Source organism: Nomascus leucogenys, chromosome 13 (genome assembly GCF_006542625.1).
Source record: "Nomascus leucogenys isolate Asia chromosome 13, Asia_NLE_v1, whole genome shotgun sequence".
Classification (NCBI taxonomy): Eukaryota; Metazoa; Chordata; class Mammalia; order Primates; family Hylobatidae; genus Nomascus; species Nomascus leucogenys.
Genome location: NC_044393.1, coordinates 906,919 through 1,042,655, shown reverse-complemented (window position 1 = coordinate 1,042,655; position 135,737 = coordinate 906,919). Strand labels below are relative to the sequence as shown.

General features: G+C 59.1%; 5 protein-coding genes, 1 long non-coding RNA gene and 1 pseudogene across 44 annotated transcripts in view; 4 read left to right on the top strand and 3 right to left on the bottom strand.

Moving 5' to 3' along the window:
• Positions 1–19,334: 19,334 nt before the first annotated feature.
• BIRC7 (baculoviral IAP repeat containing 7) lies at positions 19,335–24,533 on the top strand. Of its 2 annotated transcripts, none has more exons than XM_003280146.3 (7): positions 19,335–20,045; positions 21,756–21,855; positions 22,435–22,516; positions 22,609–22,654; positions 23,185–23,256; positions 23,437–23,635; positions 24,282–24,533. In XM_003280146.3, exons 1-6 carry the CDS (start codon positions 19,697–19,699, stop codon positions 23,628–23,630), a joined length of 843 nt encoding a protein of 280 aa, XP_003280194.1. In that variant the 5' UTR covers positions 19,335–19,696; the 3' UTR covers positions 23,631–23,635; positions 24,282–24,533. The 2 variants fall into 2 exon arrangements, with proteins under 2 accessions (XP_003280194.1, XP_003280193.1); XM_003280145.3 differs by having other exon boundaries at positions 23,383–23,635.
• A 270-nt stretch (positions 24,534–24,803) lies between these two features.
• On the bottom strand, positions 24,804–38,839 carry NKAIN4 (sodium/potassium transporting ATPase interacting 4). 11 transcript variants are annotated; one of them, XR_004032924.1, is made up of 7 exons: positions 38,683–38,822; positions 33,945–34,082; positions 32,825–32,905; positions 31,657–31,854; positions 30,874–30,922; positions 28,111–28,171; positions 24,804–25,528 (listed from the first exon to the last, which is right to left on the bottom strand). XR_004032924.1 is itself a non-coding variant. In XM_030825326.1 (7 exons), exons 1-7 carry the CDS (start codon positions 38,734–38,736, stop codon positions 25,519–25,521), a joined length of 627 nt encoding a protein of 208 aa, XP_030681186.1. In that variant the 5' UTR covers positions 38,737–38,824; the 3' UTR covers positions 24,804–25,518. The 11 variants fall into 11 exon arrangements, 10 of the variants coding, with proteins under 10 accessions (XP_030681186.1, XP_030681187.1, XP_030681191.1 ...); XM_030825326.1 differs by lacking the exon at positions 30,874–30,922 and adding an exon at positions 26,647–26,731 and having other exon boundaries at positions 38,683–38,824; XM_030825327.1 differs by lacking the exon at positions 30,874–30,922 and adding an exon at positions 26,659–26,731 and having other exon boundaries at positions 38,683–38,820.
• A 10,812-nt stretch (positions 38,840–49,651) lies between these two features.
• LOC115837913 lies at positions 49,652–55,314 on the bottom strand. The gene is made up of 3 exons (XR_004032923.1): positions 55,280–55,314; positions 53,957–54,368; positions 49,652–52,458 (listed from the first exon to the last, which is right to left on the bottom strand). It is a non-coding gene; the product is annotated as an uncharacterized LOC115837913 (long non-coding RNA).
• A 1,500-nt stretch (positions 55,315–56,814) lies between these two features.
• On the top strand, positions 56,815–74,616 carry ARFGAP1 (ADP ribosylation factor GTPase activating protein 1). 10 transcript variants are annotated; one of them, XR_004032922.1, is made up of 14 exons: positions 56,815–56,972; positions 60,268–60,331; positions 60,762–60,871; positions 61,151–61,322; positions 61,844–61,944; positions 62,756–62,842; positions 63,414–63,510; positions 65,834–65,890; positions 67,310–67,342; positions 68,341–68,370; positions 69,434–69,490; positions 70,615–70,931; positions 71,324–71,400; positions 72,416–74,616. XR_004032922.1 is itself a non-coding variant. In XM_030825323.1 (14 exons), the coding sequence occupies exons 2-14, from the start codon at positions 60,272–60,274 to the stop codon at positions 72,198–72,200; spliced, it is 999 nt and encodes a 332-aa protein (XP_030681183.1). In that variant the 5' UTR covers positions 56,816–56,972; positions 60,268–60,271; the 3' UTR covers positions 72,201–72,388. The 10 variants fall into 10 exon arrangements, 9 of the variants coding, with proteins under 9 accessions (XP_030681183.1, XP_004090081.2, XP_012367211.2 ...); XM_030825323.1 differs by lacking the exon at positions 72,416–74,616 and adding an exon at positions 72,143–72,388 and having other exon boundaries at positions 56,816–56,972; positions 70,615–70,674; XM_004090033.3 differs by having other exon boundaries at positions 56,818–56,972; positions 70,615–70,674; positions 71,330–71,400.
• Positions 74,617–78,281: 3,665 nt separating this feature from the next.
• COL20A1 (collagen type XX alpha 1 chain) lies at positions 78,282–115,944 on the top strand. Of its 11 annotated transcripts, none has more exons than XM_003280150.4 (36): positions 78,283–78,466; positions 80,432–80,523; positions 83,233–83,343; positions 89,918–90,061; positions 90,538–90,696; positions 91,965–92,123; positions 92,450–92,569; positions 93,006–93,170; positions 93,801–93,965; positions 94,229–94,386; positions 94,866–94,995; positions 95,895–96,040; positions 96,121–96,244; positions 96,412–96,551; positions 97,137–97,266; positions 97,508–97,650; positions 97,848–97,980; positions 98,474–98,622; positions 98,803–98,932; positions 100,100–100,135; positions 101,466–101,604; positions 104,076–104,218; positions 104,531–104,640; positions 105,092–105,250; positions 105,344–105,421; positions 106,064–106,150; positions 107,093–107,146; positions 110,452–110,505; positions 110,682–110,735; positions 111,106–111,159; positions 111,767–111,838; positions 112,918–112,953; positions 113,046–113,094; positions 113,298–113,465; positions 114,550–114,627; positions 115,732–115,944. In XM_003280150.4, the coding sequence occupies exons 2-35, from the start codon at positions 80,442–80,444 to the stop codon at positions 114,600–114,602; spliced, it is 3,834 nt and encodes a 1,277-aa protein (XP_003280198.3). In that variant the 5' UTR covers positions 78,283–78,466; positions 80,432–80,441; the 3' UTR covers positions 114,603–114,627; positions 115,732–115,944. The 11 variants fall into 11 exon arrangements, with proteins under 11 accessions (XP_030681169.1, XP_030681170.1, XP_030681167.1 ...); XM_030825317.1 differs by having other exon boundaries at positions 90,538–90,717; XM_030825313.1 differs by adding an exon at positions 110,280–110,375 and having other exon boundaries at positions 90,538–90,717; positions 100,097–100,135; positions 104,076–104,640; positions 113,046–113,112.
• Positions 115,945–122,024: 6,080 nt separating this feature from the next.
• LOC115838083 lies at positions 122,025–122,138 on the top strand (annotated as a pseudogene).
• Positions 122,139–127,222: 5,084 nt separating this feature from the next.
• Positions 127,223–135,737, bottom strand: part of CHRNA4 (cholinergic receptor nicotinic alpha 4 subunit) — a 16,037-nt gene continuing 7,522 nt past the window's right edge. For 5 of the 9 annotated variants that reach the window (XM_030825300.1, XM_030825301.1, XM_030825304.1 and 2 more), the window contains 2 exons: positions 133,033–134,407; positions 127,223–130,081 (listed from right to left, as the gene is read on the bottom strand). In XM_030825300.1, coding sequence (XP_030681160.1) covers positions 129,956–130,081; positions 133,033–134,407 — 1,501 coding nt within the window. In that variant the 3' untranslated portion in view covers positions 127,223–129,955. Of the gene's footprint in view, positions 130,082–130,228; positions 134,408–135,737 lie in introns of all 9 variants that reach the window. The other 4 variants (XR_004032919.1, XR_004032920.1, XM_030825302.1 and 1 more) reach the window with 4 other exon arrangements.

The window sequence follows — 135,737 nt, the reverse complement described above, 5'->3', positions numbered from 1 at the left end:
TGCAGCAAGTATCCAATCCTGCCACCCTTGTGGCTGACTCCCTGCAGAGGCTTCCAGGTTGATAGTTTTCTTTCCAGCTCTGGCAGGTGTAACATCTTCACGTGGCCTGGATCTGGGTCCTGCTGAAGGAGAAAGACCTGGAATGGGGTGTCAGGCGGGCTGACGTCAAATGAGTGTTTTCCACAAAGTGGGCCCGGGCAGATGCGCTAAGCAGGGTGAACAGTGACAGCAGGGACGGCAATGGAGTCCCAAGACGGCTCCCAGCCTAGACATCCGCATCAGTGGGGCAGCAGACAGCCTCTCACACTACTGCAGGAGGAGGTGGAAACTGCCCCCAGCAGGCCGGTCAGCCACAGAGAGGACTACTGCTCCAAGTCGCTCATCACCAGGTCTCCCTGGAGCCCTGCCTCGCCTAAAGCTGGGGAAAGCAGGCTGGGCTTGTTTCCCTGGAACAGAGCTGAGGGATGTCTGGTGCCCTGAGGATGAATCTGGATCCACTGGGACTTTGATGTGTTTGGGCCATGGGCAGGCATCTCAGGCCAAGATGAAATCTGTGCATTTGGGGTAGATCCGAAAATGAACAGCGCGTTTCCAGGATGGTGGCAGACATGGAGAAGATGTGTGGGGATTGTAGGGACAGTGGGGTTGCTGGGGGCACCCTGCCACCTGCCTCTGTGATAAGGCCTGCGCATCCTGGGCAGGCCCTGAGTGCCTGCTTCCCAGGACACTGAACTGTTTGGCGGCCATGACTGCAGCAAGGGGGTGTCTAGGTGGTCAGAGTGGACCCTCAGACTCTTGGAGCCCCTGTCTGTCTTCTCCCCCAGCTCCCAACCCTCGGCCAGGACGGTGCAGTGGTCATCACTGGAGTTCAGAGCCTTACAGCCAGTCACAGTGCCTTCAGCCTCAGGCCTCCTTTCCTCCTCTGTGGTGAGGTAATTACTCCCCTTTCACAGGATGAGTGTGCGGAAGAAACGGTATGCAGCCCTTGGCGTCAGGCCGGGGCTCTATCAACACTGGCTGTTACCTGCTGCCTTCACCCACAAATGCCCAGCCAGTCACAGGAGGCAGCGCTGGCCCTGCGGGAAGGGGCCACTCCGAGCTTAGGGGCCTTCTTAGATGGCTGAGTGCCGGCAATGCAGGACCCTGGAGGTGTTTCAGTTTCCTGGAGCTGTCTTAACGAAGTACCAGGAACTTGGGGGCTTAAAATAACGGCAATTTATTCTCTCCCGGTTCTGGAGGCCGGAAGTCTCAGATCAGTATTGCTGGGCTGAAGTGGAGACACAGGCTCCTTCCAGGGCCCTCGGGGAGGATCCTAGCCTCCTCCAGCCTCAGGTGGAGGCCAGCAGCCCTTCCTGGTCTTTCCTCCTCGCCTCTGTCACCTCATGGCCTTTTCCTCTGTGCCTGTGTCTCTTCTTATAAGGACGCTCATCTGGATTTAGAGCCTACCCTAATCCAGGATAACCTCATCGTCATGTGATTATATTTGCAAAGAACCTATTTCTAAATAAAGTCACACAGGTACCAGGTGGACATGAGTTTTGGGGGTACACTCCAGCTCACACAGAGATCCCTGGGGGGGCCTCACAGTGATGCCTGTGGAGAGATTTTGGAGGGTGTCTCCTGGGGCTGAGTAGGTTCTACTCACAAATGTAGATGGAAGGAGAGGCCCCCACAGCGAGGCCTGAGGGGGCACCACCATGCCAGCCTAGCCCCACTGGCCAGGGAAGAGGCTGGCAGGATCCCACAGCCACTACCCGGACCCACCCAGGCTTTTGCTCTGAACTCCAGAAGGCTCCATGCTGACCCTGACACGGAAGGAGACTGGGGGCTGCCCAGGGGCAGGACAGGTCTGGTTGGCGGGAACAGGGGGCCCTAAAGTGAATTGAATGCAGGGGCTGTGACACCAGCAGTGGGGGCTGAGGTCCCCAGGCCAGCTCTGGGGGGAAAGCCTTTACCTTGGCCAGGCCTGAGGACCTGGGATGGTGTCACAGAAAACCAGGAGTTGAGCTGCCTGTAACGTTGGAGGGCCACGTCCACTGCCCAGCCTGCGCAGGTTCACACCCCAGCCCAGCTCTCGGCCAGGAAAAGGGAGGTCACCCAGCACCGAATGTCAGGGAACAACTGTCTCTCCCTCACAGGGAGCAGGCAGCTCCTCATGTCATGGACGGAAACGGATCAGAGGGCTTTGGCCACTTCTCTGGGTGGCCCAGCGGTCTTGAGACAATGTGCCATTTCTAAGCCTGCGCCCTCAATGACAGACAAGAGCCCGTCCCCTGTGGGCCATCTGCCTTCAGACGGGAACCTTCTTGCTCGGGGAACCTGTTGCTCATCCAAGAGCCCTTCCTAGCAGCACCCCTTCCCGGCAGTACCCCCTCCTGGCAGCACCCCCAAGTGGTATGGGATTGTCTAAACGTGACCAGCATTAAGAAGGTTTAGGTTTTTATTTATTTGAAAGTCACACAGGCGCATAGTTAAAAAGCTATCTTTGCACTCAAAGGATATAAGGTGGGAAGCAAAAACCACCACCCCCAAACCCCTCACAGAGGGACCCCTCCAGATGCCTGCCTGTGTGTGCAAGCATGAGTCTCTGTCTCCACTATCTGCCCTTGCATCTCACTTGTTGGGAAACCGCACTTTGGGGATCCACAGTGCTGCTGAGTGTCAACACCCACCGTCCACCCACCTCGTCCCTCTCCAGGGAGGGCATGGGCTCCAGCCTCATCCAGTGAGTGTCCTGGCCCCAACACACATGCACACGTGTGCGAAGACACCTGGCAGGAGGCTCCTGCCCGTGGAATCACTGGGCCAAAGGCGCTTACACTGGCCATTGTGCTGATGTTGCCAGATGGCCCCCAAGGAGGCTGTATCAAAACCCCCAGCCAAGAGGAGGTTTCTGAGCTGGGTGCAGGGTCCAAACGCTGTGGGCCCTGAATTCAGATGATCCCTGGCTGAACCAAACCCCTCCTGAGTGCTGGACACAGCTCACCCTGCAGCTGGCTTCTGGGGGCTCTCAGTGAAGATGGTATCTTCACTCGATGGACACCAGCCACTCAGGCAGCTGCCCTCTCCACGAATGCTGTCTCAGGTCCTCATCTCCTCCCTCAGCTCAACCCCGGGCTCATCCCCAGTTGGCAGGCCTCCTTCCAAAAGTGCTCCCCACTGTACTCCGTGGCGGGGCTGCTTTGTCCTCGATGAAACCAGCTCCTGCTCTCTTGGCTCCTCCTGCCTCCCTGTGCCTTGGGAGTGCGCTCACGTGGAGTGTGTGGAGTGCACTGATGTGGAGTGTGTGGAGTGTGCTGACGTGGAGTGCGCTGACGTGGAGTGCGCTGACATGCCTTCCATAATGCACGGCACTTTACAGTTTTCAAACCTTCTCTCCATAAGCTTCTCATTGGACCATTCACCCCACAAGTGTGAACTGAGCACATACTTATTATGTGCGTGGGGCGTGGGGGCACGAGGTGGCCCCTGCCCAGCAGAGCTCCTGGTGCTGGGACCTTCCATAGCCCTGCAAAGGTTCATCTAGCTCCACCGAGCACCTGCTGTTCTCCACACACAGGGACAGAACAGGCCAGGTGCTGCTCCTGCAACCCAGATGGGAGGCAGAGGTGGATGGGTCACTGTGGATCTGAGCTGTGATGGAGGCGGGACAGAGAGGAGCCCGGAGACTCAGAATAGGCGGGCACTCGCCAACTGAGGATGCAGGCAGGCGGGCCGGGTGCCCCAGGTGGATGGACAGCAGGAGGCAGGACACAGCAGTACCTGCCTGCCCACTGGAAGGTCAGGTCCCTGAGCAGGGCCCCCTGTGTCCACTGCCGAGTGCAAGTGCGGGGAAGACAGCTCAGCACATGGAAGGAAGCTCTGCATTGCATCTAGAGAGCCGAGGGAGTTAGGGCAGCTCTGGATTGCTGGAGCAGCTAAGCCTCTGAGAAGTTAATGAAAGTGCCCAGGCCACATAGTTACTGTGGCAGCTCCCTGAGCTTTCACCTGCTCCTGAGCCCTGGCACCTGCCCTGTCCTTGGCCCTGCCCCATCGGCATGATACCCCCCAGGGGCCAGCAGCCCAGCCTGAACAGTGAAGCCGCCAGCCCCGGTCCTGCTTGTCTCCAAGCCTCAGCTCCCTCCCTGCTTTTCCAGGAGTTGAAACGGGGCTGTTTCAACTCCACTTTGCCAAGAGCCTCTTCTCCCGCTGCAGAGAACTGTCATCTGCCTGTAAGTACCAGTGTCAGGTGCTCTGGGGCCGATGTCTCCTTTGGCCCCAAGGTGGAGGCTCAGGGAGCAGTTGTGAGCGTGCCTTGCTCATCGCAGTAGCTGCCGACCGCAGGGATTGCAGGCCTGCATTGCTCTTGCAGCACCACCCGCCTCCGGGGTCACCCTCAGCAGTGAGACAACGCAGGCTCTGCCACAAGAGGTGCCTACTGGGCTCTGCTCTGGTGAGGAGAGGCCTCGCCTGGCAGCCAGGCGAGGTCCCAGCAGGGCAAGATGAAAATTCGGGGCCCTCGTTCAAGCAGCAAGAGAAGGCTCTTTCCTTCCTTCCAGCGCCCCTCTCTGCACCTGTGATGGTGTTTTTATTTGTTATTTAACGTCACGTGCTCTTGGGCAAGGGGAGGGGAAACTCTCACAGGCACCTGAACCTGTCCCTGTGGCTCCGTGCATGGGCCATGCCCCTGATCCCTCTGTGCCCACACCCAGGTCCCTGCTGGGATGAGGGTTGGCAGGGGTCACTGGGTGGCCAAACACCATTCCTGGGGGTGGGGGGAGGAGGGCTGTGCCAAGCCAGGCTCCCACACCCCAAGTGTAGACGCAATGCCACCATCTTATCAGACGGCACCCACAAAACACAAATTCAAAGACAAAAGTGTTAATATCAAGATGGTGACTGCAGCACCCTCTGGGTGTGGGGCCACTTGGGTCACATCCTATGAGGCCAGCCCTGGGTCTGAAAGACACCAGAGCAGTCCCTGGACGCCACCAGGACTCTGGGGCTCTACCAGAGGTCTTCAAAGAGGGGGACCATGGGGATGACTCAGGCTAGAAAGTGGGGAGGAAACCATGCTAGGAGGAGGACCAGAGAGTAACCAGCATGATCAGGTGACACAGATAGGCACCTGCAGGCTCAGACTTCACAGCTACAGCTGCAGGTGGCCCAGAAAGGGAGGCCCCACAATGGCTGGATCTACCTGGGCCAGGTGCCTGGGGAGGGCCGCAGGTGGGGCAGGAATGAGAATGGGCAGGGCTAGCTCTGGAGAACAGGACCTGGGGTTGGGCAGTGCTACAGGGAGGTGTGCCAGGTGCTGAGTACTGCGCAGCAAAGAGCTGTAGGGGGCGGGGCCGCGTAATCCAGCTTGGGAGGCGAGGCGGGGGATGAGGTCAGGAGATCGAGACACGGTGAACCCGTCTACTAAAAAAAAAAAAATAGCCGGGGTGGTGGGGGCCTGTAGTCCAGCTACTCGGAGGCTGAGGCAGGAGATGGGTGACCGGAGGCGGAGCTGCAGTGAGCGAGATGCGCACTGCACTCCAGCCTGGGACAGAGCGAGACTCGTCTCAAAAAAAAAAAAAAAAAAAAAAAAAAGACGCTGCTGCGTTCATCTGCCCTTGCAAACAGCAGCCTCTCCCCAGGGAAGCACCTGTCCCAGGACGGGGAAGGCCACCTGGACTCCCCCATCCTTCCACGTAGCTTGCTAGTTGTCTTGGGTGACCCTACTGGCCTGCCCGGCATGCAGCTCCCTTCAGTTGAGTGACCACCTTCCTGATATTCTTTCAGGGCATCCCCTCCTCAGCCCCTGTGGTTGGGGGTGGATGCCTCACCTGGGCCTGATTGGAGCCTGTGAGCACCCGTCCAGGACAGAGGCTGGAATTCTGGAATGGGATGCTTTCTCCCTGAAGTGCTGAGCTGTGAGCACAGCACCTGTCCGCGGCCGCCCCTGCCTGGAACTGATGTCAGCCCGGAGAGGGAGAAGCAAGTGAATGAAGATGCTTGAACACCAGGATCCAGCTGAGTCTGAAATGGTCCACTTCTGTGCTTTTGGTTGGGTGAAGCAATACATTTCATTTTTAGCTTTGGGTTTCTGTCACCTGCAGCTGAGTGTCCTGACCATAGGGACAGGCATAACATACGAACCTCAGGCCTGGCCCACAGTTCCACAGAGGAGGAGTGTGTCTGGACAGTCCAGCCCTGCTCAGATCCCTCCCTTGTTCCCAGCCCCTCTTGGACCAGGGGCTCCAGGTACCCGTGCGCTAGCCCCACACACCTCTGCACCCCCATCTGCCTACAGTCCCCAGGATGCCAGCCACATGCACATCCCCCAGGGCCACGCTGTTCCCTCTGCCTGAAGCCGCCTGCTTCACCTCCTCTCCAAAAACTCGTGTGGCTCCTCGCAATCTCATGCTCACCCTGGGGACGCCTGGGACCACTGGGTCATCACTTGTCTGCAGGGACAACTCCAAGGCCCCTGGTGTCACCTCTGTGCTGTCACCTCCTTTATGTCCAGCAGAGGGAGCTCTGAATCAGGAGTCAGGTCCTTGGCGCGCACCTCCCAGCTCCCCAGGGACCTGCCTCAGTTTCCCCAGCTGGGAGGCAGCATGTGGAAGGGAATGCCAGAGGGGCTCACCCCACCTGGTGGGCATTCTGTAACTTGTGGGCTGCTGTGTACAGCAGGTGCTGCTATTGAACCCTTGAAATTGAGGAACTGCCCTTTCAATTTTATTTAATTAAATTCCAATGGATACACGCAGCTAATGGCTAATGTCTTTGACGGCCGAGCTCAGACTCTAGGCAGTGATACTCAACGCTGGTCCTTCACACTCCCAGAAAGCTTTAATTAACACACATGTCCACCCCTCTGCGCCCCACCCACCCCCAACAGAGAAATCAATGTAGTCTGGGGTGGAGTTGGTGACCTACATGTTCGGGAGGCCTCTGGCTGAGCCTGAAACCTCCAGGTGAGCCTGATGGCTCCACATGTGCCTAACACTCAGCAAGGTTGACAAGCTCCTGAGACCTGCTCACCCACCCTGCTCCCTCTGCTGCGTGGAGCTGGGGAGTGCAGTGTCCAGTTTGCCTCTTGCAGCCTCTTGCTTCCACTTCCCTCTCCAGAGTCCTCCCTGTGGTCCCAGAGCTCCCTAATCTAGCCTTTCCGACCACCTCCTGGATTCCCAGGCTGGAATCTGGGGCCAGAGGTGGCGCATCTCATGTTTTCAAATGATGCCCAGAAGCTCACAGATAGCAGGGCTGTTCGGTGGATGTCTGGGCTCTGCAGGATTGTGGGAACAGAGGCCTGCTGCTCTCATCCTCCCGCCCTCCCCGTTAATACAGGCCTTCTGTCCATCCCTGGCCTTAGGTGGCCTCTCAGCTCAGCTTCGCAAGCCGCGGGGGCTTGGGAACCTGCAGGAAGGAGCCAGGCTCAGCTGTACTGAATAAGCTTCTCCCCACCTCTGCCCCCCGCAGGCCTGGGCCAGGCATGCCAGGAAAATAAATCAGACTAACGGACCCAAGTGGGGCCACAGCCACGGGAGCTGTGGTCCAGACAGCTGCAGCGGCACTGAGGAACACTGACCATCCAGCCTGAGACCCATGGTCGGGTCAGCATCCAGCCCAGCCCAGTCCAGCAGGTGGGGAGAAGCCCATGGTGGGGCCTGCTCTGGGCCCACGCTGGTCTCCTCAGCATGCTCCCTGCTGGCCTCTTGCGACTCTACCTGTGGCTCTCTAGGAGCCAGCGCTCACTGCAGCCAAAGCCCAGAAGGATGGACTTGCGCCAGGATGCTGGCCCCATGGCAGGACACCCGGGGAGTCCCTGGGCTCTGGGAGGCCCTCAGCAGGGTGCCCAGGGCAGTGACCCCTCGGGAACGTACCTACTGCTCATTTTTGTTTTGGGATCTGCTCTGGAGAGCTCCACCTAAGACTCGGGGAGGAGGCTGTAAACCAAAAAGCATGAGAGGCAGGGCTCAATCGATCGAGACGTTTATTTTGCCAAGGTTAAGGACGTGCCCAGAAGAAGAGCATGTGGAGTCACATGTCCTTTTAGTCTGCGGTCTGTGCCTTTCTCCAAAGACGCTTTTGAGGGCTCCACCGTTTAAAGGGGGGGAAGCAGGCTGGAGGGGCAAGAGGGAGGCCTTGGGAATCACATGCTGCAAGAGAAGAGGAACAGGCAGGGGAATCGTCAGCTGTGTGTTCCTCTCATGCTCGGAAACCTGCACTGGCATGAAATAAGGTGAACGTCTCCTGTAGAGATGCTTCACCTGTTATCTGTAACTACCTGCTTAGGAACAAAAAGAAAGGCAGCTTCTCACATGACTTAGCTTTTAGTTTAATTTTTTTCTTGTGGCAGAGTGAATTGGGGTCCTGAGTTTATTTTTGTTTTTGTTTGTGTTTTGAAACGGAGTTTCGATCTTGTTGCCCAGGCTGGAGTGCAATGGCACGATCTCAGCTCACCACAACCTCCGCCTCCGGGGTTCAAGCGATTCTCCTGTCTCAGCCTCCCAAGTGGCTGGGATTACAGGCATGCGCCACCACGCCCGGCTAATTTTCTATTTTCAGTAGAGATGGGGGTTTCTTCATGTTGGTCAGGCTGGTCTCAAACTCCCAACCTCAGGTGATCCGCCCACCTTGGCCTCCCAAAATGCTGGGATTACAGGCATGAGCCACTGCACCTGCTTTGTTTTGAGATGGAGTCTCGCTCTTGTTGCCCAGGCTGGAGTGCTGTGGTGCAATCTCAGCTCACTGCAACCTCCACCTCCTGGGTTCAAGCGATTCTCCCACCTCAGACTCCCGAGTAGCTGGGATTACAGGCGCACGCCACCCATCCGGCTAATTTTTTTAGTAGAGACGGGGTTTTGCCATGTTGGCCAGGCTGGTCTCGAATTCCTGGCCTCAAGTGATCCCCACCTGCTTCAGCCTTCCAAAGTGCTGGGATTACAGCTGTGAGTCACCACGCCCGGCCCCTCCAGACCATCTGAAAACAGGAAACTAGCCAGCCTGCCTGTCTCACTTTGAGCTTCTTAATGCCGTTGCCAGCCTCAGAAGCTGGAAGCCCCTCCTGTGGGCCTCTGATGTACTTGTCCAGAGCCCTGCGGTCACCTGGAGTCCTTGCTCTGTGGCCACAGGGAGGGTTGCTCCAGTGCTGGCAGGCTCTGGCCCCGAAAGCTGGGGAGGAGGGGACCAGCTCAGCCACTTTTGGTGAGGGCACTCAGGGTTGTCTCAGCAGGAGTGCGGCTGGGCGAGGGAGGGTTGCCTGTCACAGGGGTTACCAGCCCACCTTGCCCAGCATACACTTGCTGAACTTCCTGGGAACCCAGGCCTGAGGCCTGGACAGGAAATGGAGCTTCTCCTCCTCCCTCCCACCTCTTTCCTCCTCCTCCCTCCCACCTCTTTCCTCCTCCTCCCTCCCACCCCTTTCCTCCTTCTCCTCCTCAGCTTATGTGGGCTCCAGGTCCAGCCTCATTCCAGCCGGCATGGCCCGGAGGCGAGCAGGACCTGGCCTCATGTGACTGAAACCACAAGCCCAGCCTTTCATTGCAGCCACTGACCCAGAATCCCAAGAATGCCAGGACTGGATGGCCCAGAGGCAGTGGTTGTGGGGCCCACAGGTGGAGGCAGGCTGGACCCCGCCCCAAGGTTCTACCACCACAAACAGATCTCTAAGCAGGATGTGGGCAGGGAAGGGTGGGGAAGGGAACCTGAGGTCCCTGTAGTACCACACCAGGCCCCCAAGGCCCCTCTGTCCCAGGCCCTCGTCAGGCAGATGTGGGTGTGGGGCATGGCCGTGCCACAGCAGGCCAGGATGGTGAAGGAGCCCGGCGAATTTCACCCCAAAATACGTGTGAGAAAAAGAGCCAAACTCTGTACAATATTTAAAGAGGTTTATTCTGAGCCTAATACCAGTGACCATGGCCTGAGGCACAGTCTCATTATATCCTGAGCACATGTGTCCCGGTGGTTGGGTGACAGCTTGGTTTTATACCTTTTAGGGAGACATCGGCATCAGTTAGTACATGTGAGGTGTGCATTGCTCAGGTTCAGGAAGGCAGACCGACTCAAAGCAGGGGGTGCGGCCTTATGGGTCCTGGGCGGGGGCTTACGGGTCCTGGGTGGGGGCCTTATGGGTCCTGGGTGGGGGCTTACGGGTCCTGGGTGGGGCCTTACGGGTCCTGGGTGGGGGCCTTACAGGTCCTGGGTGGGGGCCTTACACGTCCTGGGTGGGGGCTTACGGGTCCTAGGCGGGGCCTTACGGGTCCTGGGCGGGGGCTAACGGGTCCTAGGCAGGGCCTTATGGGTCCTGGGTGGGGCCTTACGGGTCCTGGGTGGGGGCTTATGGGTCCAAGGCGGGGCCTTACATGTCCTGGGTGGGGGCTTACAGGTCCTGGGTGGGCCTTATGGGTCCTGGGTGGGGGCTTATGGGTCCTGGGCGGGGGCTTACGGGTCCTGGGTGGGGCCTTACTGTCCTGGGTGGGGGCTTATGGGTCCTGGGTGGGGCCTTACATGTCCTGGGTGGGGCTTACGGGTCCTGGGTGGGGCCTTACGTGTCCTGGGTGGGGCTTACGGGTCCTGGGTGGGGCCTTACGTGTCCTGGATGGGGCTTACGGGTCCTGGGTGGGGGCCTACGGGTCCTGGGTGGGGCCTTACGGGTCCTGGGTGGGGGCCTACGGGTCCCGGGTGGGGCCTTACGGCTCCTGGGTGGGGCCTTACGGGTCCTGGGTGGATTGTGGATTCAAAGATCTTCTGATTGGCAGTTGGTTGAAAGAGTTAAGTTATTACCTAAAGACCAATAGGAAGGAGCATCTGGGTTAAGACAAGGGGTTGTGGAGACTGACGTTCTTACTACGAAGATGAAGTCCCATAGGTGTCTGTCCTTAAAGACAGTAGATGGCAAATGTTTCCTGTGTAGGCCTTTAGAAGGTGCTAGACTCTCAGGTCACCTCTTCAGGATTGGGAGGGCCTGGAGGGGAAAGAGCTAGTTATGTTAGTAGAGATTCCTTTACAGACACAAATTTGCCCACACAAGATGGCTTTGCAGGGTCTTTTCTTTCTTTTTCTTTTCTTTTTCTTTTTTTGAGATGGAGTTTCGCTCTTGTTGCCCAGGCTGGAGTGCAATGATGTGATCTGGGCTCACTGCCACCTCTGCCTTGGGTTCCAGTGATTCTCCTGCCTCAGCCTCCCAAGTGGCTGGGATTACAGCCATGCACCACCACACCTGGCTAATTTTGTATCTTTAGTAAAGATAGGGTTTCTCCATGTTGGTCAGGCTGGTCTCGAACTCCCGACCTCCCGACCTCAGGTGATCTGCCTCCCTTGGCCTCCCAAAGTGCTGGGATTATAGGTGTGAGCCACCACGCCCAGCCTTGATTCTTTTTTTTTTTTTTTTTTTTTGACAGAGTCTCACTCTGTCGCCCAGGCTGAAGTGCAGTGGTGCGATCTCCGCCTCCCAGGTTCTAGCAATTCTGCTGCCTCAGCCTCCCGAGTAGCTGGGATTACAGGCACACACTGCCACGCCCGGCTAAGTTTCTGTATTTTAGTAGAGACGGGGTTTCACTGTGTTGCCCAGGCTGGTCTTGAACTCCTGAGCTCAGGCAATCCACCCGCATCAGCCTCCCAGAGTGCTGGGATTACAGGCGTGAGCCACCACGCCCAGCCGATAGGGCCTTTTCAAACTATGGCAAAGAAATGTATTTGGGGATAAAATGTTTTTCTTTCCTGTTTGCATGTGATGTTATGCCAGAGTCAGGCTGGCATTTGGGATCTTACAGTCTGTTTAGTCAGTTTGGTTTTTTTTTTTTTTTTTTTGGAGATAGGATCTCCCTCCGTCATCCTGGCTGGGGTTCAGTGGTTCAGCTCAGTGCAGCCTGGACCTTTCTGGCTCAAGTGATCCTCCTGCCTCTACCTCCTGAGTAGCTGGGACCACAGGTGCACACCACCACACCTGGCTAATTTGTTTTGTTTTGTTTTGAAAGATGAGGTCTCATTACGTTCCCCAGGCTGGTCTTGAACTCCTGAGCTCAGGAGATCCTCTGGCCTCAGCCTCCGAAAGTGCTGGGATAACAGGCGTGAGCCACTGCCCCTGGCCTGTTTTGTCAGGCTTAAGAGCTCGGTTTTAATGTTAATGCTGGTCAGTTGTTCCTGAACTCCAAAAGGAGGAGAGTCTCATGAGGCCTGTCTGGCCCCCACCTTCCTGTCATGGCCTGAACTTGTTTTTCAGGTTTCTTTGAGTACCATTGGCCAAGAGGGGGGTCCATTCAGTCAACTGGAGGCTTAGAATTTTATTTTTGGCTCACGTATGGTGCCCTGGCGTACTCACTGCTTTAAGTCAGAGGCCACTGAAGGGCAGCAGATGCTGGAAGAGGGTCTGCTGTGATTTTCTCTTTTCCGCCTTGGGGCCGGCCCCACCACAGAGAAGCGCAGTCACCTTCCACCCCTTCCCTGAAACCTCAGAAAAGAGGGCAGCAGCAATGCAGCCTTACCTGGATGGACCCGTCCTCCAGATAATGTCTCCTCTAGAGATCGTTCGAATTCCAAAGGGAATCGCTTACAAGTTAGTTCCTGTCTCTGGAGTCCCTCTCTTCTCCCTGATGATCATTCATCCCCCATCAGAAGAACCATCCACACTCCCCGTCTCCGCTCCCTGATGAAGAAGGGCACAGGAGCCCCGGCCTCCCGGTAGGTTCTCAGGCCATCACCCTCCTGCGGCCCCACCCCACGCGTGGGGAACATGTCTCCCCCCGCAGCGGCTGCTGCTGCCTCCCTGGACAGGCTTCCTGGATCTGCATCTCCGCTCGCAGCCAACTCATTGTGCCCCTGAGCCTCGGTTTCCTCACCTCTGAAGTAAGCTCCGGGCCCATCTCAAAGGGTAACTGAGGAGATCAGTGAGGGAATGTGGGTGATGGCCTTAGCACAGGGCTTGGCACACTGTCCTGGTTGGGACCCTCCCAGGGAATCCCAAAGCAAGCTGACATCTAGCTGTCAGAGAGGAGACCATTCCTTATATTGTCTTATACTTAATTTCTTGTTTGCTGAAAAAGTAGAAGTTAGAATAGGCAGAAGTGAAAAATCATAGACAACTGGGCACCACATTTCGGGCCTGGTGTTAAAATTCAACCTCTGACCTCACTGCTTGTGCTATCTATAGATTCAGACATTGTATAAAAAAGCATTATGAAATCCCTGTTCCGTTCTGTTTTGTTCTGATTACTGGTGCATGCAGCCCCCAGTCATGTACCCCTTGCTTGCTCAATCGATCACGACCCCCCCTCACACAGCCCCTTTAGAGTTGTGAGCCCTTAAAAGGGACAGGAATTACTTATTCGGAGAGCTCGGTTTCTAGGACGTGAGTCTGCCGATGCTCCCAGCCGAATAAAGCTCTTCCTTCCACAATCCAGTGTCTGAGGAATTTTGTCTATGACTCCTCCTGCTACAGCTGGAGGGAAACTCTCTTCCTTCCTAGCCCCAGTTGTCTCTTTGTAACTATGATAGTTTGCTGCCGATGCACACGGCAAGTCTGTGTGCTGAGATGCTGGGTTGCAGCAGAGAAGGGGTTAATCATAGGGTCACCTCAAATCCATCTCTTAGAGGAATCTGGGGCTGGGGTTTGTCGTTGTTGTTTGGTGTTTTTTTGGTGTTTTTTTGTTTTGTTTTTTGAGACAGGGTCCCACTCCAGAATTCAAGGGCACAATCATAGCGAAATGGCAAAGGTTTCCTTGTCCCCTCGCAGGGCCTGCGATGGGGGACTGACTCGCTTCTTTGATGCCCCATTGCTCAAACCCCATGGCAGCTTCTAGGGGTGAATGTTTACAGCTGAAGCCCCAGTGGGCATGTGCTACAGGGCACTCTCTTAGTTTAGCTGTGCGTAGGTGGCTTGTGTTAACCAGCTCAATTAGGCCTCTGCCTTACTGCAAGGACAGAGGACTTTCAGTATCCCAGGGTTCTTGCTGCACCGGAAGAATCGGATGACACATGGGCTTGGAGAATGAGTGTAAAGTTTGATTGAGTGGAAGTAGCTCTCGGCAAATGGGGGAGCCAGAAGGGAGACGGTTTTCCCCTGGAGTCAGGCCGCTTGGCAGCCCGGGCTGTCCTCCGGCCATCCCGGCCAAGCTCTGCATCGTTCCACTAGCCGATCGCCTGCCGGGGTCTCAGTGTGCTCTTCTGCCGGCGTGCTCCCCCTGACGGCCTCTCGATGTCCAGCCGCTTGTGTGTTCTGCCGATGGGTTCCTCTCCGTGTCCAGCGCTTGGGTGCCTGCCCGCTAGGTCTCGGGGTTTCTATAGGCACCAGATGGGGGCGTGGCAGGGCAGGGTGGTCTTGGGAAATGCAACATTTGGACATGAAGGCAGGGTGTGTCTATCCTCACCTAGGTCCGTGGGCACAGGCCTGTGCGTGGAGCTCTAGCCGGGGACCACGCCCTCCTCTGGCCAGCACTTCCCTGCCCACCACCCCTGTCAATAGTTCACTGCAGCCTTCAACTCCTGGGCTGGCATAATCCTGCCGCCTCAGCCTCCTGAGTAGCTGGGACCACAGTTGTGCGCCACCATGCCCAGCTACATTTTTAAAATTTTTTTGTGGAGATGGAGCCTCGCTATGTTGTCCAGGCTGGTCTTGAACTCCTGGGTTCAAGCAGTCCTCCTGCCTTGAGGCTGGGGTTTTCCAGAGTTTTGGAGTGGGCTAAATGTGCAGATGATTGATTAGTAGAAGGTTGCAGGGTGAAGCCACAGGACAGACTGAAGAGGCTGTTCTCACGTGGATCCCATCCCTCCATGAGGGTCTTCAAACTGGTTGCTGGAATTTGGGGTCTGAAAAACATCTTAAGGAATCCTCAACAAAAGCCTCATGACTCTAATATCAGGGATCCCGTCTATGGGAACGCAGTGGTCATGACCGAGGGCAACGTGGTGATGTTTAGCAGCGAGAAAGCGGGCCACCGTGCAGTCTGATTAATGCTTAATTCTAATAATATTTCTGTCCAGAGCCCGACATGCAATTCTTGTCAGCCCTGTGGAGACAGTTTTGTTACAGGAAAGGGGTCTGGATCCAGGCCCCAAGAGAGGGTTCTTGGATCTCCTGCAAGAAAGAATTCAGGGCCAGTCTGTGAAGTGAAAGCAAGTTTCTTAGGAAAGTGAAGGAATCAAGCACGGCTACTCCATAGTCAGAGGCAGCCCTGAGGGCTGCTGGTTGCCCACTTTTGTGGTTATATCTTGATGATACGCTAAACAAGGGGTGGATTATTCATGCCTCCCCCTTTTAAGACCATCTAGGGTAACTTCCTGACGTCTCTATGGCATTTGTAAACTGTCCTGGCACTGGCGGAGAGTGTAGCAGTGAGAATGTCCAGAGGTCACTCTCGTGACCATCTTGGTTTTGGTGGGGCTTTGTCGGCGTTTTTACCGCAAGCTGTTTTATCAGCAAGGTCTTTATGACCTGTATTTTGTGCCGACCTCCTATCTCATCCCGCGACTTAAAATGCCTTCACCGTCTGGGAATGCAGCCCAGTAGGTCTCAGCCTCATTTTACCCAGCTCCTGTTCAACATGGAGTCACTCTGGTTCACATGCCTCTGACAGTTTCACCTTCTGGTCAGAGCATTTGGACCTCCACAGGCTCTGACTCAGCCCTCTTATCCCAGGCTAATCCCATCCCTGTCTAAAAATCCCACTACCTTCCTTCTGAGAAAGTTGAGAGTCTTGTTTATACTAAAGTGTTAATGACTCACAAAGCATTCCCAGAGGAGAAGTTAACAGGAAGCGACTCTGAGGCTCTGGCGGTGAAAGGTCAGGCATCAGCCCTGGGGGGGATGTTTGTTTCTCTGGAGGCCCCTCCTGAGACCCCCATCTCTGCACAGGAATAGGAATCCTGTGCCCAGCGGGTCCACCTGTCTGCCCACGTGGCCCCAACCCCAGGCTTCGTGGAGTAGAGCAGGGCTCATTCGTGTGGCACCCACACGCAGTTTCAGGGCGTGGACTTTCCCGGATGGCTGGGTGGCTTCGGGGGAGGTGGGAGCTGTTGGTGGAGAATGCCGAGCCCGGCCCTGACGATGGTCCTCTTTTCCTGCCTTAGTAGGCTGGTCCCCATCACCGTGGGGGGCCTCAATTTGGGGTTATTCTCCTCCAACTCCTGCTGGTTCTGAATCTTGCAGGGAGACCAGCATCTCCCTTAGCTGCAAATCCCGGTTGCTGTGGGGTCTTGGGGCTTCTGGGAGTCCCTGCTGGGCCCAGCGCTTCCTTTCTCACTGACCTGGAGGCCTCTCCCCACGGCTCCCCATCTGACATCTTCTCACCTGGGAGACTTAATTGTAAAGACTCACAGGGACCCAGGGGGCATCACAGGGGGCCCTCCTAGGTACTGACAGATGTTTACTCATTTTGAAAAATGGGCAAATAGCAAACAAAGATGTGTAGGGTATGTTCGGAAGAAAACAGCAAAATAGTAACAGCAGTGCTTACCGCTCAGTGGGGAGAAGGCATATGGGTTTTCCCAGCTTTTATCTGGAAATCACTGTAGATGCAGAATTGCAAAGAAGCCTAGAGGTGTCCATGCACCCTGCCCCACCCCACGGTGTCATCCTGCAAAGCTGCAGGGCAACTGCCAAATCCAGACACACATGCCCCGGTGCCCACAGGGATGGCTCAGACAGCGAACTTCGCTTTCTTTATACTCCCAGTATTCCCAACACTTCTGGAATAGGCATGTGATCGTTATTTTTAGCTCCTTATTTCTTTTTATTTAATTAAATAAGCAACATATGGATAGTCCTTGTTTTGAGAATTTTGGGCCGGCCATGCACGGCAAAGCGGCTGAGCACCCCTCGGTGGCTCCCTGCGCAGTTACGCACTGGGATGGCACTGGGATGCGTGCGGAGAAATACCCGCTGGGTTTGGAGGTGCACAGGACCTCAGGGGGCGATCCCACCGGAGGAGCGGGGCTCGGCTTATGGCCCAGCTACCCCCAACTTCCCAGTGGGCCCCAGGGCCTTTCCTTCCACTTCCAGGAGTGACACCAACCTTGTCTCCTCTCCCAGCCCCAAGCAGTGGGAAGAGAGGGTCCCATAACAGGCCATGGCAGTGGCCTCTGCTGCCTGCCCACCTCAGAGGGTCCCTAGCTTGAGAGTTCAGAGCAAACCTGGGTGCTGCATGTGTCCCTCCCCTGGAAGGAGCAGGCTGGAGACAGTAGCCCCTCGTCCCACCTCCCCTGTGCACTGCGGGCGGACTGGGAACCAGGCAGCAAATCCACCCAGCTTGAAGCCCACATCCTCCTGAGAGGGCCCCAGGCCCACACCCACGGTTTTGCTGAAGTGACCAAAGGTAACCGCTGTGCTGAGGGGGCTAAAGTGACCAAAGGTAACCGCTATGCTGAGGGGGTGCTGGAGGACAGAGTGGGGGGGAAGGCGTGGTGGGCGCTGGAGGACAGAGGTGGGGGAAGGCGAGGTGGGCGCTGGAGGACAGAGGTGGGGGAAGGCGAGGTGGGCGCTGGAGGACAGAGGTGGGGGAAGGCGTGGTGGGCGCTGGAGGACAGAGGTGGGGGAAGGCGTGGTGGGCGCTGGAGGACAGAGGTGGGGGGGAAGGCGAGGTGGGGCTGGAGGACAGAGGGGGGAAGGCGAGGTGGGCGCTGGAAGACAGAGCGGGGGGAAGGCGAGGTGGGCGCTGGAGGACGGGGTGGGGGAAGGCGTGGTGGGCGCTGGAGGACAGAGTGGGGGGAAGGTGAGGTGGGCGCTGGAGGACAGAGTGGGGGGGAAGGCGAGGTGGGAGCTGGAGGACAGAGGCGGGGGAAGGCGAGGTGGGCGCTGGAGGACAGAGGCGGGGAAGGCAGAGTGGGAGCTGGAGGACAGAGAGGGGGTGAAGGCGAGGTGGGCGCTGGAGGACAGAACGGGGGGAAGGCGAGGTGGGAGCTGGAGGACAGAGCGGGGGGAAGGCGAGGTGGGCGCTGGAGGACAGAGCGGGGGTGAAGGCGAGGTGGGCGCTGGAGGACAGAGAGGGGGCAAAGGCGAGGTGGGAGCTGGAGGACAGAGCGGGGGGAAGGCGAGGTGGGTGCTGGAGGACAGAGGTGGGGGAAGGTGAGGTGGGCGCTGGAGGACAGAGGGGGAGGAAGGCGAGGTGGGTGCTGGAGGGCAGAGAGGGGGCGAAGGCGAGGTGGGAGCTGGAGGACAGAGAGTGGGGAAGGCACGGTGGGCGCTGGAGGACAGAGAGGGGGCGAAGGTGTGGTACCCTGAGATCATCCCAGAAAACACGTTGGGAAGTTCTACCTTGTGTCTAGCCTAACTCCTTTCCTGGCCCCCAGGCCCTTTCCCCTCCTATGCTCCTGAGCTTCCTGCTGCCTCTCCCTCTGCCCCCTGCAGCCCTGGCTTCTGGGCTCTATCCTCAGCAGGGCCTGCAGACACCCCAGAGGCCTTAAGAGCCTGGGAGGGGTTTCCAGCCACACCCTTCACTTTGATTTCTGCAAGAAACCAGGTGGCTGTGGGCCTAGGATAGGAAAGGGTTGGAGGTCTCTCTGGGGCCCAGCAACACCGGCCTGAGTATGACCAGAACAGTCACCAGAGGCCTCCTGGCAGGGCGGGTGCCACCCCAGCCCCAGCACCTGCCGTGAGTAGGAGGAGGGGGCAGGTGTGAAAGGTGGGCAGCAGCTGGGTCTGTACGGCTCAGCAGTGGGAAGTGAGCGGGCCAGGCTTCCAGGCGAGCTCAGGGATGGTTTTCACTGCAGCTAACCCTCTCCTGCCCGCCTGCGCTCCCCGTGGCAACCAGCGGCTCCGCAGTGTGCAACTCCTCTTTATTCTTCCAAACTCTGTGAGCCTGCACGCTCCCATCCATCCAGGACGGAACAGCCAGGGAGAGTGGCTGAAGGATGACAGGGGGCTTTTAGGGCCAGCTGGGTGGATGAGCTGGGTCTGCTGGGGTTGAGGGCTCAGTCGGGGGTTGGGGGGTGTCGAAGTCTGGGCCCCATCCAGCTGTCCTCTTTGTCCCGCCCAGGTGTCCCTGGGGTTCCTGTTCTGCCCCCGCTTCTCTGGGGTTAAGTCCTCCTCCCTGTTCCCTCACTGTGGGGTTTGGCAGCTATGGCAGTGTGGAGCTTGGACCGGCAGTCAGGGTCACAGCAGACCTCAGGAACTCTGATTCCAGTGCCAGCACTGAGTACTCCTCTTTTGGGGACATCAGAGCCTCTCCCCTGGCTACCTGGGGAGGCTGGTACGGAGGGAGCTGGAGGGAGATAGGGGGAAGTGAGGGGAGGTGAGGGAAGGAGGGAAAGAGGGGGGAGGGGGAAGGGAAGGAGGAAGGGGAAGAAGGCGGAGGGGGAGGGGGAGGTGAGGGCAGCTCAGGCCCTGGGCCTGACCCCGGAGCCATCATCTCCAGCTCCCCAACCCCTCCCCCACAGCCCTGGGGCAGGCACCAGCCTGGGGAGGGGTCTCCATGCTCAGTTCCTTCCTGTCTTGTTCAGGGAGACACGGCCTGACCACTTGCGGTCAGCAGGATCCGCAACCCTGCCAGGGGCCCCATGACACGCCCCCGCTGCACAGAGCATGTGACCCCAGAGGCCACCCTGGCCACTTCCAGAAAGCTGTGGGCCCTGGGATACTCCCCTCCCGGGGTGTCTGGTGGCAGGCCTGTGCCTATCCCTGCTGTCCCCGGGGTGGACCCGGGAGTCAGGAGCTCCAGAACGGCCAGCTGGGCATATTCTGAGATTGGCCATCAGCCCCATTTCTGCTGCAAAACTGGTCAGATCTGGTGTTCCCTCCATGGGGCCTAAAGACAGGGCCAAGTGCCTGCACCATGGACCACAGCCGAGCCACTGGGCAGCCAGTGATGGCCCCACACAGAAGCTCTGTGGACCCCGCTCTCTGGGCAGCCCTGTCCTAGGCCTGGACACCTGCAGAGCCTGGGACCGTGTGGATGGGCAGATCCTGGGCCAGCTGCGGCCCCTGGCAGAGGAGGAAGAGGAGGAGGGCGCCGGGGCCACCTTGTCCAGGGGGCCCGCCTTCCCCGGCATGGGCTCTGAGGAGTTGCGTCTGGCCTCTTTCTATGACTGGCCGCTGTCCGCTGAGGTGCCACCCGAGCTGCTGGCTGCTGCTGGCTTCTTCCACACAGGTCAGTCCCGGGTGGGGGGGCCTTCCTGCCGTGGGCCTGGGCACGATTCTGGACCCTTCCAGTCCAGGGCTCTGCCTCCTCCGTAGCATCCATCCCCCAACAGGAAGGGCCTGGCCTGATGATGGAGCAGTGGTCCTGCAAGCCCCTTCAGTGCCCATGGGCTCGTGCCTGACACCCTCCCCCGGAGTCTCTGCTGGCTGAGTGTTTCAGACGGTGGGACGTGAGGAGGGGCTGCCTCTGGCCACGGTCTGGGGGTCTCAGCTGTGGAGGCCGCCAGCTTGGTGCACAAGTACCCTTTTGTGATAGAAGTGGGCACTGCCATACCACCCCCAACAGTGCCCAGCACTGCCAGATGGGCTGGATGTGCAGAGGGCCTTGGACAAGGGACAGGCTCTCTGGTGGCCCCTCCAGGAAGCCTCTGGATCCTGTTATGCTGTGGGAGGGGTGGGAAGAAGTGTCGGGAGCGGGGGTACTCTGCAGCCCCTCCACTCCTGGCCAGAACTGGACCCCACAGGCTGCGGAGCTGTATCTGGGCCGGCCCGGCTTTCTCCTTGGGAGTTAGGCCTCAAGTTAGGCTGACATTGCCTGGGGCCGTCACCTTCCTTGCTGCTGTTCTGCACAGGGAGAGGAGATGTTTAAAGAACAGGATCAGGGTGACCAAGGCAGGCAGTGGTCAGCCAGAAGGTCCTGGACGCTCAGGCTGTGGGGAATTTCTCCAGGCCCCAACCTGCAGCTACTGTCTGGTCTTCCCCAACTGAATCAAGTCCCCGTAGTACCTGTCCTACTCTTGGCCTGGGCCTGCTCCTCAGCCCTACAGCTGCGGACCATGTGGTCAGACCTGAGTTCAGGTCCCAGCTCTGCCACTTCCTGGCTGAAGGACAGGGCAGCAGGGCCCACCGAGGGCTTTACAAATACTGGCACAGCCAGGTCATTGTCAGCAGTGGGCTCTGGGGGGCACCATCCTGGTAAGGCTGGACCAACTTAAGACAGCTGGTGGCGGGGACAGTGGCTGGGACAGTCAGGAGCCGTGGTGTGAAGGGGCAGGCCCAGCTCACCCACCTCCCTGGACGTCCAAGGCTCAGCAGGCAAAGGCCAGGCAAGAGGCATGGCAGGTACAGAGCCGGGGTCTTTGGGACTGGTAGAGGTCCAGTGCCCGATGCAGCCCAAACCTGTGATGTCAGTGGTAGGTGACATATGGCATGGATGCCGATGAGGGGATGGGGCCGCCAGGAGGTAGAGAGATGAGGGGTCCCCCACCCCCAAAGGGAGGTGTGAGTTCCTAAAACCAAGCCTGGCCCCAGACTGGCCTTCTAAGGCAGCCTCCCTTCTTCCTCTCACTGGGAATCCATCTTGGGGAAGCAGAGACCTGGGGAGGGGCCCTTCTGGCTCCTGAAGCCCTAGGGCTATAGATGTGCCAAGCCCTGGGGGCCCCACTGCTCCCTCTGTGAACAATGCAAATGCCAGCTCAGTCCTTTCCTGAACATTCTCGCCCATCCTGGCCGGCACCCCAGTCACCCTTGTCCCATTTTCACCTTTGATGCTAATGAGGTGCAAGTGACATCCCCCACCAAGCCCCCTGCCCACCCCCTCCTCCTTCTTGCTGCCTGGGAGCTCCCCTCCAGCTGAAGCTCTCATAGCCTTGGAAGGACACACCGGGGGCCCGGGAACTGGGTGGGGCCTGGCTGAGGCCAGCATCTCTCCGCACCCCAGGCCAGCAGGACAAGGTGAGGTGCTTCTTCTGCTGCGGGGGCCTGCAGAGCTGGAAGCGCGGGGACGACCCCTGGACGGAGCATGCCAAGTGGTTCCCCAGGTACTGGCCGCCCCCACAGGGCCCCGGGTCTGATCACGGGTTGGGGGTGGGCCCGAAACGGCTCTGTCGACCCAACACCAGGCCTGCTCTGCCTCCCTGGCCCCACAGGGCACTGGGGAGGCTTTTCTGTGGATGATGCTTCTGGCCGGCAGGTACCCACTTTTCCTGTGAGGGCCCCTTTTAGGAAGGGCTGCTGGGGGCAGAAATGCCTCTCACATGGGACTACCCTGAAGCCCCGTGGAGGCGTCTCCAAAGCAGCCCTCCTCGCCCAGGCCCACGGGCACTGCAGCCCTCCTCGCCCAGGCCCACGGGCACTGCAGCCCTCCTCGCCCAGGCCCACGGGCACTGCAGCCCTCCTCGCCCAGGCCCACGGGCACTGCAGCCCTCCTCGCCCAGGCCCACGGGCACTGCAGCCCTGCTCGCCCAGGCCCACGGGCACTGCAGCCCTCCTCGCCCAGGCCCACGGGCACTGCAGGGCAGCGGGAGGAGGGGGCCCAAAGCTGACCCCCGGGGATCCAAGGGCTTGAAGCAGACAGTGGGGGCCCTGAACCCCAACCTACATCTGTGGGGCATCTGCAGCTGTCAGTTCCTGCTCCGGTCAAAAGGAAGAGACTTTGTCCACAGTGTGCAGGAGACTTACTCGCAGCTGCTGGGCTCCTGGGTAAGCGCCACCTCTCCTCGGGGCTCCGGGCGGCAGTGGGGTCCTGCCCCTCCTATTTCCCCAAGGCACCAATGGTCTCTGGCTCCTTCCAGGACCCGTGGGAAGAACCGGAAGACGCAGCCCCTGTGGCCCCCTCTGGTGAGAACTGACACCACCCCTGCTGACTCCTTGTGCACCTGCAACCTGTGCTTGGCCAAGGCCACTGGGTGTCCCCACCCTCCCGGACAGCAGGGAGAGTGACGGGCACGTGACTGGATGTGAGGCTGCTGCCAGGGTTGGCTTCAGGGAGCTGTGCCATGTGAGGGTGGGGGCGGGGCGGCAGGGGCCTCCCCCAGTGCTAGGCCCCATTCTGCTTCTCTCCCAGCTTACCCCTTGGGCACAGCCCATCGCCTCTCGCCATACCACCCCCAACAGTGCCCAGCACTGCCAGATGGGCTGGATGTGCAGAGGGCCTTGGACAAGGGACAGGCTCTCTGGTGGCCCCTCCAGGAAGCCTCTGGATCCTGTTATGCTGTGGGAGGGGTGGGAAGAAGTGTCGGGAGCGGGGGTACTCTGCAGCCCCTCCACTCCTGGCCAGAACTGGACCCCACAGGCTGCGGAGCTGTATCTGGGCCGGCCCGGCTTTCTCCTTGGGAGTTAGGCCTCAAGTCTATCCTAACTGTCCACAGTCCCTGCCTCTGGGGACCCTGAGCTGCCCACGCCCAGAAGAGAGGTCCAGTCTGAAAGCGCCCAGGAGCCAGGTGCAGGCCCGGGACCCCCTGGGGTGGGGGCTGGGGCAGGGGAGGGCTAGGTGACCCCGACCTTCCATGGCCCATAGAGGGTGGGGGCCAGGGCGTGGGGAACATTTCGCAGGCCTGTCCTCCTAGGAGGAGTCAGTCCAACCCAGGCCCAGAGGGCGTGGTGGGTTCTTGAGCCCCCAGGAGCCAGGGATGTGGAGGAGCAGCTGCGGCGGCTGCAGGAGGAGAGGACGTGCAAGGTGTGCCTGGACCGCGCCGTGTCCATCGTCTTTGTGCCGTGCGGCCACCTGGTCTGTGCTGAGTGTGCCCCCAGCCTGCAGCTGTGCCCCATCTGCAGAGCCCCCGTCCGGAGCCGCGTGCGCACCTTCCTGTCCTAGGCCAGGTGAGCGCCCCAGCACCACGTGCAGCCAGCCCTCCTGCCGAGGTGGCCCTAAGCCGGCCGTGCCCGGCCCTCCTGAACCCACGCAGGCCCTTCCCGGGTGGCAGCAGCAGCCTGTCTTTACCCCGCCCCCAGGTCCCACTGATAGCGCCCGTCAATCTTAACTACCTCCCTTGACGCTTAGGTTGGGGCCTGGTCCTTCTCAGCACCGTGCCCTGGCGGCCACCACAGCTCTGCCTGCATTAACTAACGCCTGCTGGCTCCTCTCGGCCTTGATTTTCCTCAGTGGTCAAGGAAAGCCGGCTTCGGAGGCGTTTGGGGAAACAGGGTGGGCCGGGTTGGGCTGACACAAGAGAGACACCGGCCTGGCCTCAACCCAGGGCCAAGGCACGGTGGGAACACCCGCATGGGAAGGGCGTGTGTGAACCTGTTCTTAGAGAAGTGGGTGGGATGCCCCATGCTGGCCGAGGGACAGGTGCTGTGACCGCCTCGGGGCTCCCCAGGGCCTCTGTAGTTACCCCCAGGATGTGTCTGAAGATCTTCTGGTGGGGGACAAAGTGGTCGGGCAGGGAACTCTGGGATCTGAGGCCCCTGGCTAGGTGGGCCCCGTCGGTTGCCATTGACTCACCCACCCCTCCTCTCCCTCTAGGTGCCATGGCCGGCCAGGTGGGCTTCGGAGTGGGCTCCCTGCCCCTCTCTGCCTGTTCTGGGCTGTGTTCTGGGCCTGCTGAGGATGGCAGAGCTGGTGTCCATCCAGCACCGACCAGCCCTGATTCCCCGACCACCGCCCAGGGTGGAGAAGGAAGCCCCTGCTTGGCGTGGGGGAGGGCTTTACTGTACCTGTTTGGATGCTTCTGAATAGAAATAAAGTGGGTTTTCCCTGGATGTACCAAGCAGCCTGTTCCAGACCATGAGCTGCCTCCCCACCTACCCAACCCGACACAGGTCACCACCTCTCCAGGCCAGCAGGGCAGCACCTGCCCAGGTGCAGCTGGCTCCAGGCTGCTCCCCAAACTTCCCCCACTCCCGCGGACTCCCCCTTCCGGGCCCCTTGCCTCCCCCTCGCGCTTATCCTCCAGTATTTTAAGGACTGTTGGAACGGGCAGGCCTCAGGCCCCACCTGAGATTGTACCCCTGACTGTCCCCCAAGCTCGGCATCTTCCAGAGAGTGGGCGAGGGCCATGTTCCTGTTTATTTACCAACTTGATGATACCTGGGGGAGCCTTTGGGACTGTTTGCCCAAGAACCCTCTTTACAAGAGTACCGCCTGCTCGTCACCACCACGTGCCCTGCCCTATGCCTTGGGGCCTGGCTCTGCCGTTCCTGGTTAAGCCCAGCCCCCACCCCAGGGCTCCGTCAGCCTCAGCTCCTGGGTGGGGTGGGGGTTCTTCTGGCACGAGTTTGGGGTTGGGCACCCTCCATGTTCAACTGGGGCCCACTTGAGGGGTCTCGGGGCTTACATTGACTTCCTGGGGAGGCTGCGCCGTTCCTGCGTCGCTGCATCCCAGCAGCGGTGCTTGCAGCCTGAGGGTCCAGCAGCCCCAGATGGGCACCTGAGGGAGGGCGCCTCGATGAGATGACGGCCTGGGGGCAGAGCTGTGACCCCCATGTTGCCGGAGGAGGTGGGCATATGGGGCTCTGCCTTTTATATGTTTTCTTTTTTTTTAAGAGAAAGGAAATTACAAACTCTCTTGACGCTGCAGCCAGCTGTGGCACTGCCCTGCCGCCCTGGCTGGTGTCCAGCACTTAGAACCCAGGGCAGGTGCTGCCGGCCACCTGGGGGGTGCTGGCTGGGGGTGCGTCCCAAGGCCTGGGAGCTCCTGTCATTGTCACTGGTCGGTCGCTGAGGCTGGAGGCCGCAGGAGCAGGATCAGCTGTTTCCTCACTTACGCAGGCCTGTGGGGACAAGGTCAGAGAGCAGCTGGGGGAACAGGGCTGGGGCGGCCACTGGGGGCTGCCACCCCCTCCCCCTGGAGAACCTGAAATGGAACAAAGTCCAAGCAGTGGAAGGCTTCAGGCCTTTGGCAGAAAGGAGGTGGGTGGGGCTGAGGCCCTGGAAAGCCCCCACTGCCTTATCCTGTGCCGGCAGGTCAGCGTCGTGTGCCTGTTTGCTGACATCTCAGTGGGATCTGGGCCGTGGGGCTGGGAGTGGGGTGGAGGCTCGCTCAGGGGTGTGCCTGGGTCCCTGGCTCAGGGCCTGCATTTGACCCCACCCCTGCCCAGGTCTTTACTCCCTCGTTCTCTGACATGGGAGCTGGGCTCCTGCAACCTTGAACGGCGCCTGCCATGACAGCCCTCATTTTTAGGAGAGAAGGGCCGGGGGCTACCCAGGGGCGTACCATCAGGTGTCTCTGGGGGCCTGGGCAGCCCAGGGGTGGTGCAGCCACCTATTCTGAGCCACAAACTAGGATTGTGTACAGGGCGGGCTGTGTGGCCAAAGCTATTTCAGAGGAGGCCAGCTGGGAGCCCCGGCACCCCACCCCAAGGTCTGGGGTTTGCAGAGTTGTGGACACTGCCTTTCAAGAAACAAGTCTGGTTCTGCCAGACAGGAAACCAGGGCCCCAGCTCCTGCCATGGAGAGAGCCCTGCAGCACCCCCATGCCGCCTGCTCCTGCCACGGAGAGAGCCCTGCAGCACCCCCATGTGGCCTGCTCCTGCCACGGAGAGAGCCCTGCAGCACCCCCATGACGCCTGCTGGGAAGTGGCTCTTCAGGACACCCTCGCGGCCCCTGACTCAGAGCCGACTCCTGGACCCAACCCCCTCCCACAGGTTCCATCTCTGCTGGGCTCTGAGCTTCTGGGCTGGGACTGGGTCCTAGGTCTCTGCAGCTCCAGTACCACCCCAGAGCCTGGCACGAAGCAGATGTTAGAAAAGTGAGGGTGGATGGATGGATGGATGGATGGCAGAACGGACAGGCAGGTGCCTGGTGAGGCCCCCAAGGAAGGCAGCCTCTCGCTGTGAGCGCCAGATTGGCCAGGCTGGCCGCAGAGCAGGTTCTGCCGGCCATACTTACAAGTACGCCTGCTTGGACAAGAGGCTGGATGGCTTTTCATTGACATGGTAGAGAGGAAATGGATCAAATCCACCAATGAAATCAACTGAAAGAAATCAAGACCCAAATAAAACAAAACCCACAAAATGGAAAAGATGTCAGAGTGGAAAACAAGCCCAACCAGAGAACGAAGCCCAAGGGGTCCCTGGGGGCACAGACAGTGCCCAAAGCCCTGACGTGACAGCAGAGGGGACATGGCCTGGGGGGACGGCGGGGGTAGGACAGCCTGGGTCCTCTGGCCCGTGCGGGGATGGCCTGGGGGTCGGCGGGGGTAGGACGGCCCGGGTCCTCAGCCTGTGCAGGGGCTGCACCGTGTTCCACCCACTCTCCCGCCACCCTCTGTCACATTCAGACACGATGGCTCCCTTGACACTGTGTCTGCACAGCCAGCAGGTGGCAGGGGCTTGCTGGGCAAAGTCGACGCATTTTGAACCCCAGGTTCAAGTGGGGTTCCCATCTTAAAATGTTTGAATGGAACCAGCGTGAGGAAGCCGTTTGCCTCCTCCCAGGAAGCTGGCTGAGCTCTGAGTGACGATTTAGGATCAGCAGCAGAGTGGCCGAGGGATGCTGGGCGCTGGGGGCCAAGGCTCTGAGGGCGTCCTTCGCCTCTGGAATCAGGCCTGGTCTGAGGGTAGAGTGCCCTTTGACACGTGGACTGCTGACCCCATGGCCCCTGGAGTCCTGGGGACAGATGGCTCTGAACTGGATTCTGACCCCAGGGATAGTTCTGTCCATAGGAACCGTGGGCCCCCTGGGCGCACCCAGACACTGCTTAGCATCTGCCCTTCCGCTCGGCTCTATCCTTCTCCACAGGGTCTTCCTGTGAGACCACATCTGGATGAGGGGTCCAGCGAGGGCACCTGAGTGGACCACTCGTATAGCAAATCACAGGAAAGCTGACAGGGGCTGGCGAGCAGAGGGAAAATGAAAACCCTGCCTAGATGGGTCCAGGCTGCCACCGAGGGCCTGATGTGAGCGTCCCGGCCAGCGGGGCCTGTTTCTGAGCTGTCTAGATGGGGTCCAGGCTGCTACCGAGGGCCTGATGTGAGTGAGCATCCTGGCCAGCGGGGCCCGGTTCTGATCTGCCTGGAGGCTGCAGCGGCCTGGACCTCAGCAGTCTAAGCTCACACCTTCTACCTGTGGCCACTGTGGGGATCATGAGGGCAGGCCCAGCCCGAAGCACAGGAGCCCTTGGACCTGGGGGGCAGCTGACCCCTGGAGTCCCCAGGCCAGGACCCCTGCTCATCTCTTCCCTGGTGTGTGGCGAGTCCTTGCTCAGGCCTACAGCCGTGAGCAAGGCCCTGCTGGACGTGGGGTCCCTCCCAAGAGGGGAGGTCTCTCGCCTTGCCCCAGACAGGACAGACTCAGAGCTGCCACTTCTGTAGGCGTCTCCCGCCCCGCTGCCTGCGGAGGCCCCATACTCACAGCTGTCCTCTTCCTCCGTAAACACGCTGACCACATAGCAGCCACAGACAAAGCCCAGAAGCTGAAAGACACCACAGGCGGGGGCGTGAGTGCGGCCAGGAGAGCCTGCGGGGTGTCACTGTGGCGACGTGGGCAGAGGCACCCAACCACCAAGGCCCTGCCCCTCCTGGACCCCAGGTTCCTCCTCTGTAACATGGAGTGGGAGAGCTGACCCGTGGGCATCCTCAGCAATCAAGTTCCAGACGCACCCCTGCCTTCCACCCCGCCCCCCCACTCAACTGGGTAGGGGCAGGTGGGTGAGGATAATGGATATTGGGTGGGGAAGATGACCAGGTCAGCCTGAGTGGCTGCAGGGAGCGGGGTGAGGACACAGAAGTCCAGGCTGGATGAACCCCAGGCCAGCACAGTCCCAGCCCAGAGTCCCCTCAGGCCTCCTGCCTTTGGCCCCAGCCCACCCCAGCCAGCAGCCACCAGGGGTTCCTCCTCCTCTGTGGAGCAAGCCATCTGGGATTCTGGTTTTCAGCCCGGCAAAGTGCAGGAGAGACAGGCTGAGGACTCGGGGTCCAGCAGGCAACTCTGGGCAGAGTTGGGGGCTGGCTGCTGCCTGTGGGGCAGGGGTCAGGCAGGGAGAGGGGAGGGACTGGGAGTCCAGGGCAGAGGGCAGGCCACTGCAAAGCCACAGACACCTGCATCCAGGGCCACTGAGGGAAAAAGGGCTCTGGCAAAGGGGGGACAGTGCTGCCGCAGCCAGAAACACCAACAGCATGAGCGAGAGGGCCTGGCCAGGGGCACTCCAGGCCACAGACACCAAGGGAGGCGGCAGTGGGTCTGTGACTGGAGGGGCCCCAGAACGAAGCAGGAAACCTTCCTGGCTGCACCTCAGGCCAACCGCTGAGCAGCCGCGTGACCTCAAACATTCACTTCATCTTCTGGTCTCGGTTTCTTCCTCCATAGCCCTGGCCCAACAGCCCCCCGTGAAGGCCACCATGCCCAGGAGAGGAGACAGGACATGCAGGCCAGGCCCCAGGGCTGGACATACCTGGGCTCCGTCCCCCCGATCCCCCACCCCATCTGGTACAGGCAAGTTGGCAGTTGCTTTCCTGGAAATCCAGCTCCTTTCTAGGGGTCAGTCAGGGGCCAGGAGACCTCTCTTAGCACCAGGCAGGCAGACCTATCTCCTTGATATTGAGACAAACTCCAGAAGCTGTCCCAAATGGCCATTTCTGGTTCCATGCCATGGCCAGGGTGGAAGCAGGGGTGAGGGTGGGCAACCTCCATGGCTCGTCCCCCCCTCACCCCAAAGGAGCCCAAGACTCCCTGATCCTGGAGCTGGTCGTGCTGCTGAACAGGCAGCCGAGCTTGGGGAGCCATTGGAAGGTGCCCCTTCCAGCCAGTGCCCTCCCCGCCTAGGGACCTGCAGGCCACCTCTGTCCCACACCCCCGTGCTCCCCACCCTACACACCACCGCCTCCTGCCCATTCTCCTGGCTCCAGCCCCAGGTCCACCCCCAAGCTCTCCCCTCTCCCTGCTACATGGAGGCCTGGGATCTGCAGGCCCCACGCCTCACCCCCCAGAGCCTGGCATTGTCAGACGACTCTCTTGCCACCACCGTTTCCCTCCCCCCCTCCCCAGCACAGCTCGGCAGAGGCCAACCAAGCCGCCAGCCTCTCCCAGACCCTCCAAAGCAAACAGCAGAGCCGAGCTCCTAGCGAGGACTAGCTGGCTGGAATTTAGAAACCACATCCTATCAAAGAAATTCCCATCTCTGGGAGTCAGGATAAAAGTCAACAGGAGGCCCCATCTCCGCAACCATGCAGAACACCCACTCCTCCAGCCTCGGCTCCCACAGCCCGCCAGCCCCCTCCGAGAGAATCTTCATTCATTCCCCTCTAGCTTCCTTTATTTTATTTTTTTTTTTTTGAGATGGAGTCTCGCTCTGTCTCCCAGGCTGGAGTGCAGTGGCGCAATCTCGGCTCACTGCAAGCTCCGCCTGCCGGGTTCACGCCATTCTCCTGCCTCAGCCTCCCGAGGAGCTGGGACTACAGGCGCCGCCACCATGCCCGGCTAATTTTTTTGTATTTTTAGTAGAGACGGGGTTTCACCGTGTTAGCCAGGGTGGTCTCAATCTCCTGACCTCGTGATCCACCTGCCTCGGCCTCCCGAAGTGCTGGGATTACAGGCGTGAGCCACCACGCCCGGCCGAGCTTCCTTTCTGTTGCCTTCTCGCAAAGCCTAATCTCGGGAGCTTTGATGTGCACGCTTGGGAAATCGGCTCTTTCTCCTCCAGTGGCAGGCACCTGCGTTCCACGCATTTTGGGGGCAATTGGGGCCCCCTCTGTGCCTTGCTGAGTGGCTCTGGTGGGAGAAACAAGCCCCGACAGGAGCTGGCAGGTGTGTCTGTGGCCCCTTGCTACGGGGCAGCACCTTCCTGGCCTGATTTCCCGCAGGACCAGAGCAGAGCCCAGGAAGGAGCCCGGGGAGCTCATGAGGCCACCCTCACCGTCACTTGTCAGGCCATGGGGTCCTTAGATTTGGAATGCAGCTTCCACCGCCAGCTGCTGGCCATGGAGCCTCGCTCCTAGAAGCCCCATGTCCACCTGGTGTGTTGCGTCGACGCCACCGTGTGCACCAGGGAAAGTCAGGGAGCCTCGAGATGGGTCAGAAGTTCCTCCAGAGACGGCACCAGCCGTGCTGCAGTCACATCGGCCCTGCCCCAGGAGCTCCTGAGGCGAAACGCTGACCAAGCACCCTCCACACACCCACCTCAGCTTTTGCCTCCTTCTGAGCACTTCGAGGAAGGCACTGGCACCATCTGCATTTTACAGAAGCGGGAGCTGAGGCCCAGGGAGGTTGTTAGGCTCACAGAGGTGGCACAGCGGGGAAGTGGCCGTGTGGCCAGACCAGGAGCAGCATCATAGCCCCTGTTCTCGACCAACCCGTGCAGGGCCGGAGAGGACGGCAGAGTCCCGTTCCCGCACAAGCAACAGCTGCTCCTCAGGGCCACCGGGGGCCACAGAATCCCTGTCCGGTCAGATCTGGGTCACGTGGCGCCAGCCTTGCCAGGTGCACACTCCAGGTTCCCGACAAGGCTGAGGGGCTTCTTGCTAGCCAAGCCCCAGGCTCTGTCCACTTCCCATGACTGGCATGGGCTCGGGACAGCCGAGGGAACAGGCGGGACACACATGGATGTGTTTGTCAGGAAGATGCATTCCCCTCCTCCTTGGGGCCGTTAAAGCCAGAGGCGGGGTGTCTCGGCCTGATCTGAGTCCTTCCCACTCCCCACAGCAAACACCACGCTCAACTTGAGAAACGGCCCGGGTTGGCCCCGCCTGGGGGAGGTGGTTTGCAGAGGAGGCACTGAGGTGCCAGCCACATGGGACCCACCCGTGATACCTTAACCTCTCCGGCAAGGGTGGGGGATGAGGAAGGCAGAGACAGGCCTGAGGCCTGGTCAGCTGGCCCCGCCCCAGGGAGATGAGCTCCCAGCTCCGTGTCCCCTCCCCCATCAACCCATCCCTACCCCAGGGTCCCCTTCCCCACGCTCACCGCAATCAGGATCTGCAGGCCGCTGTGTAGAGCCTCCACATAGCTGGGCTCCAGGGCACAGCCAGCACGTGACCCCAGGGCCTGGCCATGGGGGGCCCCGAGGCCCACTGCCGGCACCTCCTCGTGCAGACAGCCCGGCCAGTGCTCACGCCACCAGGAGCGATGCCGGGAGAGGCTGAAGGTCAGTAGCTCGCTGTCCTAGGGGAGAGGTGCAGGAGCAGGGCTGGTTAGCACCAGGAGGTGGGCGGCCTCACCCACTGCAGCCTGCGGGGACAACACCACAGAGAGGCAAGGGGAGGTCCTGTCCTCCCACCTCCCCTGTCCTCCCACTGCACTCTGCCCCTGGGGCTCCAGCCATGGTGGGGAAAGGAATACCAACGCTCTCCCAGCCGCTCCTGTGCCTGCCCTCGACCCACACACCTCCTCCTCTAGGAAGGCCTCCCTGCCCAGACCCCAGAACTCGCTCTCAGGGGCACTGGGCCCCTTCCTCATGTCTCTGGCCAAAGCTCCATGTGACGTGTGTCTGCCTCAGGACAGTCTCCCCAGCTGCAGCCCCAGGTGTGGTTCCAGGAAGCGGAGGCCCGTCTGCCTGGCTGGGCACCTGCCCTAGTGCCCACCTGTGCCGCACTGGCCAGAGCAGAGAGCCCCCCGGGGAGACCAAAATCCACCCACCCCGGCTTTAGGACCAACCTCTGAGCTGCAAGCAAAGTGCCTGAAACAGCCTCCGTCAGGGTCGGCTCAGCGATGACCCCCCGCCCTGTTTCCCCTGGTTGCCTGCATTACAGGAGGCACGAGGCTTTACCAGCCTGGAGGGTTGGTTGGGCTGGGACAAAGGACCCCACGTGGCCCCAGGACGGTGGTGTCCATTCACCTGCACATCTCTGCCAGGATTTGCCCCTGCTGTGAGGCCCCTCTTCCCCAGCTGGAGCCCCCTCAGCTGCCAATACTTACAGACGCCTTTCTTTCACCAATCAAATAACTGGTCTTTCCCCAAACCTTTACTGAGTTACCAACTACAGACCAGGGATGTTCTGGGTGCTGGGGACAGAGCCATGCACAGACTGAACCCCTGCCTCAGACAACAGATGAAGAGCAAACACGGGGTGTTACCAGGGGCCCGGCCAGGAGCCGGGGAAGGACCTCGCACTGCCTCCCGGTCTGTACTCACCTGTAAGAGGCCACCGACTTCCAGGTAGAAGCAGATGATGAAGATGTTCCAGGTGACCCAGACGGCTGCCCACACCGTGTACTAGGGAGAGGAGAGGATGGGGCGGCAGCTGAATGCAGCTCCCGGGCACACCTGCTTGCACCCAGCCCCCAGGGGAAGGGGTCCCGTGATTGCATAGGAGGGGTGGCCCCTGCTCCTGAGTCTGGCGGCCCCCAGATGCACAGCATGGAGAAAGGGGTCCCCCAAGCCCACCCTGGGACACGTCTCAGAGCTTTCCCACGTGGGCGCCCCACGAATGAGGCGGTGGGACAGCCAGCTCGAGGGAGCCCCAGCGCAGGTCGGCGTACGGACACAGCGTCCCCGGCTGAGCTGCCACGGCCTGTCCTCGCCTCACCAGGCAGACACTGCATGCGGACAGCACAGGCCTCCACTGCAGAGCACCCCCAAAACCACCCCCAAGAGAGCGCCCCAAAGAGCTGCCAGAAGCTTTTGTAAATAAAGTTTTGCGGACACAGCCACACCCATTTGTGTACACACAGCCCAGCTGCTTTTGTGCTGGGACTGCGCGGGCCACAGCACCTAAGGTATTTACCATCTGCCCTTTACAGGAAAAGTCGGCTGCAAACCACTGGTCTGGACCGATTATTTGGTTCTGCACCGAATGAAAATGCTGACTAAGCAGAGAGACATTTTTCTGAACATTCGTTCAGCTTCTCCAGAGGATGCAGCAAGGACAGTATGGCCAGGGGTCTGCTGGGTTCCAGGTCCCACCCTGGGCTTGCTGCAGTGATTCTGTGCCTGTTTTCCCATCTGTAAAGCAGGGATCATGGCAGCACCCAGATCCCTGGCTACTGAGGGGATGAATTCATGAAGGCGTTCAGTGCCTGGGGCTCCCCAACAAATGCAGCTTCTCCTTCAAGCAGCCTCAGTAAAGCCCCTCCGTCCAAACCAGAATTCTAGATGTCCAGGCAGCAAACAGGTCTGAACCCAGGGGTCTGGGTTGGCATTTGTGGGGTGTTCAGTGGTGTCCAGGAAAATATGCCAGGATGGTGCCACGGGAGCTGCCATCCTGGTCACCCCAACCCACCTGCCCATAAAGGGGGCCGGGCCCAGGACTCACCACCATGACGCAGCGCGGCCGGTATTGGATGGTGCCGAAGAGTCCCAGGATGACGACGATGATGTGGATGAAGTTGGCCAGGATGGGTGCCCACTGGTAGCCCAGGAAGTCAAACACCTGCCTCTCCAGGGCGGTGACCTAGAAGCAGGGCGGGCGCCATGAAGGGTGGACCTGAGGGAGGCCCCAGGCCTGCCAGCCAGGTACTGGGCCAAGGTGACAGGATCTCAGCAGGGACTTCCTCCCCACACCCGCCCACCACACCTTTGTTTGACGAAGGACGCCAGGGCTCTAACTCCTGCTCCATGACCACCACCGAGCAGGCACTGAGCATCTACTGTGTGCTTGGCTCTTCCAAGAAAAATCCCCAAATGAGCCTGACAGGCCCCCGTGTGTCCCCGCGCGTCACCGTCTGTCCCTGCGTGAGCGTTCCTCCCTTGAGTAGGCCCCATCCCCTCTGTCCCCAGTTTCCTCATCTGGAGAATGGGAACACCGGGGGCTGCTCTAAATCACGAATTGTAGGGCCAGGTGACAGACACACAGATGGCCCAGAAAACGCCACTCGGGAGGGTCAGATGGCCAGGAGGGACTGACGCGCATTCGCAAGGGTACTGGATGCCGAGGCCCCAGCCTGCTGCCTGCATCTCTGCCTTGGGGACAGTGCTGGTGAGGCTGCTCTCTGGCAGGCAGGCAGTCTCCCCTCCACTTCAGGACATTACAGGACTCCGTTGAACTGGCCCTCCACACGAGGCCGAGAGAGAACCAACGAAGTGGGAGGAAAAGGTGCCTGAGGAATATAAAGTTGGTATTTTATATTTAGGAGACCAAGAAAACCTGAGCAAAGCCATGACCAGGCCACTAACTGCAGGGACTGGCGCACTCGGCCCCACCCGTCACCAGCTCCTTCCCACGTGCTGGTGAAGCACAACCCAGAGAAGAGAAGATGCTGCGGAACCCACCCCATCCCCCACCCCAGCCACTCCATCCCCCACCCCCCACCCCAACCACTCCATCCCCCACCCCAGCTGCCCCACCCCCACCCCAGCCTCCCTATCCCCCACCCCAGCCACTCCATACCCCACCCCCCACCCCCGCCACTGCATCCCCCACCCCAGCTGCCCCATCCCCACCCCAGCCTCCCTATCCCCCACCCCAGCCTCCCTATCCCCCACCCCAGCTGCCCCATCCCCCACCCCATCCCCCATCCCAGCCACTCCATCCCCCATCCCAGCCACTCTATCCCCCATCCCCCACCTCAGCCACTCCATCCCCCATCCCAGCCACTCCATCCCCCATCCCCCACCCCAGCCACTCCATCCCCCATCCCCCATCCCAGCCAAAAGACAGCTGGGCCTGGGGGACCACTACCACCAAGACTCAGAGACCGGTAGTGGCCCCGAATGCCAGGCTGTGCTGATATTTATTGGATACAAGACAAAGGGGCAGGGTAAGGAGTGTGAGCCATGTCCAATGACAGGTAAGGTCACGTGGGTCACGTGTCCACTGGACGGGGGCCCTTGCCTGCCTGGCAGCCGAGGCAGAGAGAGAGAGGGAGAGAGAGAGACAGCTTACACCGTTATTTCTGCTTATCAGAGACTTTTAGTACTTTCACTAATTTGCTGCTGTTATCTAAACGGCAGAGCCAGGTGCACAGGATGGAACATGAAGGAGGACTAGGAGCATGACCACTGAAGCACAGCATCACAGGGAGACGGTTAGGCCTCCAGATAACTGCGGGTGGGCCTGACTGATGTCAGACCCTCCACAAGAGGTGGAGGAGCAGAGTCTTCTCTGAACTCCCCCAGGGAAAGGGAGACTCCCTTTCCCGATTTGCTAAGTAGCGGGTGTTTTTCCTTGACACTGGCGCTACCGCTAGACCACCGTCCACTGGGCAACGGGTGTCTTCCCAGACGCTGGCGTTACCGCTAGACCAAGGAGCCCTCTGGTGGCCCTGTCCGGGCATAACAGATGGCTCACACTTCTCTTCTGGTCACTTCTCACTGTATCCCTTCAGCTCCTATCTCTGTATGGCCTGGTTTTTCCTAGGTTATGATTATAGAGCAAGGATTATTATAATATTGGAACAAGGAGTAATTGCTACAAACTAAAGATTAACAGTATTCATATATAATCATATCTATGATCTATATCTAGTATAACTATTGTTGTATTATGTATTTTATTATACTGGAACAGATCGTGCCCTCAGTCTCTTGCCTTGGCACCTGGGTGGCTTGCTGCCCACAAAACTCTTACTCCCAGGCCTCCCCATCCTGCCCAGAGGACACTAACCCATGAGGAGGGATGTCTGCCCTGCCGGAGCCCCCGGGGGAAGGTAAGCGAGACCCCAAGGGGGGCAGTTCTTGCCCTGGCCCACTTCGCCTACGCCAGGCACAGTCCTGTGAGGTCTGGGCTGGCGGCTGGGGCAAGCTGCACATCTCAGCTAAGGGGTCTCGGCCTGAGGAGCAGCCTCAGGTCTGCCTCCAGAATGGAGACCCTGCGGCACAGAGGGGCAGGGGGCGTCTTTTTCATCTCGAAGCCAAGGCTCCTAGAGGCTCAGGGCTCCATGACATGTGGCCACATGCGTGAGCAATGAGTCTCATGCCACCATGGAAGCTGGTGGCCCTGCCAGGACCCAGCCCCAAACCCCTTCCTGGGCCTTTGGCTCCCAGGGTCTCCTCAATGCAGCAGGGCACAGCCTGGGAATAGGACGCGGCACAGCCCCGCTCAGAGCCAGCAAAGTTCACACCGTTCTTTGGGGAGAAAGGCTCCCAGAAGAGATGCCTGGGCCCTTTGTCCTGTAGCTTGGTAACACAAAATTCTCACATTTGTCAAAAAAAAAAAAGGGCTACCCAACCCCCGCTTCCTCCCGGCCCCCCACTCACATGCAGTGACTAGAGCTGCGGTCAAGGACTCTTCTTCCCCAAGGCAGAGGAGGCACAGTGGGGTGCCAGATTGCCTTTGACAGCTCCCTGCTGCGGTTCAGCAGCGACCCTAGAGGCTGGCCCTGAGAGGACACGGCTCTGCCCGGTCCCTGGAGAGTCCCCAGGTCTGCTGGGGAAGCCCTGCGGCCCTCAAGCCAGGATGACTCTTTCCCTCTTGGCTGCAACCAAATTTCCAAGGGCCTGCATGTGCGCCCATCTGTCTACTGTCCACCTCAGAGGTGAAACGGGAGCACGACCCCACCTGTCCCTCTGTGCCCCGTGGTCACATCCGACCAGCACAGTCGTGCCTCACCCTGCACCTGAGACCGAAGCACCCATTTCTCCTGCCCAAACCCCAGCACCATCAACCCCAGCACATCCTCACACCACCTTCAACAGATGGAAACCAATGTCACCAGTGTCCCCCAAAGCAGCCTCGCTTCCTGACGCCCACGCACCACCAGCTGCCACTGGCCGTGCTCCAAACTGGGGTACCGTCCAGGCTGGTGCCTGTCCTTCATGAGGTCATCTGACAGGCATTCGAGTCTTCCAGTGGACCACCCTTGCCCTCCCCATTCCTGCTTCCAGCCCCTCCCCACCCGTCTCCTAAGGGACTCCTGCCACTGAGGAGCCACTCACTGAAAGATACCAGCTGTCCCAAGGCCTGGGATGGTCCTTGGGCCCCCCAGCCTGTTGCAGGGCCTCAGGTTATCTCCGCAGCCCCAGCGAGCCTCCCAGGAAAGCTCGGGAAGCTCCTTCCTTCCAGGAGGAAGGACACGATGCCTCCGCCGTCCCCAGGTCCGCCCGCAAGCCTGTGCCCCTAAGCCGAGGACAGGACACCCAAGCTGCACAGCCACGGACTCCGAGGGTTTTGCTGCTCAAAACTCTGAAACAGCCCCTTCTGGCCCTTCCAGCATCAGGAAGAGGAGGGGGACGCGCGGTCCAGCTGCGCTCCGCAGCCCACAAAGCGTCGTTTCCTTTTTAAGACGGGAGACCCAGGGCCAATTAGCATCGAAGCAAAGCAGCTTCCCCAGCCCGGACTGGCGAGGCCTTTGTTTAGCCCCCTCCCCCGAGGGCAGCGGGCTCCGGGAAAGAATCCGCCTTCCAGGCGTCCCGGGGAGCTTCGGACTCCGGGGCAGAATGGAAACTTGGCCGAGGGAGCCCCGGCCAATCCCGACACAGAAGACGCTCGCGCTGCGCCCCGGGCATCGGCTCCAGCCCCTTCTCGCCTCCGCATCGCTCCACGCGGGGCGGAATCGGGGCGGCGGGGGCGGGTGGGGCCGGTTTGCTCGCGGGTGGGGAGGACGCTCTCACCCCCCGTCCCCTACACTCGCAAACTCGCAGGCACAGCCTCCGTCATCGCCCCACCCGGATCTCGGAATCGGAACTTGGCCGCTCACTCGGCGCCCGGGGCCGGCTGCGGGAAACGCTCGCACAGACAGAGACACGCGCGCACCCGGGGGCGCACCCGGGGCCGCACACGCCTCCCCAGGCGATGGGGTCCAGGCGGCCCCGCCAGAAGGCTTCCGTCCCGCCCGCCCATCCAGCCGCTCCCCGGCACCTGTCCCCGCCGCTCCGGACCCGCGGCCGCCCCCCGCGCACGCACACCGGGGACGGGACCGGGCGCCGCGACTCCCCACGCCCCGCAGGCGACACCACCTTCGGCCGCAGCAGCCCGGGATCCGAGGCATCCCCCTCGGAGCTGGCACGGGACCCAGCGAACGGGCCCCGGGGCGGAGGGACGCGCCGGGACCCCGCAGCCGCCGTGGGTCGGGCACCCGGGGCTCCAGGAGGCTCGCGGAGGGGTCGCCACTCACCAGCTGAAAAGCGCAGAGGGCGATGAGCGCGCAGCGGCCGGAGCAGGAGCCCATGGTGCCCGCCTATACAGGAGGCCTCCGGGTGCCCAGCGCTCGGCCCCCGCCCCCGCTCCGCCCACTCCCCCCGCGCTGCAGCCTCGGCCCCGCCCCCTCAGCATCCCGTTCCCCCCTCCTCCCCTCAACCCCGGCCCAGCCCCACCGCCGGGTAACAGCTGCGCCGTGTCTCCCCTCCCACCCCCGCCTGCAGCCCCTGGGGGCTTCGCGCCGGCCGGAGAGGGGGACCCTTCTTAAAGGGGCGATGGCGCGGTTTCTCGGGTAGCGAGGGGCGGCGCCGCGGCCCCAGGACAGACCTGCAGCTGAGGGGAGCCCGCCCCGCACGCGGCAGGGATAACCGGCGTCCGCCCCCTCCTCCAGGATGACCTACCCGGCACCTGCTCCCGCCCTGCGCCCTCGGCGTGAGATCCCCAACAACCATCCCCGTGGGGTGTCTGAGCGACCCGCATCCCGGAGGCGTTTTCTCTGAAAGTCTCAGAGATTCCATGGCTTAGAGAAGTCCTGGACCCGGGTCCAGAGCTCAAAGGTCCCCTCCACGGGCGGGCCGAGGACTCAGGAGGTGGGAGTGAGCCGGGCTCGCTCACCTCCCACAGTGGGCTCCTCTGCTGGAAGGCTGAGACCTGAAGGCCAGGTCTGCTCCAACTGCCTGGACCGGCCTCCTGCCTGCGCTAGAGGGGCCTAGGGAGCCTTGGGTTGGGACAGCCTGAGGCCCTGTGCACGGTGGAGGCAGGACCCAGCTGTCAAGGGCAGGTCCTGGGGTCTGGATGGGGCTGAGCCCTGTAAAGCCTGCGCTTCCGGAAGAAGCTTGTGCTGGAGGCAGGGAAGGGTCCCAGCCAGGCCCGAGAGGAGCAGGACGTGGACACAGTGAGCCAGAGTGTCAGCAGGTCGGAAAGCCCGTGGGGGCAGAACAGCAGGAGATCACGGCAGGTGGCCAGGCCAGGGCTGCCACTTGGTCTTTACTCAGTGGCAGGGCAGGCTCCCTGACTGCCACCCACCGCCTGAGGAGCCTGAGATGGGTTTCCCATGGCAACCTGAATTCCTGCCCATCTCCAGATTTTACGAATTACTGAGGATTCCTGCCTTCCTAATTTTGGTTGTGTGTCCCGCAGTCCCGGGGATCAGGAGGGGTTAACAGAAGACCAAGGGTCAGGTTTTCTGCACTGCGGGGAGCCACTCCAGATCTGTAATCCAGGCTCATGGGTGGGTGCGGGGGTAGCTTCCAAGCCCCAAAGGTCAGAGAGCAAAGGTGTGGCCAGTTGTGGAGGGAGGGGGAGCCTCAGGTTGTTTGCAGTGCTGGGGAGATAAGAATATTCAGGAATTAGATGGTGGTGATGGCTGCACAGCTCTGTGAATACACTGCAGCCCACTGAGCACTACACTCTAAAGGGGTGACTATTATGGTGTGAGGATTATATCCCAATTTTTAAAAGACGTGAAAAAATTAATGTTTATTTATACAATATATAAGACATTGATTTTTAAATACAGCAGTATCATCCCCGTCCCCCATAACCCTGGTTCCTCCAGGCACTTGGAGCCATTGGTGGAAGGATGTGGACTCCTAGAAGATGATTCACAAAGGTGCCACGTAAGCAGAGGAGCCACGTAAACAGAGGCCCGGTGCCACGTAAGCAGAGGAGCCACGTAAACAGAGGCCCGGTGCCACGTAAGCAGAGGAGCCACGTAAGCAGAGGAAGGCCCGGTGCCACGTAAGCAGAGGAAGGCCCGGAGCCGGCTGCTGAGGTCCTGAGGGAGAGGGAGGGGCACCTGCTCAGCCTTGCCTGTGTGTGAATCCTTCTCTCTCGGTCTCTCTCAGGGGAAGCTGCCTGGACATGCATGAGCCTTGCGGTTCTGTCCTCCCAGGCTGCCTGCTCTTCCTGTTGAAAGCAAAAGCCTTCACTTGCTGAGGATGCAACGATGCCCTAGTGTCCCTCGCAGGAGCCAGTGTCAGAGCCGGGAGCCGTCGTGAGCATCCTCTGCTCCAAAGTTACGAGTTCTGGTGAAGGGGTCAGGATAGCCCCTTTGAGAGTTCAGCAGAGCAGGTCTGCACAGGGCCCATGCCGTGCACAGCCCACACTCCAGCTGCCCTGGTGCACACTGACGGCAGCAGCCAGCCGCGGGGACCCCAGGCGCAGTGTCACCCACATGAATGTCAGTGCAGCCTCCAGAGGGGGGTTCCGTTTGCACACCTGGTTCGCGGGTGACACGGTTGTGACTTGGCCCACGTCAGTTGTTGGGGCCTGGCCAGCTGTGGGTGGTGAGGTTTTCTCAGACACTCATCTGCTCTCGTTCTTGCTTGAATTCCTTCTGCCTAAGAGTGACAGCTTTAAAAGCGGAATGGCACCACGTCTCCATCCTTACACAGAATCCCACGTGGGAAGACCCTAGTCGGAGGCCCCCACCCTTGCCCGGAGCTGGACTTTGGGGCAGCAGCAAACTGCAGTGAGCGTGAGTCACACCTGAGGACAGGTGGGCTGTCTTCAGGCTCCCAACAGGTCTGTCGCCTAAGGGGCTGGGGAATGGGGGCCGGAATGCCACAGCCTGCCCACCTGGGGGACTCTGGGCAGAGCTGGAGCAGCCTGGCAGGAAAATATCCCCCAGTTTCCAGAGAGTAAAAGCTGATGGTCCTACCGAGGCGTGAAGGACAGTGACGGACGGTGATGGAAGGTGATGGACAGAGGAGGGCAGTGATAGACAGCAACAGAGAGTGGAGGACAGTGATGGACAGTGACGGGCAGTGATGGACAGCAAAGGACAATAATGGACAGTGAAAGACAGTGGAGGACAGTGATGGACAGCAACAGACAGTGGAGGGCAGTGATGGACAGCAGAGGACAGTGATGGACAGCAGAGGACGGTGATGGACAGCGGAGGACGGTGATGGACAGCGGAGGACGGTGATGGACAGCGGAGGACGGTGATGGACAGCGGAGGACGGTGATGGACAGCGGAGGACGGTGATGGACAGCGGAGGACGGTGATGGACAGCGGAGGACGGTGATGGACAGCGGAGGACGGTGATGGACAGCGGAGGACGGTGATGGACAGCGGAGGACGGTGATGGACAGCGGAGGACGGTGATGGACAGCGGAGGACGGTGATGGACAGCATAGGACGGTGATGGACAGCGGAGGACGGTGATGGACAGCGGAGGACGGTGATGGACAGCGGAGGACAGTGATGGACAGAGGAAGACAGAGAAGGACAGCAATGGAAGGACAGCCACCCCAGTCAGCACAAACGCAGGCCGAGTGGGGCCCATGCATTCCTGGGACTACTGGCAAGCTGGGAAAGGCCTCCAGGGCAGGGAAACTCAGGAGAGTGACAGCTTGTTCAGGCCAGGACCTTGTGCGTCTTCGCCTTTTTTCTTTCTTAGTAAACCCAGTGGATTCATTTTTGGGGGGCTGCCATGACAAATTCCCATAAACTAGCGGCTTAAAGCCACGGAAATTTTTTATGTCCCAGTTCTGGAGGCTAGACGTCTAACATCCAGGTGTGGGCGGGTTGCACTGCCTTCGAAGCTCTGGGGAGGGTCCTTCCTGCCCCTCCCAGCTCCCGTGGCTCCCAGCATCCTCAGCCTGTGGCTGTATCCCTCTGGTCTTTGCCTCCACCTTTGCATGACCTCGTCCTCTCCTGTGTGTCACTTGTTATGATGCTTCTGATGCCATTTAGGGCCCACCTATGTAATCCAGCATGCTCTCATGTCAAGATCCTTAATCACATCTGCAAAGAACCTTGCCCCAAACTCCTGGCTTCAGGCAATTCTCCTGCCTTGGCCTCCCAACGTGCTGGGCTTGCAGGTGTGAGCCACTGTGCTAGGCCTAAAATTGGGGGGCCACCATTCAGTCGCTGCTCTCTCACACCTGCAGCAGCCCCAGCCCATCCGCAGGGCAGACCTTCCTTGTGGCAGAAACAACAGGAAAAGGAAAGGAAGAGGAACCCAGGCTTCGGTTCCCGGCAAAGCTGCTGGCAGAGCTGTCCGCAGAGCCTGTGCGGGGCTGCAAAGACCACTCTGTTGTCAAAACACCCCTGTCCCCATGCACCAAAAGCAGCCAGAACAGCCACAGAGTTTCAGATGAAACTGGGAGAACTGTCAACTGCAACAAACACTCCCGGAAAAGGAGAGGCCAATCCCCAGGGCTCCGCAGAGAGCACAGCCCGACCCCTTCATCCGTGCCCGCAGGCAATGTTGTCGACTCTGTTCTTCCTTTGAAAGAAAAGGGCGCTGGTTGGTTTCCAGTTTACCGCAGACACACAGAGAGGCCCCTCTCTGGCTCAGAGCCTGGCCCGGGTCTCTCCAGTCCCAGCTTCTCCCTCCCGAAAGGAACGTCCTGCCCAACAATGCAACACGTGTGTGCACTCCCAGTGTGGGAATCAGGCTGAGCTGGACTTCAGGGGCAGCCCAGGATGGTTGCCTCGGGGAATGCGTTTTCCCCGAGGTTTCCCGGGAGCTGCCTGGGAGTTGCCGAAGCTTCTTCCCAGCTGGCTTCAGCCCAGGCTTCCTGGGTGAGATTCTTGTTCCCTGGCCCCTCACGGTACGCATGGTCCTGTTCCCCGCAATCCCCACCCCCTTGAACTCCGTTCCCACACTCAGGACCCACGCAGATGCCAGCTCCCCACAGAGCAGTGCACCCCCCTCTTCCGGCCTTGACAGCACACACCCTGCCCCCCACCACCATTTTGGAATAGTTCTTCACCAGAAATACCGTTTCCCACCCTGTCTTCTTATTCTCGGAGGCAGAGGCGCTTCAGCTTCCTGAGCCGTCTGTCACTGAATCATCCTGGTTTCCACTGGCAGTGCCGCCTCTCCCTTACTCGGATGCTTCTGTGCAGCCATGCAGGCTGTGTGTGCACAACCTCAGGGGGCACATCAACCGCATCCTCAGGCTGGCCGTAGAGACATGGCATCGGCCCAAGCGTGGCCGTCAGACTCTCCCTGGTACTATGAACCCTTGGCTGAGGGGGCAGAGGGGCAGCTAGGATCATGGCTGCAGCTCCCAGAGGGGAGCCCCCAGCCTCCGGGCCGTCTTCCTGAGCCTGCTCCCCAGGCCGCGCCTTTCCTGACTTCCCTCCAGGCTCCTGTTGCTGGCGACCACAGAACCAGCCCCAGGGCTTTCCTTTCCTTCCTGTCAGGGGTCCTTTCCCAGAGGTGGGAGCTCTGGGCGGGTGGGCCTGTCCCGGGAGGATCACGTAGCTTGTTTAAGGAGAAGATCCCCATGACTCCTGTGCACACATGTGGGGCCTCTCTCCCCAGGGGCTGCTGTGAGCCTGGGAAGTCCTGGGTGGTGTCTCATGCCCCAGAGAGCAGCCCCCAGTGCACCTCGCACACGCCCTCCTGCGGGTCTGCCGACTTTCTCCTCTGCCTCAGCCAAGTCTCCCACGCGGAGCAGGTGGGAACCGAGTGAAGGCCTCACAGGATTCTGAGGCCCCGGTCTGACACCCGCCTGGCTCAGCACCTGCTTCCTCAGCCTCCAGCTGCACGGGTGGCCGCGGGCGTCAGGGTGTGATGGCAAATGTGACAGCAAACGTGGCCGGTCCGGTCAGAGGTCTCTGCATCCTCCACACCTCTGGCCAGGTGAGGCCCAGCCTATCTCCCTCCCAGCTCTACTGATGGACGGCAGGAAGCTGAGACCCCGAGCCCGTGTATCCTCGGTTCTTGGTGCTTTGTAATGCCCCTGGCCCTGGCTGCAACCGCCCACTGGCTGGGCCCCGAGCCTGCCCACCCTGCAACACTCACCCGTCAGGAAGAGGGAGCCTCGGCTGAGAGGACAGCCAGAAAGTGTAAGGTGAGAGGGTGCTTCCTGAGACACGCAGTGGGTCCAGGGCTCCTGTGGTCTCCTGCCTTGGCCATTCCGTCCATCTGTGGGAGGGCCTTGGCCTCTCTGCTTTTGGAGCAGGGCGCTGGGGCTAGGGGATTGCAGCCACAGCCACGCCACTGCACTGGTTGGGAGCTCAGATCACCTGGGTGCAGAGGAAGCTTTGATGGCAAGGGTTGGTGTGGCTCATCTCACCCACCATCTGCTGTCCCTCCTGAGCCTACGTTAGGCTCCATCCTTCCCCAGGCCCCATGCCACCAGCAAGAACAGCCCAGCCAACGCAGACTGCACCCCTCAGCCTCGGCCGGGACCAAGCACACTGCCCTGTGCTTGTCCAGTGTGCTGTCCCTGGCCCCTGAGGCAGGTGGCCTGACCCCCGTCTTCAGAGGGGAAAGCTGACTCTTGGGGAGGCCACACAGCCACGAGGAGTGGGGGCAGAAAGAACCCAGCTCCGCACCAGGCTGTGTCAAGCCGGCGTTTAGTGCCCGGCAGCAACTGCGGCCTCTGCAGGGCTTCCCGGCACAGCCGTGGGCTCTTCCAGCACAGAGCATGGGCTGCACCAGCTTCGGGGTGCACTGCATACAGGGTAGGGCCATGGCCGCAGCCGCTGGCTGACACCAGGAGTAAACGAGGACACCAGACCGGCGCAGCCCAGACCCGGCTGGGTGGCAGGCGCTGCCAGTGCCTCTCGAGGGGGCAGCAGGGTCAGCTGCAGATGAGGCTGCCCCAGGACTGGCTGCCAGCCCTCAAAGAGCCTCCTGGGTCCCCCCGGCACAACTCTCTGCATGAAGCCCCCAGCAGGAGAAGGATTCACTGCCCTGAGCCTGACACAGCACGAGACGGAGGCCTCACTGAGTCCAGGCCCCGCGCTGGCCCTCCCCTGGATCGTGAGTCCAGGCCCCCAGCCAGCGCCTCCCCTGGATCTCCCGAGACCCTCTCTGTGGGAGCCCAGGGGCCGGAGCCGCTCGACCACATCTTCTTGGTAGCTCTCATTTGGGACCTCATCTTTAATCTCAGCAACTCAGGGATCAAAGAGAAAAGGCCGAGGCAGGCGAGGCCGGGGTTTCTTGCCCAAGCATTCGGATCATTAAACAAATGAAAAAAGTCAAAGAGAAGGAAAGCCAGGCTGCTGCCGGTGGATCTGTCTGCCCTCCCCGGATGCCAGCGCCGCACGCCCCTCCCTCCCTCTCTCTCCCTCTCTTCTCTCTGGCTCTCCTGATGGAGGCCCCACATGGGGTTAGGATTCCCAAATGTCATATGAAGCCAGTGTTTGGGGAGCGTCTCGCTCCGTCTGCGTTGCTGTAACAAACGCCTTGGACTGGGTTGTGCATAAGAACTGGGTTTTTCTGGAGGCTAGAAGTCCAGCACTGAGGCAGTAGCAGGGTCGCTGCTTGGTGAGGGCTGCTCTCTGCTTCCAGAGGGCGTCTGATTGCTGCCTCCTCCAGAGGGGACGAAGGCTGTGGCCTCACATGGTGCATGGTGGGAGGGCGAGAGAGTGCCCCCTCCCCCCTGAAGCCCATTCACAAGGTGCTCGTCCTGTTCTCCCAGAGGCCACATGTCTAAATGCTGTTGCAGGGGGGACTCTTTCAACACACATTTTGGAGGAGATGTCACTCAAACCAGAGCAGGAAGTGCGAGGAAGGACTCAGGAGCGCCCCCCCCAGCCGTGTCCTGGCTTTGGAAGCACAGAAAGCACCCGGCAGCCTCGCATTCTCCTTGCCTTCGTTAGTTTGATTTTCCTTGAGGAGGACACACCAGTGCCCCCTCCCCAGTCTCTGCCCCTCCCTCTTCCTGCCGGAGCCCGGGAGGCACCATCCTGCACTGAGAAGCCCCCACAGCAGCTGTAGCAGGGACGTCCTTCCGCCCCCACCATCCTCTCATCACCTCGAGGGACTTCCTTCCGTCCCACCATCCTCCCATCACCTCGAGGGACTTCCTTCCGCCCCCACCATCCTCCCATCACCTCGAGGGACGTCCTTCCGCCCCCACCATCCTCCCATCACCTCGAGGGACTTCCTTCCGCCCCCACCATCCTCCTATCACCTCGAGGGACTTCCTTCCGTCCCACCATCCTCCCATCACCTCGAGGGACGTCCTTCCGTCCCACCATCCTCCCATCACCTCGAGGGACGTCCTTCCGTCCCACCATCCTCCCATCACCTCGAGGGACTTCCTTCCGTCCCACCATCCTCCCATCACCTAGTTTACTTTTACAAGAACTCTTGGAGGAAGCGATCATCCATTCTCCTATTCTCCAGATGAGGAGACAGGGGTGGGGACGTGCTGAGTGACCCACAGGAGACGGGGTTGGGGACGCGCTGAGTGACTTACAGGAGGTGGGGGTGGGGACGCACTGAGTGACCCTCAGGAGACGGGGGGTGGTGGGTGGGGGGCGTGGGGACGCGCTGAGTGACCCACAGGAGACAGGGGTGGGGACACACTGAGTGACCCACAGGAGATGGGGTTGGGGACGTGCTGAGTGACTTACAAGAGACAGGGGTGGGGACACGCTGAGTGACCCCACAGCTCAGAAGTGGAAGGGCTGACTTTCACTCGAGGTCCTGGGACTCCCAGTCCCCAGGATTGGGGCTCTAGCAGCGCCTCCTCACCCCAGTGTGGGAGCGAACAGCGCAGGACACCTGGACTGCAGGACTGCAGGTGCAGAGAAAGAGGACGCCTGGACTGCAGGTGCAGACAGAGAGGACGCCTGGACTGCAGGTGCAGACAGAGAGGACGCCTGCACTGCAGGTGCAGAGAGGACACCTGGACTGCGGTACAGAGAGGGTGCACTTGCAGACAGGTGGGGGCCCTCAGCAGGAGACACCTGTGTGCAGGCAGTAAGCTGCACCTCATCACTAGTCACTCACAGGGCCACACACAGACCCTCCTGCTCCCCTGAAACCCCATCCTGCTGGCCCCCAGTGCTTCTCCCCCAGAAGGAGTGTCAGAGACAAAACAACAACACATTTAGTTTCAATATCTTAGTTATGTTTTATTTGCGACTCTAGAATCGGGCAACACCTCTTTCCATAAAACAGAACGAACGCTCTAATGAGCCAAGGGGAGGTCAGAGGTCGGTTTCACAGACAAAAGAGGCCCGAGGAGAGTAGACAGAAACCAAAGGCGTGCTGGTCACTTCAAAGTTACTTTTCCTGTAAAGGTTAAAGCAGAGGATTAAAGCCCACTCCTGTAATCCCAGCACTTTGGGAGGCCGAGGTAGGCAGATCACCTGAGGTCAGTGGTTCGAGACCAGCCTGGCCAACATGGTGAAACCCCGTTTCTAACAAAAATTAGCCGGGTGTGGTGGTGGGCACCTGTAATCCCAGCTACTCGGGAGACTGAGGCAGGAGAATTGCCTGAACCTGGGTGGCGGAGGTTGTAGTGAGCTGAGATCGAACCACTGCACTCTAGCCTGGGTGACAGAGCGAGCGAGACTCTATCTCAAAAGAAAAAAAGAAAAAAGGTGGGTGCAGTGGCTCACACCTGTAATCCCAGCACTTTGGGAGGGCAAGGCAGGCAGGTCACGAGGTTCAGGAGATCGAGACCATCCTGGCTAACATGGTGAAACCCCGTCGCTACTAAAAATACAAAAATTAGCTGGGTGTGGTGGTGCACACCTGTAGTCCCAGCTACTCAGGAGGCTGAGGCAGGAGAATTGCTTGAACCTGGGAGGTGGAGGTTGCAGTGAGCCAAGATCACGCCACTGTACTCCAGCCTGGGGACAGAGCAAGACTCTGTCTCAAAAAAAAAAAAGGTAAAGCAGAGGGGACTTCCTTATCATGTTGGCTTCTTGCTGGCTTCTGGTGGCCTGTTTGGGGATTCGGCTGCTATTTCTCCCTGATTTCTGGGAAGGATGGGGGCGGTCAGATACAGATCTTAGGAACCGCAGCATGAGTGACTCCATTTTGGTTTTGTCTGATGGGCCTCCTGCAGGAGCTCTGTCCAAACCAATGGCCTCTGCATTCAGTTTTCTTTGACGAGAGCAGGCATCGGCCCCTGCCCAGCACTGGTGGGTCTCGCCTGTTCTGGGGGATCCATGTAAGTGGTCGGCGCAGCCCAGACCGTGTCCAGTGTGGCATGAGACTCGTCTGTGTCCTGGTGGCAGTGGTCTGCTTGTTTGCATGGCTGCGCAGTCCTTAGAGACGTGGACATGTGGCCGTCCACTTGCCATGCCCCTGTGCATTTTCTGGTAGCTTCGGCTGCTGGCTGTAGTGGGGACGGCGGCTGTAAGCCTTCTAGACTGTGCCACGTGGGAACTCTGGGGCCAGGCACATGCCTGCCTAGCTGTCCCTGTGTCTCCAGCACACGAGAGGAGGCATGTGGCTTCTCCAGGCTCAAAAACACACCGAGTCTTCCTGCTGCCAGGTCTTTGCTTCCCTTGCTTCCTCACTACCCCGCAGCGCGTGGGGCAGGGCCAACGCCTGCATTGGGGCCCGCACACTTGCTCTTTGTGGCGCTCACTGCCGTCCGTCTGATCATCCCTTGAAGGGGGACACTCCAAGTTGTGCCTGCCCCCCCCCACCCTTCTCCCAGCGCAGAACCTGGAACCAGCAGACGCTCAAAAACGTCAATGTTGAATGAATCGACACTGGCTGTGTTGGATGACTAACAAAGTCGTCTCAAAACAGAGATGTGAGTTGAGGACCCAGTGAGCATTCCTCAAAGTCTCTAAAGAAACAGATCTCATTTCTGAGACCTGGCCCAGCCAGAGCCGCCTGATATGAACTTGGGATTTCAAGAGCTCCTGTTTCATCCTTAAAATGCACTTGAATTTCACTTTGTAATGTACTTAAGCTTGTTTTAATATTGAAACAATGTTATTTTTAGTTTATTTGTCTAGATGAAGTCTCGCTCTGTTGCCCAGGCTGGAGTGCATTGGTGCGATCTCGGCTCACTGCAACCTCCACCTCCCAGGTTCAAGCAATTCTCCTGCTTCAGCCTCCTGAGTAGCTGGGATTATGGGTACCCACGACCACACGTGGCTAATTTTTGTTTTTTTGGTGGAGACAGGGTCTCACCACGTTGGCCAAGCTGGTCTCGAACTCCTGACCTAAGGTGATCTGCCCGCCTCGGCCTCCCAAAGTGCTGGGATTGCAGGTGTGAGCCACCGCACCCGGCCTGAAACAACATTTTAAACTGCTGATCAGGTCAACAGTTTATATGCCTCTGCACAAGCCCTGCCCCCCTTTCCTGGGCAGGGATGGGGTGGGGAGATGTCTCAGTGCCCCCGTAGCCCAGGCCCTTCTCTCCCCCCGCCCTCCCCGCCCCGACCCTCACACTGCCCCGTCTTGCAGGAGAGAAGCAGCCCAGTGTGGGAAGCTGGTAACGCCCACCAGTCGGTCACCAGTGTTGGTACCACTCCGGCTGTCGGCAACTGGCTGGGCCTGGGGACACGTGGGAACAACTCCGATCACACAGGAAGAGTCTCCCGGTCCCTCGGGACCATGGAAGCGCAGCCACACAGCACCGGTTTGAGGCAAGGCTCTCAATACCTTGCCCTCCGTGCCCAACGCCTTGGTCTTCTGCTAGGGGTCCTCGCAGTCCGGGGAAACTGAGTCCACAGGGGCCTCAGGGCTGGAGCTTGGAGCCCAGGGCACCCAGTCAGCACATTCTATCCTCCTGGCCAGTGACTGTTTGGAAGTGGACACACGACCCCAGCTAGGCCCATCAGGGTGGAGCATGAGCATTCGGCTGGGATGCTGGTGCAAAGCTTTCTCTTGCTGGAGGCGAATCATGAAGCTTGCAGCCTTAGAAGCTGCCAGAAGCATGTTGGGGTCTCAGGATGAAGGCGGAACTGCAAACATACACGGAGAATCCTGGTTCTCAGCAATAGTGTTGAGCTGCTGGATCAAGCCACACCTGAAATTGAACTTTGTTCTAGACTTTTCATCACACAAATCAATACATTCCCTTTGCTAAGCCATTTGGGGTTGAGACTTTTGCCTCTAGCAACTAGAATCTGGAAAGATTCCTGGCTAAGATATGCATGGGAGAGGCCAAAGCAGGAGGACCCTGTGGGTGCAGCTGTCACAGCTCCAGGATCTGAGCTATCAGTTCTGCAATCTGAGAAGCTGGCCCTGTCTCAGTACATTCTTAGCTGTGACTCCTTAGTCGCCGTGGCCACACATAATTCAGCACAGCTGCAAGTTTCTTGGAGCTCAGGACAGAGCAGCTCAGAATTTTCAAGGAACATTTGTACTTCTGGGTGATGTACACACCCTGACATTCTTCCCATTTCTTCCGTCCTGGGCCCCAGTTCTTCCTGGACACCATGCACAGGCAGCAGAAGTGGGGGCAGATGGGGCTGGAACCAGCCAGGTGGAGTCCCACCATGCAGCAGGCCAGAAGCCAGGACCAAGGCAGCACCGTCGTGGGCAGCCCCGGGCCAACCCCACGTGCTTCTCTCTAGGACCAAGGCAGCATCATCGTGGGCAGCCCCAGGCCAACCCCATGCACTTCTCTCCACACACAGGACAAAGCCGTTTCAGAAGGACTTGGTGGTGGAAGGTGATCGACAGGAGACAAAAATGGGCAGAGAAAAACACAGGCATCCACAGGACACACCATGGCCAGGGCGTGTTTGCTTGGCCTCACCACCATTAAGACGATGAAAATTAAACAGCAATGGCAACACGTGTGCTTAGAGCCCAGCGGAGACAGCCCCCTTGGTAATGGCAGCCAGGGAGGGGATGCAAGGAACAGGCACACTCCCATCAGCGCATCTGGCACAGGGGTTTGGAAGGCAATTTGGTGGAATCTCCCAGAACTTACCTGGCACTTCCACCTCTAGAGGTCTATGTTGTGGAAATACTCACACAGAGAGAAGTCACCATACAAAGATGTCCAGTGCAACATCGAAGGTAAAACAAAGTAATGATGATTGTGACAGGAGAGCCCTGTCTTCCAATCAGAGGCCAGTTAGAGAATGTAAGAGATGTCAGTGGTTAAGATGACCAAGCCTCTGCTATAGAGGGGACGCAGGAAAACCACCAATCAAGGTGCGACTGGCAGGGAAGCCCACACTGTGTGCCTGTTTATGCAGAAGACAAGATCTCGGCAGGTCCACCCCAAACTGCTGGCTGTGCTCCCTCTGGAGGTGCTGCCCAGGACCAAAGGGGCTTTCAAGCCTCTGAGGGGCACCCCCATGGTGCCCTGGGGTTGTAGGATGCCTCTTTCCTGAAAGCCCCTCCTGCGAGTCAGCTCCCCTGCCTCACTTCTTCCCACCCGTCACCGCTCAAGCTGGCTGTGACTGTGGTGGCAATGCAGGACCCAGCAGTTGAGCCACAGGAATTTCCCTGGAGCTGCCTCTGTGTGAGCCCTGGCCGGACACACCAAGAGACAGGGAGAGGGCGAGGGGACGAGCCACCCCTCCAGCAACTCCCAGACAACGGGGCCGGGCAGGGCCAAGGGAATGACCAGAATTCTCTCAAGTGGAGGGTGCAGAGGGCGTGGGTGAGTGAGCAGGGGCTGGAGGCCCCCAGCAGCTGCACGAGAGGGCGGGCCAGAGACAAGACCAGAACCCAAGTTCCTGGGAAGGCCTGGAATGATGAGTTTATTCCTGGGATTGTATTCCTAGGATGACGGTGCTGAGTGAGGCCTGGGCAGAAAGAAGGAACTTCTGGGCAGGAGAACTTCAGGGGACTCTACCAGGAAGCGTGGAGCTCTGAGCAGGGAGCAGCCCAGTGAGGGTGGGGCTCTTTCTGGCTTTGGCTCAAGGTGACAACTTGCAGGTTGATGCTGGTGATGGCGAGGGTTAGAGAGAGGCGACGATCCAGAAGGATTTCCCCTTTGCTATGCTGCCGGCCCCTCCTCTTCACCCCAACTAAGAGGTGCTGGCACCCATCACAGCACACGGCAGCCAGAATGCCAGCTGGGAGGGCTGCTGTCGTAGGTCGTTCCCTGGAGGCTGAAGACAGGGATTGCTGTGCCAGTGATTCTTTGGGAGGTGCTTGTCTTAATCTGCTCGGGCTGCTGTAACAAAATCCACTAGACTGTGTGGCTTGTAAACAACAGAAACTCATTTCTCACAGTTCTGGAGGCTGGAAGTCCAAGATCAAGGCATGGGGATATTCTGGGCTGGGTGAGGGGCTGCTGTCTTAAGAGCCAGCACCTCCTCTCATGTGGGCTGGGTGAGGGGCTACTGTCTAAGGGCTGGCACCTCCTCTCTGTGTCTTCACATGGAAAAAGTGTCGGGTCTCTCTGGGGTCCCTTTTATGAGGGCGTTCATCCCATTCATGAAGGCTCTGCCTTTGACACCTCATCACCTCCCAAAGGCCTCACCTCCTGAAACCATCACATTGTCGGTTAGGATTTCAACATGGGAATTTAGAGGAACACCAACATTCAGGCGTGCTCCCTGGAGAAAGGTGGGTGGGATGCAGGATGGGAGGAGCTGAGCTGGGAGGGGCTCTCAGCCAGATGCATGGCCACGTCTGCTGGGCTGAGCCACAGGAATGAATGGGCTGAGCCTCAGTTTTCAAGGTGAGCTCAGAGTCCAGGAGAGACTAAGGGCTCTGGTGACACTAAGGCCAGATGCGCCTCTCATGGGGGCCCGGATCCCTGGACAGTTGACGAGACTAAAAGTCATTTCGAGATGCCCATTGGTCCTGCCATGCAGGAGGCTCCCGGCCACTCCTTAGATGCAGACAGCGGGGCTTCCCAAGAGCTGCACAAACTGCTGGAGTGGGAGGGTGCTTTCACCGCACAGGGGCCCCGACCCTCTGGCTATGCTGGAGGCATTCCAGCAAGGCTGGCCCAGAGCCTCTGGGCTGGGGGTGGCCTGGGGCCCCATCTGTGTGCTGCTGCCACCCACTGTGGGACTTTGGGCATGTCTCTCCATAGCCTGAGCCCTTGCCTTGACAGCTGTGCAAGGTGCGGATGCAGTGGGACCTGCCTCGCAAGGAAGCCCTAGGAGGGCGGCTGCCCTTGGGGATGCCCCATAACTGACCCAGTATGGTGACCCTAAGCTGATGAGCCTGAAGGCATGCACCCATACATGCAGTACAAATGCACGCATACACACACGCACATACACACACATGCACATATACACACATTGCACATACATGTGTGTACACACCCCAGCCTTGGGTAGCTCTAGCTGCTCCTCAGGCTCTGCCGCCCCTGCTGGGAGCTGGCTGGACCCTGTAGACCAGGCTGACTGGCTGTGAGGCCCATACCGGGTCACAGAGGACCTGTACTCAAGGCCCTGCCCACCTTCTCTGTTCCTTGTGTTTAGAATGAAACCGCCGTGGTTCTCACCCCTGGAACTGACACTCTCTCCCCCCATCACAGGGCATACCTGGTCCTGGCCCAGCGGACAGCTGGCTCCACACACCCTCCTCCTTCTATTCCGAAGAGGGCATTACAGACTTCTGGGTGCAAACCTTCGCTCCACCATTTACCATCTTTTTCACTTTGGACAAATTATTGAATTGTACTGTGCCTTGGTTTCCTTGTCTGAACAATGGGTTCATATCAGAGTACACGGTTGCGTGGTTTAAATATGCTCTTCTTCATCGAGCCCAGGGCTGCAATTCTGGCAAGTGCTCAGTCACTGTAGGCCTCTGGCTTGAAAGAGAAATTGGAGACCTTGTTCCGCAGATGGGTGACCTGAGTCTGGGGAAAGGCAGTGCTTTGCTGCAGGTCCCACAACTTCACAGGTGACCTGGACTCCTGCCTGGCTCACAGCAGCTTCGTTCCTGCTCACCTGCCTGTGCCCCAGGCAGCTCTGCACAGCCATTTACTCGGAAGTTCTCATTTCACTGTTTTTGTATTATTCTGTTTGATTTTATTCACATCAAGACCTTCAAGAGCCTCGGGAAGGAATGCACAGAGATGATCACGTTACTATAACTGAAAATTAATGGACTGCTGGCACTTCTAGAAGAAAAACAAATTACCTAAATATTTTAGATGGGAAAATAGAACGTTTTCAATTTTGCAGCTGCAGGTTCCGCCCTATTCCCCACTCCATTGCCAGATCCCACCGCTGTGAGTGAGCTTTGGCCCCTCTGTGAGTTGGCCACTGCAAGCCTTGAGACTGCAGAGAGGCGAGGCTGCTGTGGATGCTGTGAGGCAGCAGGCTACCCTGTCTTTGGAAGGGCCACGCCTCTAATCTGAGCTTTAGGAACTGGGGCGGCCTTGCTCTGGGGGTGGAGATAGCCCCAGACCTCCCAGAGTTTGGGTGGGCCTGGTTGATGAGACAGCACTCTGATTTACTTGCTTTACAATCAGAAAACTGCAAGTTCAGCCTCCACTGATTGTTTGGTTACCCAATGCCAGATGTTGGCCCCAACTGTGCCCCTTCCAAGACTGCCTTCCCTTTTCCTTTCCTCCTTTTCAGCTTCTCAACCTTCACAGTCTGCCTCTTCCAGGCAGCCCACTGTGACTAATCCAGCACATGGCTCCCACTCTCTGAGCTCATGGTACCCACACGGTCCTGACCACGAGATCCGGTGCTGAAATCTACACTGTTCCAACTACCACTTGTGTAGATGCTGCTGGTGCCTGAGCACGTCACCTTGGCCCTCTCCTTTCTGTGCATGCCAGTGGTTTCTTACTGCAAGAACTGGCGACTCCCTCCTGAGGGCAAATAAACGGCACTGAGACACCATTTTCTACCCACAAGGCCTGCTGCCATCAAAAGACTGACAATACCAAGTGTTGACAGAGAACGCAGAGCAGCTGGACCTCACACATCACTGGCGTACGTGTGAAATGCTTACCATCTTTCTGTTGTTGTTTAGAGATGCAGTCTTGCCCTGTCACCCAGGCTGGCGTGCAGTGACGTGATCTCAGCTCACTGTAACCTTTGCCTCCAGGGTTCAAGCAATTCTCCTACTTCAGTCTCCTGAGTAGCTGGGATTACAGGCATGCACCCACAAGCCCAGCTAATTTTTGTATTTTTAGTAGAGACGGGGTTTTGCCATGTTGGCCAGGCTGGTCTTGAACTTCTGACCTCAGGTGATCCACCTGCCTCAGCCTTCCTAAGTGTTGGGATTACAGGCATGAGCCACTGCACCCGACCACTTAGCATGTTTTAATAACGTTCCATACACACCCAGGACCCAGAAATTTCACTTCTAGGTAATTACTTAAGAGGAAGAAAAAATATGCCTACAAAAAGACCTTTCAAGACAGCTTTATTCACACTAGCCAAACCTTAGACACCACCCCAGTGTCCAAAGTGTGAATAAATGAAGGAATGTGGCGTGTTTTCCATGGCACACTACTCCGCAGTTACGGATACGCGCAACGTGGCTGAATCTCAGAGATATCACGTAAAGGGAAAGAAGCCATCACAAAGGTGTATTTTGCACGACTCTATTTGTGCGATATTTCAGAACAGACAAAACTAAGATATGGGGATACTGGAATCAGAAAAGTGGCTACCTCTGATGGAAATGTTCTATAATTGACTACGGTAGACGCTACCTGGGGATATGCATTTGTCAAAACTCATTGAACTGGACGTTTTGCGGTGTGTAGCTTATATCTCAAAAATGTTTGTTCTCCATAATTTCGAAAGTCACCCAGATCAACGAGGAATACGTGGAATGCACAGAAAAGCGCAAAGTAAAAACAAAACAAAAAGTGACCTGCAATTAACTTCCCACAGGTGATCGCTTTTTCAGCTTTATACCTTCCTAGTGCAGACTCGGGTCCCACCATTGCACACCTGCGCTCTGAGGCATCTGCGTGGCAGGGGTGGGGGCCCGCGGACGCTCTCAACCCCGCCGCCTCCCACCAGGGCCCAAAGACTCGGGTGGTGAGAAAGAGACTCATACCCCAGGGCGGGAGCACGGGCCGCAGGACGCAACCCTCCACCCCCGCGCCGGTCCCCCGGTCCCCTGCTGCCCACTGCCTGTGACCCTCGCCTCCCTGCCTGTCGCCCGCTGCCCCAGTCCTCCTACCCAAGTCCCCCTGCTGTCCCCGGCTGTCCTGGCCCCTCTGCCCCCGCCCCGTAGACTTCGCCCCGCTGCCGGTCCTCCAAGGCCCCCAGTCCTCCTACCTGCGTCCCCCTGCCCGGCTGTCCCAGACCCGCAGCTCCCGCCCCGCCCCCGTTGTCGGCCCCCGGTGAACGCGCCGTCCCAGAAGCACCTCAGCTTGCTTCCACGGATGAATGGACGCTTCTCCCGCCCGGCCCCCAAAGGCTGCTGTCTTCCGCGGCCACCACGACCAGCCAGAGTTGGACTGCGCGGCTGCGCGTCTCCATGGCGAGCGGGCGGGTGCGCGCCTCGGGGCTGGGGCCTGAGGCGGAAGTCCCGCCCTTGCCGGCTCCCGTGAGACCTTGCAAAGCGCAACGTAGCCGGAAGCTGGTGGCGGCTGGTGGGCGACCGGGCGCATCCCTATTGCAGTGCAGCGGCCCTACCCCGGCCCTGGCCTGACCCCGGCGGCCGTGCCCGGCCCTCCCTCCAGGTAAGCGCGCGGCTCGGCGGCGCGGGCTCGGCCTGAGGCCCCGGCTACCGCGGCGTTGTCCCCGGCCTTCGCGGGCGGACCTCCCTGCAGCAGCCTCCTCCACCCGGACCCGCTCCACCCCGAGGCTGCTGCCCCAGAGCTTGGGGGCGCCCACCCCGACCTCCCCCAGTTCCCTCGGCGCTGGGCGGCGGGGCCCTTCTCGCGCGGACGCCCCGCTGCCGCCGCCCCTCCGCCGTGCCGTCCCCCGCCCCTCGTGCCCCCTTCCCTACGAAGCTGCCCTCCACCCGCACCCCGGATCTGGAATCCCCCACCGGTTACGGGAGTCCAGAGGGTCCCTGTCCACGCACGTCGCCTCCCGGGGCGCGAGCAGGACCCTGCCCCGTCCCCTTCAACACCCTCTTCCCGAGCTTCTTCGGACCCAGGACTCGGCCTGGACACATCCCAGTCGGGTGGCCTCTGAAGCCCGGTGGGGCTTCCACCCCCTGAGAAGTGAGGGTCCTGCCCAGCAGGTGTTGGTGAGCCCAGTCTCTTCAGAAATGGCAGCCTCAGCTTTCTTGGTTTTCCTCCTTACCCTTTGACGTGGATGACTGTCTTAAGGGAGGGAGAAAAAGAAACCAGGAAGGGGCTTTTAAAACTTTTCTCAGTTTATGTGGGTTTAGAAGAACTATGCTTCTTGCCTGTGCTTTTAAACAGCTTTAATTACAGCCCACCAATTCTGAGAAGTAATTCTGCCCATTTTTTGCAGGTCTAATGCTCCTGCCATGCTCTGCTAATTATAGCACCAAAGTTCGGCTCTAAAGTGGCCCGGGGATCGAAGCCCTTAGCTTTGTTTTGGCGTCCCTTTCTGGGACCATATCCCTGTCAAAGTTGAGAAGTAATCCGTGCTTTAGAGAAAGGGCTGTTGTTCTTAGACATAGGTACTTGAGGCGCTTCAGACCGTTTCTGGGAATGACTATTAGTATTTTTACCTGTCACTGTGTTACAGCCCTAGGGTCTAAGCAGTGTTCTTAAATATCTCTTTTGATCTCACGTATTGAGAATGTTCCAACTTATGAATCCTGAGTTTTGAAGTCTCCGGGGCTTACCGAACTAATGCAGAGTGTCCTCACTGGGTTTGACGTTTACTGAAGTCACGTCCACTTGCAGAAGGAGGTATATTTTTACATCTTGGTTTCAAGTGTTCAGAGTTTTTGGATTATTTTTCAAGATAAACCATATTTGTACTTTTGAAGGTTAGGAGGTATTTGCTTTCGTGTTACTAACTTTAACATTTCAGGGAACTAGGGCTCTTGAATATCCAAAATTAGTCACATAGAGGAGTTCCTCTTAAATCCAAGCCAAGTCCTTTCCTTTTTGCACATTCTCTCCCTCTGGTAGTTCTGTGAGTATCTTGTATGTTTTACAGTTAGAAATTCAAGCCGTCTCCTCATAGTTCTGACTTTTGTTTGCCTGTGTCTGTTGACCAATACATAAGCCCCTGAGGGCAGGCATGGTGCTATGGAAAGAGTACAGGACCAAGTGTGGCGACCTGGATTGGTCTCGTCCTGCTTTGTCGGCTCACCTCCTCTCCGTGGGCCGTGGCTTCTGCGTGTGCAGTGGTTCTGCACAGGGCCCTCAGCGGCTGCTGTGACAAGAATGTGTCCCGAGGTCCGTTGTAAGCTCAGCCCCGCTCCCCGCCCTGCCAGGGCACCTCTCCACACAGGTTTTCCCTATTCCATCCTCAGTCGGCTGTATGGGTGGATGCTCAGTTTGATGACAGTATCCACCTGAATGAGTCATGCTGGGGTCCAAGTCTTGCGGTCAGGAGTGAGCATTCAGATGTCTGCCTCATAATCTGTGGTTCCTGGACACTCTTACACAAGGCACAGAGAATTATGGAACAGAAGGGAGCCCAGGATGAACTTTTGGTTTTGTTTTGATGAACTGCAGAAAACAGGTGTTTATTTCCTAACTTTGAGTGGGTTTAAGGTGGGCACTGGTCAATACTAGGAGTCATGAGCTTCAGAACTTAGAAACTTCAGTCATGTGGAGTTGGGACTCCCCCAGTAAATGCCTCATTTCTGGATACTGAAGATTAGAAATGAAATATAGGACAGAGGTTTTTCTTTTTTGTTCCTTAAAAGCTCCGCCTACACCATGAGTAAGAAAGCTGGTCTACACAGTCCTCTTAAGCACAGTGAAGGAGGGAAGGGCTGGCACTGGGAAGATCAGCAGCACACACGTGTGTAGCTTCCCATGGCTTGCAGAGTTCAGCGTGTTCTCTGTGTAGTGAGAGGTAGAGGGAACAGCACACGGCTCCACTCATACTGAGAGGTGGATGAGCCTCAGAGAGACAACGCCCTGAGGCATGGGCTGGCAGGGATCCAGGTCTGCTGCCTCCAGGCTGGACTGTCCTCTACAGTTTGCTTGGTGGTGTGGTGTGCAGGGCCACTGGGTCATTCTCCTTTGACACCGGGGTTGGCACCACCCCTTCCTCTGGCTTTGAATCTTAACTGTATCGGTTTTCCCGGTCCTGAATTAGATGGGCCACCAGTTGAAGTTGTACTTTGCTAAAGCTAAGAGAGCTGCAGAGACATCCACAGGTTTTCTCTTCACCCTAAACCTTGTTGCTACTGTCCCACTAGGGTCCCCGTGAGTCACCGTGGCGGGGCTGATGGTCCGAAGCCACTCTCCTTGTCCTGCAGAGCCACACTGTCGCCCTCATGCCTCAGAATGGCCCCAGAAGGACCTACTGCAGGTCCCCCAGTGGGCTGGACTTTCCACACACTCCAGGCAGGGGGGCACAGGCGGGAGCCTCCCTGCACTGCGTTGGGGAGGTTGTGGGGAGGGTGGAGCGCAGAGGTCCTGGGCTCCCTGTCGTTGGCAGTGATCAGCCCAAGTGTGGTGTGGTGTGTCGCCTTTTAGGTGGAAAATCGAATTTTGCAGCCAATCTGTGTGTGTTTTTAAAGACTACCCCTTGCTGTGAATTTCACCATTAGAAGACAGGACTTTTTATAAATGATGCAGTCTTGGTGGCGAATAAGCTTAAGCAAAGTGGCACCAGTGATTATATGGTCTTCCGGGTCATTGCCCTGGCCACAGCCTGGGAGCCTCCTGGGGGTATGGGGAACAGATCCTTCAGCAAGTGGTCCCTGCGGCCCCCTGCTGCGAGTGGCCCTGTGACCGGGGCTTCCAAGCAGCTCAACAGATTGCCCCTCAGGTTTTCTGTTGTGTGGTGTTTTTGGACAGACGTTATTTTCTTTTTAGTAGAGTAGCCTGTTTGTAAGTTTAAAGTGTTTGTTTTTCTCCTTTGCAGCATCATGGCCAGCCCAAGAACCAGGAAGGTTCTTAAAGAAGTCAGGGTACAGGATGAGAACAACGTAAGCCTCTGCCCCCCACCCCCCGCCCCAAGCCTTGGTCAGGGTCAGTGAGTCCCGGGAAGTTGTGCTGTGAGCCTGTGGTTGGTGGTTGCCGTGGCTCTGGACGTGCGTGGCTTGTGCTGGCTGGTGGCCTGGGTGGCCGGCTCTTAGAGTGGTGCCATTTCTGGCGCTCATCAGTGCTGGCTGTCAGGGGTGGGGGCTCCTCCACACTTCTCAGGTCACATTGCTCTAAGGACAGTTCCACCTCGTCTTCCCGTCTGAACATTTTATTACACGGAGGCTCTTTCCCCTCATGCCTTGCCCTGACCCACACCCCCTGGCCACCCTGGGCAGCCGTCTGCATTCGCTCCTTGAGGCCATCTGTTGGGTCTTTGGCGTCCCTGGGCTCTGCCCTCAGCCACATGCTGAGTCACTTGTGGCCCCTTTGCAGGTTTGTTTTGAGTGCGGCGCGTTCAATCCTCAGTGGGTCAGTGTGACCTACGGCATCTGGATCTGCCTGGAGTGCTCGGGGAGACACCGCGGGCTTGGGGTGCACCTCAGGTCAGTGTCCTGCCGCTCCGGCTCTGCGGAGAGCCTGCGGCCACCCCAGCATCTGTTCCTGACACGGGAGGTGCTGACGCCAGAGAAGCTTGGGGGCCACCTCCCATTGCATTGCCAGTGTCCACTGCAGTGACGCCATGGCACAGGGTTCCAGCTGCTGGCCACTCGGCCTCCCTGTGGCTGCTGCTTGCTGTGTCTGATTCTCAGGACGATGCTGGGGGGAGGGTGTCCCTGGGTGTCCCCGGTGCGGGTTGATTTGCTCGATCCTCTGGTTTCCAGCTTTGTGCGCTCTGTTACTATGGACAAGTGGAAGGACATTGAGCTTGAGAAGATGAAAGCTGGCGGGAATGCTAAGTTCCGAGAGTTCCTGGAGTCTCAGGAGGACTACGATCCTTGCTGGTCCTTGCAGGAGAAGTACAACAGCAGAGCCGCGGCCCTCTTTAGGGATAAGGTAGAGATGGGCCCGACTCACTCTTGCCTGTGGTGTGGGGCTGCTCCGCTGTTTGTGGCAGCTGGACTGTGGCCTTCAGTGGTTCTGGAGTCAGTTCTTTTGCTGGTTCTGACACACCCACTGGGCCACACACAGTCGGGGAGGCAAATGGCTTGCGGGGAGAGACAGACCTTCCCCGACTCCAGGGGAGAAAGCAGCTGTGACCGTTTATTGCCTCTGCGACATGTTGGGCACAGTGTTTCTAAGAAGTTTGGAGGCCAAATAGGTGGGTCCCCCTGTGTTTGAAGCTGGAGCTGCACCAACTGGGAGCTCCCCAGCACTGTTGTTCATTGTGAAGCGAGCCCTGGCCTCGCATCCACACCTGGTCTGTGCACCTGAGCAGGGGCCATCGAGGGAGGCTGGGAGGAGGCTGCGGGTGGTGGGTGCTCCAGGCGGGCTGTGGGGAGTGTGCTAGGTCGGCGGTGCCCAAGGGCGTCGCCAGGCACCTTTATGCGCTCTGACGCCCTGTGTCTCCTTGTCAGGTGGCCGCTCTGGCCGAAGGCAGAGAGTGGTTTCTGGAGTCATCACCTGCCCAGAACTGGACCCCACCTCAGCCCAGGACACTGCCGTCCATGGCGCACCGGTAGCTGCTCCTCGTGGGGCCTTCGCACAGTTTCCACTGGGCCCTGATCTTAGTGGATTGGGTTTCCCCACAGAATTCTCCCTTCTTTGCTGTTGTGACAGCTCTTTTCCCAGAAGTCAGTGGGAAAAACAGCTTTTTAAAATTGCCAAGACAATACAAGCTTTTAGTAAATTTCAACCCATAAAGCTGTCTCAAATAGTGCCCCAGGTAAGCTCCACACGCCTTCCAGATGTGCACACAGCCATGCGTGCTGTGGCGCTGTGGGAATTCACATCGCCGTCTGCTCACGGGGGTGTTGTCTCCCCTTCCCCAGAGTTGCCCATCTGCCTGTGGCACTGGCCCTGCCACCTTTGAACTGACCCCTGTCATGGATGCGTCCCACGTCCCGCTGCAGGGAACATCCCGGGTGGGGTGACTGGGTAGCACAAGGCCTCCCCACCTCACCTGGAGCCCTGTAGTTCTGCCACGTCCAGGTGCTTCTGGCAGAAGGCTTTGCACTGCGGGCACCTCTGGCTTGATTGCAGGCCCTCGGCCCTCTTGCCCCACCTCTCCCCGCTGCCTCCTACCAACGGGGAGAGTGCAGAGCCCACTGTGGAGGCCCCTCGTGTTGCCCGTGAGGCTGGCATTGCTGGGGTTTCGGCACCTGAGCCCGAGCAGCCACTCAGAGCTGAAGGCCACCCTGGCCTCAGGTGCTCTCAGGGGTGACGTGAAGGCACTGCCCACGTAGGCTTCATGGTTCTGGGGGTGCTGCTGGGGTTACCTCAGACTTCACCCAGTTTTGGCCTTACCAGCCTTCAATTCTCGGTTTCAGAGCCTCTGGCCAGCCGCAGGGCGTGACCGCCTCCTCAGACAAGGCTTTTGAAGACTGGCTGAATGATGACCTTGGCTCCTATCAAGGGTAAGGACTTGAGAGCTGGGGACGCCTCAGGCAGGCCAGACCCACAGGGTTCAGTCTGGTGGGTACGGCTGCTTCCCTTGGGGCCTCCCATGTGCAGTGGTGTGGGACCCAGGCATGCGCGGTGCAGGGTCTGATTGCAGTGAGCCCCAGCTGCCCAGGTGTGAATTGGGGGTCTTGGGTGTAGAGAAGAGCTAACACTTAGAAGAAAAGCATAACACATTTTCTGCCTGGAATCTGCTGGACCTATAAATGAATTTTTATCCCCAAAGCTGTCATATTAAGTTGTTTTGATCCTTCTTTTAGTACTTCTGTGACTGGGTTTGGGGACTTGCTGGGGACCCTCTGGTGGTGTGGCAGGAGGGTCTTTTTAAATCAGCAGAAAGCACATCTCTCTGCTGCCGGGGAGCTGCTGAGGCTCCTGCCGCCACAGGGGGCAGCGTGCACGTCCTGTGCGTGGGGACGTTGGCACATCCCCCAGAGCCGCAGCCTCGCCTCTGTTCAGGGACCCATACCTTCAGGAGGAGCAGGGTTCATGCCAGCATCTTCAGCCTGTTGTCCGCTTTGTTTTCAGGGCCCAGGGGAATCGCTACGTGGGGTTTGGGAACACGCCACCGCCTCAGAAGAAAGAAGATGACTTCCTTAACAACGCCATGTCCTCCCTGTACTCGGTGAGGACTTGTGGGTCCTGCAGAGCATCTCCCATGGGCAGAGCCGGCCTGAGGGCACAACGGGCCATAGGGGCAGTGCGGCAGTCCTGGAACATGTGCTCTCTGCATTGTTCTGATCTAAGGACCCCTCGCTTACCTTCAGCGATGTTTTCTTGCAAAAATATGGCTTACATTTTTCAGATCCCAAATGTATTCAATCACTTCTTTTTTTTTTTTTTTTTTTTTTAAGACGGAGTCTTGCTTTGTCGCTCAGGCTGCAGGCTGGAGCGCAGTGGTGCAATATCGGCTCCTTGCAACCTCCGCCTCCCAGTTTCAAGTGATTCTGCTGGCTCAGCCTCCTGAGTAGCTGGGATTATAGGCACCCATTATCATGTCCGGCTAATTTTTGTATTTTTAGTAGAGATGGGTTTTCACCAGGTTGGCCAGGTTGGTTTCGAACTCCTGACTTCAGGTGATCTGTCCACCTCGGCCTCCCAAAGTGCTGGGATTACAGGAGTGAGCCACTACGCCTGGCCATCACTTACTTCTAACACAAAATGTATGTATTTCAAATCTAACAACGGCCATTCTTGCAGGGAACCCAAGGACTCTGATGGCAGCCACTTGGCCATGTTCTCTGCAGAGGGAGGGCTACGTGCAGTGGGAAGCTGGCTCTGTGCTTGGGGCTCTGGCAGCGCTGGGAAGCTGCTCAGGTGCTGCCTGAGGTCACTCAGGGCCATTTCTGGTCTGGGGGTGCCTGGAAGCTCCAGGTCAGATGTTCAGAGTATGACAGCCTGGGCTCGTTGCCATTTTGCTATTAACGGGAATACATTTTGTTCCCCTTTCATTTTCCAAGGAGATTTTTACCATCTTTAAAAAATGATTTTGTGGGTGTGATGGCTCACGCCTGTAATCCCAGCACTTTGGGAGGCCAAGGCGGGCGGATCACCTGAGGTCAGGAGTTCGAGACCAGCCTGGCCAGCGTGGCAAAACCCAGTCTCTACTAAAAAACTACAAAAATTAGCCAGGCGGGGTGGCATGCGCTTTGTAGCCCCAGCTACTGAGGAAGCTGAGGTGGGAGAATTGCTTGAACCCGGGAGGCGGAGGTTGCAGAGAGCTGAGACAGCACCATTGCACTCCAGCCTGGGCGACAGAGTACGACTCCATCTCAAAAAAAAAAAAAAAAAAGATTTTTATTCATCACAGCATTATTGTCTGTGACACCAGCAACCTGAGCCTTTGGCCACGGGGGCCGCTAAATGGGAGCTTGCGCTGAGAGCCAAGGAGGGCTTATTTTGTTTTTTGTTTTTTGTTTTTGTTTTTGTTTTTTTTGGAGACAGGTCTTGCTCTGTTGCCAGGGCTGGAGTGCAGTGGCATAATCATAGCTCACTGTGGCCTGGAACCCGGGGCTCAAGCCATCCTCCCCCCTGGGCCTCTCGAGTTGCTTGGCCTCCCAGAGTTCTGGTATTACAGGCGTGAGCCCCCATGCCTGGCCAGAAAGGGCTTTTTAATACTAACGTGACAAGATCTTCAAAGTATGTTAACTAAAAATAAGCAGGTTTAAAACGGATGTCTTCATCTGCAAGGAGCCCTGCCATTGAATCTTGGGAGCCCCCAAGTGTGTGGCGCTTCCAGTCGCTCGGGGTGGCCTGGCTGCACCTCTGGCCACTGACGGCCATGGTTGCTTGCTCTTGCAGTCATTGCTACATCTTTAGGGAAGAAAAGCGCATTTTTCCAGTCTGTGTGTGGGCTTCATTTTTGTGGCCTGCCCTTCTGCTGCCTTTTGCTGGGCATCTGGTGGGGAAGGCAGCTCAGCTTGGTGATCTCTCAAGTGAGGGTCCTTTTGCGTTTCCTTTAGGAGGAAGAGGGTGAGTTGTGATTGAAATGAGACATTTATTTTCCCAAATAGCTTTAATTATCTCGGGAGGCTCAGGAGGAAACCCTGAGCATAGATGAAGGAGAGCAGGTTACGGCGGTCATGACCCTACATGCCTCACCTCTGCCCGTTCCTCTAGGGAGGCAGGGAGGAGCGCCGGCCGTGGGGAGGGCCCTGCCCTGCAGTGTGGGCTTGCCTCTTGAGGGTGGTGGGAGCCACGGGAGGCTGGGTTGTGCTGTGTTGGGAGCACTGCAGTTGGCGAGGTGGGGGTAGAGGGTGCGTGTCTGTTGTGCCCTGGGTTCAGTTGCACTCCTCCAGCAGCCTGGAGAAGCAGGCACGGTGGGGTCAGGACAGGGCGGAGCCTGGGGCAGCCTCTGCCTCCGTCCTCTTCCTCACTGAGATACTCCGCTCAGCGCCGGGTTCCTGGGTCCCAGTCCTGATGTGGCTGCTCTTTGTCGCCTCCCTCAGGGCTGGAGCAGCTTCACCACTGGAGCCAGCCGGTTTGCCTCTGCAGCCAAGGAGGGTGTAAGTCACTGTCCCCACCATGCCACTGTCCCCACCATGCCACCGTCCCCACCAGGCCCTCGGGACACTGGCCGCTGCTGGCCTGGGGTTCTGGGAGCTGCAGAAGGGATGTGGGACACAGAGGGTTTCTGGGTGCTCTGACCATGGGCTGTGCCAACTCAGTACCAGCCAGGTTGGTCCCGAGGCCTTGGAGATTCTGCAGGAACACAGCAGCGCAGGCTGTCAGGAGCTGCTCCTGTGTCAGACCAGCTGCTGGCAAAGGGGTCCCGCCCTGATGAAAGTGAGGGAGATGTGAGCCCCATTGATTGCTAGACTCCACCCTATCCAAGCAGGGCAGGTCTCGGGCACCCCGTGCCCTGGAGCTTCTTCTGGGGCTCAAGTCGTGTTTTGATAGCGTTTTCTCTCTTTCACCTGCTCCTCAGCCTGAAACGAGGGGAGGATTTGGGGCTTTCACCAGGGCAGACAGGGGAGCATGAGGCAGAGACCGAAGAGCAGCCCTGACACCAGGATGGGGCGTGGGCCCCCAGGGGCTGGTCTGTGGTGTTACAGGAGAAGGGGAAACCCAGAGCAGGGCAGCTGGGTGCCTGCAGCTGCCCACACAAGCAGCCAAGGCGCCTAGGGTGGGGCTCTTGTGAGCGGAAGTCACGGTGCCCACCTGTCAGATGTCCCTGTGGTCACCCTGGCCTCATGTCTTCCCCAGTCACAGAGTGCACCTGTCACATGCCCCCGTGGTCACTCTGGCCCCGTGTCTTCCCTGGGAGAGGAAGGCCTGGGAGGGCCGTGGAAGGGGCAGCAGGCCAGCTGTCCAGGCTCCAGCTCCCACGGCCCCGTGACTTTGCTGAGCATCAGCTTCTGGTTCCCGCCAGGGCCTCCGTTTTCTCATCTCCACGGGAGGGCTGCGGCCTGGGGAGGCCCAGGTACCTTCCAGCCAGAGTGTCACGAGGGGGCCTTTTCTCCTCCCCCAGAGCGTGAAAGTGACCAAGGTGCCTGGACTGTGCTGGGCATGGAGCCGTCCCCACAGCGGGGTAGATGGGGCTAGGGTGGTGGCACTGCCCATTGAAGATAGCGCTGCTGTGGCTTCCCCAGCCTGTCTTCTGCTCCAGCAGGCCCCGGCCCTGTCCTGGAGTCTGGAGGATGGGGTTGGCCCTGCTGTTCTCCGGCCTTGCACACTGCTCACGTGTGCCCTCACCCCAATAGCACGCTGGGCTGGCCTCCCGCTAGGGAGAAGCCAGCATTTGTGCTAATCCAGTCCCCGCTGCAGCTCTTCTGGGCATCTCAGAGTTATAGGGCCCCCCAGAGCCGCTGGCAGCCCGGGGGCCATTGAGAGACAGTCCTGGACCTGAGTCTGTGGGCCCTGAGGAAGGAGGCCTGGCAGTCCGTGTTAAGACTGTCAAGCCTTGTCTTTGTTTTTCATTTTAGGCTACAAAGTTTGGATCCCAAGCAAGTCAGAAGGTAACAGAGGAGAAGCTTCTGCACCCTGGTGCATCTAAAACTATCCTGAGTCTGACGTCACGTGCAGCACCTGAAGCTGCCTGTTTCCCTCTTCTCAGGCCACATGCTCAGAGCTGAGGGTCCCAGCGTAGAAGGGGGTGTTCCTGCCATGTTGTTCCCCTCCTCATGCCCGGGTGGCTGCCTCATGTACCCGCTCAGGGCCTGCGGGGCCAAACTCATTTCCCGTTTACTGGTGGCTGGTACCGGTGTGCGGCCACTATGGGTGGCCACCTTGTTGGGAGCAGGACTGCCTGGCTTGGCACATGGCCCACGCTGGCGGTGGCCGCTTAGCCAGGAGGGCCGTTGTGGGTGGCGCTGTGCCTGCGGCACACAGGATGCGTCTGCACTTCGAGGCAACGGAGTGTCCCTTTGCTCTGGCCAGGGCTTTCCCCAGTTGTAGGCAGTGTGGCCTCAGGCCTTTGCATGTTTTTTATTCTTTAGGATGTGGGTGGGGGCCCCGCAGTCCCCACTTGGTGGTCAGGGCTGTGATCTGGCTGTCCTTGGGTTCAGAATCACACCCAGGAGGCAGTGCCCATGTGAGGCTCACCATGAAAGCTCAGGACTGCAGGCGTGGAGCTGTGCGTGGCTCTAAGACACGCCTTTGCCCCCTGGATGAGGGAGTCCATTCTCACAAGGTGCCCATCTGTCACCACCATGGCCCATAGCACCCCTTCCTCTCTGAGGGAGTCTCCCCGCGTGCCCACCCCCAGCTGCAGGGACGCCCGTCTGGCTTTTTCGAGGGCCTCCCAAGGTCCTGAGGTGCAGTCGCTCGCACAGTTCCTGAAGGTGGTGGTCAGTTCCAGGGCAGGGAGCGGCTGCTCCAGGGTTGTGTTGCTAAGAGCCTGCCCAGTGCTGCCTTATTGCTGCGGCGCCCCATGGCGCGTTCGAAGGTGCTGCTGGTTACTAATGCCGCCCTCACCTTGCTCTCTCCTCACCTGTCTTCTTGCTGTCGGGTAAAGTTTTGGGGTCACAAGCAGCAGCCGGAGCCGGTAAAGCCCGTGTCTGCTCGTGCATGCCGCCCGCATCTCCGCCGAGAATGTGCTTGGCTTCCTCTGTCCCTCCTGCGTGCTGCCGCTGTCTTGTGTCACCTCACATGTGCGCACGCTCAGACCCTCTCCCTGGCCTCGGCCCATGGCTCTCCTTTAAGATCCAGGATCTGCATCAGGCTTGGCTGTGTGTGCCTGTCACCCCTGCGCGGTACCACTGCGCTCCCCCCGGGCAACAGAATGAGACCCCCATCTCCAAAACACACAGACCCCCGACCCAGGCTTGCTGCTGGGGAGGTGCTGGAGGAGGGCGCACTGGGCGCCAAGCTGCTGAGCAGGGTTTCCTGGCCACCTGTGCTCCCCTGAACGCAGTGCAAAGGGGAGGATCTTTGCTCTGTGACGAGTTCTTCCCTTTCCGGCCTTTGATCCATGCTGCTCCCTGCCTTTGGGGGAAGAGGAGGCCTCACCACATCCCCAGGTGGCCGTGTGGCCTCGATGCCACTGACCCAGGATCAAGAGAGGCTGAGCTCATTTCTCAGCAGCTGCTTCCTGTGGCCCCAGCTTCCGTGCCCTCTTCCCTCCAGGGGGGACCCGGTGCCTGCCTGGAGGCTGAGCTAGTTTCTCAGCAGCTTCTTCCCGCGGCCCCAGCCTCCGTGCCCTATTCCCTGCAGGGGGACTTGGTGCCTGCCTGGGGAGGAAGGAGAGGCGTCCCAGGTCTGCATGGGGTGGCTACAGCCAGCGTTGGCCTCAGGCACAGGCTCCACAGGGCATGTTCCCACCAGCCCGGCCCTGCCGGCCGCATGGTGGCGTGTGAGGGAGGACCCTGGAGGGGGACCTTCCTGCGAGAATTGCTGGGGGCCGCGGTCTCCGCCTTCTAGAGGTGGCGGCCGACTGTGCTTCGGGTGTTGTGTGCAAAGCCCTGTCTCCTGCTCCCTGTGCTTGTGTCCTGCCGCCTTCCCTCCTGCTGGTGAATCTCGCGCTGCCCTTTGCTGGCCTGTGCTGCCACTGGTGACCCGTGTCCCGTGGTGGAGCGGCCGTGGGGCTCACGTGACTTCCCCTCCTACAGGCATCCGAGCTGGGCCACAGCCTGAACGAGAACGTTCTCAAGCCTGCGCAGGAGAAGGTAACGGGCAGCTCCGGGTGGTTGTCTGGAGCCCTTCACTCTGGGGGACGTGGGTATGTCAGGGGCGTTAGGGGGATTGTTTGTCCAGCAGCTGGGACTCAGCGAGGCCCGGCCTCACACACCACCTCTCCAGCACAGGCGTTCTCCTCGGGGCCTGGGCGCCTCTCGGACCCCCCAGCTGGTCCCTTCCCCTGGCCTAGGGCCTCCCTTGCAGCGCCCCCAGCCCACCTCCGTTCCTCTGCCTCACCCGTACAGCTGGCCCCAGAGCCCAGCACCCCCAGCCCACCTCCGTTCCTCTGCCTCACCCCCACAGCTGGCCGCGGAGCCCAGCACCCCCAGCCCACCTCCGTTCCTCTGCCTCACCCCCACAGCTGGCCCCAGAGCCCAGCGCCCCCAGCCCACCTCCGTTCCTCTGCCTCACCCCCACAGCTGGCCGCGGAGCCCAGCACCCCCAGCCCACCTCCGTTCCTCTGCCTCACCCCCACAGCTGGCCGCGGAGCCCAGCACCCCAGCCCACCTCCGTTCCTCTGCCTCACCCCCACAGCTGGCCCCAGAGCCCAGCGCCCCAGCCCACCTCCGTTCCTCTGCCTCACCCCCACAGCTGGCCGCGGAGCCCAGCACCCCAGCCCACCTCCGTTCCTCTGCCTCACCCCCACAGCTGGCCGCGGAGCCCAGCACCCCCAGCCCACCTCCGTTCCTCTGCCTCACCCCCACAGCTGGCCGCGGAGCTGTGCGCAGAGGAGGCTCTGGTACGGGAATGGTGCCTATAATGCCTGCCATCCTAGGGGGTCAAGAGCCCCACCAGCTCCCTGCCTCCTTCGGGGCCTGAGTGGGACAAGTGGGGAAGACCCACCTGGGGCAGCATGGGCTGTCCTCAGGTCACTTTGCTATTTGTCAGCAGTGGCTGGCAGGGGCCACGTCTGCAGACACAGGCCTCACGGTGACATGGTCTCGATGCTGGAATCCCTTTGGGGCCACTGTAGAACTTTCTGGGGCTCAGCCTGACGAGTGTCCACATGCCCCTGATATTTCGGATTCCCTCACCCTGGGGATTCCTGCACTCCTGAAGCTTTAAGCTTTCATCTCTCCTGCCCCCATTAATGCCGCTGTCTTAATCTGTGCAGGTGAAGGAGGGAAAGATTTTTGATGATGTGTCCAGTGGGGTCTCTCAGTTGGCATCCAAGGTAGGGAGCCTGCCAGATACGCGGGCACAGTTGAAGCCAGTCTCCATATTCCACGGCCCTGGGCGTGAGAGCAGGGTGTGCCCCGTGCAGCCCCCAGCCCAGCTTGGCAGTGGCCGCTGTCCTCTGAGACGGGAGGAGAGCTGCCCGGCCTGACGGCCCGAGGGATATGGAAACAGCTTGGCCCACTGCGGCCCGGTCAGCCACTAACTGTCACTTCTCCCTCTGCTCTTATCTTGCTGCTGCTGGCCTTTTCCTTGGTAAGTGCCAGCGCCGTCTTTGTTGCCATCGGTCCCGCTGCCCTGCGGGCCATTTGGGGCGTGCATTTTGTCCAGTTTCCTGGCATGAGGCGCTCTGCGGACAGATGCGGAGGGAAGAGCAGGCCTCGCTCCTCTGCCCCAAGCATGTGGTGGGAGCTCTTGAGGTCTGTGCATGAGACTGTCCTCGCTGCCATGTCCCGCACGCACCTGGCGCCACTGCAGAGTGGCTGTGCGCGTCTGTGTCTGTACGCGTGTGCAAGGCACCCCTTGTTTCTGGATTTTACCCGGATCTTCTCAGCGGGACGGCACATGCCGGCTTGCATGTGGGGGCCTCCAAAAGCTGCCTGTGCCGCGGCAGGGCCTGCCTAACCTCTCTTCCTGTCTCCTTCCAGGTCCAGGGAGTCGGCAGTAAGGGATGGCGGGATGTCACCACCTTTTTTTCGGGGAAAGCGGAGGGCCCCTTGGACAGGTACGCTGTGGCCCCTCCTGGGCCTTGCATCCCACTCCCCTGCCTTGGCCACTCCTCCCACAGGCTGTCTGGGAGGTGGCTGGCATCCTTGCTGGGGAGGGGGCACTGTGGAGGCTCTCCAAGTGCTCTGCAGCTGCAGAGGCCCATCCTGCCTGTCTCTGCCCTGCTGTGTGCTCTTTGGAACGCTGCAAGAGCTGGGCTCCCCAGGCTAGGGTGGGAGGGAGGGTCTCACCCACACGACCCCACGTAGGAGGAGCTGGCGCTGCTCTGCTGTTCCTCTGTCTCCCAGACTCTGGGTGGGTGGAGCAGGTGGGGGGCCAGGGGACAGGAAGGCTGGGGCCCTGGAGACCTGTCCTGGGCCCCATGTCCAGCTCTGCCCTTAGCGCTGGGCACCCCAGGCATTTCTGCTGGAAGCTGGCCGCTGTTCTCGGCCTCTGACCCCAACGGGGGAACCACTGGGGATCTCATCAGGCCTGGCCTTGTGCTGTCTACTGAGAGGCCAGCCCTGTGGGCACAGATGTGCTGCCTCCTAGGTGGGCCCAAATTTTCATTGCAGACGCCACGTCCCTTCTCTCCCTCCGTGTATGTGGTTTTCAGTGGTGTGACTGCGGCTGAGGACAGAGGGCAGGGCCAGGTCTGGGGCCAGCATAGCTGAGGGCATCGCTCGGGAGGGCCTGTGTTCCGGCTTGAGGCCAAGCACCCCTGCCGCTCCCCACTTGACTAAACCACTGTTTTATTGCAGCAGTTTGGAGCTGGTAGAAAAGGAAGTTTTCTGTAAAACTATCCTCCAGTTTGGGTGATTGATAAAGAGTGGGCCCTGGCTCTCCAGCTCCCCGGCAGTTTCCTCTGCTCTGAAGCGGGAGAAACAGCTCCCGCCTGGTGGGGCTGCTGTGGACCCTGAGCACTGGCCTGGGAAGGCGGTCACTGTCCAAGTGCAGAGCTCTCGGGGGCACAGAATTCCCAGTGGTGGACTGAGTAACAGTCATTCAGAGTCCCCCTTCTGTCTCTTTAAAAGCCCCTCGGAGGGCCACAGTTACCAGAACAGCGGTCCCGACCACTTCCAAAACAGCACCATAGACCAGAGCTTCTGGGAGACCTTTGGAAGCGCTGAGCCCACCAAGGCCCGCAAGTCCCCAAGCAGCGACAGCTGGACGTGCGCGGACACCTCCACTGAGAGGAGGAGCTCGGACAGCTGGGAGGTGTGGGGCTCGGCCTCCACCAACAGGAACAGCAACAGCGACGGTGGGGAGGGCGGGGAGGGCACCAAGAAGTCTGCGCCGCCGGCCGTGCCCAGCGATGATGGCTGGGACAACCAGAACTGGTAGGGCCCACTGCGCCCCCGTCCCCAGCGCCCCCGGGCGACTTCGTGTTTGCACTCTGCCCTCGTCCTTCTTCCTCCTTCCATTTGACCCAAGAATCAGCAACTGCAGTGTGAGGACAGCATCTCGGGAGGCAGGACCCCAGGGAGACTCGGCTTCGCGCCGCCTGCCGCGTGGGGAGTCCCGGTGCGTGGGGGCGGCTTGCTGTCCAGCCTGTGCGGGGGCCGTCCCGTCCCACACTCCCCCGGGCATTCTTGGACTCAAGGCAGGGGCTCTGCGTGGCTTGCTGGGAGGTGGGCTGCAGCACAGAGCCCTGTGACTGTTCCGGCGGCCTGTTCACTACGCAGTGTCTCTGGGGGCTGGGACCAGCCACGTGCCGAGCTGTCAGCGACGTGCAGTGTCCCTTCTCGTTGAGATATTTAACTTTGGGTTTGCTCTAGTTCTTTCTTTTTGAAGAGAGTGACTGGAGTGGTAAAGCTGGAAACGCTGAAAACGATACTGGCGCTCACACTGCCATCCGACCGCCCTCGGCTCCCGAGTCCACGCCTGCCTGGGCCTGTGCTGTCAAACCCGCATCGATCGTAACCCTCTGTGGCTCCCCTGCATCAGCACTGTCCAACCACCAAGTTCACCAGACACAGCCTCCACAATAGCCACACCCACACCTGAGCTGTTCTCAGTGCTGGAACTTGACCATCCTGGAACACCCTGGAAGAAAAATGAGCACAGGGTGGGCCCTCGGCCCTGATGCAGGAAGGTGCGACAGCGGACGTGGCCAGGCAGGAGGCTCGGATTCAGGAACTGAGCAGGGGATGCCTGTGCGTGGTGCCTGGGCCTAGGGAAGCTCCAGCCCCGGGATGGGGCTGCCCTGCAGACTGGTGCCCGCCACATGCCAACCCTCACCTCCCCAAGGACTGGATGACGTGCTGCCACACGTGACTCATCTGCCTTGCCAACCCTGTGTGACCCTCGGTCTTGGCCAGCCATGCATGCGCCCGAAGCTCGTGCAGTTTGTATGTGAGGTGCTCTCTCCCCTGCCACCATGCTCATCACTGTGGCCTTGGCCACGCTCCCTGGTTGCCCCACTTCCCGGTCGCCGTCTGCGGCGCTCCTGGAGCAGCCTGGGCCCTTTAGCACCTGTGCTTGTCCCACCCTGGGGACTCAGCCACTTGCGGAACAGGATGGGACCGAGATTTCAGCAAGCCCTCCTGGCGCCCGGTCCTCCCTGTGGGCACCAGCCCTCTTGGTAGCTGGTGTGGAGGGCCGGTGTCCTTGGCTGCCACGGAGGGATTTGATCACTGAAGCAGCCACACCTGCTGTAGTTGGACCTGAGGTCAGAGGCTCAGGGTGCTGAGAAGCCACCGGGGAAGCGGCCAGCAGAAAGGGCCCAGGAAGCCAGCCCCTGAGAGCTGAGCGTGGGGGTCTTTGCGTGTCTTTCTCCAAGCTGAGACGTGGGCGGCTGCGTGGTGTCTCCTGAGGGCTGCTTGAACCCTGGTGGGCTGAGTGCTCCAGGGAGGGGTGGACTCCACCCTGGACAGTGGGATGTGGTGTTCCATGTGCCTGTTTCCACGTCAGCACCTTGACTTGGCAGCATGGAGCCAAGGTCTGTCCCCGCTGAGGAGGGTGCCTTCCTCGGGGGTAGGGAGACGGCCCACTCTGCCCCAGGGAGTCCCCTTTGATGGGAAGTGCAGTCAGCAGTGTGGAGGTGTCTGGGCCACCTTCCGAAGGTGGATGTGGTGGCCGAGACCCCGTCCACAAAGAGTGACGGCCTTTCCCTTCTGCAGGTGGGGGCAGGTGGGCCTGGGACCGGTGCTGGGGCCTCTCCTGGCTGTGTGCAAGGGCCCGTGTGGAAGGCACGGACCTGACAGCATTCCAATAAAGCATACGGGAACACGCAGAACATTTGGGTGCATCCCAAGGGGCCGCTTCCAGTGCTGTGCGAGTAGGGTCATGGCACCCCCAGGAAGGCAGGGGTGGGACACTAGGAATCATGGGCGGGCTCCCTCACTGCTCCTGGCCCCGTCCACCTAGCCCTCCTGGGGAGGCCCTGGCATCACCCCATCCGAGCCAGAGCTTCTGGGGAGTAGGGGAGCAGGCAGCTGGGTGACCCAGCTGGGGAAGAGGTTAAGGGGTCCTGGCATGTGCCTCTGGCTGGCCAGTGAGACATTGGGGTAGGGTCCAGTGACCCTTGGCCTGGGGAGGTGGGCAGTGGCTCCTGTAGTAGAGAATGGCACCAGGGCCTGTGTCTAGGAGGGCTCCTGCCCCTCCCGGAGATTCAACACCCCCCACGCTGGGCACGATCCCAGCCCATGCCCTGGAAACTCAAGGTGCCACTTGATACTGGGGTTGGAAGGCAAGGAGGGTGGCTGTAGCCAGGAGAGGCCCACAGAGGTCCTGGGGTCTGTGTGTCTCAACTGGGCGGCTCCCAAGGGTCGTCCTGCTCTGGGGCAGCGCTTTAGGGCAGGTGGGCTGAGGCCAGAACTGCTGGATGGGGAAGACGAAAATGGCGGGTCCCGGCCCAGGCTTTGTGGGCCTGGAGTCCATTCTTGGCTGAAGCCTGGTCTCGGTCTCTGGCCAGCTTGGTGGGGCGTGGGCAGTAACGCTGCACAGCCCCCGGCCTCCAGCATGCAGTTCCACCCGCACTGTGGCTCCAGGAGTCCAGGCTGACCACGCTGGGCACCTTCTGCCACCCGTCCCTTCCCTTGAGCCAGCCTCTGCTGTCTGTCCCCAGATACTGGCGTGACCCAGTGGATGCTCAAGGCCAGCTTCTGCCCTTCCCGAAACTTAGCTAAGTGCGCTGGGTTTCCCCTGGCCACCCACTCATCATGCCCGCTGGCGTTGCTGTCCCCCTGTTGAGCCTCCCGGGGACAAGCCCTGCCCTGTGAGCCTCCATCGCTGGCTGACAGGGGGCTGGGTGAGGCTGACGGCCGTGGGGCCTGGCCCTGCATTGGCTGACAGGGGGCTGGGTAAGGCTGACAGCCGTGGGGCCTGGCCCTGTGCTGGCTGACAGGGGGCTGGGTTAGGCTGACGGCCGTGGGGCCTGGCCCTGCTCTGTTCTGACCCAGCCAACAGGCAGGTGGGGGTTGGGGGATCAGCCCCCAGAGCACTGAGACTTCTCGGGGGCTGGAGGCTGCACAGGAGGCCACTGGGGCCATATCCCCAATTCTGGGACCTCTGGGCCTAGGACCCCATCTGGAAGCGGGTGATGTGTGACAGGCCACAGTACCCTGGTGAGGAGAGGACAGTGGCCAACCCAGGTTCTGTCCTGTCCCTTTGTCATTCGTGACCCAGGCAGCTTGCCGGCCCTGCCTGAGCCGGATCACTGCCAAGTGGTCTGAGGAGTGCTGCAGAGGCCTCAGGTGTCCAGGAGCAGGGGCGGGGTGAAAAGGCAGACGGGTCCACCCTTGTGGAGCTCACATTTCATGAGCCAGGAGTGCTGAGTACCTGACTGCCTGGTCTGTGATGACCCTGACCCTGGCTTGCATGTGTGGGATGTGGGTGCACACGCGTGTTCCCAGGAGCCTGTGAGCTGGGGCTGCACCCCTGCGCCCGGTGCCTGGTGCCTGTCTGCCAGGCTGGGCGCCCTCCGCTGGCCGTGGCCAGGACTGCAGGCACCACCAGCCCCCTGGGAGCCCGCCACGACGTCGACCTGACACCATCTCCCAGGCTGCTCCCCCGGGACAGCCAGTTGGTGGATGGGCTGTGCAAGAGGTGGCCATGGGCTGGCCGGGTGCGGTGGCTCACACCTGTAATCCCAGCACTGTGGGAGGCCGAGGCGGGCGGATCACCTGAGGTCGGGAGTTCGAGACCAGCCTGGCCAACATGGTGAAACCCCATCTCTACTAAAAATAGAAAAATGAGCTGGGTGTGGTGGTGGGTGCCTGTAATCTCAGCTACTCGTGAGGCCAAGGCAGGGGAATTGCTGGAACCCGGGAGGCTGAGGTTGCAGTGAGCTGAGATTGCAGCATTGTACTCCAGCCCAGGTGACAACAGCAAGACTGTCTCAAGAAAAAGGAGATGCTCGGCCGGGCGCGGTGGCTCACGCTTGTAATCCCAGCATTTTGGGAGGCCGGGCGGGCGGATCACGAGGTCAGGAGATTGAGACCATGGTGAAATCCCGTCTCTACTAAAAAATACAAAAAATTAGCCGGTGTGGTGGCGGGCGCCTGTAGTCCCAGCTACTTGGAGAGGCTGAGGCAGGAGAATGGCGTGAACCTGGGAGGCAGAGCTTGCAGTGAGCCGAGATTGCACCACTGCACTCCAGACTGGGGGACAGAGCCAGACTCTGCCTCAAAAAAAAAAAAAAAAAAAAAAAAAAGGAGAAAAAGGAGGTGCTCATGAAGAGGTATATCCTGAGTCCGAATCGGTGTGGCCCAGGGATCCAGGGAGGTGGTGGGGAGGTTGGCCCCCTCCTCCGCAGCATCCAGCCTGGGCTTTTGCCTCCAGCAGGTGTCACCTCTTCCTCTGTGGCCGCTGTGCCAGCGCTGGCCTCTCACCGAGCACCTCCAGCTCATCTCTTGCCTCTGGAGGCTGAGCTCGGGGCCAGGCCAAGTGGTTTCTCTTCAGCTACCAGAGCAGCAGGCAGGGTCGGGAGAGGCAGGCTCATCCTCCCTCGGGCCTCAGGCAACCCAGGGTCGGGAGGCCTCAAGGCGCTGGCCCTTTCGCACTGTCCTGAGTGCAGAGGAGGCATGGGCTTGGGGACTGGGCTCACAAGGCCGACAGCTGCCTCCAGTGGCCCTGAAGCAACTGCGTGACGCATGGTATTGGGCTGGGGTCCTTAAAGGCAGAAGAGGTGGGGATAGGTATTTGGGTGCACTCGTGTCTATCGGGGAGGCAGATGCCTCGGCCGGATCCACCTTGAGCTGAGGACGGTGAGCTTCTCAGGAGGCTGTGCAGCGAGGCCAGGACACCCACACTTGCGTCACCACCCAGTCATTGGTCAGGGGCCGCTGGGGTGCATCTGTAAGCTCCCAGGCAGTCCTGGGGCAGGGATAGCTGTGAGCCGGGGTCCTTTATAGCCGGCAGGTACTACGGGACTCTATGCTGCCTAGGTAGGGCCTTAAGTCACAGCAGGGGTGGGGCCAGGGCAGGGGCAGGGCCGGTGTTGGGCTGGTCCCAGATGGGAGCAGCCCAGGGTCCTGTTGGGTCAGGGGCCTGTTTTCCAGGCCTGGGTACCTGCTGAAGCTCTGGTTACCGGCACCAGTCTGCAAAGTGGGTTGGGCGGTGGGAGCCGTCAGGATGGGCTGGGAGGGCATACTAGGGGAGGGGAAGGGTGACCACATGGGTGAGGGTCCAGGTGCCGCTGCAGGCTGCTTCCCACAGCGGGCAGCCAGAGCCCCTAGTGTCCAGCACCCACACGTGGCGGCCTTGGTATCTGAGTGGCTTTCCCCATGAGCCCCTCCTTGTAGGTGGACCCTCTGGGAGTGAGGAGTGAAAGTGTTGGGCCGTGCAGCCCCTGCCTCGTCACTGGTGGGACCCTGCCCTGCTGTGCAGTGGGGTCCTTCATGCTGGGATCTTTGTGGTCCCCATTCTTGGAGAGAAGCCCAGGGTGGCAGACAGGAAGGGTGGAGGGCAAAGGGAGGGGAGGAGAGAGGCAGGCCGGGGGAGTGGGTCGGGGGTAGGCTGGGGCAGTGACTTCCGTGGAGGAGAAGCCTTTCATAAGCTCCAGCCTTCCTGTGGCCGCAGCAGGACCAGAGTGGACCAGCGCACTCCAGGAGAGAGGACTGGAGCCCCGGGAGTAGGAGGAGGTGGGTGACTTCCCTGTGGTCCTGAGGCTGGGTGGAGAAGGGGCTGCCAGGAGATCCACTCAGCCTGTGATCTGAGGATGACTGACTTTCAGAAAAGTCTAGTTAGAGGCCAAGTGCCCCTGTGAGCCACAGGACGGGGGTGCCCAGCGCGGGGTGTGGCCAGGAGGGGCCGGGGCAGTGGGAGCCGGGGGCTGCCTGAGCTCTCACCAGGGGCTCCCTTCTGGTGGTTTCAGACAACATCCAGGGCCGTGGGGGAAAGAGGAGGGTGCACATAGAGCAGAGAATGGCTTGCACTTCAGGCTGGATGCCTGTGGCCCTGGCAGGGGTCCCACTGAGTCAAGCCAGGTTTCTGAGGTGGGAGGATCCAGGGACTTGGGGGCACTCGGGCTGCCCACTGGTGCCTCTATGATCAGATCGGGAGCCCAGCCCACAGGTGCCTCCCGTTCCAATGCCTGGGTCTTACTGATTGCCCTTGGCCGGCCGGGTGGGCACGAAGTCCCTGATTTAAGCCAGTGGCTTTCCCGCCGGGTGAGGCCTTTCCCTTGCAGAGGGGCAGATTCCCTGGTGGGAATACAGATTCCCTGGGGTCATACACCGGGAGGGGGCGTGCAGTGGGGGGGTCTCTGTTCGGCTGCAGGGGGTGGGAGGGCCTGAGTCACTCAGGACCCTAGAACCCTACTGTGTGGGAGGCTGGGGCTCACAGAGCCAGAGCCTGCACTCAAGTCATGCCCTCAGCTCAGCACAGAGGGGTAGGGGCCCGGCCTGCCAGGAGTGCTCTGTCTGCCTCCTGAAGGCCAGCATTGGTGCGTGGGGTGAGGGGCTGGCGTGAGCAGTCTCGGAGCGGGAGTGCAGGGGAGCGGAGTGTGGGAGGAGTGGAGTGCAGGGGGAGGGGGAGTGTGGAGGGAGGGGAGTGTGGGGGAAGGGGAGTGCGGGGGGGAGCAGGGGTGTGGGGGAGGGGAGTGCGGTGGGGAGCAGGGGTGCAGGGAAGGGGGGAGCCCGGGGGGTGGTGCAGGGGACAGGGGGTGCGGGGGAGGGGAGTGCAGTGGGGAGCGGGGAAGCGGGGGGGTGGTGCAGGGGACTGGGGGTGCAGGGGGAACGGAGTGCAGGTGAACCCCCAGCATTTCTCCTTCAGCCCTGGGCATATTGGCAGGTGGAGGACTCGGGCCTGGCAGCTGACATGCCCCCCACGTCTCCAAGTGGCACCTCTGGGCACCGGTCACTGGACCACCCTGGCCTCTGAGTCCCCCTCAGCTGCTCCTCAGAGCACCCCAAATCCAACCTCCACTCCCAGCCCCTTTGACCTGGCCGGGCCTGGTTCTCCCTGGTCCTCCTTGTAGCCCACTCAGCTCTCCAGTGGCCCTGGCTGCCTCCCTGTTTTGGCTTCAGAGCCACGTGCCCATGGCACACACACCCTGCACCCCCGGCTGGCTTTCCCCAGACCCACCCGCTCCCCACTCCCGCCTAGGCAGCTCTCGCTCTCCTCCACAGGTCTCTGATGACCCTTCCGCCTCCAGTACGAGGCTGGGGCCACAGGGACTCCACGTGTCCAGCAATCAGACATTGCCTGGAGAGCTCGCGCCTGGCCTCAGCCCTCCACAGCCCTCAGGAGCCCCACAAGCAGGAGGCCCCATGCCCATCCCAGCCACCCCTGCACTGGGCGTGGGGACAACTGGGGGCTGGGGGTCCTGTTGTCACTCAGAGCAGCCCCCAGTGGTGTAAATGCCAAGAGGGTTGTGGGAGTGAAAGGCAGCCCCAGCTCTAGCCTTGGGTCCTTGAGTTTTAGGCAGCTGGGAGGTATCCCCTCGACAACAGGTTGCAGGCCCCTGGTCCTCACACATGAGGGGTGGAGCCCAGTGTGGCGACAGCCTGCCTGGCCCTCCAGGATGTGGAGAAGCTCTGGCATTGTGGTCAGGGAGGGGACAGACGGGGGGATGGCTGAAGGGCATGGCCTGTTCCCGTCCACAGCCCGAGCACCATGAGCTCCGGAGCCCCTGCACACCTCGGCCTCTGCCTCTGGCTGTGGCTGGGCGCCACCCTGGGAAGACAGCAAGGACAAGGTAAGGACACTGGCAGTGGGCCCCTGCTTGCCCCCAGGCCACGCCTGCCCCACCAGTGCCCACGTGGGACGAGCCCTCCGCCCCTGAGCCCGGCCCTCCTCCTAAGTTGAATGCCTGCTGAATTCAGAGCAGTTCCCACAACAAAGGCAAGAGGATGGGACAGACGGGAGGGAGCGTGTGCTCCCGCCAAACCCTCAGCCTCGCCTGGGAACGCGCCTCTGTGGTTTAGTTCTCTGTTATATGAATGCTTGGCTGAGAGTTATTCCATGAACACCTTTTGGAGCGGTCTCCAGGAAGCAGGAGGCTGGGGTAAAGATGGGGCTGCCTTCCCTTCCCTCCTGCCTGCTTCCCACCGACGCCTCCCACTGGTGTTCTGGGCACATAGCCCTCTGGCTTCTCCCGGTGCGGCACTCCCATTTCCACGCAGCACCACCTCCTCTGTGCGCATCCCTGGGCGGCCGCACCACCTCCTCAGAAGGCCCCTCCAGTCTGGCCGCTACTGGTTTTGGCGTTTGGGTAACGTAGGGCACCGCCCATGGCAGCAAAGGGAAATGGCAGAGGATGCTGTGGGCTCACCTGTCTGAGCAGCAGCTTCCTCCCGTTGAGAAATGTGGGTTTAGACTGATTCTAGGAAGGTGAATTTCTGTGTCTGGAGAAGGGTCCGGGGCCTCGGCCATGCTGTAAACTTGTTCCTGGGCTGGGCCAGTGTGGCTCCTCCCGGCACCTGCAAGCTCCTGGGAGGTTCTGGGCTCCCACTGAGTGATGGTTTTATTCCGCTGGGGTGAAAGGCAGGAGGCGGCAGCTCCCCCTTCTAATGTGCATTTAAAGGACCACCACCAGGGCTGACAGGCCGGGGCGAGGGAGCCTCCACGTGCCACTGCCGTTGCAGAGGGGCGGGTGAGATGCAGGAGCCCAGGTCTAGCGTGGAGCCGCGTGTTGAGACCCTTCCAGATTTCATGGCTTGTCTTGCCATGCTGAGGTGCCCAGTTGCCCTGCACACAGGCAACAGACCATTGCATCAGCAGGTGCCTTGGTCCCCTCACCTCAGACTGGGTAACCTTGCCCTGGGGCCAGTGGGGGCCGAGATTTCAGTTTGAAAGAAGCTTCCACTGTCAATTTGAGCCAAATCAGTAAGTGATTCTACAGAAACAACTTGAGTTTAGGCAAAGGCAAATCTGGTTCTATCTAGTTCAGGATTCAGCACGATGGGGCCGCCCCTCACAAGGGCCTTTTGGGGGCCATTGAGCCCCTGAGGACAGCCAGGTGGGCTGGGGGCCCTGAGTCCAGCCCAGGACGGCTGGGAGCCCACACGCTGGGGCAGCCCTTCCCAGGATGGCCCAGGCTGGGCGCGGCCACAGTCCAGGGAGGGGAGCGTGGTCCTGGGTGGGGCCCTTCCCACCAGCCGCTGTCGGCCCAGCACCCTGCTCAGGTCCCAACAGTGCTGTCCTCCAGCAGGGAGCTGGGGAAGGGGTCCCTGACATTCTCAGGCAGAGTGGATCAACAGAGGCTCTTCACAAGCAGGGGCTGCGGGAGGGGCCCTGCTCACAGCTGGCCTTCAGAGCCCCCTCCTCATCCCCCACACATTCCTGCCTTTCAGCCCCATCCGGAGACCCGGCCCAGCTGCTGCCCGCTCTGAATGGGTCATTGTGTCTGCCCCAGTGCCCCCCAGCCCCTGCTCTTCCCCCGAGCCCCAGCTTTCCAGGGGGCAGCACAAAGAAGCCCATCTCTGTCCCCATTTTCCAAAAATAGCTGCCCCTACTGCAGAGCCCCGGAAGCTTTCAGGGGGCACCAACCCTCTCCAGAGCCCCGGGAGGTTGGCCAGGCCCCTGCCGCCCCCTCCTCTCAGATGGCCTGGACACCCATCCCCCACCGCGGGAGGCAGCCTCGTCTTGGGGGTGCGGACGCACACATGTGCCAACGTGCACACACGTGCCAACATGCACACACTTCCAGTGTGGGATTCTGCACCCACACTCCCCACTGAGGGGGCATGTGCACCTGACAGTGACCTTGGCAGCGAGGGGTCTGCAGCTGCATGGCCACTTGTCCCGGGGACCCAGCTCAGAGGACTCAGCTCAGGGGCCCCAGCCTGGGGACTCAGCCCGGGGACTCAGCCAGGGGGGAGGGGCTCAGCCCAGGGGACTCGCTCAGGGGACTCAGCCCAGGGGACTCGGCTCAGGGGACTCAGCCCAGGGGACTCAGCTCAGGGGACTCAGCTCAGAGGCCTCAGCTCAGGGGACTCAGCTCAGCAACTCAGCCCAGGGGCCCCAGCCCAGGGGACTCAGCTCAGGGCTCCGGGCAGGTTGTCAGCTGCTGTGTTGGCTCAGGGCCTCTGGTCACCAGTGCAGTGGTTGCTGCCCTCCCAGACATGGGCCTGAGCCCCTTCCTGGTGGGGGGACCCCGGAGAGCCAGGCTGGGGCCTCCCTGGGTGGGACTGGACTCCCTCTCACCGAAGCTACCAGGGTGGCCCTGTGACTGCGGACCCCGGGGAGGGCGGGGTTCTCCTCAGCACCCAGGCGAGGCCTCGTATCCCCAAGTGGGTCTGAGTCCCCCTCAGACATCCTGGGTGGGCTTGTGTCTCTTCAGGGTCCCCCAGGATAGGACTGTGTCCCTCCCAAATGCTGAGGGCAGGATGCCTGTACCCCCCACAGCTGATTAGGTGGATGGGGAGGCCAGGTCAGTCCTGACCACTATGTCCTGTTTCTGTAGCAAGTGGCCTCCTGAGGCTGTCTGTGCTGCCTGAGGACCGGCTGCAGATGAAGTGGAGAGAGTCGGAGGGGAGCGGCCTCGGCTACCTGGTGCAGGTGAAGCCCATGGCAGGTGAGAACCTGTGCCCTCCCAGGCCCCTTCCCCATTAGCACGTGCTGAGGACAGTCAGTGTGGTGGCCGCAGCCACCACTCAGGCCCACAGTGTCCCTCCCACCAGCCCCTTAGTATCAGCACCTCTCTGGCCCCGGTCTCTGCTGCCCCCACATTCCTTTCCCCCATCACGTATGACATGGAACAGGGAATGGGGCTCCTCTGTCCCTGGCACGCAGCCCCTGCAGAAGGCATTCAGTACGTACTTTTAATTTTTTTTGTTTTTAATTTAAATTTTTAATTTTTTTAAAGACAGGGTCTTGCTCTGTTGCCCAGACTGGAGTGCAGTGGTGCGATCACAGCTCCCTGCAGGCTCAGTCTCCCAAGCTCAGGAGATCCTCCCACCTCAGCCTCCTGCGTAGCTGGGAGTACAGGTGTGTGCCACCACTCCTGGCTCATTTTAGTATTTTTTGTGGAGAAGGGGTTTCACCCAGGCTGGTCTTGAACTGGCTCAGGTGTTGTGCCGTCCTCAGCCTCCCACAGTGCTGGGATTACAGGCGTGAACCACCACACCCGGTCCATATTTTTTAAAGAAATGACTCCCTCCTCAGAACGAGGCTCAGTGCCTCAGAGGCATTCAGAACAGCCTGGACTCTGCACAGCAAACCCCAGAAGCACGTGCTCCCCATGCGTTCATCCTTGTTTACAGGAGCAGGACCTTGAGGACACCTTTTCAGGGAACCCTGTTCCTAGAGCACGGAACAGTCCTAACCTGACGACGGGTGCTAATTTTAAAGCTTTTCAAAACTCAGATGGAAAAGCACACAGGCGTAAATGCTAACTGTATGAATCAGCACTGTGGGGTGGCCAAAACAAACCCCTCTTGGGGTGGAAAAAGACCGTCCCGGGTGCCCCGGTGCCCTTGCCAATGTCCACCCTCCCCTGCTCCCCGGACGGCCGCCTCCAACAGCATAGACTAGTTTGCCTGCTTCAGAACACTCTCTAAGTGGAATCACACCGTAGCGACTCCCTCATGTCTGTGTCTTTGGTGGGCATTTTGTGAGGTTCGCCCCATGGTGTGTAACAGCCGTCCATTTTCTTTGCTGTATAGTATTCCCCTGTGTGATCTGTTCTGCTATTGATGGACGTGTGGCTTGTGTCCAGGTTGGCTGTTGTGTAGATGCTGTGTGAGGGATCCTGCCTGTGTTTCTGGTGTCCGTGCGCCTCTCGTTCTGGGTTTAAACCCAGGAGTGGAAGCGCCACAGCGTGTGCACGGTTTCAACGTTAGTAGAAAAATAACTATTTTCCAAAGGGGTCGTGCGGCGTATACTCCCATCAGCAGTGTATGCTTTGCTTCCGTTACATGACACCCTTGGCAACCAACGCTTGGCAGCGTGACTTGAGCTACTCTGGTGGGTGTTCGGTGTTATCCTATGTTTCTTTATTGAGCGGTAATTCACGTGCAGAAATATTCACCCTTTTGAGAAGAGGTCTGTGAGTTTTGTTTATCACATGAATTCAATCCTGTAGCCATTATCACAATTGATGTACAGAACAGTTCTATTACCCCAAGGTCAGCCCTTACCCCAGTGCCCCGTAACCACTGAGCTGTTTTCTGTCTGTTTTGCCTTTTCCAGATAGATGTACCTTATCAGGTGAAGTCCTGTGCTATTTCTACACAGGCTGAGTTTTTGTCAAGAGAATGCGTTATTTTTTCCAAATTCTTTCTTCAGTGAGGTGGTTATTTTCTCCTTTATTTGATTAATGTAGTAAATTACAGTGATTGATTTTTTTAATATTAAACATAATATATACATACATACGTATATACATATATACGTATGTATGTGTATATATACGTGTGTGTGTATACATATATACGTGTGTGTATACATATATACGTGTGTATACATATATACGTGTGTGTACATATATACGTGTGTGAATACATATATATACGTGTGTGTATACATATATATACGTGTGTGTATATATATGTGTGTGTGTATACATATATATACGTGTGTGTATACATATATATACATGTGTGTGTATATATATGTATATCTTAAGAGACAGGGTCTCTGTCACCCAGGCTGGAGTGCACAGTGCAGTGGAACAGTCATAGCTCACTGCAGCCTCCATCTCCTGGCCTCAAGCAATCTTCTCACCTTGACCTCCCAAAGCGCTGGGATTACAGGGCTGAGCCACTGTACCTGGCCTATCCCCTTTTATATATTATTAAATCAATTTGCAAATATTTCATCTAAGATTTTTATACTTATATTCATGAGGGAATATTGGCCAATAACTACCCTTTCTGATAAAGTCCTTTTAAAGTTTGGTATCAGCTTTATACCTCATAAGATGAGGTGGGGAAGGATTCCTCTTATTCTGTTTTCTGGAAGAGTTTGTGTAATGTTGGCGGTATTTTTTTCCTTAAATGTTTGCTAGAATTCACTGGTACTGATTTCTGGGCTTGTGTGTGTGTGTGTGTGTGTGTGTGTGTGTGTGTTTAAACACTTCACATAATTGATTCAATTTCCTTAACAGACATAGGACTACTCAGATTTTCTAATTTTTTTGGTCAGTTTTGGTAAGTTAGTTTTTTAAATAGGAATTTGTACTTTATATAAATTTCCTGATTAGTTGGCATAACATTTTTCATATTATCCGAGAGACTCTATAGTTATAGCACCCTTTTCATTCCTGTTATTGATTGAATCTTCTCTCTGCTTTCAAAAGGCAGTCTGGAAGTTTATTTACTTTATTAGTCTTTTAATAAAACACATTTTGTCTTGGTTGGTCTGTCGTTGATTTTGTTTATTTTTTATTAATTTGTTGTTTCTATTTCTTTTACTCTCTTTGTGTTTAATTTTCTGCTCTAACTTAAGATGGATGCTTAAGTTCATTGATTTTCTGCCCTTTTATAAGATATGAAGTTAAAACTATTGAATTTTCTTCTAAGCAGTAGCTATAGCTGCATTTTGATATGTAGAATTTTCATTATCATTCAGGTAAAAATATCTAATTTTTGTTATGATATTTTTATTTGACCCATAGGCTACTTAGAAGTGTGTTTCTTAATTTTAAAACATGGGGGATTTTCTACTTATTTTTTGTTTTGGATTTCTTCCTTAATTGCACTGTGGCCAGAAATGTACAATATGCTTTCAGTCCTTTGGAAAGTGCCTTGCTGGCCGGGCATGGTGGCTCACGCCTGTAATCCCAGCTCTTTGGGAGGCCAAGGTGGGCAGATCACTTGAGGACAGGAGTTTGAGACCAGCCTGTCCAACATGGCAAAACCCCGTCTCTACTAAACATACAAAAATTAGCTGGGCGTGGTGGCACACACCTGTAATCCCAGCTACTCGGGAGGCTGAGGCAGGAGAATCGCTTGAACCCAGGAGGTGGAAGTTGCAGTGAGCCGAGATGACGCCACTGCACTCCAGCCTGGGTGACAGAGTGAGACTCCATCTCAATAATTAATTAATTAATTAATAAAAGACATGCATCAAGTTAGAAAACTCTGCACAACTAAATATTCAAAGATAGTACTGAAACACTTTAAATTTGGGTATTGGGGTTATGATTGGTATTGGGCTTACGATTGAGTCTTTTAGAGAAACATATTGAAATATTTATAGACAGGATTATATAATGTCTGGGATTTGCTTTAAGATAATATAGAATGTAGAGGGGTGTTGAGGAGAGGGACATAAAACAATACTGGCCACATGCTGATAATTGCTGAAAGCTACATCATGAAAACATGAGGCTTCATTATACTATGGTCACTTCTTTTGTGTTTAAATTTTTCCATTAAAAAATCAGTTCAAACAAAGACAAGAAAGCAGAGAATAAAAATTTATAACAAGTATAATAAAAAGGGAAGATTATAGATATAAACTCAAATGTATCATTAATTTCATTAAATATAAATGGAAAAAATATTTTAATAAAAAGACAAAGACTATCACACTGGATGAAAACAATACCCAATTATATGCTGCTTAGAAGACACATCTGAAATGAAAGGCTGGAGAAAGGTTAACAGTAAAAGAAGGGGAAAAGAGATTTAATGCAAACACTACCTGGTGAAGCAAGTAAGACATAAGGAAAAAAACAGCACTAGAGAGATAATGAAGAGCATTTCAAAATGAAAAAGGGTCAACCTACCAGGAAGATACAATCATTCTAAGTTTGTATGCACCCAATAACAGAGCCTTATGCATAATGCAAAGAACAGTAAGACAACCACAAGAAAGATATATCTACAATTAGGATGGAGATTTGAAATACTTTTTTCAGTAACAGGATAAGTAGACCCCAAACATAGTAACTATATAAAAAAATCTGAAAAATAAGGTAAATAACTTAACTAGAACATTCGAAAACTCTGCAAATTGCATATATTTTCAAAGTCACACAGGCTGGTCTCGAACTCCTGACCTCAGGTGATCCACCCGCCTCAGCCTCCCAAAGTGCTGGGATTCCAGGCGTGAGTCACCACGCCTGGCCTTGATGCATGTCTTTTACAATTGATTTGTCTGAATTGGGATGTGAACAGAGTCTACACACTGTGTTTGGTTCCTGTGTCTTAGGCAATTTTTAATCTAAAACAGATTCCCCCTCTCCCTTTTCCTTGACACTTATTTGTAGAAGAACAAACAAGAGTGTTCTGTTGAGCTTCCCACTTTCTTCTCTTGCCAGTGGCATCTTTGGGGAGCCATTTAGCTCGCTCCTTCCTCTCTCCACCCTGTCTCCCATAGACTGGCAGTTAGATCCTGGAAGTTTGGTCGGACTCAAGTTTGATTATATTTGTTAACAAGAATTCTGTATCAGTGGTGCTGTGTAACTCCTACGTTACCACAGCTGGCAGTACATAATGTCTGGTGTGTCTTGTGAAGTTAAGATTGTTCAGTAGGTATGGGGTGATTATTCCCTGATGCCATCAACTTGGTGATTCTATATTCTTTTACCCTTCAAGTAACCACGCTAGCGACCACAACATGCAGCCTTGATTTATCAGCATATGATATACGTGATGGTTGTCTCAGCTGTCCCCAGGCAATGCTAGGACATTAGAACATCACAATAATATTTATCCCATTTTCAAGCACTTTTGTATATTTATTGATTTTTGAAATGGGGTCTCACTATACTGCCCAGGCTGGACTCAAACTCCTGGGCTCAAGTGATTCTCCCACCTCAGCCTCCCAAGTAGATGGGATTACAGGCATGCCCCACTTTTAAAATTCTATATTTATATTAAATGTCATAAAACTTTTTCATTATTGTCATTGCTTGTTAATCACATGTTTGTGCAGGAAGCCTTGAAAACATGACAGACCTGGGCTTCAATCCCACTTCTACTGCGGAGTAGCTGTGTGATTGGGCCTTTGTGCCTCAGTTTTCCTATCTATAAAATGGGTGTAATAGGGTTGTGAAGATTATGAGGCTTGATACCTGTGAAATGCTTAGGATACTGCCAGGCACACAGTGAAAACTCAGTAACAGTTAGCTATTGATGGTAATGACAACACCCCGCCTCCCATTTGCTCAGCCAAGAGCAGAAGGTCCTCCCTGCTGGTCACTCCCTGGCACAGGGCTGGGTAGGGCTGTGGGGAGCCACTCACTGCACAGGGAGGATGGTGTCCGTTTTCTTTCCAGGTGTGCAGGTGCAGGTTCCTCCCTCCCTTCCTCCCTCCAGGTGTGCAGGTGCAGGCTCCTCCCTTCTCTTCTCCCTCCAGGTGCGCAGGTGTGGGTTCCTCCCTCCCTTCCTCCCTCCCTTCCTCCCTCCCTTCCTCCCTCCCTTCCTCCCTGCAGGTGTGCAGGTGTGGGTTCCTCCCTCCTCTTCGCCCTGCAGGTGTGCAGATTCGGGCTCCTCCCTCCCTTCCTCCCTCCCTTCCTCCCTGCAGGTGTGCAGGTATGGGTTTCTCCCCCTTTTCTCCCTTGGCTTAGCACTTGAGACCCAGAGAATCACCCAGTGCTCCAAGTGCCTTTCCAGGTCTGACTGCTACCTCCGGAGTGCTATTTCAAGGCCATTTCTTCTTGCCCTTTCCTCTGAGAATATGACAGTGTCCCCTTTGGAATCATTTGTTTGCTTTTCACACTTGAAATCCAGACCTAACTTTAGAATCATGGAGTCACACAGCAGAAAATACTTGCGGCTGGTCGGTTTGCGCAGCCCATAGGGTGGGAGCCTATGGGAATGGGTAGGGCCCTGGCCCCGGACTCTTCCTTCTTGGACCTGGCCCCTCGGGTTTTCATCCCCTCCCTGGGCAGCCCCGTCTTCATACCTTGACAGTGTCTCTGAGGGTTGATGGGTTCTCACCTCACCATGTGACGGATTCCTCTAGGGGGGTTTAGTAAGTGACATCTTCTTTTCACTGCCCCAAGACCCATTCCCTGTCACATTATTACCCAGGAGCCCATGTCCCTTCCATCAGACCCTCTCCCTTTCTGTCTCCCTGGCCTCAAGGGGAGGAGCTGGGGTGGGGAGGAGGAGCCAACAGGGTTTCACTCCCCACCGTGACAGATGCACACACGTGTGCCCACCTTGGCCTCTAAAGCTCTCCCCACCCCTACCCAGGGGACTCGGAACAGGAGGTGATACTGACCACCAAGACCCCTAAAGCCACAGTGGGAGGCCTGAGCCCCTCCAAGGGCTACACCTTGCAGATCTTCGAGCTCACTGGCTCTGGGCGCCTCCTGCTGGCTCGGAGGGAGTTTGTGAGTAAGTCCACTGTCTGCCAGCTGGGTCCCACCCTCCTCCAGGCCGCGTCCCACCCTCCTCCGGGCCGGGTCCCACCCTCCTCCAGCTGAGTCCCACCGTCTGCTAGGCCAGGGTCCCACCCTTCTCCAGGCCGGGTCCCACCCTCCTCCAGGCTGGGTCCCACCCTCCTCCAGCTGAGTCCCACCGTCTGCTGGGCCAGGGTCCCACCCTCCTCCGGGCCGGGTCCCACCCTCCCCCAGGCTGCGTTCCAGCCCCGGGAGTGGGTGTGTGTGAAGCAGCTCTGGTCTGGGCTAGGGGCAGGTTTGAGTCCTGACTCACCCGCAAGGCTGCCTTGCCCCTGACATCTTTGCATGCCTCCCAGGGTCCTGGGCCCTCAGCACCCACAGATGCGCCCTTGAAGGGGTGTGTATGTGCAGCTGCCCCAGTGGACCAGGCCCTCCGCTCCCACCCTGATGGCCCTTTGTGTCCCCCCGCAGTTGAGGATCTGAAGAGTAGCTCCCTGGACAGAAGCAGCCAGAGGCCCCTCGGCTCTGGAGCCCCGGAGCCCACCCCCTCCCACGTGGGGAGCCCAGACCCTGAGCAGGCTTCTGAGCCCCGAGTTGCCTCCGCGCCAAGCCAGGATCCGCCCACTCCTGGTGGGTCGGAGTGGAGGCAGAATAAGTCTCCGGGGAGGGAGTGACCTTTGGTTTCCCACATTTCCCACCACGAGGCCAGGAAGTTCTTCCTCATGTCTGACCACACAGTCTCTAGCTTTAACTTAAGGCTGTCATGTTCCCAGGTTCACTCAAGCCAGGCCACTGGGAGCAGGTGGTCCCACTACCTCTGACCCCTTTGGGAACCTCCAGCCTGGGTCTAGGGGGTGGTGTGAGGGGTGGGTCATGCTCCCCCAGGAAGGGGATCAGGAGCAGAGCTGGTCCGGGGGCCCCGGAGGGAGGGCCCTGCCCAGCCGGCCCCAGGCGTGGAGAGGTAGAGCCACACCAGGGCAGAAGAGAAGCCAGGTAAGGGGTGGGCACAGACGGGAGCAGTGCGCTGTGTCTGCCCACAGGGCCCCCGTAGGCGGGGCTGGGCTTCCCCATAGAACTGGGAGGGCCTGGCTTTGTCTCCTCCATCAGATTGGGGTCCTCAGAGGCAGGATTCTACCTCCCCCATCAGACTTGGAACTGAAGGAAGTGTTCTCCTCCTCAGACTTGGGCACATCCCCTCCAGAGGGTTGTCGGGTCCAGTGCTGTCGTCCCCTCAGGGTGCTGGGCTCTGCTGGGTCCCTTGGACTTGGGCTCCCCCAGGGGAGTGTCCCCACCCATGCAGGCCTCAGGGCAGCTGGGCCTCTTCGATCGCCCCACGGGGGGCTCCACCGTGATGGCTGCTGGCCTCGTTCAGGCATCTCCCTGGGGGTCTGGCCCTGGCTCTGGGGCCCACCCCACCAGGCACTGCCCCTGCAAAACCCTGGGGAGCGCCAGACGGGCGATGGGGGCTTTGTCTTCACAGCACTGCCCTGCGGTGCTCACGGCGGCTCTGCTGGGGCTGTCTGTGGTGCCCACCCTCCCCTCCTCACCTGGTTTGTGCCTGGTGGGCTTCTGGGCCTGATGCCTGGGCAGGCAGCGAAGGCTGGCTCCTGTCCAGACAGCCGCATGCAGCCATGGAGGGCAGACGTGCCCGAGCACCAGGCTGCCTCACATCAGCGGTGGCTGGACTGTGCAGCCGTGCCAGTGTGGGGCTGTCTAGTCTGGTGAGGCCTGAGGATCTTGGAGTCCTTTCCCCTGAAACCTGGCCCAGCCTGCCTCACTCTTGTGGCTGGAGCCCCAGGGAAGGTGATCTGGGGGCTGAGGCCAGGCCCGGAGCAGTTTGGGGGTCTTGGACCAGGGATGGGCCTCACCTAGCACCTGACCCACTCCCACCGCCCCAGCCGGCCCCCACTTCCGCTGCCTGCCCCCCGTGCCTGCTGACATGGTCTTCCTGGTGGACGGGTCCTGGAGCATTGGCCACAGTCACTTCCAGCAGGTCAAGGAGTTCCTGGCCAGCGTCATCGCACCCTTTGAAATCGGGCCAGATAAAGTCCAAGTAGGTGGGTGCTGGCCCGGCCCGCCTCCTGCCCCACCTGGGCATGGTCCCCACAGCTCTGACTGCCGGAGGAGGCTGTGACCTGTGGGGGTCCCCACACCAGCCAGGGCTCTCACCTTGTGGGGTGGGACACCTGCTCCACATGAGGTGTTCTGGGGACCCCTCTGTGTGGAGGCCCTGGCTCTGCAAGCGTCCTCTCCCTGGGGACTGGCTGCTGTGGCCGGGGGACCCCACAGAGGCACGTGCAGCTCTCAGGTGTGGCCCTGTGCCCAGCTCCCTGGGCATCTCGGCATTGGAAACTCAGCCTGTGGCCGCGCCCCTACTCCCCAGGCCTGACTCAGTACAGCGGGGATGCCCAGACTGAGTGGGACCTGAACTCCCTCGGCACCAAGGAGCAGGTGCTGGCAGCTGTGCGCCGCCTCCGATACAAGGGGGGAAACACGTTCACAGGTACGGCCCAGGCCCGCCCCTCCCTCCGTCCTGAGGGCGAACCTCCTTCTGCCGCCCTCCCAGATCCTGAAAGCTTGTGTGTAAATGGAGCTCCAAGTGGTGTGGACCTGAGCCCTGTTCATACCTTTATAGAGGGCAGAGTCCTTGTTTACCTTTGACGAAAACGAGGGCCCACGTCCAGCGCGTGGCTCCTCTGTTCCACATTAGCAGCTCTGGCTGGGTCCACACCCGGCCCAGTCGGGGTCAGGTAGGGTCTGGCTGGGGAACTTGGGGCCCCTCCACAGGCAGACCCTCCCTGCTCCCTTGGGCTGCCGCCTGGCCTCCTGGTACCCCACAAGGGAACGAGAGGAGCATCTGTGCTGTCCGGTTGCTGCCAGCCGAGCACCAGGAGGGGATGCTGGCAGCTGCCTGTCACTTTATTCCTGCTGCTCCCAAGGCCTTGCCCTGACCCACGTGCTGGGGCAGAACCTGCAGCCGGCGGCTGGCCTCCGTCCAGAGGCGGCCAAGGTGGTGATTCTGGTGACAGACGGCAAGTCCCAGGACGATGTGCACACTGCTGCCCGTGTCCTCAAGGACCTGGGCGTGAACGTCTTTGCTGTGGGTGAGCACCATGCGGCCCCCCGGCCCTGGGCTGGAGTCTCACCGCCAGGTGGGCTTGGGGTCGCAGCAGGGAGCTTGCCTTGGGCACCTGGTCCCTGAGCCCCAGCTTCCACATCCGCGGCACGGAGCTGCACGCAGAGCCGGGCACCGCCTGGCACTCAGAGGCGACGGCACAGGCGGGCTGCTCCTTTCCAATCTCCTGGTGTTCGGTGCCTTCCGTAGAATCCCCCCAACCCTCCCCCTGTGGCGTGAACCTCCCTGGTGAGATATTCACCGAGCAGCTCCAGCTGCCTCCTCTGGCCACCATCCCTGTGCCTGGTGACTCCTGCCTGCTGTGCCCTGGCGAGGAGCTTCCTGGCACCCTCCAGGGCCTGGGACTCACAGGCGAATCAACTCTGTCCTGTGGGGAGGAAACCCCAGATTTTGAGGCAGGAGTCCTGAGAGCACAGACCCTTCCTTGATGCCCCCAACCCCTCGGGAGCACCTGGCCCAGCACGTGGGTGGCAGGTGGGCCGAGTACAGCCCATAGGCCTCTTTGCTCCTGACCCAGTCTCCATGGAGACCCCCACTGCAGGTGGCCCCGTCGGGTGACCTCAGTGCAGGCTGACCTCACCTCCCTCCTCACGAGCAGGTGTGAAGAATGCCGATGAGGCTGAGCTGAGGCTCCTGGCATCCCCACCGCGGGACATCACTGTCCACAATGTGCTGGACTTCCTGCAGCTTGGAGCGCTGGCTGGGCTGCTCAGCCGCCTCATCTGCCAGATGCTCCAGGGTGGGAGCCCGCGGCAGGGCCCAGGTGAGGGGCAGGGTCACCCACACAGGCTGCAGCCTCCCTGGCTGCTTTGGGCAGAGGATGGGGGGACGCTGTGGCTCCCGTGTGGTACCCGAGGCCAGTTCCTGTGGCTCTAAGGAGGTCTGCAGCACCCCCTTACATCTGTCCACAGAAGGGCTGGGGAGCAGCTTTCCTGTCCCTCCTGTGAGTGGCCACCAGGGGGAGCGTGGACACAGCTGCCCATGCAGTGACCACCTGCCCCCCCCCCACTCCCACTACTCCAGCAGCAGTGGCTCCAGCCCTGGACACCCTCCCCGCCCCTACCAGCCTGGTCCTGAGCCAGGTGACCTCCTCCAGCATCCGCCTGTCGTGGACTCCAGCCCCCCAGCTCCCCCTCAAGTATCTGATCGTTTGGCGAGCCTCCAGAGGTGGCACCCCCAGGGAGGTGAGGGGGCTGGTATACAGGGCTCCCCGAGCCGGTCCTCAGCCGTAGTGGGGTCTGATGAGCCAAAGGGAGGGCGGGAATAAAGGCCCACAAATAACTAGGTCCAGGCTGAGAAGGGGGTGGCGAGGGGCTGGCAGCCCAGGGACTCACCGCGGAGCTGCGTCTGGGAGGCAGCCTGGGGTGAGTGCGTTTTAGTGGCCAAGGAGGGCAGAGCAGGGGGCGTTCCGAGGGTGCTGGGGTTAGGGTCAGACTGAGAGCGCCTTCTCCCTTTGATTGATCGATCGATTGATCGATTGTGGTGGGCCTGCCCATGCTGTGCCTGGCACTGCTCTGTCATAGGTACCGGGAGCCCCGGCCTGTGGGAAGTGGGGCACCCTGCGGGCCCCAGCTAAGCTCACACTCCAGCTGACAGTTCCTGTCCTGCTCCCCATCCCCCGGCACCCCCCTTCCTGGCTCCATCCTTGCCCACTCTGTTCCAGGTGGTGGTGGAGGGGCCCGCCGCCTCCATGGAGCTGCACAGCCTGGCCTCCCGCACAGAGTACTTGGTTTCCGTGTTCCCCGTCTATGAGGGCGGTGTTGGCGAAGGCCTTCGGGGCCTGGTGACCACAGGTAGGTGGGGCGGAGGCAGCGGCCAGGTTCTGGGTGGGAGGCCCCACTCGCGGCCGTCCCTTGGAGCCTGGCACCCCAGGGCAGCGTAGCGAGCAGCCCTGGATCTTAACCACCCACAGTTGGCACCATCCCCAGCTTGCTGTGTGACCAAGGCTGAGTCACTGGGCCCCTCTGACCCTGGGTGTTCTCTTCTGAACACCAGCTATACCGTTGGTGTCATCACCTCAGCCATAATCACAACCCATTATGCTCCTTGTCCACAGTGTCTATGGAGCTCCCCCTGCTTGGCCTCCAGCACGTGGCTTAGCTCGCTGGGTTCTTGGACCCCCAGGGACTGCCATGAGCCCATCTGTAATAGCCTTGTTGAGATGTAATTTACACACCACACAATCTGCCCATTTAAAGTGTAGAACTCTAGTGGCTTTGGTATATTCAGAGCTGTCACCCATGGCCACAGTTCATGTTAGATCATTTTATTCTCCCTAGAGGAACCACTGTACCCTTAAGCACCTGCCCCCCCTGCCCCCGCCCCCCCGGCCACCCCGAGCCACCTTCTGTCTCTGGATGTGCCTGTCCCAGAGTTTCCTGCAGATGGAATCACACCGTGCGGCCTTTTGTGCCTGGCTGTTTTCCCGAAGCCCATTTCACCCCCCGGAGGCCACATTCCTCCCATGACCTCAAGGCAGATGGCCTTAAACAACACTGTGGGGTGGCCTTGTGTCCCCAGAGCTGGAGCCACAAACCTTGGCCCAAGGTGAAGCCTGGGAAGTGCCACTTCGAATCCTGTGAATCTGCCAGGCGGTGGCCGCGCCCACGTGCTCTGGTGTGAGGGTCCCCCTGTGCCTGAGTGTGGTCTCTGTGGGCCTCCCTTCCTAAAGTGCCCCTGTATGGCCCCCCAGCACCTCTGCCCCCGCCCCGGGCGCTGACCCTGGCCGCAGTGACGCCCAGAACCGTCCACCTCACCTGGCAGCCCTCGGCCGGGGCCACCCGCTACCTGGTGCGATGTTCTCCTGCTTCCCCCAAGGGTGAGGAGGAGGAGCGAGAGGTGAGCTGGGCCGGGGGGTGGCGGGGGAGGCAGTGGGGCAGAGCGAGTGGGGGCTGGCCTGGGACGTCATGTCTCTGCAGGTGCAGGTCGGGCGGCCCGAGGTGCTGCTGGATGGCCTGGAACCGGGCAGGGACTATGAGGTCTCCGTGCAGAGCCTGCGAGGCCCTGAGGGCAGTGAGGCCCGGGGCATCCGTGCCAGGACCCGTGAGTGCTCCAACCCCGGCTGCCTGCCCACGGGCGGGTGCCCCATCTTGTTCCTCAGCCTTCCATGGCGTGGGGGACCTCAGGCTCCCTCGGTCCCAGCCACTGCCCACCCTTGCCCCTGCCACAGAGGCCACATGCTGGCCTTGAGGCTGTGCTGTGCTTTGCAGCCGCCCTGGCCCCCCTGAGACACCTGGGCTTCTCAGACGTGAGCCACAACACGGCACGAGTGTTCTGGGAGGGCGCTCCGAGGCCTGTGCGCCTGGTCAGGGTCACCTATGCCTCCAGCGAGGGCGGACACTCAGGGCAGGTGAGAGCAGAGCCCACCGGGGGCCCGAGTGTCTTGAGGGACCATGGGGCCCTGTCTGGCAGGCATGGGGTAGAGTCAACCATCAAATAACACACTTAAAACCACGGCGGCTATGAGGCACACGGGGGGCACCTGGTGTGGGGGTGGGTGTGGGTGTGGGCGCGGATGTGGGTGTGGGGGCGGATGTGGGTGTGAGGGCGGGTGTGGGTGTGGGCGTGGATGTGGGGGTGGGTGTGGGTGCGGTTGTGGGTGTGGGGGCGGGTGTGGGTGTGGGGCGGGGTGTGGGGGCGGGTGTGGGGGTGGGTGTGGGGGCGGGTGTGGGTGTGGGCGTGGATGTGGGTGTGGGGGCGGGTGTGAGTGTGGGGGTGGGTGTGGGTGCAGGGGCTGTGGGGAACCAGGCCGGGGAGGCCCACCCCAGCCGTCCTGCAGTTCTGTTGCCCTCCCATCCCTCAGGACAAGCCCATTTTCCCCATTTTGGGGGGTCATGGGGTACTCCTGGCCGCAGGTGCTGGGCCTGGGTCTCCACCCCAGCAAGGGCTCCAGGCACCGGCTGGGCCTGCCATGTCGCCCTCCCACCTACTGCAGACAGAGGCTCCTGGGAACGCCACCTCGGCCACGCTGGGGCCTCTCTCTTCCTCCACCACCTACACTGTCCGCGTCACCTGCCTCTACCCTGGGGGAGGTTCCTCTACGCTGACTGGCCGGGTGACCACCAGTGAGTGGGGAGAGGTTGGAGCTGGGGGTCCGGGGGGGTTCCGTGTCCTTCTGCCCCGCTGGACAGTTCACGTCCAGTGTTTTGGGAGCCTGCTCTGGGCCAGTGCTGAGCCAGGTGGGGACGAGCACCCAGACGGGTGTGATGGATGGGGGTACAGGGTGCTCCTGGGTGTGGCTGCCCCTCCTCTGAGGCGCCCAGGCTCAGGGGCTGCACCCCCAGCCTGTGTCTCCACTTCCTTCAGAGAAAGCTCCCAGCCCAAGCCAGCTGTCTGTGACGGAGCTGCCAGGGGACGCGGTCCAGCTGGCGTGGGTGGCCGCAGCCCCGTCTGGCGTGCTTGTCTACCAGATCAAGTGGACGCCCCTGGGAGAGGGGAAGGCTCGTGAGGTGGGCAGGGGTGGCTTTGTCCTTCCGAGGGGCCCCCCGTGGGCCCCCAGTCCTGAGGCCAAAGTCCAGGGCTCAGAGCCGTATGTGCGCCCACCCTGTCTCCCGGGGATGCCTCACTGCCCATGGCCTGTGCACCAGGCCCCCCAACCTGAGGACCCCAATGTACCCGGTGACCCCGGGGGCTCTCCTCTCCCTAGATCTCTGTCCCAGGGAACCTCGGCACGGCCATCCTGCCTGGCCTAGGGAGGCACACGGAGTACGACGTCACCATCCTGGCCTACTACAGGGATGGGGCCCGCAGTGACCCTGTGTCCCTCCGCTATACCCCCTGTAGGTGCCCCTCCACTTCCCCTCTTCTGGGTGTGGGGCAGGGATGGCCCGAGGGACCCCTGACTCACCCGCTGCACAGACCCAGGACCCCAGACTCCCAGAACTGCTGGCTCCCGGAGCCCTGACCACTGGGCCTGGTCACTGGAGTCTGCAGCACTTCCTTGAGCCCACACGGGGATAGATGTTCCCCCAGTGGCCGAGTGCACAAACCACCTGGTGTCCCGAAGGGCAGCCCAGGCAGCAGCCCTGGTTGGGGGTATGGTGAGGGCCCTGGCGGGTGGCGTGGTGTGGGTGTGGCAGGGGCCCAGTGTGGGCTGTGACGGGCACAGTGTGGCTGTGCCAGGGGTGTGGTGTGGGCTGTGGCAGGGGTGTGGCATGGTGTGGTGGGGGCATTACACAGAGCAGGGTAGGGGCTGGGCAGCTGGTCCTCTGGCCACTGGGTGCCTCCTTTCTGGAGGGGTCTGAGCCCCACACAGCCCATGCTCTCGGCCAGCCACAGTGAGCAGGAGCCCCCCCTCCAACCTGGCCCTGGCCTCGGAGACCCCCGACAGCCTGCAGGTCAGCTGGACACCCCCGCTTGGCCGCGTGCTCCATTACTGGCTCACCTACGCGCCCGCCTCTGGCTTGGGACCCGAGAAATCCGTGAGTCTTGGTAGAGCCTGAAGCCACCCCGCCTCATGGGGCCTCCTGGAAGGGGCATGGCCACGCTGTCTGCGGAGGGCGGCAGCTCTGCCATGGCGGGACGCAGAGGGAGGCAGCTGAGCTGCGTGGACGAGCAAAGTTGCCCAGGAAGTGGGGACCAGGCACCTTCCCTTCTCGTAGGTCTCTGTGCCAGGACCCAGGAGCCACGTGACACTCCCCGACCTGCAGGCAGCCACCAAGTACAGGGTCCTGGTCTCAGCTGTCTATGCAGCAGGCAGGAGTGAGGCTGTGTCTGCCACGGGCCAGACAGGTGAGTGGGTACCAAGACCCCAGACCCAGGTAGACCCAACCCCAGCCAGCTCCAGACTCATCCAACCCCAGACCCAGCCAACCCCAGACCTAGTTGACCCCAGGGGTCACAGGCAGGCAGGGGTCCCGGGTGGCTGGAGATGACTGGTTCCAGGCTGGCCCCACCTGGATTCTCCAGGGACGAGGATCTGGTCACAGTTGCCTGGGGTCTTCCACGGCGGGAGCTGCTGTTGCTGGTTTTTTTGTCTCTTGCTGGTTTTCCTGGAGAACCACAGGTGCAGGGCGAGGGCTCTGAGAGGATCCAGCCCAACCTTCCAGCTTCCCTCTGGGCACCCCATTGTGGGATCTTCCAGTCTTGGCTTGCACGCCCTTGGGGGCGGGGTCCTCACTGCCTGGACAGCTGCCCCAGCGAGGCGCCTTCCCATGGGAGGGGAGAGCGGCTCCTCCCGTCGGGGGTGCTCCTTCCTGCCTTCTCTGCCCATGAAGGGTTCCGAGCACCTGCCATGGAGCAAACCCAAGTCCCTGGGCCCCCAGGACATGCATGCCCCCAGCCTGCCCGCACACCAGGCATCTCCCTGGCCCCCAGGACACGCGTGCCCCCGGCCTGCCCACACACCAGGCATCTCCCTGGCTCCCAGGACACGCGTGCCCCCGGCCTGCCCGCACACCAGGCATCTCCCTGGCCCCCAGGACACGCGTGCCCCCGGCCTCCCCTCACACCAGCCATGTTCCTGGCCCCCAGGACACGTGTGCCCCCGGCCTCCCCTCACACCAGGCATGTTCCTGGCCCCCAGGACACGTGTGCCCCTGGCCTGCCCGCACACCAGGCATCTCCCTGGCCCTGCCAGTTCAGGGCACGCCTGGGTGACCAGTACCCTCAAAGGGTATCACACCCAGTGGGATGCCTGGTACGACCCTGGGCCCACCGGGCTGTCTTGGGGACAGCTGTGTCACTCAGTGAGATCCAGAGGGGCAGGGACCATCCCTGTTCCCTTCCTTTTCTGGGAGGCGTGGGGACCACAGGCCTCGTGGGCAGCAGATGGGACACAGCACAGTCCCACCTATACAGGCCGGGGCATTGTCCACGAAGTGGCCCCTCCCCAGTGGTCTGTCAGGCGTGGGGGGCTGGGTCGCTGCCACTCACACTGACCCTGTCTCCTCTCAGCAGCCTGCCCAGCCCTCCGCCCCAACGGCTCCCTCCCAGGTGGGTCCTGCGCGCCCTCCCCTGCCTGCGCGCCCTCCCCTGCCTGCCCGCCCACAGTCTCTCGGGCTCTTCCTGGGCATGGGGGCCAAGGGTGTTGGGACCTGGGACCCGGTGGTGGTGCGGTTGGAGGATGTGTGGGCGGGTTTGTGCCTCCACAGACTTCCCTGTGGCTGGCTGGGTGGTGGTTATTCCTGCTTCTCACTGAGGGAGCCGAAGGTTGTGTAAGGTCAGGGCCAAGACCCTGCAGAGCCCAGGCAGCGCTGGGGACGCTGGGGACCCTGGGTCCTTTCCAGCCTCATTCCAGGGTCTCCGCTGACTGGAGCTGGGGGTTTGAGGTGCCGAACCTGGGGTCCTCATTCGAGTTGCCTGAGAGTGAGGCCCTCCCCAGAGAGGGGCTGAGAGGTGGACAGCTCGAGGACGGGACAGCTCGAGGGCAGGGGACAGCTCGAGGGCAGGGGACAGTGTCCCAGGGGTGCAGGGAGGGCTGCGGGTGGTGAGAGCTGTGAGTCTCACCTAGGGCTTCAGTGAGTGAACGCCTGTGGGGCTGTGACTGCTCTGAGCCTGCAGCAGGGACAAGACAGGACAGTGGGACAGGTGGGGATGGTGGGAAGGCAGGGACTGCTGACTTGAAACAGGCCTTGGAAGGGGCTGCGGCCTCTGCTGCCTCCTGCCTGGTGCCTGCTGGCAGCGCTGATAAGCCGCAGTGTGAATGGAATTTCGCCCTTCACTTTGTACCAATTAGTGCCGGAAAGGAGCTGGGGCTTCGAGGGTGGTGGTTGGCACCTGCGGCTCTGTGCGGTGGGGCTCGCCAGGGAATGGGGTCATCGCAGGCCCCCAGGCAGGGTGGATGGAGCGAGCCGGCCACGCCGTGTGCCAGCAAAGGGGAACTCACTGACAGTCTTCCTCGGAGGGAAAACGACCTTGGGTGGGTGGGGGACGTGGTGCAGTGGGCTTGCTGGGGGGCAGGGGGGAGAGGTGGGAGTTGGGGCTCATGATCGGGGGCTGGGCGTCCACCCTGTCCATCTCTGGGTCTCCGAAGCTGGGCGTTTGGCCCAATGATTTCCCAGGGTGGCCTGGGGAGTGGCCCCTTCCAGTGTGTTGGATTGCCCTGGGGAGGGGTGGGGGGCGATGCCCAGCCCAGGGCCTGAAGCAGACCCCTGCCCACCCCCCAGCCCCTGTGCTGACTTCCCGCCCACCCCGCTCCATCCCCTCTCCCTCCCACCGCACTGCAGCCCCTGGGTCCCTCTTGAGTCCCCGCTCCTGCCCCTCCCTCCCTCCCCTGCCATCTCTGATGGTCCCTCGGTGCCCCCTCCCTCGTCATGTCCCCCAGGGTTTGACCTGATGATGGCCTTTGGCCTGGTGGAAAAGGCTTATGCTTCCATCCGGGGCGTGGCCATGGAGCCCTCTGCCTTCGGTGGGACCCCGACCTTTACGCTCTTCAAGGATGCGCAGCTGACAAGACGGGTCAGGTGTGAGGGCGAGGGCTGGGGTGGAGCTGGAAGCCCAGGCTGGGGCCGCTGAAGGTTCGGAGGACATGGCAGGGTGGGGAGCATGGGCTGGAGACCTCCTGGAGGCTGTGGGACATGGCAGCACTGCTATGTCAGCAGACGGCTGACTCACCCCAGTACTCATGCTTCAGAAATTCACATTTTACAAATTAATAAAATCTCCATGGGCAGAGTGAGGCCAGCCCCTTGGCATACTTTTGCAGCCAAGTATGGATCTATTTCCCATGTGAGCCCAGAGCTGGTCAAACGTGCAGGAGTCCCAGGCTGACCTGAGGCGATGGGCCAAATCTGCCGATCGCCGGATGGAGAGGAAGCGATCACTCTCAAATAGCTTTGCATGAGATTTGGGACAATTCCTGATCTCTCTCATGACCACCCTCCCTTATTTACAGAGATGTTGTTCATCATGGCCCTGAACTGTGATATATGCTGCATGACATTTTATGTTAAAATGTTTGATGATAAAGGTGGAAGCCAGGTGTGGTGGTGCACATCTGCAGTCCCAGCTGCTGGGGAGGCTGAGTCCAGGAGGTTGAAACCAGCCTGGGCAAGGCAGCAAGACCCCATCTCTACAAATAAACAAACAAACTTAGCTGGGTGCAGGGGCAGCACCTTGTATTCCCAGCTGCTCGGGAGGCTGAGGTGGGAGCATGTCTGTCTCAGGAGATGGAGGCTGCAGTGGGCTAGGATTGTGCCACTGTAGTCCAGCCTGGGCACCAGAGCAAGACTCCGTCTCTTAAAAAAAAAAAAAAGTTACAAAGGTGAGTTATATTCTGTAACAGAGATTTTAAAATTACAGAAATATATACATTTAAAAACTCACCTAGCTCTGCTGAGGCTTAGGAATGTCTCTCCCAGCCTGTTTTCTCCCCACACAGCCGCTGGCCCATCCTGGCCCCCTGGTCACCACAGCGTCTTCGTGGCTGAACTCGATGACGGTTCCCTGGCTTCCCTCACCATCCTCTCCCTTCTCCCAGTCTTGCTGCACATGCCCCCTGCACGCTGCCCCCATGGCAGTTTCTCTTCAGGGTGGTATAGTTGCCCTCTGCCCTCCTCTCTGGGCAGCAGGCTGCAGAGCCCTCTTCCTCGGTGGCCTCAGGTGGTGTAGACACCCCCTGCCCTCCTCTCCTCTTCCTCGGTGGCCTCAGGTGCATGTGCTGAGCTGGGTGTTCTTACGAGTGGGTGAGGTGGGAGCTCTGATCGCCTGCAGCCCGAGGCAGCTTCAGGGCCTCCTGGGTGCCTCCCCAAGCTCTCTGCTCTCAAGCAAACCCTCCTTGGACCAGGCAGCCTCCACAGGATGGCTGTTTCCATGAGTCCCTGTTCTCAAATGAGGGCTTCTCCCAGCCTTGTGGCGTGAGCGGGCGCTTCCCATGCCTGTTTGCCTTTCCAGAGCTCACAGCCCGAGAAGTGGGGGCAGATGGTTCTCTAGGTGTGGCTGCCCAGGGTGGACCCCCGTGAGGGTTGCCACGCCGAAAGAGGAGGGCTCCTGCTGTGTGGGGTCAGGAGGCTCCTGGGGGGCATCACAGGTGCCCAGGCCCCAGACCAGTCTGCTCTCGGGATGGCAGGAAGGTGGCTGGGCAGGGTCTTTCTTGGGCTGTTGGTTTTCATCCTAAGAGTGAATGAAAGACAGATAGGAGGCTGCAGCCATTGGGACCCAATTCTATCAGGAGCCGGAGACCCTGCTCCCTGGACCTCAATTCTATCAGGGGCCCAAGACCCTGCTCCCTGGACCCCGATTCTATCAGGGGCCAGAGACCTTGCTCCCTGGACCCCAATTCTATCAGGGGCCTGAGACCCTGCTCCCTGGACCCCGATTCTATCAGGGGCCCGAGACCCTGCTTCCTGGAACATTAGGGGACCAAGACCCTGGTCCCGCCCCTCAGGGTGTCTGGCTGGGCACTGGCGAGGACCCGCTGGGTGGTGCCAATGAGTGTGAGTCGGGGGAGCTGCTCCCGAGAGCAGAGCTGCCTTTCAGGAGTGACCCCGAGACCCTCCTGTGGGGTGTCCTGGGCCAGCACCCCCTCACCCTCACAGGGGCCCCCGGGAGCACGGGTCTTGGTGAGCCTTTGCTGGGATCATCTGGGATGTGACCTGGGATGACCTCCGAGTACTTCCGTTGGATCCCCCTCGTTCAATGGGAGGGGTTCTGTCCTTTACCCCATGTTACTCTTGGGGAAACTGAGGCAGGGGAGCCCCAGTGTGGCCTCATAGACCCTCAGCTCTGTGGACCCACCAGTCTGGGCTCTTAGGGAGCCAATGGCCTCCACGCTTAGTCTACAGCTGGGAAGGGTGCGGGTGCAGGGGTCCACCATGACCCTCAGAGCAGCTTCAGGGACAGGGACTGGGGCTGGGGCTGGGCGAGCGGATCGTCCTGCCAGGCTTGGCCGCCCTCAGGTCTGCTCATGTGCCTCCCCCTCCTCCAACCCCCACAGTGACGTCCACCCAGCCCCCCTCCCTCCAGAGCACACCATCGTCTTCCTTGTGCGCCTGCTTCCCGAGACACCCCGTGAGGCCTTCGCGCTGTGGCAGATGACGGCCGAGGACTTCCAGCCCCTCCTCGGGGTTCTGCTGGATGGTGACGTGGGCCCCGCGTCGCCCCCAGCAGTCAGGAGGAGTGGGGGCAGGGAGGCCCCAGAGCCCTGGGAGGCCTTCAGAGGAAGTCCAACCTCCAGGCCAGGCCCTCAGTGCCCCCGGGGAGCAGGGGTGTTGGCGCCCACCCTGGGTGGGAGGCAGGTGTCCCTGCAGTGGACCGTGGGCCACATTGAGGGTCACCTCCAGCTTGGCACCCTCAGGGCTCCTCCTGGCCTGTCGTGGGGGCTGCCCTGCTCAAGGTGTAGGCCCGGCTGGTCGCAGCCCGTTCTCACCTGCTCCACCCCTTCCCTGGCAGCCGGGAGGAAGTCCCTGACCTACTTCCACCGCGACCCCAGGGCTGCCTTGCAGGAGGCCACCTTCGACCCACAGGAAGTGAGGAAGATTTTCTTCGGGAGCTTCCACAAGGTCCTGGAAGGCTGCATGCAGCTCACACCCTTCTCCCCCGTTCCCCCAGCTCTGGGGCAGCCCAGCCCCACAGGGACCTGCTGGATGCCAACTCCTCTCCCTAGGAGAGCAGGACCTTCTTTGGGAGGGAACGTTGACCTGGGGCTCTGTCCCCCTACCCCAGCTCTTCCATCTTAATTGGAGTTGAAGAGCCTCCCAGCCCGTCTCTTTAGGACCCACAGACCCCGGGAGGCTCCTGCAGCAGGTGCCATTTGGTCCATTTTACAGAGGGGAAGCCGAGGCCCATCAAGGGGGGGTTCTCCCAGGGTCCCCCGAAACCTGAGGTGAGGTCAGGCTTCTGACCCCAGGCCCCGGGGATGGGTGTTACTCCCCAACTCTGGCCTGGCCTTGGGGGCTCAGGTGGGCACTGGCCCCGCCTGGGCTGTGGAGAACCTCCCGTGCTGTCTCGCAGGTGCACGTGGCTGTGGGCCGCTCCAAGGTCAGGCTCTATGTGGACTGCCGGAAGGTGGCTGAGCGGCCCCTCGGGGAGGTGGGCAGCCCACCCGCTGCCGGCTTCGTCACACTGGGGAGGCTGGCCAAGGCCAGGGGCCCCCGGAGCAGCTCGGCCACGGTGAGCTGGGCCCTGCCCACCTGCTGGGCCATGCTGGTGGGGGCTGGCAGCCTCTCTGAGCCCCGGGGCTGAGCCAGCTCCCCTGCATTGCAGTTTCAGCTCCAGACGCTGCAGATCGTGTGCAGTGATACCTGGGCCGATGAGGACCGGTGCTGTGAGCTCCCTGCCTCGGTGTGCCCCGTCCCTTGCCCCTGTTCCACGAAGCAAGTTAGGGCAGGTGCTCACTGAGGGTCACAGTGCCTGGGGTCAGTTGGCCTCTGTCCAGATTGTCACTGTGCTGGGAGAGATCAGGGAAGGCTTTCAGAGGAGGCAGCCTCAGGGCCAGAGGATGAGCCCAGAGGGACTGGACAGAGGGTCCTGGAGACCCTGGGGCAGGCTGGGAACCCCTGGCTGTGCTCAGGGCCACGCCCACCTCTGTGGGCCCAGCCAGGTGCAGATGAGTCAGGAAGGGGCACACAGCCACAGCCACAGCCCCTCCCATCCTCGGTGACTCCTCTGTATACCCTGTGCTGGGCTTGGCCATACTGGGGGCCCAGACGGGAGAGAGGGAGGGAGAAGGCACCATTCTGTCCTGGGGCTCATGCAGACAGCGTGGCAGGGTGGGAACCCAGGGCCAGCTGCACACACAGGGGCTTGGCCTGAGTCCGGGACCTGCCCACTGTGCACTTGTGCCCCTGACCTTCACCCCTGCCTCCCAGGTGCAGGTCTGGAAGTCTCCATGGAGCCTAGGTGTGCTTGGCTAATCTCAGCTCTAGGGTCAGGCAAGAGCCAGCGAGAGGGTCTCTCTAATGAGCCGGGTCTCTCTTCTTCCAGAAGGATGGAGAGACCTGCCCAGCCTTCGTGTCTGCCTGTTCCTGTTCCTCAGAGACCCCTGGGCCCCCAGGGCCCCAAGGACCCCCAGTGAGTCCAGTGGCGTCTCCCTGGGGTGACCAGGGAAACTTGGCCAACGTGTTGCTGCCACTGGTGGATGTGAAACCCAGGCCCTCCGGCCCCGGTCCGTCCCCCCATCCTGCCACAGAGTTGGGATGTACTTCATGAGCCTCTTCCCTGCTGCGCCCGCCCTGGGCCAGGAGACAGAGGCCTGGCCCAGCCCCTTCCTTCCTCTGGGCTGGGCCTCCCCGACGAGTGCGCCTCTGGTGCGGAATCCAGTGATTCTCAATGTCAGGGTTGGGAAGCGGGGCCAGGCGCAGCTCCTTCCTTCCCCCAGGCTGGGCCTCCCCCAAGAACCCTCCTCTGGCAGAATCCAGTGTTTCTGAAGTGTGAGGCTTGGGACGGATCCAGGCGCAGCTGGGATCCAGAACTGTGCTGTGGCCACAGGGTGTGACATGGGCCGGCTGTGAGTTACAGCCACTTGGACAGCCACTGTCCTGGGTGCTGGCAGCCCAGCTCACCTGCAGCAGGAGCTAAGGCCTCAGGGAGGCAGCCCTCCAGGCCTGGACCCCTGCCATGGGGTGGGTCCTGAGAGGTCCTTGGACCTGCCATGGCTGCAGCTGCCTCTGCTCACCCCAAGGTTCCAGCACCCCACAGGTGACGGCTGGGGCTTCCAGAGCTGGCTCCCTGGGACCGGTCAAGCACACTCACTCTGAGCTCAGTGTCCACAGCCCTATCTACTCAGGGGGCTGGGGTTTGAACCCAGAACTGCCTGACTGTGAGAGGGAAGGATGGGCTAGGGCGTCCTTGCACTGGAAGCCCCTTATCTTCCCCCTGACAGCAGTGGACAGTCTGGGGCTGGGTGGGGCTAGGGGCTCAGGGTGGGCCCGGCATGGGGCTCAGGGGCTGGTCTGTGCCCCTCTACCTCGGTTGGGTGTTTCTGGGGGCTTAGCCCTGTTTGTGCCTCTGCAGGGCCTCCCTGGGAGGAATGGCACCCCAGGAGAGCAGGGCTTTCCAGGGCCCAGGGTAAGTTTTGGGGAGTCCTGGGAGGTGAGGGGCCTGGATCGTACCTACCAGAAGAGGACACCCCTCCCAGTGCATTCCTGAGAGTGCAGGGAGCTGCACGTAGCCTCCCTAGGCAGGGTGGGGTCTTCCCAAGCTGCAGACAGGCAGGGACCCCAGCACCCCAGGGGTCCAGGGGGTTTGGGCTGGCCTCCCCCATGTGCCTGCAGGGCGCCTGGCCCAGGCCTGGTTATGGTGCAAGTCCCCTTTTCACCCAGATAGGGAGGATGAACCCCATGGCCCAGCGGGGGAGTCTGAGGCTTGGGGAGGTGAGGCCACCTGACCTGTTGGCCCTGAAGGCCGCCCTTGATTTCCACGGGGCAGGCACGAGCCAGATGCCTTCTGTGTGCTGGGCTGGGCCCAGGAGCTTAGGCCCACAAAGTATTTTCAGATGTATCTAGGCTCAGCACATGCGCGGCGTGCAGGGAGGTGTTTCGGGGGTGGAGGTTCTGGTTCTGCAGAGAGGGATGTTGAAGACAGTGGTGACGACAGCAGCCTCCCACCCCACGCGCGAAAGGGCCGCCCTCCAGGCGCGATTCTAAACATTTACCTGAACCACGGTACTGCACAAGCGTGACAGATGCCGAAGGTGTGGTCGGCATGCAGCGAGGCCGCCCTCCTCCCGACCCCGACACCCACCTCTCCCAGCAGCCTTCCAGCGAGTTCCACATCCTCGTGAGCAAAGACGTGCACCTGGCTCTGGCGGGGCCGTCTTGCTGCACCTGTGCTGCCATATTCCGTTTGTCTGCGGTTGTGCTGGAGCCTGAGAGCGCATCTCAGGCACAGATTCCCTAGGAGAGCCGTTGGGTGGAAGGGCACACGCCCCTGTGCTTTGGGGTGGATGTCCCCACAGTGGCCCTGCAGAGCTGTGCGAGGCGCTCCCCCGCGACGAGCCAGCGGTGACCTCCCACCCCCATCTTGCATTCCTGGCTGCTGTGGGAGCCGCGTCTGATAGATGAAAATGCATTTCTCTTCCAAGCAGCGTGAACGCCCTTTGAAAGTTGCCAATATTTTCTTGCTGGAGATGCCCTCTGACTTCTTCTCCACTGTTCTTTTTTCTTAATAATTTGTGGGCACGCTTTTTACTTGCTGGAACCAGCCCTGTGTCTGTGATGTGAGTTTTGACTGCGTTTGGCATTTTCTTGTCTTTTGACCTTGTTTACGATGTGCGTTTCCATACAGATTTTAAGATAACTTTACGTAGTCCATGTTACTGCTCTGTTCTATGGCTTCTGAATTTTGTATCCTGTTTTAAAAGGTCTTCTTATTCCGAGAGTAGAAAGAGCGCCTCCTCCTGGTTCCTCCTGGTGCTTCCAGGCCCTTTTCAACACTCCCAGGTGGATTCCTCTAGAGCTGATTTTGTTACAACACTGGGGAGGACAGAGGACGGGGAGGACTCCAGCTTCACCTCTTCACAGACCACCTGTGGTCGCCTGAGTCTTTCATTACACAGCCAGCCCCTCGCAGAAGTTAAATGCCCTTGCTCTCGTGCTGTCCCAAGGCCCCTGTGTATTTTGGGGTTTTTGAGATGCTCCAATCTGTCCCGTTGATTTGTCTGTTCACATGCACGGGCTGTGCTTCTTCAATTATTACAGATTTCTTTAAAATTTTGATGAGGACCCGTCTGGTCCTCTTTTGTATTATTCCCCCAGAATTTTCCTGGCTCTCTTTGCATATTTCATTGTTCAGTGAACTGTAGAATCGACTTATCCGTTTAACCTAAACAATTCAGTTGGTGTTTTTATTGGAAACGCATTCGCTTTAGAGATATACTCGGGAACAGATGATGTTTTTATGGTGTTGAATCTTCTCATCCAAAAACACAGCCATCCTGCCTTTTGTTCACAGGGCCTATTGTGGCCCTCAGTACAGTGTGGGGACGGCCTCTTCCCACAGACACGCTCGGTTCTCCCTCATCCCTGTGGATTTCCTCTTTTTTGTTGCTATTATAAGTGAGGTGTTTTCTCTCATTGCAGCTTCTACCTCATTATTTTCACACCGGCCGTTACTGCTGTGTGTGATTTTCATGCCCAGTTTTCTTTCTCAGTTACCTTCTTCGTGATTCGCTTGGATTTCCCAGGTTTACAGTGACGTCGCCTGCAAATAAACACTTCACCTTCGGCTTTTCAGTCTTGAGCACTCGAATTTCTTTCTCTCGTCTAATGGTGTTGGTGAATACTCCAGAATTTTGTCAGAGAACAGTGGCAGTAGCAGATACTCTCATTTTCTTCTTGGCTTAACAGAAGTGCTTCTGGCATTTGACCATTAAAGTGCTGTCCTGGAAGCGGAGGCAGGTGCATTTTGTCATGTGGTAGTGAAGTCCATCCACTCTTCTTTTATTAGATTTAAAACATCAAGAATGCACATTAAACAAGCTCTGGTGCTGTTATGGACATAATGAAATGACTGTGCGTCTTAGAGCTATTAATTGTAGGATATCCCTAAACACTGGATGATTCCTGCATCCATCGAAAATCTGATGTGGTCCCTGAATTCTCGTTATCCATGTCATGTGCTGCAGAGTTCAGCTTGCTGACATTTTGTTTTGGATTTTGCATTGATGCTTATAAATAAGACTCGCAGTTTTCTTTATAGTGTTTGGAACCTCAATTTGCTTTGTTCAAAAGATAATTTGAGTTTAAATAGCAGCAGTGCCCCACAGGGTTGGATTTCCCGTAAAACCTGAGTCTAGTGTTTTGGGGTCCAGGGCTTAAGAAAGTCTTCTGTCTCCTCAATACAGTTGGCCTGTGGGGGTCTCTGGTGTTTCCTCGGTGATTTCTGCAGCGCCCCCCACACCCCGTTGGAACCCACAGTTGGGCAGGGGAGGGCTGGGGGTGGGTTTGGTTGGAACTGGCTTCACAGGCTTGGCTCTGCTGTTCTCTAGCTCTGCAGACCCCTGCTGTGGGTTCTCCCAGACCCTCCCAGGGTGGGCGTTGAGGGTGCTGGGGCTGCCCCTGCTCCTTTAATGGAGATGTCTCCATGTGGCCCTGGGTCTGAATGCCCAGAGGGCCGGAAGGGCTGGCCGTGACCCAGAGGGGCCACAGGAGGGGCGGCAAGTGTGACCTTGTCAGGCCCTACCCACTGCCTGTGTCTCCAGGGAGAGCCTGGGCCACCCGGACAGATGGGACCAGAAGGTCCTGGAGGCCAGCAGGGGTCGCCGGGGACCCAGGGCCGCACAGTCCAGGGGCCTGTGGTAGGTGTCACTCCTTCCCCACCCTCCTGCCCTGTGCCCCCTCCGCTTCGCTGTCCAGCTCATCTTCCCCCTCCAGGGTCCACCAGGGGTCAAAGGAGAGAAAGGAGACCATGGGCTCCCAGGCTTGCAGGTAGTGTGGTTGGGGCCAGGGGGCCACAGGGGTTGGTGGGGGTGGGGGAAGGACAGGGATGGATATGGGGAGTGCATGGGGGGCACAGGGGTCGGGGGTGAGGCCTCACAGGCAGGGCCACCTCTTCTGGATGTGACCTTGGCCCCTGCCTGGCCGGCCCCTCTGTTCTCTCCTAGGGCCACCCCGGCCACCAGGGCATCCCCGGGAGAGTTGGCCTCCAGGGACCAAAGGTGCTGGCTCTGGGCTTGGAGGGTTCTGTCAGGGTGGTAGAGACCGGCCTGGCGGGGGGCCTTGGAGATGGAGGGTGTGGGGTAGGGAGGGGGAGGTACTTCCTCCTGGGCTCCTGCCTCACCCACTGTGCCACCCCCTTCAGCCTGTGGCCTGGCCAGAAGGCAGGGGAGCTCCAGCCCACCCCAGGCAGGAGCTGTCACTGAGGTAGGGGGGTGGGGGAGTGGCTGGGTAGGAGCCTGGCAGCCTCAGCTGCCTCACCTTTGCTGCTTGGGTTACAGGGTGTGTTGGGTGCTGCTGGGGGGCTGTCACCATGGGAGGGCTGGGTACAGGTACAAACCCCACCCAGCTTGCGCCTTCCTTTGCCATCAGGGAATGAGAGGCCTGGAGGGAACTGCTGGCCTGCCTGGACCCCCTGGCCCCAGGGTAGGCACCGACCTCCCATGACCCTGACCCCCACCCAGGGCTCCTGTGTTCCAGGGGCCAGGCAGAGGCCAGTCTGAACACCAGCTGCCACCCCTAGGTCACCCCAGGAAGTGGCCTGGGAGGGCCTCACTTCTGCTGGAACTTTCTACAGGGCCCTGTGGGTGGGTGAGCATCTGCCCAGGAGCACTGCATGCCCCCAAGTGAGGGCTCTGTGCTGAGGACTCAGTTCCTGCGAGACCTTAGAGGGGGATCTCCTGGCATCGTCCTCGGGCTGAGTGCTGGGCAGGCCAGGTTGCCTCCCTGCAAGCACCACTTCAGGGGAAGCCCAACTTGCAGTCACACTGGAGCAGCTGGCACAGCTGGGGACATTTAGAGCAGCGTGGGTGCTGACAGTGCTGGAGGAGGGGTGCAGGGCACGGGGAGCCAGGGCCTGGAGGCAGGGGAGGCACCACCTGCCGGAGGAATGGCCTGAGGGAGGCTGGAGCCAGCCAGGCGTCTGCCGCCCTTGTCAGGTCAGGGGGCCCCTGGGATGTCTGGGAACCAGGGCTGAAGCGGGAGCAGATTTGCTGAGGGCCCAAGCCAAACCCTGACTTCTGTGTCTCTGCAGGGGTTCCAGGGCATGGCAGGGGCCAGGGGCACTAGTGGAGAGCGAGGACCTCCAGGGGCCGTGGGGCCCACAGTAAGTCCATTTCCAACACCCACCAGCCAACCAAAGGCAGGGGAGTGAAGGGTGCAAGCCCCACATGCAACCGCTCAGGGACTTCCTGCTGACAGCTCAGGGACTTCCTACTGACCACCTAGGGACTTCCTGTTGACAGCCCACAGACTTCCTGTTGACAGCTTCCTGTTTACTGGTCTGGAACTTCCTGTTGACCCCCTAGGCACTTCCTGGTGACAGCCCATGGACTTCCTGTTGACCACCCAAGGACTTCCTGTTGCTCTCCCAGGGACTTCCTGTTTACCACTCAGGGACTTTCTGTTGACTGCCCAGGGACTTTTGTTTACTACTCAGGGACTTCCTGTTGATGGCCCAGGGACTTCCTGTTGACTGCTCAGAGACTTCCTGTTGACCACTCAGGGACTTCCCATTTGTTGTTGGAGGCCTGTTCTCAGCTGGGAGCTTGGTGTTGGTGCTAGTACAAGAGAGTGGAGCTAAGGGCTGGTTCTGCACCTCTCCCAAACCCACCCAGGACAGACCTGGTGGAGGGGAGGTGGTGGGGCGGCAGGCTCCATGGAGGGTAGGGGGACAGATGTGGGAGATGGGGGTGTGGTATCCCCTGGGGGATGCCTTGGCCTTCAGCAGCATCATGGGCCACCCCCCTTAGGTGGGCTCCAGGTTCACCAAGGAGCTGGGGAGGTGGAAGAAGACAGAAGATGGCAGGGAAGTGCCGGCACAGGCCTGGCCCAGGCCCGGGAAGAGTCTGTTCTCTGGGCAGTGTCCCACACCCGCCATCTCCCCTAGTATAAAATCTACAGCCGGAGGCAAGTCCTTTGTGGCACAAGTTCCAGCCCCACTCAGGACTCTGCTGCGGAACCGAACCTCTCACATGCCTGCTCTGGGGTGCAGACAAGGACCACAGGCTCCTAGGATCTGGGAATTTGGGATGCGGCTTTGGCTCTGCCTGCCCTGTGGGATCACACTGCCACTGTGGCTATCAGGCTGCCTGAGCCGGGATCCACCCCAGGGCCATCTCACACTTCTCACGTGTGGTCTCAGGCCATCTCTGCTGACTTCTTTTCTCTTCCCCTCCTCATCAGGGGCTGCCGGGGCCCAAAGGGGAACGAGGAGAGAAGGTGAGTGAGGCAAAGAGTCTTTCGCTCACTCAGGATCTCCTGGGAAGGCACCTGCCAAGCGAGTCCCAAAGCTGCACCACCTTCCTTTCCAGGGCGAGCCGCAGTCCCTTGCCACCCTCTACCAGCTCGTGAGCCAGGCCTGTGAGTCTGCCATCCAGAGTGAGTGAGGCCAGCAGCCCTGCACCTGTGCCCACCACACCTGTCTGTCCTCACACTGGCCAGGCCGAGGGAGGCCGCCTTCACGCATCGTTAGCACACCTGGGCCAGGTGTCCTGGCGTGGCCTGCACAGGCCTCGCATCCCTGGGTCCCCACTGTGTCCTGCTGACACCCCTCCTCCCCACAGCACACGTGTCAAAGTTCGACTCCTTCTACGAGAACACCAGGCCCCCCATGCCCATCTTGGAGCAGAAGCTGGAGCCGGGCACTGAGCCCCTGGGGTCCCCTGGCACCCACAGCGAGGCCCTGCTTCCCGGAGAATGGGGGCGTGGTGGCCGCCACCTTGAGAGCAGAGGTACTGGGCTCCTGGCTCTTGGGGAGGGAGTTGTGGCCGGCGGGGGCGCCGGTTGTCCCTTGGTCCTGGGGCTGGAGCCTCAATCTGTGTCAGCACAGCAGCTCCTGCTGGAGACGCCACTGTCCAGCATCTGGGGTGCTGGGGTGAGGACACGGGGCTTCCCTGAGCCCACACAAAGCCAGTCATGGCACAGAGGTCAGCCTCAGCCTGGCCTTCCAGGGCCTTCAAGGTGACCTCTTCCCCAATCTTCAGGAAACATGAGCTGCCTGCTTAGGGCCACACAGGAGGGCCCAGCCTACTTCCCATCCTTCCTGCCTCCCTCCCACCCTCCTGTCCTCCCCGTCCTCCCCGCTCCTGCCGTCTTATCCTCCTGGCTGCTGCTTCCTCCGCCTCTCCCCACCCAGCGTGGAGCCGCAGGCTCCCGAGACCTTGTCAGCACGCCTCCTCCTCTGAGGCGGCAGAGGTGGGTCATGACTTGGACGCTGAGATGGAGGAGAGGCTGATTCGGGGAGCTGGAGCTGGAGAGGGGCATCCACGGGGAGGACAGACAGGGGGATGACCCAGCCAGACAAGGAGAGTTCCACACTGGCCGGGGTAGCAGCGGAGGCATCTCTGCTCTGTTCGGGCATCGGCTGAATCCCCCCCGCATCCCACAGACGTCTCAGGAAACTGGGGGCAACCTGGGCGGAGCCCCGTGGGCTGTGGGAACCCCTGCCCCAGCCTTGGGAGCTGCCCATTGTGGCCTGGTTACAGCCTGGCAGGTGAGGGGCACATCACTACTCAGAATAAATGGCCCCTTCTGCACCCACCTGTCTAGATGAGGGTGACAGGCACTGTCACAGGGCCCCCACCTGACGCCTTCCCACCTGGCCATGCCCCCCCAAAACTGTCATGGAGTCCAGGAGGCGCCTGTGTGGAGCACAGGAACCTGGCACGCTGCTGCCCTCCAGATCTCAAACTCCATCTGAGGACCAGACCTGCTGCCTGTGCCCAGGGAGGGGCCCTGACACCCTCTGTCCCCGTCAGAACAGGGCCCCAAGCCACAGCATTGCTCTGTCCTCACATACCCTCCCTTTCCTCACAGGGGCGCCTGGAGCTGTTGGTCAGACGGCCAGCCCTGGGCAGCAGGGGGGCTAGCACCCAGGGCCTCTGGGAGTGACAGGTAAGCCCCTGCTGCCTGCACTTGCCAGGGCTGAGGGCATCCAGGAAGGAGGAGCTCCTGAGGGGCCAATGGGTGGGGCCTCGTGCTGTCCAGGGTGGGGTGCTGGGAGCACAAGGCCCAGCACAGACAGGCGAGGTGGCCCTGGGGAAAGTAGGGTCAACTATGGACCCTGTAGGGGCAACAGGAATGTGGGGTCACAGGGCGTGGGGTCACAGGACGTGGGGTCCTGGAGATGGATTGGCGTGCCGGGAGCCTGCTCGACCTCGTGGGCTGCAGAGTTGCATGCTGGGGCGGAGGAGGCCCTGACCAGGGTTAGTGCAGCAGGGAGAGTGGAGCTCAGGTGTTTGCTCAGTGGGCACCTGGTCCAGGTGTGGGAAAGCTCACAGGAGTCCCAGGAGGGGCTTGTGAGGCCCTGGGTATGTCGATGAGAGAGGCAGGGTGGGGGCCATAGTAGCACAAGGTAACCTCTGCCTTCCTCAGGAAGCGCTGGGCAAGCGGCTCCTGTGTGCAAACTTAGCTGAGGGGCTGGTCCCAGGAACAGGTGTGGGGACAGGGTGTAGGTGGGTACAGCACAACTCAGGCCTCAAGTAGCTTCAGGGGCCAGAGCGTGGCACAGGGTGTGTGACCTGGGGCCCGTGAGGGGCCGGCGCCTTTGAGCCAGGGGACTTGGCAGGGGCTAGGAGGGCTGAGGAGCACAGGCAGGAGACCCAGGGGCTCCTGGCCAGGCTGGGGCAAGAGGGCAGCTGCCCGAGACTCAGGTCAGAGCTCAGGGCTAAGGACAAGCAGCCTTGCTTCTCCTCCACAGACCCGTCAGAGAATGACCCCACCCACGGCCCTGCCGGCAATCCTGCCCACTCATGGCCCTGCCCATGGCTCTGCCCACCCACGGCCCTGCCCGCCATCCTGCCCACTCACTGCCCTACCCATGGGTCTGCCCACCCACGGCCCTACCCACAATTCCGCCCACCCACGGCCCTGCTGGACGCAGTGTGCGGAGACCCAGGATGCGGGCTCCCGGGGTGGCCACAGTGCCAGGCGCTGGCCCTGAGCCGGTGTCCATCTGTCTTTGGCCTCTCAAATCTGTCCTCCCTTCTCTCCTGCCAGGACATTTTCTGCACTGCCCCGAGGAACCCTGCGCCTTCCTCCCTGGGTTTGTCTGGACGCCAAGAGCGACCACATGCTGGAGAAGCAGGAGAAAAGCTCAGGAAGAGCCTGCAGGTGGAAGGAGAGGGAAGGAGTGGCCTCGGCCAAGGCCCACCCCATGCCCTTGGCTCTGTAGCATTTCCAAGTTCAGATAAACCACCGAGTGCTCACCCACCCAAGCGAGGCGGGAGTCATTTCCTGGGAGGGCGCCCTCCACCCTGGCTCCGTGCACCCCACCTTGAGGCCCTGCAGCTTCAGCCGAAGTGGAAGAGGGGAGGGGCTGGGCTGATGGTGAATCGGGTTCAGGAGGGCAGCAGTGCCTCAGTAGCTGTCTGAGTGTGTGAGTACTGAGTGTCTCAGTAGCTGTCACACAGGCTCAAAAATATGCCCCGCCCCTTTCTCTGTGCCTCATCAAAGCCTGGCCGAGGCCCTGCCAGCCCTCCTCACTCTGCACCTCATGCAAGCAACAGACGGCTCCACTGCTGGCCCACCAGTCACCTGCACGATGGCTCCTCCCTCAGAATAGCACTCCCACCCCAGCCCCAGCACCTTCGCATATGGGCACAGGCAGGGCCCTGCCTGCCCCATCGTCCCCTCTGTCCCCAGCCCAAGAAGGAGTTCAGATCCTGCGTGTGAATGGCCACCCCTCACCCACCCAGCCCTGTGCTGAGTTTCTTGTGCAGGGACATTGCTTTGAGACTTGGTACTATCAGCCCCTGCTCCTTAGGGTGTCAGAGCAAGGTCATCCCTCAGCAGGCGTCTGACCTGCGTGTGCCTCAGCACCTCTGCTCAGGTCTCTCCCAACCATCACAGATGCTGTGTGAGCCTGGACTTCCTGCCTTATCCCCACTGTGTCCCAAACAGCATGGGGGCAACCTCAGAACACACACCTGGGCTTCTGGGCCTTGTGGCCCATGGTGGTGATGTGGGAACTTCTACTCCCTTTCCAAACAAATATTCAGTAACTAGTCCACGGTTACCACTTAGGCAGCTAAGCAAGAAAGGTGCCAGAAATGAAGAGGGAACCCATATCATTGAGGAGAGAATGAAAAGTATTAAAAAGGAACAGAGAGAGACCCTTGATACTGACAGAAGGAAAACCCACCAAGATCATAGTGCAGCACTGCGTGCACCAAAGCACACCCCAAAGAGGTGAGTGCAAAACAGCTTCGGGGCAAACACTTCATCTACGATTCAGCTGTTCCAGGAACTGACCAGACCTGGAGACCAAATAGAGAGTCATAGGGTCAGCAGGGTGGGAGAGAGTGCCTGCACCCACAGGAGCCACAGCCCTGATTGAGGCCAGGAAGCAGCCCCAAATGCCACCTCCCACTGCAGCATGAGAACAGAAACAGACCTCTGAAAATTCCCAAAGTTTGTGGACAAGTCAGAGATCAAAGAAGTCAGGCGGCATCAAGACAGATTTTGCACCGAGGGACAAGGAGAGCATGTGGCCAAAGTAGGTGCAGGTAAAGCAGCATTTGGGGCAGAGTTACAGCCTTCAGTGCAAGTATCAGACACAGTTGTTGAGAGCAGCAGCCCAAGCCAGCCCCTCCGTCCTGCAAGGAGGACACCTAGGTCACTTGGCTTCTGTTGGGGAGCTGAGTTGCTTCAGATTGTGTGACCAGCGACACAGCTTGGTTGCTCTCGCTTGGTTTCTCCACGACTGGGAATTAAATGTCCCCAGCTGAACTGAGAAGGGTCTTTGAGCAGTGGAGTGAGCAGGCTTTGTCATGAGGCAGGAGTGGGGCTAGAATCAAGCCCAGAGCCTTCCAAAGGAGTCCCTCTCCTGGGGCTCTCCAATTTAATGAAGGGATTGGGCACTGGGTGGCTCATGGAGACCACGCTGGCAGCCAGGAGGAGGCAGCCTGGCAGGGGGGAACCAGGGTTGCTCTAATCCCCACCACTCCCTCAGCTGCCCTACTCCCACCACCCTGCTGACACCAATGACGATGCTCAGCCTCAAACGGGGAGTCCGGGTGTCTTCAGGAAACTGACTTTATGCTGGAGGCCAATTAAAATGGCACAGCAAAGGCAGTGGCCAGCTGGTGCCTGGGTGGCTTAGGGACTGGTCCCTGAGGCCCTACCCGCCCCAGCCTATGCAGTGGAACTGAGAACGAATCAAAGGTGAGGACGGGCAAGAGAGCTGAGAGCAGCCTCCCATGCACCACACCGGCCTGGCTCCTGTTTGCAGGAAGGCAGCCTCCCCGAGACCCAGCCGACCCGTGCGTCTCCCATCAGCCCCGACTCCACCGCATCCCTCCAGGTTCTTTTAGGAGCCCCCAGGGACTGAGCTGGGGCTCACATTCCTGGCCAGAGTGCTGGGTTTCTGGCAATGCCTCCCCTGCTCCCTTTACAGCCACAGCTCTACCCTCCAGATGCCCCTCTGTAGTGGGCCTCAGTCCCCTCTCCACCCCCAGAGGCAGCACAGCTTCAGCCCTATGCAGTGTGGGGGCTCCAGGAGGAAATGCGGGGAGGTGCTTGGTCTTGGCCCAAAGCTCATGGCCTTAGGTGCTGCCACCGGGTCACCCCCGTGCCCATGCAGCCCAGGATGTTCAGCTGGGGCCAGCCACGAAGGTGGTGTGATGCAAGGCTGATCTGATGCTAAGCTCAGGCCACTGGGGTCATGGGGGTTGTGGGGAGGTCATGGAATCACGGGGCTCATGCTGGGGTCACAGGGTGGTGTGGTTTTGCGGACTGTAAGGGGCGTGCAGCCATGCGTATCTGACTTGCCCTCCCTAGGTCTGCAGGCAGTGCCAAGTGGCTCTGCCTGAGGCCCCAAGAGCAACACTGGAAGCTCCAGGCCTTCACAGCTCCCCTGAGAACCACCTGCAAGGTGGGGAGCTGGGAAGAACAGCTCAGTGATGAGCTTGGAGGGAGAGGTGGTCACAGCCCCCAGGAAGGCAGGTGCGTGCAGGCCTGGGAGGAATGTGTAGCAGGAGGCAGGGGTTGCTGTGCCCACAGGACGACCAGGTGAGGCGTGTCCACTCACAGAGGATGGCTCTGGCCCAGGCAGTGTCAGAAACGGGAGCTGAGGAAACCCAACCCCAACTGTAGAGGAGCCTGCCTCGATGCCATCTGCACCTGGGGGGCGATGTATGGCTGCCAGCCCCTTCATCTACCAAGGACCAGGGCAGTGGGGACGGGAGAGCTGGGACACATGGACCCACACCAGGGCAGATGGTGGGGGAAACCAGTGTCTGTAGATTCAGTGCATTTTTTGGGGAAGGGCGTGGAACATTTGAACTTGAGCCAGAGCACAGAGATGATTTCACAGTACTGCCCACCATCGTGATCTGATGGTAAGTACGGAACTCCATGCCCAGTGGAGAAACCCTCTCCTCTCACGTGTGTGGAATATCCACACACTAACCATGAACTCGGCCACAAAGAAACCTTACATTCCAAAGGATCATGCTGTTCAGAACTCACTCACGGACTGATGAAACTGGAAAAACAACCAACGATAACAAGCTAAACAATGCCTCTAGAAGCTAAAAGACACACCCATGACTCCACAATAATTCATGGGTTAAAGAGAAGGGAAACATGAAGATACTTGTAACCAAATAATGATGGATGCAGCGCCATGTCAGAATCTTTGTGCTGCAGCCAAAGTGGTACCTAGAGGGCAATTTATAGCCGTAAATACAGTGCTTTGTTTTGTTTTGTTGTTTTTTGAGACAAGGTCTTGCTCTGTCACCCAGGCTGGAGTACAGTTGGCATGATCTCAGCTCACTGCAACCCCTGTGCCACCCTGGGCTCAAGTGATCCTCCCACTTAGGTCTTCTGAGTAGCAGGAACCACAGGCATGCGCCACCACACCTGGCTAATGTTTTTTGTATTTTTTAAAATAGAGACAGGGTGTTGCTGTGTTACCCAGGCTGGTCTTGAACTTATGAGCTCAAACGATCCACCCTCCTTGGCCTCCCAAAGTGCTGGGATTACAGATGTGAGTCACCACACCCGGCCCTTAAACACAGTTTTTAGCGAAGATTCCAACTCAAACAATTTTAAATAGTAGAAAATAAATCCTGAAGCAGCATGCATTCATTAGTACTGCGTTTAGCTGTATTTAATTAAAACCTGATTGCCATTGGCTTCCCTAAATCAGTTTTTGCCATCACATGTAAAGTCCTGTGGGCAGGAATCGACATTGAGGGAATCCCAGGCTGTTTGGCTGTCCTTGGCATGCAGCTGTCCTTCATCAGAAGATGGCAGATCCCAGCCCTTCATCACAAGATGGCGGATCCCAGCCTGTTTGGCCGTCCTTGGCATGTAGCTGCTCTTCATCACAAGATGGCGGATCCCAGCCTGTTTGGCCATCCTTGGCATGTAGCTGCCCTTCATCAGAAGATGGCAGATCCCAGCCCTTCATCACAAGATGGCGGATCCCAGGTTGTTTGGCTGTCCTTGGCATGCAGCTGTCCTTCATCAGAAGATGGCAGATCCCAGCCCTTCATCACAAGATGGCAGATCCCAGGCTGTTTGGCTGTCCTTGGCATGTAGCTGCCCTTCATCAGAAGATGGCAGATCCCAGCCCTTCATCACAAGATGGCGGATCCCAGGCTGTTTGGCCGTCCTTGGCATGTAGCTGCCCTTCATCAGAAGATGACTGCTGCTGCTCCAGGAGCTACACTTCACTTGGGGGAAGGGGCGGGGGTCCTCTGGGTGAAGAGCAACAGCGTTAACAGGAGTCCCACTTGGAGACTTCTGCTTGTACCTAATGACAAAGGCTGCAACTCTTCTTGTCCAGAAAACAGACGTTTTAGCTGAACACGTTACCACCTCCCACAAAGTGATTAAATGCATCGTGCAGGGCTCAATGTGGCTTCAAGTAACAATAATAACAGGATAAGAGTGGCTCTCGCAGCGTGGAAGTGACCTTCTCAGAGGCACGGGGAGGCCTCTTTCCCTCACCTGGCTCTGCATCCTCCACACAGGACACTGCCCTTGTTTCCGCTGTTGGGTCATATTCCAACAACAGGAAGAAGAGAAGGGAGGAGAAGGGCTGGCCCGGAACCTTGAAGGGCACATTCCAAAGGTGTCCTTGCCACTGTCAGCTACATCCCTGTGGCCAGATGTCGGCCCCACGGCCAAGCTGAGCTGCAAGAGTAGAGCCTTTTCTGGCTCCTCCTTGAGGCAGGAGGGGAAAGGGAGAGTGGGGCCAGCCGTGGGCCAGCCACGGGGAGGAAGGCGGCCCCCATGTCCCCGAGGGCTCAGTGAAGTGCACCTGGCCTGAGAAACGAGAGGGCCACCACAGCGCTGGGGCAGAGAGGACAAAACCACAGATGGAAGACGAGGCTGAAAACCAGAGCCCTCTGACCCATTTTATGCCAACAGATCTGCAGGCCCAGGTGAAATGGGCGTTCAGACATCCACATTTCCAGAAGAGTCCCCACAAAGACTCCTGGAAACAAGACGGCCACTAACAAAAGCTCCTGCCCGGTGAGATGCCAGGACTGGGGAGGGAGCGCGGCAAATCCAGGATCTGAACACAGAAACTGAGAAACCCTGGGGACGACTCAGGCCACCCTGTGTGTGCACGTGTGTGCGTGTGTCTATGCACGCGTGTGTGACAGCTCACAAGAAACCATTACATGACAATGGACTGTCTCCTCCCCAAATCCGTACACACACACACAAGGCATGCATTTGCAAACACACACCCATACACACACGTACTCACACATTCGTGCATGCACAGCGCTGTTATCCATGTGGAGGGGACGTATTCACAAGGGAAGGTGAGGTATCCGAGATCAAAAGCATTGGGAGAGACAAACCGGAGAATCTGTACCAGGCAGAGAAGAATTCATGTTTGTTCTCTTTGGTCTATTAATTTTTTAAAATTGTAATCTCTTAAAGAGGCAAGGAGGGATATCAGTAACGTGATGCCAGAATTATAGGTATAAAGGAAAACCAACTAGGAATATGATGTGTATAAAACATAAAAAGAGAAATTTTAAAAGCAGAGCTGTAAGATCGGATCTGAGAAATCTCCTGGGAGGCTTTGGGAAAAGATAAAAAGGAAACAGACATGTTAAGTGTTAGCACCCACACCATGGGGGCTCTACGAGGAAAGAAACAGCAAGAGGAGGGGGAAAGGTTGAACTAACTGGGTTTTCTGAAGATTTGTGCATTAGAGAAAGATGTAAGATCTCAGAATGTCGAATGGAATACATTTTTAAATCTACCCTTAGGTTCCTCAATGCCATATATAATGCAGTACATAATGATGACGGTGAAAAACAGTCTTTTAAAAATCTTCAGTACATATACTAAAATTGGAACGATACAGAGAAGATTAGCATAGCCCCACGTGCTAGGATGACACACAGTTAAAAGAAAAAAAAATAGAAATCTTTCCGGGGAAAACCTGCAGCCCACACTACAGAAGAACCAGGGGCCAGCAGAGGAGACACTGGGACGGCGGCTCCACAGGGTTCAAGAAAACATGCTTGCGTTTCATGTCCAGAGAATTATCACTTAAATGAATGAGACAAAAATACATTCTGAATCCCAGAGAGTGTCAGAAGGAGTCTCACCCAAGATTTTCTCTGAAAATACCACTGGAAGAAGTATTCTGCAAAAAAAGGAAAATGATCAGAAATCGTACCAGATACCTGGGAAAATCCCACAGCAAGTGTAAAACTTAGTAAAGTTCACTATGGACCAAATAATCAAGCGCTTCACCCCAGACAAATCATGTCTGTGGCAATCCAGAGCTGAAATTCTAGGTTATTCCAACGTGGCTGGTGTGTGGGAGGCCAGAGTTCCTGAAGGCACGCCGGGGTACTTGTTTTCTCTGGAGGTGGGAGGCATTTTTCAGATCAATATACTAAGCTCTTGAAAAACATAAATGCTTGTTTTGAGTTAGGAGCAGTCACCAGGGAAGGTGTAGCTTCCAGAGCAGCTGACTATACCAGTTTTCTCCCACAGAAGGGATGGAACGTATTTCCACAACAACAACAAAAAACCACAGAGATGGCCTAAATATATCCCACAGTAGTAGAAATTGCAATACCTTTCACTGATGGAAGGATGAATTCTCCAAATGGCATTTAAAGACGACATGCAGCTTTCTGCTTCTAGCCGTGATGGAGCAGTCCTGGGCCAGTAACAGCCACAGAGCTGGGTAACATGCTCGCGACACTGTCCCCAGCCACGTCCACGGGAACGGTGCTCAAACAATGAGCCTCCACCCTTATCTCACACCAGACACAACAGTTAATTCAAAGACTCTCACCTAAACGCCAAAACCAAAACTACACTTTCCAAAAGGAAAAAACAGAAGATCACATTTACAGCCTCGGAGTAGGCAAAGGCTTCTCAAACAGGACACACGAAGCACTAACCATTAAAACAAACAGAAGGAAAAAATGACACTTTGTCAAAATTCAAAGCTTTTCTTCAAAAGACAGCATTAAGAGAATGAGGGCTGTCGGAGGCAGGGAGGACATACTCTGACCTGGATGGAGGTTTTACATCCAGAATGTACACAAAACTCCTACAACTCACTAAAAGCAGACGATCTGATAAAACAATGGGCAAAATATTTCAACAGATCCTTCACAAAAAGAAGACACACGAGTGGCTCGTAAGCGCGTAAAATGGTCAACATCATCATCAGGGAGGCACATATGAAAATCACAGTCACTGCAATGGCTAAGACACTGGGTGCTGGTGAGGATGTTGGGGCGTGTGGATGCTCCAGCCACCCTGGAAAACAACGTCGGGGCTCCTTACAAAGAGAAAAGTACAGGCTGGGCGCGATGGATCACACCTGTAATCCCAGCACTTTGGGAGGCCGAGGCGGGTGGATGACCTGAGGTCAAGAGATCGAGACCAGCCTGGCCAACATGGTGAAACTTCGTCTCTACTAAAAATACAAAAGTTAGCTGAGCGTGGTGGTGCGTGCCTGTAGTCCCAGCTACTCAGGAGGCTGAGGCAGGAGAAGCTCTTGAACTCCGGAGGCGGAGGTTGCAACGAGCCAAGATCGTACCACTGCACTCCAGGCTGGCATCAGAGCCAGACTCCATCTAAAAACAAACAAACAAACAAAAACAGAAAAGTACAACAATCCTATGCCCCCAGCAATTCTACCAGGTATTTGCCCCAAAGAAATGAAAGCAGGTATCTGCACGAAGCCTGCACATGAATGTTCACAGTCACTTTAATCAGAGCAGGTCCAAACTGGAAACAATCCACATGTCCATTGATTACTCAACAAATTGCAGCAGATCCATAAAGACGAGTGAATTATGTCATATCCATAAAGATGAGTGAATTATGTCATATCCATAAAGATGAGTGAATTATGTCATATCCACACAGATGAATGAATTACATCATATCCACACAGATGAATGAATTACATCATATCCACACAGATGAATTACATCATATCCACAAAGACGAGTGAATTAGGTCATATCCACAAATACGAGTGAATTACATCATATCCACATAAACAAATGAATTACATCATATCCACAAAGACGAGTGACTTACATCGTATCCATAAAGATGAGTGAATTACATCATATCCACAAAGATGAGTGAATTACGTCATATCCACAAAGACGAGTGAATTACATCATATCCACACAGATGAATGAATTACATCATATCCACACAGATGAATGAATTACATCATATCCACAAAGATGAGTGAATTATGTCATATCCACAAAGACGAGTGAATTACGTCATATCCACAGAGATGAGTGAATTACATCATATCCACACAGATGAATGAATTACATCATATCCACAAAGACGAGTGAATTACATCATATCCACAAAGACGAGTGAATTGCATCATATCCACAAAGATGAGTGAATTATGTCATATCCATAAAGAGGAGTGAATTATGTCATATCCATAAAGAGGAGTGAATTATGTCATATCCATAAAGAGGAGTGAATTACATCATATCCACACAGATGAATGAAATACATCATATCCACACAGATGAATGAATTACATCGTATCCACAAAGACAAGTGAATTATGTCATATCCACAAAGACGAGTGAATTACGTCATATCCACAAAGACGAGTGAATTACATCATATCCACACAGATGAATGAATTGCATCATATCCATAAAGAGGAGTGAATTACGTCATATCCACAAAGATGAGTGAATTACGTCATATCCATAAAGAGGAGTGAATTACATCATATCCATAAAGAGGAGTGAATTACGTACACTCAACAGCTTGGATGAATACCCCAAGGACTAAGTTCTGATTTCTTATCTTGCCCAAATTTCTATCAAAGAGATCTGGGGAGTCATGCCCTACAAACCATCCATTCTCACCAGATGTGTTTTACTTGACCCTATATATCGTGACTTACTTTCCAGTCTCACTCTGGTGTAACTTTATGAGACAAGGAAAAAAAAAAGTTTTACGCCAAAATATATTTCCTTGCCGTACCCTGAAATTGCCCTGCAAAGTCTCTTGTGGGAAAAACCCACATTCTGTAGAGAACCCCCTTCCCCTTTGTCTTCCTTCCTTTCCAGATCCAGGAGATAAGAGCCAGGCACCCTTTTCGGTCCAGGAAGAAACATTTCACAACCTGCTGTCTCTGAAGTCTGCTATCTGGGAGCTTCCTCTGCACCAATCAAACTTGGCCTCCACAATCCTTTATCTCAACCTGAACATTCCTTTCCATGGGTGCCAGGTCTTCAGACAAACTCAGCCAATGGTCAACCAGAAAATGTTTGAATTTACTTTGAACTGTCCCACCTTTCTGAACCAAACCAATGTCTTTCTTAGATGTATTGATTGACGTCTCACGCCTCCCTAAAATCTATAAAACCAGGCTGCACCCCACCACCTTGGGTACGTGTCCTCAGGACCTCCTGACAGCTGTCGCAGGCCATGGTCACTCATGGCGTCGATGCAACTGCGTTGGCAAACCCTTCATCAGCAGCTCATTGAGCCGACCACACGCCTTTCCTTCCCACAGCTGAGCGGGAGCTCCTGGGTCAGCCTCCCATGGAAGCACATAGGTGCCAAAGTCTGTTCACAGCAGCCCCAAGCTGGCGACGGGTAAATAAGATGGTGGAGCCACGTGGTGGAGCCCACAGCGCAGTGGCCGCGCAGCGAGCAATGACCAGGGATCGGGATCCGACAGAAGGGCACACCTGGCAGGGCCATGCACAGAACCCAGGGCCAGGCAACGCCGGGCAGAGGTGTTGGGTGACCTCGGGCGGGTCGTGGCTGGCCGGGCTGGGCAGGGGATTCCTGGGCGCTGGCTCTATGCGCATATTCAGTCTGTGAAAGAAAATGCCTTGTCATGCCGCTGAGGATTCATACACACGCTGTGTACGTTACCCCGCGAGGCAGGCAAATGCCAAGAAATGCCAGCTTGGATTAGCGCAATGGGAGCGCCTGTCTGCAGACAGGGAGTGTAAACGGCACGGTTACACGGAAGGCACGTTGGCACAATCTCCTAAAACCCAGTGCAAACACCTAACAATCCCACTGCCAGGTGCTCTGTCCTAAGCAGCAAGCTTCCAACCATGGGTCAAGAAATCAATTTTGTGGGTCGCACCCAGCCTTTCCTACAGATTGAAATAGAAGAAACTTGAATAGAAAATGCAGAGCACAGCACACGTGGTGACGGTGCATTTTATTCATTGAAGGCTGTGCACACACTGGGAGCACATTCCAGGGCTTGGCAGGCATTTCCTGCAGAAGCCGGGCAGCCGCACCTGGGCTCAGCGGGCCACACGGTCGGCGGGACCTGGTCTGTGGGGCTGGCTGGGCTTGCGTCCCCCGGCGCTGTGTGTGCTGCCTGATCAAGCATTTCTGATGCAAAGTGAAAGGACTCAGCCACTTTAGAGACCCGAAGCCGCCGCTGCTCCGGGGGGGCACCTGCTAACCCAGCAGTCCTGCAACAGCTGCGTGCCCTGGCCTTAACTTACAAGGGAGTCTGAGTGACAACTCCGGAGGCCAATTGCCATTGAGAGATTACTCACGCTTACCTGAGGGAGGGGGCCACGTCACCCCACAGCAAGCCACACGGGAAGCACCCAGGCCAGTCCGGAAGCAGAGGAGGCTGGTGCCTAGACCCCTAGGGAAGGAGGAGGGCAGGGTGGCCTAGAGCAGCCGCAGCAGGACCAGTGCCTTGTAGGCGTCTGCGCTGCAGTGGTGTCTCCCGCTGCCTGGTCCCTGGCTTGCATAGGGTGGGGAAACACTGGCCTAGTGTGAGAGTTTGATAGGGGGTCAGGGGACACAGCCCTGGTAAGGTGGGCTCTGGGCAAGCTGTCCACCCCCGGGAACTAACTGGCCGTAGGAGGAGCAGTCCTGGGTCTGAAAGATGTTAAAACATTAACATACAGAAAATAAACATGCGTAACGGATAGAGTGCCGCGCACACACCGGCACCTCGTTTCCTAATCACCGACAGCTGCAAACGAAGTCCACTAACAGGTGATGGACAAACTGCGTCTTCATTTATTCAGACAGAAGAACACCGTTCACGATCAAAAACGAAGGAACAGACAGCAATGAGCTACGGACACACACAACAGCACGGATGAAGCTCTAAGTCACAGGATGAAGAAGCCAGACATCAAGGGCTCCAACTGCAGGATTCTGACTCCTTGAAGGTCATGAGCCAGAGAGGTCAATCCACCGTGCTTAAGTCAGAGCCACAGATGGGGAGGGGACGCCGACAGGAAGGGCTGGAGGGACCTTCTCGGGGCTGGGGCCTCCACTGAAGAGCATGCATCTCGCCCTGTGTAAATTTTACCTTAAATAATAAAAACACACTGGACGCAAGTATGCCAACATTGTTGTCAAGGTTAATTTGGCGTGGTGGGAATATGGTGCTTTATTTAGATTTTTTTTTTTTTTGAGCCTCAGGAAAAAAAGAAAGGGAAAGGGGTCTTCCCCCAGGCAAGCGGCCACCCCCGGCAGGAGGGTCCCCCGGCAGGAGCGTCCCCTGGCAGGAGGGTCCCCCGGCAGGAGCGTCCCAGCCACTCCTGACCCAGAAAAGAACAGCCGCAGCTGGGCCCAGCACCCCGGGCCACTCCCTGCAGCTGCCCACACATCTGGCAGCTGGATCCACTTATGCAGTGTGGATCGGGCTTCTTACATCTGAAATCTGCATCTCTCTCCCTCCTCTGAGACCAGTGTCTCCTGCCAGCTTCCATGGCCCCAGGATGACCTCACTCTCCCAGGGTCTCCCTGCATCCTGGGTGCTCTGGCCGTCCGGGGTCTCTCCGCATCCTGGGAGCTCTGGCCGAGGGGCCAGCAGGGGCTGATGGCAGAGCAGGCGCAGGTCAGAGCTCAGCAGATGGGGTCCTGAATACACAGGGGATGTGAGAGGGGCCGGGGGGCTGGGGATGCCCAGGATTTGGAACGAGGGTCTCTGTGTCCCACCCACTCCTGGCACAAGAGCCCCAGCCTCAGGACCCCGGTCACAGGCACCCCGGGGTGGGGGTGACCAGCAGCAGTTCAGAGGCAGGTGTGGGCAATGTGGGCCTGAGCCTCCTCCCCACTCATGTCACTGCCCGCGGGGACACAGTGGCATTTCCGGGGCACTCGGCGTGCCGGGTTCCTAACCTCAATTATTCATTCGGCTCTCAGGCACCTCCTGACGAAACCCTGGCCCAGGAGAACTCGGCTCGGGGACAGAGGGATGAGATGCAGTGGGACGCAGGGCCTAACCCCAGCCTCGCCCCAGGCTGGATGGGGTCTGGGGGCGGCAGAATGTGGACCACTCAGCAGGAGGCTTCCTGACTGCCCTTCTCCTGAACCGATGTCACTCGCAGGCAGGGGACATGCCATCCTGGCCCCGCCCCTCTGGGCCCTTGGAATCATGGACGGGTGGGGCAGCCTGTGCCCACCCCCAGGGGAAGTGTGCCCCTGGGGACACTGGGGGGCTGCCAGGTGCGCCATCTTCAGGGGGTGCACTGCCGGGCTCCAGGGTCGTGCCTGGAAACACTTCAGGCCTCCCCCACCTCTGGGTACCGCCTGCGGGGGTGAGGCCCTGCTTAGCTCTGCCTGCCCTGCCAGGACGGAGGGCGCGGGCCTGTGTGGAAACCCCAGGGCTCCCTGACCCCCATGAGGTTTCTCAGGGACTTCTTGCCCTGAGGGCCCCAGCATCTCCCAGGTGGAGGTCCTCAGGGATGCCCCCACCAGCTCCCCACAGCTACTGTAGCAGGAAGTCCTTCTTCCCGAACCCAGAGCCCAGGGCAGATCTCCTGGGCTGTGCACCAAGGTGGAAACTCTCAGGGTCCCGGGGGAACAAGGGCCCGGGTCTGGACTCCATTCGGGACCCTCCCAGCTCCAGGGAATCACAACACAGAAATACCCCCGGGGTTGGTGCCACTAGGCCCCCGTGGAGCCCTGGCCACCTGCCACAGAGCCCTGGCCCTACTCCTGGAAGGCAGAGCCCTGGTCTCCGGACTCGCTGGGGCTGGGTGTTCCTGTCCCCCGCGGAGGGCCTGCCCAGCAAAAAGCTGGTCCCGCGTGGGCCTCCCGATTCTCCCCACGCAGGACCAGCTCCACCAAGCTCTGTTCTCCAAGGCTCCTTGGGCACAAGACTTGAGTTCTCACTAACTTACCCAAAACACAACCGAACACAATTCCTGCCTGGACCCTCTCCTAGCGAAGCAGATTGGAGCGCTGCTGCCTCACCCTCATGGGGCCCGAGAAGCCCGAAGACCCTGGGGGAGAAGCTGAGGCCCACACAGGCGCAGGACACGGTGGGTGGGAGAGGCGGTCAGGCCTCCAGAAGACGGGGCGCTTGGGGCTGAGGGGCTGTGAAGTCCCTTCAAGGGCCCCTTGGGGTGGTCAGGACCATCACCAGGTCTGCTGAGAGACTGGGAGGAGTGAGTTCCATCTGCAGGGGAGCTCAGGAGACTCTTGAACTGGACTTAGCCGAGTCCTGCAGGTAGAAGGCGCCGACCCCCGCCTCTGCTCCAAGCCACTGTCTCCTGGGGCCACAGTCTGACCGGAAGCAGCTCCGCACTCCGTCTCCGCAGAGGCCGTGTCCCTGTCCAAGGCCGTCTTAGAGCAGACACAGAACAGGAAGGATAATCTGGCAAACGTGTGGCCCCGCAGAGTCCAGGGAGGAGCCAGCCCGGCCCCAGGCCGGCTGCATGGACGCTGACCCCGTGCGCTGCAGCCCCAGGCTGCACAGGCTCCCGGTCCCTTCCTAGACCATGCCAGCCAGCCAGGGCGGCAGGAAGAGGCCCACAGTCCCCAGCAGGCAGACGATGATGAACATCCAGAGGAAGATGCGGTCGATGACCATGGCCACGTACTTCCAGTCCTCCTTCACCTGCAAGCACAGACGCCGTCACTCCAGCACGGCCCAGCCGCCGCCGGCGGGGAGAGCCCTCAGGACCCCGGCACTGCCGGCGGCAGCTTCTCCACCTCCCACCTTCCACCGGAGGCAGCCATGGCTGCCGGTGCACCTGGCACACACCTGCACCAAGGGGAGGAATCGGGGTGCACGGGACAGCCAGTGCTCTGCGGGGGGCAGCATCACCACGGCGCGGGGCAGGAGGACCTTGGAACCCTGGGAATTCCGGCTGGGCAGATCCCCTTGTGGAGACAAGCTCTGCACTATGCCCTGTGTGCCCCCACCTCTCAGCAGGTGGCCTGTGCTCCAGGAAGGGGGCACGGGGGAGGGGGGCTCAGGCACCCCGTGAGCGGTCTGCTCTCAGCTCACCAGCGCTGGGAGGGGCCCATCCCCCTCCCCGTTTTGCAGATGGGCAAATGTGGCCCGGTGGGGGCACAGAGGGCGGACGAGAGCAGCACGCACGGAGCCCGCAGAGCCGCCACCATCTGCAGTCTCTCACTCGAGCCTCCCCTGGCCTGTCTCGTTTTCACACTGAGGCGCAAAGCCTTCAGGGGCGGCTGCGGTTCCATATCTGAATGGGGACAGCGGGTTCCGGCTCCAGGTCTGGCTTCTAACCCCACACTCCTGGGGCTGATGCAGGGCGGACCCCACCCTGGGTGACCCCCAGGAGCAGAGGCCTAGGGAGGGCATAGGCAGTGGCCTGGTCAGGCCTGGAGTCGGGAAGCCACTCTCCAGACAGCCGCTGTGTGCAGCCCAAGGCACTCATGCCGCTGGCCACTGCCCTCGCCCCAGCTCCCCCGTCCCACATCTCTGGCTCCCCTGTCCTGCGTCCCTGACTCCCCTGCATCCCTGGCTACCCCGTCCCATGTCTCTGGCTCTCCTTCCTGTGTGTCTCTGGCTCCCCCGTCCTGCGTCCCTGACTCCCCCTTCCCGTGTCCCCAGCTCCCCCGTCCCGTCTCTGGCTCTGCTGCGTAGAAGGACCTGAGGCAACCCCCAAGCTGATGAGCTGCCTCTGGACCAGGCCATGAGGGTGTTCTGGGTCCCAGGCCTGTGGATGATGAGGGATGGGAGGGATGTGCCGCGAGGGCCTGGGCCCACTGTGGGGACAGTGCCGCCTCCTGCTCTGATTTTTTATAGCAATCCCGGGTGTCCTGATGGTGTTAAACTGAACCAAAATGGCCATATTTATTTACAGGAAGCCTGAAGGCAAACGGGGTCACTTATAAATAAAAGTCCTGCCCAGGCCTCGGCTCTGGGGGCAGGGACGCGGCCGCCCTCTCGCCCTTTCCCATGTGCCTTTAGTTCCCCGGGTTCTGTGTGCCGCGTTGCATCCACCCTGAAGATGAAACACAGCCGCAGACCAAAGCCTTCCCTCTGTCCCCGAGGCAGCTGCTGTGAAGTCAGCTCTGCTCCCCACAAGCCCAGAACCAGGTCAGGCAGCGGCAGCAATCGGCCCGAGAAGGCTGCTGGAGGGAGCCCAGGCCACACTGACCGCCGAGCTCAGACCCACTGCCAGTTTCAGGGCCGCTTTGATCAAACACCTAAAAGCATCTGACCCCACGGTGGCACGGCCCGGGCACAGCTGCCTCTCGCTTCAAGAGCTGGCAGCAAAGCAGGGTCCCGACGCTTCTCCAGGCTGCTCTTATGACCCCAGAACGTTCTGGAACCTGCAGGAGGCTTTGCAGCTTCTTGGGATTCAGTGGGGTGGCATGTGGGGCTAGCAACTCCCTCACTTCTCAGGGGTATGGAGCACGGCCCCTCGCTTTGGGGCTCGCTCAGCTAGTGGGGGCAGGCACCAGATGCGTCCGAATAAACCATCGAGGATGGCGCTCTGGGGTCCTGGCAGAGGTGGCCCCTTCAGATGGAGGCGGCACACTGAGGGTGCCAGGCCCTGGCACCGGGACAAGAGCCGGGAGGTGCCAGCGACAGCAGGTGGATGGGCAGGACAGATGCCGAGTTGCCACTGTGGACGTCATGGGCTGCCTGGCCGAGGCTGAGACCCCCGGCCACCTGTGTGCCCCACCCGTCCCGCCCCATTATCCTGTTTGTAGACCCTGGCCCCTGTGCCTCCCACCGTGTGACAGGCAGTAAATGTCTGCAGAAGGAAACAGGGAAGCTACCTGGTGCTGGGGTCAGGCAAAGCTGGCTCAGCCCCAGCCTCTCCTGCATGGAATGGGTAGGAGACTGCACAGCCACGGGTAACACGGACATGGCTGCCACTTAGCAGAGACTGCGGCTCCTGGGGCCTCTGTGCGGCCAGTGCCTGGCGCTTGAGGGTGAGGGTAGGTGGGCTGGCCCAGGGCCCCGGGGGGCCTTAGCCATGGGACCAGTGTTCTGCCCCCAGCCCATGGCTCTCCCACCCGTCCCCAGCTTGGCCGTGTGGGGCTGATGGTCTTGGGGCTGTGTCCCTGTCCCGGATCCTTCCTCCTGCCACCAGCCCATCCCATCCCATCTTCTCTGAGCCCCCTACATCCAGGCCTCAGATACAGAGTGGGCCCCGGGGAGGCCTACGGGGCAGGCACAGGCGCGCTCTGGGAAAAGGGCCTTGACAGTGCCTCGTTGCGTTCTGGGGACTTGGCCATTGCTGGGCAGGAGTTCCCAGAGCGCCCCTGTGCTGTGCCGGAAGGACGCTGCCTGTGGCCCCTCACCGTGCCGTCCACCGGAGCCCACTGTGTCCCAAAGCCGGAGACGGCACCGGGATCCACCCTGTGCCAGCCACTCGGGGCCCCCTGCCCCGCTCAGCCTGGGACCTGCGGCCACGTAGCAGGCTTGGGAAGAGGCTGCTGCAGCAGGGGCCACGCCCTGCACCCCAAAGCAAAGCAGCCTGGGGCCTGGGCCTGGTTCCTGGATTACGCACCAGAAACGGAGGGCGTCCGCCGGCTCCGTCTGGGCCAGAGGCGCTCGACACCGCCATGGGCAGGACTTACCGAGAAGTCTGTGTCTTCGGCCTTCAGGTGGTCTGCAATGTACTGGACACCCTCCACCGCCCGGGTCAGGGCCGGCGACAGGGGCAGGTGCCGGGGCGGTGCTTTGGTGCTGCGGGCCTTGACCGTGGCGCTTGGGGACACCGAAGAGGGCTCCTTCTTGCACGTGCATTTGCATGGAGAGGGCTGCTCTGGGGGTGGGAGCTCAGCCGAGTGGGTCTTGCGAGAGGCCAGGGCGCCGGCAGCCTGGCCATCTGCCTCGGGGGCGGCATCGTCTCGGGGAACACAGTACTGGATGCTCCGAGACCGGCACCGGACGCCGCCTTCCACCGCGTCGCCAGGGCTGGACATGTGCTGGACGCTGAGGGACCTGGCTTTGGCCAGCCCTGGTGCCTGGGTGCTGTGGGGCGGGCGGCAGGGTCCAGGCGAGGGGTGGGGGCTGGCTTTCTCAGCTTCCGGGGGCTGCAGAGCAGGGAGCTGGTCGGAGGGTGACATGCAGGCAGGTCCAGGCTCAGCCGGCACATCCAGGGGGACGCAGAAGGACGGTGAGGGCGGGTGCCGGTTCTGGGCGCCGCTCGTGGCGGGGGGCTCCCCCTCTGGCTCGGGCCAGAAGCGTGGGGCACTGGCCATCTTGTGCATGGACTCGATGAGCCGCCGGCAATTGTCCTTAACCACGGACGGCCGCTTCATGAGCAGCAGGCGCGGCACGATGTCCAGGAAGACCCTGCGTACCCAGGTGGGCATGGTGTGGGTGCGTGGCGAGCGGTGGTGCACATTGAGCACGAAGACCGTGATGACGATGGACAGGGTGACGAAGATCATGGTGAACAGCAGGTACTCGCCGATGAGCGGGATGACCAGCGAGGTGGACGGGATGATCTCGGTGATGAGCAGCAGGAAGACGGTGAGCGACAGCAGCACGGAGATGCACAGCGTGATCTTCTCGCCGCACTCGGAGGGCAGGTAGAAGACCAGCACGGTGAGGCAGGAGATGAGCAGGCAGGGGATGATGAGGTTGATGGTGTAGAATAGCGGCAGCCGCCGGATGACGAAGGCGTAGGTGATGTCCGGGTAGATCTCGGCGCAGCACTCGTACTTCCTGGTGTTGTAGGTGCCCACGGCATCCACGATGACCCACTCGCCGCTCTCCCAGAAGTCCAGCTGGTCCACGCGGCTGTGCATGTTCACCAGGTCGATCTTGGCCTTGTCGTAGGTCCAGGAGCCGAATTTCATGGTGCAGTTCTGCTGGTCGAAGGGGAAGAAGGTGACGTCGATGCTGCAGGAGCTCTTATAAATGGCCGGCGGAGTCCACTGCACCCGCCCGTCATGGAACAGGTGGGCCTTGGTCAGGTGGGTGACCGCAAAGTCCCCGTCGGCACTGGGCAGGAAGAGAGCGAAGGGCGTGAGACCCCCACGTCCACATCCACGCCCACATCCACACCCACATCCACACCCACATCCACGTCCACACCCACACGCAGAGGCATTCTCACGTCACAGGAGCATAGAAGGGCTGGTGGCCTTGCCGGGTACCCTGCTCATCTTTTCACTGACTGGTGCACCTCGGTTTATCAACCCTGAGCTGGGGGTAGCACATGGTTCAGAGAACGGGAAGGGATCCACGAGTGCCTGACACACATAATCACTGCTGCTGGTGATTATCCTTATCCATGAGTGGCGCATGGATGGGGCTAGTCTCCCAGCGTCGCCTCCTAGGACACACGGCATTCCCCATGTCCCTGCTCCTCCAAGCAGCACCCCGGGCCTCCATGGGAATTCCTCACCCAGCTTCTGCCATTAACCCCAAGGACTTGGAGGCCACCTCCTGGTGTGTGAGCATGAGGACACCAGGGGACACAGAGGCAAGGACAGGTGCCCTGGGCACCAGGGGCAAGGCAGTGGGGCTGCACATGCACTGCCCAGTTCCAGGGCCACCTCTGAGCCACTGGCTCTGGACTTTCTTTTGCCTTGGGGGACGTGGGTGTTCTGTCCACAGGCCCAGGTGGGCAACAGAGCAATGGAGCAAGGGGCTGACGTCCCTTGAACTCCTCCCGGTAGGCAGAGCTCCCAGCCCCAGCCCGGTTCCATAGACAGTGGCTGGCTGGGTGGGACGCACTGCAGGAGCACATTGGGGTCTGAGGCAGCCAGGCTCTCGGAGGCAGCAGCCGACCCCCCACCCCCACCCACAGAAGTCCCCACCGATGGGAAGCCTGAGGCCCCATTAAATCCCCAGCGTTGGCGGGCATGGGGCCAGGCTCAGCTCTGTGGAGGGCGCTGGGGCACGACGCATCCGGGTGAGCGGCTGCCCAGCCGCACACCTCCTGCTCCACCTCTGCCAAGCTGCCTGGACCCCTGCCCATCCCTCCTCTGTCTCATTCCCTGAGAGCCTGCTCAAAGGCCAGGGCCTCCCCAGGTACTTGGGCAGAGCTGGCCACTGTTCCCCGAGCTTCCTCTGTGCCTGCCCCCGAATCCCAGGGCCAGACCTGCACCTCAACCTCCCTCCCAACCCTCAGGGACCCTCCCTTCATGGAGCCACCGCTGCTGGAGCTCTGCCCTCCAGGTCGTGGAGACCTGGCCCCCCACGGTCTCAGTCGGTGCTGAGCCTCTGCCCCCCTGAACTGGTCCTGAGCCAACACCACTGGCTGGGCTGCCGCTCGGCTGCAGAAGGAGGGAGACCCAGCAAGAGCCACCAGCTGCATCTCAATGCA

Excerpts from the sequence above, each read along its gene's own strand:
- BIRC7 (XM_003280145.3), top strand. The coding sequence starts at position 19,697 with ATGGGGCCTAAAGACAGGGCCAAGTGCCTGCACCATGGACCACAGCCG. Across the intron at positions 20,046-21,755 it reads TGCTGGCTTCTTCCACACAG|GCCAGCAGGACAAGGTGAGG; the intron begins GTCAGTCCCGGG and ends TCCGCACCCCAG. Across the intron at positions 22,517-22,608 it reads CGCAGCTGCTGGGCTCCTGG|GACCCGTGGGAAGAACCGGA; the intron begins GTAAGCGCCACC and ends GGCTCCTTCCAG.
- NKAIN4 (XM_030825325.1), bottom strand. The coding sequence starts at position 38,736 with ATGGGCTCCTGCTCCGGCCGCTGCGCGCTCATCGCCCTCTGCGCTTTT. Across the intron at positions 34,083-38,682 it reads CCCTCTGCGCTTTTCAGCTG|GTCACCGCCCTGGAGAGGCA; the intron begins GTGAGTGGCGAC and ends CCCTGCTTCTAG. Across the intron at positions 31,337-31,656 it reads GCCTGCAGATCCTGATTGCG|CCCCAAGGAGGAGGGGAATG; the intron begins GTGAGCGTGGGG and ends TGGCTTTAACGG.
- ARFGAP1 (XM_012511757.2), top strand. The coding sequence starts at position 60,272 with ATGGCCAGCCCAAGAACCAGGAAGGTTCTTAAAGAAGTCAGGGTACAG. Across the intron at positions 68,371-69,433 it reads ACAAGCAGCAGCCGGAGCCG|GCATCCGAGCTGGGCCACAG; the intron begins GTAAAGCCCGTG and ends CCCCTCCTACAG. Across the intron at positions 69,491-70,614 it reads TCAAGCCTGCGCAGGAGAAG|GTGAAGGAGGGAAAGATTTT; the intron begins GTAACGGGCAGC and ends TAATCTGTGCAG.
- COL20A1 (XM_030825307.1), top strand. The coding sequence starts at position 80,442 with ATGAGCTCCGGAGCCCCTGCACACCTCGGCCTCTGCCTCTGGCTGTGG. Across the intron at positions 83,344-89,917 it reads GCAGGTGAAGCCCATGGCAG|GGGACTCGGAACAGGAGGTG; the intron begins GTGAGAACCTGT and ends ACCCCTACCCAG. Across the intron at positions 101,605-104,075 it reads CAGCTGACAAGACGGGTCAG|TGACGTCCACCCAGCCCCCC; the intron begins GTGTGAGGGCGA and ends CAACCCCCACAG.